Raw genomic sequence first — 144,179 nt, 5'->3', positions numbered from 1 at the left:
ATTTGAAATGTAGTGAGACCTCAGGCCCTACCCCTTCTTCAGAGATGAAAATCTATGTTTATCATATTCCATGCTGGGAAAGTCTGGGAGGAAAAGGGAATTTTCATGACTAGTTGAAAGGACATGATGAATAGCCTTTATCTGGAGGGCAGCGTGATGGTGAATGAAAAGGCAGAAAATGGAAAAGGTGAAAGGCCTGGCAGGCTCCCCTGGGGCCCTTTCTCATGCATTGGCTGATTGCTTCCAGGGGAGGAGGTCAATGAGGAGGAATTCGCAAAGGTGAGCACCTGGGAATCCAGGGAAACAGAGGAGTGGACCCGACTTCCTGTCCCATGGTGCCCTGTCAGATCCTCCGTGTCTCTGTCCCTCCAGCCTGACACTCCTAGTAGTAGGAGAATGAAACAATGGAAGACACACGTGTGGGTGGGTGGCAGCATCCCTCAAGGAGAACTTCCTGGTGGAGGGGGGTTATCTGACCTCAGGAAAGTGGAGATGCTGATGGGCAGAGTGAAGGGGGATCCCTGTGGAAATTTCCTTCTAGTCTGCCTTTGGGCAGCCCTGGACAGTGCCGCATCCCACTCAGGCCTTTCCCTTCCTTCCTTCGCCATGTCCCAGGAAAAGAAGATCCTGCAGGAGAGTGCTTTGCTCCAGGAGGCCGCGGAGAACTACCGCCTGCAGCCCCAGGAGCACTTTCTCACCTGGTTCAAGGCCCTGGAGCTGGTCACAGAGGAGAAGAGGTGGGAGGGAGAGGCCTGATCTGAGGAGGGCCCTGGCTCCACTTCCTGGGACAGCCTGGAATGTCAAGCGCTCCTTTGTCAGGATGACTTGGGTTCTAGCCTGGAGGACTTTCACACTGACCACCACAGGGCAGGCCATGCCTGAGATTCTGGTAAAATTAAGGTGGGAAACGTACACGCAGAGCCCACTATGGCTGTGTTTCAGCTTCAGGAGCGAGGGCATCTCTGCAACTCAGCTGCGGTAAAGTGAGGAGAGTTCGATTCCACCCTTGAGTGCATTCTGTGACTGTGTTATGGGTGTTGGTGTCATTGATGTTACAAAAATTGACCCAGGGGTCCTGCCATCAAGGAGCAAATGAAAGGTCAGATACATTCCTGAATCCAGCACAGAAGAAGGCCACCTGCGCTCCCAGAAACCAAATGAGGGCAAGCAGGGGGTCTGTTACCCTTGGTTCGGGGGGGAGAAAAAGGGTCCTGGGCTCTCAGGAGCTGGGTCTCTAAGGGTGACCTAGGAGTAGGCAGCATTCGGGAGCCACTTGTCTAGGAGAGGGGCTTTGAGTGCAGGCCTGAGGTGAGAAAGGGCTTCAGGGTGGCGGTGGGGAGCCGGGAGGAGAGAGGAGGGGCAGGGAGGCCGGGCAGTGTGCAGAGATGGCGCCTGCTGCAGAGGGACATGCCCCAGCCTCTGCATGGACGAGCTCCCACGCGTGTGCTTGTGAATCCTGCACACACGGACCAAACCTCGGGTCAGGGTGAGCATCAGACGGGGCTTGTGGCCTCAGCCTCAGTCACAGCAATTCTCTGCCCCAAGCTCCCCAGAGGACCAGGCCTGAGTTTCTTCTGTTTGTACTTCTGGACTCTGCCTTTGTTTCCCATGTGACTTACAAGCCATGGCACTAAATACATTATCCCTCATCTCAGGCCTCCCTGAGAGAGCTAGACACCCGCAGACAAACAGAAATGGAATCCTAAAAAAATAGGGGAAAAAACCAACCAAACAAACCAGCAAGCTTTGGGATGGGGATGCAAAAGGAGATTAGAGGTTTTCCAGAAAAACCTGCCCCAGCCCCGTGACTCTTGGTCATATCCCAGTCACAGCCACTCAGTGAAAACTGAGATGTGTCTGCCCTTATGGGGTCCCTGGGATCAGTTTGGAAGCTGCTTCTCTAGTGCCAACATGATGCCTTGGGAGATGTACCATTTGATGATGGAGTGAATGGCAGATATAATTGCTTCCCAGGATGGCAGAGTCTGAATCGTCATGAATTTCAAAGCCCTCCTGGCCTTGATGGACCTGAGGCTCGAGTATTAGGGACTGTGCTGCTGTCTTCTCAGAAGCCGACTCTGCTTACCGGGACCTTCTTCTCTTTCTCCTGTGACTCAGCCTGTGTCTCAGATGCACGTTACTTGCCCATCTGTCTTACCTGAACCATCCCTGTGAGCAGATGGGGAGCATAAGTCCCGGGGTCTAGCCTCACGGCCACTGGACAGGGCAGAGAAGGGGGCCCCTGAGAGTCACAGTAAGTGATTTGGGACACAAACCAGTGAGAAAATAGAGATCTAATACATGCTTTCCTTAGAGCTACTTCTGAGATAACAGTTCCAGTGAGCTTGGTGAGGGTCCTGTTGGCTTATTTGGATCTTAAATGACCAATACAACAGGGAAGGCTAAGAGTCCAATGATGAAAAGGGGGTGGGCTGAGAGATAGCACACTGACCTTGCACAAAGTCCAACCATATTTAATTCTCGGCACCTCATATGAGCACCATCAAGGAGTTATCCCTGAGCAAGTGTGGGTGTCACCCAAAGCGCGCGCGTGCGCACACACACACACACATACACACACACACACATCCCGAAGAATCCTCTGGCTACTTCAGTTCCCAGGTGACAGAAACCAACAGACATCAGACTCTGATGACCAGGCACTCTCAATCTCAAGAAGGAGACCATGAAGGTCGCTGGAAGAGATGTTCAGAGAAGGTGGTTTCCTGTTGGGTTCCCCTGTTCAGAGGCTCTGGGCTGAGGAGACCCCTGAGGCTGGAATCTCATCCTGCTGCTATGTCTGGTTGTGTGAGTGTAGGGACACTTGTGTCTCTGAATCTCGAAGGGGCCCTTCTGTCCTCACCGCCTCCTGTCCCCACCGATAGAATGGATACACGGGGCTATGTTGAGGGGCCAGATGAAATTGGAAGCTCACACATCATGTCTCTGAATGCAGGGCCCCCATTACAGGGTCACTGAATCACAGAGAGCTGGGGAGGGTTCAGAGAGTCCAGGAACCAGAGTAGGCTGGGAGGGGGCAGCCCCTGTCTCACCCAAACTTCCCTGCCTGCCTCTCCCTCGACCAGCCCCTGTCCAACCCTCTGGAGAGCACCTTCTGGCTCTAGAGCACAGCTGCTGGCAGCTGCCCCCAATGCGCCCAGCCCAGGGAGTCAGGTCGGGAGATCGGCATGAGCAGTAAAGCCCCAACTTCCAGGTCTGTCGCTCTCATGACCTAGAGCCCAGAGCAGAAGGGTCTTGGAGCATTGGGGGCGGGGCGCCAGCAGCTGCAGAGGTGGGAGGCGCATGGAGGCGGGAGGGAGAAGAACAGTCCAGCGCTGACCGTTTCCAGGGAACCCCTGGGGTCCTGCCCGCACTTGCTGGCTGAGTGCCGCAGGTGGGATCCTGGCCGTGACAGCTCTGTCCCTCGTCCAACCACACACTGGCCTCTGGGTCGAGCTTCACGCCAGCCAGCACCATGCTATGTCAGGAGCACTGGGCAGAGCAGCCGCTTCCTTGTGAAGGCAGGGAGGTGGGAGGCCTGCGGGGAGAGGCTGAAAGGGAGGGGTCCGGGCACTGGGGTCTCACGGAGTTTCTGGGGGACTCTCCTGTCTTCTCAGCACGTGCAAGGCAGATAAGTGGGGAGGGTCACAAGAGGGGAGGCAGTGCCATCAGGCCCCGGAGAGGCATTGGGAGGGTGCTTTCAGGGAGTGGGGGCGGCCTGGCTGCTGTTCCCTAGATTTGAGGTGGGAAGATCAATGGGAGGGGAGATTGTGGGTTCAGGATGGTCTGCGAGGACGATGAGCTCCAGAGACCACCAGGAAAGCCGGGAGGACGGGAGTGGCGCAGGCACACTGAGGGGGGTCCTGTCTGGTCCGACTCTCTCACAGGAAGTGAGCAGGCTGGAACAGAGCTGGCCTCGGGGTGCGTGTGAAGAGGGAGCCCCATGGGAACCCTGAGAGTAGCCCCTGGGCAGGATGCAGCTGTGTTGGGGGGAGGGTGAGCGTGAGAGGCACTGAGCGGGTTCTGCTCCTCCTGGAATCCTGGGGAGTCAGGGGCCTGGGGGGTAGGGTTCCTGGAGTGCCCTGGGGTCCCTGACAGTCAGTCACCATCCTTATATGCCCCACAGACCAAAGGGCTGGTCCCATCTGAGCCCTGATCCTCACAGAGCGAGAGACTACACTCGGAAATGGAGGATTCGTGGCCTCTGACCTGGGGACTGGGCAGCTGAGCAAGGGGAGGCCGGGCGCCTGGAGCCTCACACTCAAGCCTGCATCTCAGAGAGAGGTCATCGCCAATCTGAAAGGATTCATGCGATGCCCCCAAGTCCTGTGGTTCATACACACCTGAGAGAGAAGCAACAGAGTGCCCAGGTCCCAAGAAACAGCAGAGTCCCCGATGCAGAAATGCTCTGGAGGACCCCTCAGGCTCTCTCTCACTCAGAGCCCCGGAGGCAGAGGGTCTCCAGGATCCACCTCAGAGACACATGCAATGACACCCCAGTCCACAGGGCGATGGGCTTGAGTCTCTTACACCCCATGACCCTATACCTGGAGCTCAGATCCTGGCCCAGGGTCCCCCTGCTCTCTGTGTGGCGCCCCCTGTGGCTGCGGGCGGTAGTGCAGTCAGGCAGGGCTGGGCAGTGGAGCTGTGAGGCCCAGGGACCCTTTCTCAAGCACTCAGTTGTTTGCTTCCATGGAAAGGAGATAAAGCAGGAGAAGGAGGCAAAGGGGAGCAGCTGTGACTCTCTGCCAGAGAGGGAGTAGAAGGTGCCCTGACCATTGAGAATGGACAGAGGATTGGGATTGCTCCATGGGACATGGAGCAGGAGGTACATGAAGAACGTTCTGGTGGAGCGGCTGCTGGACCGTGTCAGAACGGGGGAGGCTGCGTGAGCCTGATGGAAGAAGGGTCCTCTGTATGCAAACTCCTAGCCCCTTCCCTAATCTTGCACCCCCAGAGTGCTGACACCTGTCCCCGCAGGGCCTTTCTGCAGCCCTTCTGAATGTGACCAGGGAAATGTACTTCTTCTTCTTCTTCTTTTTTAATTTTATTGGATCACCGTGAGATAGTTACAAGCTTTCATGTTTGGGTTCCAATCACACGATGATCAAACACCCATCCATCCACCAGTGCACAGTGCACCAGAGCACCACCAATATCCCTGGTATAGCCCCCCCCTTTTCCCACCCTCCCCCTGCCTGGCAGACATGATTCTCCATAATCTCTCTCTATTTTGGGGCATTATGGTTTTCAATACAGACCCTGAGAGGTTATCATGCCTGGTCCTTTATCTGCTTTCTGCATACATCTCCCATCCCTAACGATTTCTCCAGCCCTCTTTTTCTTAGTGATCCCTTCTCTATTTCAGCTGCCTTCTCCCCTTTGCTCATGAGGCCGGCTTCCAGTTCTGGAGCAATCTATCTGTCCCATGTATCTACTATCCTTAGGTGTCAGCCTCTTGTTTGTTGTTTTATATTCCACAAATAAGTGCAGTCCTTCTCTGTCTGTCTCTTTCTTTCTGACTCATTTCACGTAGCATGATACTCTCCATGTCTATCCATTTATAAATAAAGTTCATGCCTTTATCTCTCCTAACAGCTGCATAGTATTCCATTGTGTAGATGTATCGAAGTTTCTTTAACCAGTCATCTGTTCTAGGGCACTCTGGTTGTTTCCAGATATTGGCTATGGTGAACAATGCTGTGATGAATGTATAGATACAGATGTCATTTCGACTGTGCTTTTTTGCATCCTAGGGATATATTCCCATAAGTGATATTGCCGGGTCATATGGAAGCTGAATTTCTAGTTTTTGAAGGACTGTCCATATTGTTTTCCAGAAAGGTGGGACTAGTGGGCATTCCCACCAACAGTGAAGAGCGTCCCTTAACCCCCACATCCACACCAGCACTGGTTGCTTTTGTTTTTTGCAATGTGTGCCAGTGCCTCTGGTGTGAGATGATATCTCATTGTTGTCTTGATTTGCATCTCCCTGATGGCTAGCAATGTGAGCATTTTTTCACGAGCCCTTTGGCCATTTGGAGGAAATTTCTGTTCATTACTTCTCCCCATTCTTTGATGGGGTTGGAGGTTTTTTTCTTGTACAATTCTACTAGTGTCTTGTATATTCTGGATACTAATCCCTTATCAGATGGCAATACTGCCCAAAGCACTATACAAATTCAATGTGGTCCCTATCAGGATACCCATGACATTTTTCAAAGAAATAGACAAAACACTTCTGAAATGCATATGGAACAATAAACCCCCACGAACAGCTAAAGCAATCCTTGGGGAAAAGTAGATGGGTGGCATCACCCTCCCCAACTTCAAACTGTACTACAAAGCAGTAGTAATTAAGACAGCACGGTACTGACTAGAAACATATTTGCAGACCAATGGAACAGAGCTGAATATTCTGTCACAGACCCCCAAATATATGACCACTTAATCTTTGACAAAGGAGCAAGAAATGTGAAGTGGAACAAGGAAAGCCTGTTTAACAAGTGGTGTTGGGAACACTGAATAGCTACCTGCAGAAAAATCAACTCTGACCTCTGTGTAATGCCTGGCACAAAAGTCAGATCAAAGCGGATTAAAGGAAGTGTACTTCTGAGTTGGATCAAATTGCCTCCAGGGCCACAGAGAGTCACACCCCAGAGGAACAGCAGTGTGTAGCCTGCTTTGCAGACCTGGAGGGTCTCTCTGTGGGCCAAGGTGAGGAACTTGGAGTGAACTAGGCCAGGCCATGGGTCCTGTTCTTGAAAGAGGTAGTGACATGTCATGGTGCCTGGACAGCTAAGATTTCTCAACCTGACAATTCCCGCACACCTGGGCTATCTGCCAGGCTGACCCCGGGACATCATTAGTGTCGCTGCTGGGCCCCAACCACTGCCCCTCTGCCCCACAGCTATGTCCTGCTCTGCCATAGAACCCAGGGTCCAGGCAGTCAGTTCAACTGTCACTAACAGAAAGACCCCTCATGAGAATCCAGTGTCCACACAGTGTCCACTCCTCTGCTGTTTGTCCACTACTCCTCGCCCTGGTTCTTCCATGATGTCGGGGCTTTACCCTAGTTATACATACAGATACACATGTAAAATATAAACCATGAAGCACCTTTACAATATAATATTTACACTTGGCCTGTTCCCCCTCGTGGCCACCATCCTCCAGAGGCCACTGGACAGTCAGGATTGGGCCTGCAGTGACGAACATGCAGGGCCTCACTAGATGGGGTGGAGCCGGTCCTGTCCTCCCCAACCCAACGAGACCCCAAGTCATCACCCATGAAGGCCTCTCTGGCTCCTGATCAAGCTGCTTAACGGCCATGATCCCAGAGACTCAGGAACAAATCTCGGAACCCAGCAGGTTTTAGCAGAAATCCCTCCAGATTCAAGTGTTAAAATTTCGGAATTTCAAAATTCCGTGGCCACGACTGCAGCCACGCAACATCATATGTTATTCATAACCAGCAATAGAACACAAATTGTCTACTGTTGCCTTTTCAGCAGATCTGAGTGTTGGGGTAAAGTATCAAATAATAATGGTGGGTCTGGTGTCGAAATATTGAATATGATCAAAGTAGAGAGAGAGTAATGTGAAAATCATCTGTCCCACAGGTAGGGGGAGGGTGTGAGATGGGATTACACTGGGGCTGTTGGGGTGGAGAATGGGCACTGGTGAAGGTATGGATGTTTCATTGTATGACCAAGATTTAGACCCGAAAGCTTTGTAACTGCTCTCACGGTGATTCAATAAATAAAATTATAAAAAATGAAAAAAAGAAAGGTGGAATTCATGCACAATTCAATCAGCTAATTAGTGGCTGCATAAATAGCAGTACTCCTGCATAAAAAAATAAAGAGTAAGATCAAAATGAATTAAAGACCACAACATCAGACCGGAATCCATAAGGTACATTGAATACAAAGTTGGCAAAACTCTCCATGACATTGAAGCTAATGGTATCTTCAAAGATGTCACACCACTGGCCAAGCAAGTGAAAACAGAGATAGACAAATGGGACTATATTAAACTAAGAAGCTTCTGCATCTCAAAAGGACAGTGACTAAAATACAAAGACAGTCTACAGAATGGTAAAGGATATTCTCCCAACACACATCTGACAAGGCATCGATATCAAGGATATACAAAGTACTGGTTGAACTCCACAAGAAGAAAACTTCCAACCCCAATGGGGTGGTGAAATTAACAGAAACTTTCTCAAAGAAGAAATCTGAATGGCAAAAAAAGGCACATGAGAAAATGCTCGACAGCACTAACCATCAGGGAGATGCAGATCAAAACCACAAGGAGATATCATCTTACACCTCAGAGACTGGCCCACATCCAAAAGAAAAAAAGCAACTGATGCTGGTGCGGATGTGACGAGAAAGGGACACTCCTTCATTGCTGGTGGGAATGCGAACTGGTTCAGCCCTTTTGGAAAACAGTATGAACGATTCTCAAAAAAATTAGAAATTGAGCTCCCATTTGACTCAGCAATACCACTCCTAGGAATATATCCCAGAGAGGCAAAAAAAGTATAGTCGAAGTGACGTCTACACTTGTGTGTTCATGCAGGACTGTTTACAATAGCCAGAATCTTGAAAAAAACTGAGTGCCTGAGAACAGATGACTGGTTAAAGAAACTTTGGTACATCTACACAATGGAGTACTATGTAACTGTTAGAAAAGATGAAGTCATAAAATTTATATACAAGTGGTACTACATGGAAAGTATCATGCTAAGCAAAATGAGTTAGAAAGAGAGGGACAGACATAGAAAGAATGCATTCATCTGGGGAACATAAAGTAACAAAATAGGAGACTAACACCCAAGAATAGCCAAGATAAGTACCAGTAGGTTTACTCCATGACTTGGAGGCCAGCCGCACACACTAGGGGAAAAGACAGCTCAGATAGAGAAGGGAGCACCAAATAAAGGGTGTTGGGAGGATCCTCCCAGGATGGGAGATGGATGCAGAGAGTAGACTATAAACCGAACATTATTGCCACTCAACGCCTATTTTGCAAACCATATCACCCAAAAGGAGAGAGAGAACAAAAGGGAATGTCACGCCACAGAGGCAGGGTGGGATGGAGGGGTGGGGGTGGGAGGGATACTGGGGTCAGTGGTGGTGAAGAATGGGCACTGGTGGAGGAATGGGTATTCGATCATTGTATAATTGAAACCCCCTCCCGTTGTTCGTCGATTTGCTCGAGCGGGCCCAGTAATGTCTCCATCATGAGACTTGTTGTTACTGTGTCTGGCATATCGAGTACGTCACGGGGAGCTTGCCAGGCTCTGCCGTGCGGGCGAGATACTCTCGGTAGCTTCCCGGGCTCTCTGAGAGGGGCGGAGGAATCGAACTCGGGTTGGCCATATTGGCTGCGTGCAAGGCAAACGCCCTACCGCTGTGCTATCGCTCCAGCCCAAGCACAAAAATTTGGAAGTCTACAACTGTACCTCATGGTGTTCCACTAATAAAAATTAAAAATAAAACAACAGATTGGTTTTAGATACAGGTACACATACCTAGATAGATACACCAAACTATATGTAAATAGTATAGAATCATTTACACACATTTAAATAGATATGCATACATATTTATGTATTTATAAGCACATATATAATCACTGTATCACTGTATCACTCACTGTGATCCCATCGTTGACGATTTACTCAAGTGAGCACCAGTAATGTCTTCATTCGTCCCTGCCCTGAGATTTTAGCAGCCTCTCCTTACTGATCTTTCCCAACGCTGGCGTATTGGAGGCTCTTTCAGGGTCAGGAGAATGAGACCCATTATTGTTACTGTTTTTGGCATATCAAATATGCCACGGGTAGCTTGCCAGGCTCTGCCGTGAGGGCGGGATACTCTTGGTAGCTTGCTGGGCTCTCCGATATATATATATATATATATATATATATATATATATATATAAACATATATATATGCATATATATATATGGATAGCACAGCGGTAGGGCATTTGCCTAGCACATGGCCAACCCAGGTTTGATTCCTCCGTCTCTCTCAAAGAGTCTGGCAAGCTACCGAGAGTGTCTTGCTCTCATGGTAGAGCCTGGCAAGGTACCTGTGACATATTCAATATGCCAAACTCAGTAACAATAAGTATCACAATGGGGACGTTACTGGGCCCACCCAAGCAAATCGATGAACAGTGGGAAGACAGTGCTACAGTGCTCTCTCTCTCTCTCTATATATATAATATATAATATATATATATATTTCCCTCTATGATTTGAGATCTCAGTTCAATCTCCAGCAACACATGATCCCCCAAGAATTGCCAGCTGAAGCTCAGGAAATGCCTGAGCATTAAATAATGTCTGAATTCATGTACTTTTTACATAAGATGTCATTTTATGTCATAATCATCTGAAGGTGAATATATAGGAGGCAGGAAATATAGGGGTAAATGCTTTGTATGTGCAGGATCCTAGCTCCACCCTAGCATCATATGGCCTTCTCAGTTCCAACCACTAGTAAGCCATGAGGTCTCCAGGCATCTCCAGGTGTGGCCCAAATGGTCTCCAGAATTGCAGGGCCCCCAAATTAAACTATATTGCCAGCTTGGATTAGGTGTGTCTCTGAACCTCTGAACACTGCTTAAGAGGCCACTCAATATTATCATTTAAAGAAATATTTAAAAACTAGTTTTGTAGTAAGGTTCTCCCTGAAATATTGGTATATTCCTCATGTACTTGTTTTAATAATATGTGCACATTTTGCAGGGAAGAGAAGGGTTTGGCCTTCCAAGCAGTGCTCAAGGGTCTCAACGGCCACTGACAGTGATATTCTGCCGATGGGGTTTGATGGCTCAATTCTAAGGTCTGCAGATGTGGTATTGCTTTAAACTGGCTGGTGGTTCCCAGGGATCACTGGAGTACTCCTGGTGACACTTCAGAGGGCAGGAGGGGCATGTGGTGCTGTGGATTGAACCAAGGTCCGTGCACATGTCCCTGACCCCTATGCTATCTCCTTGGCCCTACATTTTAGGTTTGTTGAAAGCAAAGCATACAAAGGCCAGAGACAGCACAGTGAGTGAAGTGCTCGTCTTGCATGGAGCTGACTCAGGTTAAAATCCTGGCAAACCATATGGTCCTTAGTCTCTACTAGGAGTGGCCTTTAAGCACAGAGCCGGGAGTAAGTCCTGAACACTGCCAGTTGTGACTCGAAAACAAAAATAAATAAACAATAATTAAATAAAACGAATAAAAACAACACATACATATTAATTTAAAACTGCAAAATTCCACTTTGTTTTCTAAATGGATTTTTCTCTTATTCCACCACAGTTAAAAATCCAGGAATTTATTTATAGAAAAGGAATAGCACTGTAGCACTGTCCTCCCGCTGTTCATCAATTTGCTCGAGCAGGCCCACTAACGTCTCCCTTGTGAGACTTGTTACTGTGTTTGGCATATTGAATACGTCACGGGTAGCTTGCAGGCTTTGTCATGTGGGTGAGATACTCTCGGTAGCTTGCTGGGCTCTTGAAGAGGGGTGGAGGAATCAAACCCAGCTTGGCCGGGGCAGCTGCATGCAAGGCAAACGCCCTACCGCTGCTGTGCTATGGCTCCAGCCCACAGAAAAGGAATAGGATTTAGTAAATAGAGTTCAAGTGTCTATCGGTGAAATACAGGACCAAGGAACTTTCAAGATATCTATAGCATCAAACAACCGGTTCAGAGAATGACATTCAAACAAAAGGGAAGCTTGTTTCAAGCCAGTCTCATTGGTGCTGTGCCAAGGCAGCCTCTGAGACACAGCTCTAGTGTGTCTAGGTGACACTCATCAAGGGATGGAAAGGGGTTGAGGGAGGAGAAGTACAAGGTGGGGGGTTAGTCCATGGACTTTTGGTTATTCAAATGAGGCTCAGAGTCCAGATGGGAAGCCGCCCCAGGGTGCTGGCAATATCTGGAGCCCTGACTTTAGGGTCACCTTAGGACCTTAGGACACAGCAGGAAAGCACCAGAGCAGGGCATCATGGGGAGGGTCTCTAAGAGGGACACTTTGGTGGTCACTTAGTCATAGGCACTTTTATTTATTTATTTTAGTAGAGAAACACCATGAGGTACAGTTGTAGACTTACAAATTTTTGTGCTTGGATTTCAATTATACAATGATCGAATACCCATCCCTCCACCAGTGCCAATTCTCCACCATCACTAATCCCAGTATCCCTCCCACCCCCCATCCCTCCCATCCCACCCTGCCTCTGTGGCAGGGAATTCCCCTCTGTTGTCTCTCTCCTTTTGGGTGTTGTGGTTTGCAAAAGAGACATCGAGTGGCAATTGTGTTTGGTCTGTAGTCTACTTTCAGCATGCTTCTCCCATCCTGGGAGGATCCTCCCAACACCCTTTATTTGGTGCTCCCTTCTCTATCTGAGCTATAGTCGAAGTGATATCTGCATTTCTTTGTTCATTGCAGCACTCTTTACAATAGCCAGAATTTGGAAAAAACCTGAGTGCCCAAGAACACATGACTGGTTAAAGAAACTTTGGTACATTTACACAATGGAGTACTATGTAGCTGTTAGAAAAGATGAAGTCATGAAATTTACATACAAGTGGTACTACATGGAAAGTATCATGCTAAGGAAAATGAGTCAGAAAGAGAGGGATAGACATAGAAAGATTGCATTCATCTGGGGAACATAAAGTAACAAAATAGGAGACCAACACCCAAGAGTGGCTGAGATTAGTAGCAGGAGGTTTGCTCCATGGCTTGGAGGTCAGTCACACATGCTAGGGGAAAAGGAGCTCAGATAGAGTCAGGAGCACTTTTAAAGGAAACTAGTTCAGCTGTTGGGATAGCTGGCAGGACATCTCAAGCAAAACCCAATAAAAACATAGGAACCATAGGTCACTGGAATATACCTCTAGGCCACTGATATTCCTAAGTACACACAAGCCCACACACACACACACATACACACACATTTTCCATTCCAAATCCTCTAGCTTTGTTGTTGTTGTTGTTTTATCTCTATAGAATGGTACAATATCCAATAAAAATAACCACTAGTAAAATGGAAGTTTTGTAAGAAGAGGGTTTTCTACCACACTACTTGTTCTAGAATGCAGCAGGTAAATTGGCAGGAGCTCAATAAAAAATTGTTGAATATATCAATAAATTACTGAAAGAGTAAGGGCAGACAAGAAGGCAGGTTATAATGCAGGAAAAAAGAAAATGGGAAAGGATATGAAGACAGAAAGGGAGATGGAAGAAGGAAAAAGGGAAGGAGAAGAAGACAGGAGAGAGTGAGACATTGCATTGACAGCATGTTGCAGTATACTGACACAAACACTGACACGGCAGTATATTGACACCAGTGGCATTTTGTGGTACCATATAAGTGTCACATTTTTTTTCTGTGTGTGCCATCCTCTCTGAGCAGTCAGAACAGTCACCTTGTGGTTCATTGGCCAAGAATCCACCTAACCCAGATGCTCTTTTACTTCCCTGAAACCGGACACTGACAGGAATTGAGGCTGACTAATCACTCTCTCACTTCAAGGGCCATAATTCCCAGCCCATGGCAAAAAGGGTCCTCTTCCCTTTTTCACTCCTCCTCCTCTCCAACTCCCTTTCCTTCCCCAAAGTCTCTCTCCATGTTCTAAAAGAATGACACCCAAGTATAGCTGGGCCTTGCCTGAGACTCTGTCAATGAAGAGCAGATAGATTATTGAGTGAGAAAAGTTGTATGGGCTTTCTCCTTACTATGCCCCAGGAGAGTCCTGGGTCTGGGAGGTACAGAAATTGTTCCTTGCTGGGGCACCTGAAGGATGATATTCCAACCCTGCTTCTTTGATCCATGCTTGTCAAAGAGATCTATTTTTTTTTTCAGTTTATTTTTTTTTATTAGTGAACCACCGTGAGGTGCAGTTACAGGCTTACAAACTTTCGTGCTTGCGCTTCAGTCATACAATGATCGAGTTTGGGAACCGAAAGTTGAAACCTCTCCAAACTCTGTTCCTTCCTGGGCTGGAACCCCATAAGGAAATGTGAAGATTCCTGGCTTTGGAACTGAGAATCTGGTTTCTCAAGACAGCCTGATCCTGGTCTTTCCTAGATAAAACAACAACAACAACAACCAGCTTCAGTTTTCTCTCTTTCTGATTCAGTTCATGATCCAGTTCCCTTGGTTGTTCCTTTACTACACATCCCCTTCTCTCCTTCCTCTATGTCTCTGTCTCTGTCTCTGTCTCTGTCTCTGTCTCTCACTCTCTCTCACACAAACATGAAACAGTATAACCTTCTAACTTTTCTATTTGTTTTTTCTTTATTATTGTTTTTTGAAAGCAACCAACAAGATAGTTTTGTTGTTTGGGTTTTTTTCTCTTTTCATTTTCACATTGAGAATTTTTTGTTTTTGTTGATTTGGGGCCACACCCAGTGGTGCTCAGAGCTTACTCCTGGCTCTGTCCTCAAGGATGACTTCTGGCAGGATGAGGGGGCCATATGAGGCGCCAGGAATCAAACGTAGTTCTGCCTCATGCAAGGCAAGGGCCCTACCCTGAGGTACTGTCTCTGGCCCCAGCGTTCAAACTTTTAAAAAATTTTATTCTAGTCCTGGTTATGTATTCATAATACTATTGACATTTGTGGTCTTGATGTTTATAGTATCTCACCTCATCACCACCAAAGAACCCAAGATTCCCCACCAATCACCCTGTGTCATTTCAATTCAACTCACCTTTCCCCTAACTTTCTCCCCATGCCTTTCACTTTGATTTCTCCTTTCTATACCTAATGCTGAAGGTTTGCTATCAGTTGATAAATGTCTATCCCTTTGTTTTGTTTCTCAATAAGCCATTGATGAGTGAGATCATCAGGTGTCTGTGCTTCTCCACATGGCTTATTTTGCTCAGCTTGATTCCTTCCAGTTCCATCCAAGTTGCAGCAAATTGAGATTTACTCCAGAGATGCAGTGCTGAATAATTATAAACAAATTAAGTGATTTCATACACATATCAACAAAATAAATAAAAGTCACATAATCACATTACTAGATGCAAAAAAAAAGATTTTTAACAGAATTCAGTGCACCCCTTAATGATAAAAAAAAACTCCGTAAAATAAGAATAGAAGGATTCTTCCTCAAAGTAATAATGGTCACTTGCAACTCATACCCAATATCATACTCAACAGCAAAAATCTGAAATCCTTCCCTCTGAGATTGGGCACTATTATTTATTCAATAAGTCTTGGAAGTCCTTGTCACAGCAATTAGACCAAAAAAATGAGAAAAAAAAGAAATAGAAATAATGCTAATCAGAAAAGATGAAGCCAAACTAACACTGCAGGTGACATGACAATATGCATAAGACCCTAAAGATTCCACTAAAAAATTCCCTCCTAGAAACAACAAATCATTACAACAATCAATACACAAAAATCTGTTGTATTTCTTTGTGCAATTAATGAACTAGAAGAGAAGATATCAAAAAGATGGCAACTTACATTTCGCCGAATTTCCTAATTTTAACATCTTTTTAACAGAGTCTATGATCAATTCATTTTGTCCTTATGGTGAGGGGTGGGGGTGGGAGTGTTCTTTCCAGTGGTGCTGGGACCCAGAGGTGAATACTGATGACAAAATTTAGTTCTGATGATTTGGTGTTGCTTGGACCTGGTCATTCTAGAAGCTACCAGAATACTTGGAGGTATTTGGGAAGCAGGAGTTGCCAGGGATTTAACTCAGGGCTTCGTACATGTAAGACATGCACTCCATTCCTTTGAACTATCTCCCCAATTCCTTGAGAGTTTTTTATAAGAGCTGTTTAAACACCTTTATCAGGTAATTCCAACATCAATAGGACATTAGTTTTTAGTGATTATCTTGAAATTTTCCCTTTTCTAAAATTTTACTTTCTTAGTTGTTTACAGTAATTGATGATATACAATATTTCAACACCAATCCCACCACCATTACACTTTCCCACCACCATTATTTTGAATTTTCCAACCACCACCTAAGCCCGCTCCAAAGGCTGATTCTAAATAATTTATTTTGTATTGCTTGTTATGAATAACTGACTAAAAATGATTCAAAAAGTTTTCCTTAGATATGTTACTAGATTTTGAGCCTTGTGTGCAAAGCTGTCATGATATATTTATATATGTATATTCATATATATGTTATATATATGTCATGACAAATATGCATCTGTCACTGTAGTACTGTCCTCCCGTTGTCCATTGATTTGTTCGAGCGGGCACCAGTAATGTCTCCAATGTGAGACTTGTTGTTACTGTTTTTGACATATCAAATACACCATGGAGAGCTTGCCAGGCTCTGCTGTAAGGGCAGGATACTCTCAGTAGTAAGGGCAGGATACTCTCAGTACTCTCAGAGAGATGGGGGAGTTGAACCCGGGTTGGTCATGTGCAAGGCAAATGCCCTACCTGCTGTGCTATCACTCCAGCCCATATATGCATCCATACACATATAATATATATATACACAGACACACATATATACATATTTGATCAAGATTGGTTGTCTTCTACCTTAAACCCCATCAAGTGTGTTGTGCTATTCTTGGTATATCAGTGGCATTCGGCCACACACTGCTGGAATTCTAAAATTTTATGTAGAGTGCTAGCACAGCGGGTAGGGCATTTGCCTTGCAGCTAACCTGGCCGACCCAAGTTTGATTCCTCCACCCCTCTTGGAGAGCCCGGCAAGCTACCGAGAGTATCTTGCCCGCAAGGCAAAGCCTGGCAAGCTACCCGTGACACATTTGATATGCCAAACACAGTAAGGACAAGTCTCACCATGTTACTGGGCCCACTCGAACAAATCGATGAACAATGGGAGGCCAGTGCTACAGTGCTAGACTAATTGGCTGGTGATTTGGGCGTCTGGAGGCATCTCTGCAGCATGTTGCTTTCTTCTGAGATTCACTTGTGAGTCTGTGAATCATGGCCTTTAATGCACTTAAATGGCACCCAGAGGCAGTTCTTGGGCATGACTGCCAGGAAACAGGAAGCAGAGGGGGGCTGGGAGGAGGGGCCCATTCCCACACTGGAGCCTGGAGATTTCAGTCACAAGTTCCACATACCTGGGTTTTTTAGCGATTCAATCTAATGCTTGGGGTGCTCTGGTCGGCTATGAAAGTCGGCTGTGAGCATGGCGGTGATTGGGTTCTGGCGATTTGTGGCTGACAAGGTTCTTTTGGGGCAAGTGGAGGGACACACCTGACAGGTATCTTGAAATGATAATGGGACTTCTTACATTAAGTAATTTTGGTTTGTATCATGAACATTTTGGGCATTATAGTATAAGATTCTGGATCTAATTTAAATCCTACAGGAAATAATTTATATTTTTATTTTAATAAACAATCAACTTGATTGTGTCTATTTCAGAAGTTCCAAAACAGCATCTACCAACCCAGTTTTAAAAACTTTTGCTATATCCTCATATTTGTGCAATAATGAGTACTAAAACCAGTGGTCAGCATGAGTAACTGATTCTCTGTCAAATTCTCATTTTGTTTGTTTGCTAATTAAGATAAGATCAGTGGATGTTTGTCTTTGTAAAATCTGGGGTCCATAAATAATTTTTCTTTGGAGTCCCCAAGCAATTCTCCGGGTGCCCAGAGATACTCAACTAGCCAGGATAATTAGGTGAAAGCTAAGCCCTGTGATACAGTGATGCTCAGGGTCAGTGGTGCTGGGAGCCACGAGTCACACCTGCCAGTACTCAGGAGTCCATATGGTGCCAGAGGTCAAACTTGGGTCCTTACACATGTAAGGCATGCACCCCTAACTCCTGAGCTATCTTCCAAGCTCCAAAAATTAATTTACAGGGTCACTCTCCTAGCACCCTCTTTCTCTCACTTTTTAGTCTCATTGAGGCGGGGGAGGGGGGGAATAATTTCTGATTCCCTGGCATTTACATCTAAGGTCTTACTAGAAATTGAGGCTCTAATTAGGCAAGCCTGTCATGTGCTGAAGATAAAGCTCCTGTTGACACACAATCAAGAGGTGTGAGGATAGAGAGAAACTGAAACAATGGTGACTGGGCCCACCCTTGTGAAATCAAAGCTCTGCTAAAGGAAAAGGGCCACCCGTCTGAGCTATAAGGTGCAGGAAAAGCAGGTGGGGGGGGGGAGTTACTACTTGTCTTGCAGAAGACTGATGCAGGTTCAATCTATGGCACTACATATGGTCCCTGAGCACTCCCAGGAGTGCTCCCTGAACACAGACCCAGAAGTAAGCCTAGAGCAATTACTTCAGATGTGCCCCCTGAACTAAAGGTAACAAAAGTGGGGAACTTTACATATTCTCAGGCAAATGCTTAGGCAAATGGCCAAACAGTTAAACTAAAAGCCCTAAACTAACTAGACCGCTCTGTAAACAACCAGGAATCCTTGCATTCTCTGTATTTTTTTTCTCTTGATAAGTAATGACTTGGGAGTTTCTTTCTCTTCTGCTTTTCAAAAAGCTTGTCTGTTCCCAACTCTAAGTCTGAGTATCTTTATTACTCAGTATTTTCATTCTTGAAAATACTGACCCTGGAAACGGATCAACACACAGAGACTCACTTTCATTGTTTTTGCATCAATAGTAAAACAAAATATTTTATGTAAAGAAATGTATTTAGAGAAATGTGTGCATAGAGAGGAAGGGAGGGAAGGAGAAAGAGTGTGTGTGTGTGTGGGGAGAGAGAGAGAGAGAGAGAGAGAGAGAGAGAGAGAGAGAGAGAGAGAGAGTGGGCTTCCCAGGTGGGAAAGGCCTACCTTTAAGAGATCATACATTTCTCTAACTTGTCTTAGCCTAGAGTTCTCTGTGTACATTAAGTTCATTTGGGTGTTGTCATAGGGAAAAAAACCTTGCACTCTTGATGATCCTTTAAAAGTCCTTTCGGGAGGGTGGGGGGCAGAAGCTGGGCATACCTGGCAGTGCTCAAGGCTTGCTCCTGGCTCTATGCCCAGGGACCACTCCGGCATGGCTCAGGGAACTGGACAGTATGGGGTGTCAGGTTCTGAACCTGCAAGTCAAGTGCCCTAGCTACCCTCTGTGATGTCTCTCAGGTCCTCCTTTCTCCTGTTCTTAAACGATTCTTTAGATTCTGCTGTAGCTTCTTTTCCCCAGGGCACTCAAATTTCTCTGGGTGGTGCTTCATTTTTGCATTTTCTCCTTCTCCAAAGAGTTCAGTATTTGCATTTCAAACGGATGTGAACTACATGCCCTTGGTCTACTTCAGCCTAGGCAGTTTCTTCTGATTTATAATTTTCTTAGGATTTTCTTATGAAAGTCTTATGATTTTCTGAAAAACTCATTACCAGGACCCAACTATCTATCTGCCTGAAACAATTCTGTCAATAGTCTTTTTATTTACTAAACAAATACATTAACTAGAAGAAACATTTAAAAATACGAATGAAAGAATAAAAATAAGAATGAAAACAAGAGACCCATGTCCAGTGCTGAGGCAGGCAAGTGGAAGAGAAAGGCCCAAGCCAGGGCAGCTTGTAAAAAGGCTCTAGAACCAACTTTGCAAAAGTAAGTGGAAAGAAAGCACTCTAGGGGCTGGAGAGATAGCACAGCGTGTAGGACGTTTGCCTTGCACACGGCCAACCCGGGTTCGACTCCCAGCATCCTATATCCTATCCCCCGAGCACTGCCAGGAGTAATTCCTGAGTGCAGAGCCAGGAGTGCATCGCGGGGTGTGAACCAAAAAGCCAAAAAAAAAAAAAGCACTCTATTCTGGAGTTACCCACATCCATACATAATATTTTTTAACTCCATAGGATCTCTTCTTCTTTCTCTCTCTCTCATATTTTGTGAATTAAGCTATTTCACTTCATTGTCTGTCTTCTCTGAAAATTCTTTGCTGTGCCGTAAAGACAAGGGCCCCAACCTGGCTGGAGATTAGGTCCGACTGCTTTTACCTGCCTTGATGTCCCTGATGTACACATCTTCCACCAACACTTTGTGTTTTCCTGATCTAACAGTCAACACAGGAAGATGATAAACTCTTCCAAAGATTATCTTTGAAAGACTAAATCTTTGAAATCAGCCTTCACTGTGTTTCCGTAGTTCTCTAGAATTTTAGAACTACTGAAGATGAATCATCATTGTTTTCTTGAGACTCCACGTGCTCAGGAGAAACAGTTGATGAGTCACAAGTCTACACGGGATATCTGCCTGTTGATCTCTGACTCCAGTCATTCCAAAGATGGGCTCTAAAATGGGGATTATGACTAATCTTTTCTAGAATGAAAAGATGGAAAATAGTTGTCAGGAAAACATCAAAATAATGTGTGAAGGATTTGGCTTAGCCAACGAGTTCAGAAATTGATTTGCATTTCATAAGTACAACTCCATCTACTATCTCTGAAGTATTTTCATCATTTTGAATAGTACACAATTTGTTTGCTTTATTTTTTTTTCAATTCTTCACTGTATCACTATCATCCCGTTGCTCATTGATTTACTGGAGCGGGCGCCAGTAACGTCTCATTTGTCCCAGCCCTGAGAATTTAGCAGCCTCTCCGTACTCGTCCTTGCCAACGCTGCTGTATTGAAGGCTCCTTCAGGGTCAGGGTTTATGAGACCCGTTATTGTTAGTTTTTAGCAGATCGAATGTGGCAAGGGGAGGTTGCCAGGCTCTGCCATGGGGCCAGGATACTCTCGGTAGCTTGCTGGGGTCTCAGGGGGATAAGGCCAAGAATTGCTGTCTCATCACTGCCAACGTCTCTGAAGCCCACGGGGAGCCCAGAGAGGCGAAGTCACTTTGCAACACCACACTGCACAGAGCCTGGCTCAGCCTGGATGCGGTGCAGCCCCGAGACGCCTTCTGAGCCCTGTGGGCAAACCTGGTGAGTCCTTTCCGGCCTGTGGACACCAAGGTGTGACCTCCCCACAGGGGCCCACTCCCACAGCCCCTGAGCACGGAGGCGGGGGATTCTCATTTCATCACTAAACTATCCCGGACTCCTGCCCAGAGAACTGTAGAGGGCTGTCAGGCTGCGGGAAGAGGGAGGGGGTGGTCTGTGGGACCTCTGGGGGCCCTCCTAGGAGAGCCACACGCCCTCCTGGTATTCCTCCCGTCCAAGCTCCAGGCTGACCCAGGCTCCAGCTCACGCTGGCCCTGAGAGTCTGCAGAGCGCCAAGGGCCAGCGGGGGAACCAGAGCACCCCCAGAGGCCCACACTGCCCACCCAGGGGCCAGCGTCCGGCTGCGGCCACCCGCCTGACCCAACCCTGGCCCCCCGGAGCGCACTGTCAGCGGAGCTGGGGGTGACTCTCCCCGCTGCCCGCGCAGACCCGAGCCCTTGCCTGTTCTCCGTGCAAAGAGTGGGGGAAATTCTGCTTCTTTCCCTGGGAGGGAAAGAATCTCCGTACCCGGGGGAGACTTGGTGCCAGAGGTGGAGGCTCCTTGGAGAGTGAGTCGCTCCCTGCCCCCAGTCACACTCACTCCAGCCAAGGCCCTGAGACTCAAGGACGAAGCTCGCGGTCCCCCAGCAGGCCTGGACTCTGGGCCCCCACGCTGCCCAGGCGCCCTCGCCCTGCCCCTGCCCATGCAGGCCAGTCCTTCCTGCCGTCCACCAGCTGGGCAGCGGCCCCCTCCGGCTGTACACAAGCGTGGGCAGGCTCTGGGATGGGGATGCCCTCAGGCGGGCTGTCGGGCTTGGGGGCCCTCGGGGGAAGCCCAGAGCGGGGGCGGGTGGTGGTTTCCATGACTCCCTTTGGAGAGCTCAGGCCTGGACCCTCTGCCGTCCCCAGAGGCCCCGCCCCCGCCCGCCCCCATCCGCCCCCGCCCGCCCCCGCCCCCACCCCCACCCCCCGCCCCCGCCCGCCCCTGCCCCCGCCCCCGCCCCCGCCCGCCAGTCTCAGCTCAGGCCCTGGAAAGAAGCAGAATTTCTAGTTCTTACCCAGCAAAAACCCGATCAATTACAGTCTCTTTTTGACGAAGGCATGTCTTATTGCTTTATTTACTTGATTTTTAGATTTTTATTTGCTTTTCTTTTCGGGGTTCATATAAGACCGTGCTCGGGGTTTGCTCCGATCTCTGCATCGGGGGTCCCTTCTGGCAAGCTCCAGGGACCTTCCGGGGTACGAGGAATCAAAGCCAGGTGAACCACGTGCAAGCCAAGCGCCTCACCTGCCGTATTATGACTCTGGCCCTGCTTCTTTGAAATTTTTCATTGAGGTGGTGATGGTTTACAAGAAAGTACTCGTGCTGAGGGTAAATTGTTATGCCTCTTCAACATGTATATTATTAACTAGTGCACATGGTCTCAAGTACCTGCTATCCACAATAACCCCTTTTGCCACCTTCCGCTGAACCCCCTGCGTTAGTCGCCTAAGTGCTGCTGCGAATCCAAGGGTTTGTTTTTCCTTGGCTTTAATTATTCCCGCCCTTTGCCACCCAAATATCCCTCATGTGAGTGAGATCATCTGGTATTTGTTTTTCTCCTCTGACTCCTTTTTTGCATAGACTCCATCCATGTTGTCACAAAAGGCAATTATTTTATCCGTTCTTAGAGTTTATCCCAGTGCATGTTTCTACCACCTCTTCTTTGACTACACTTCTCTCATTATTTCTGTATTTTCTCAAACATGTTTAAATAGTGTTACAAGAAACATAGTAAAGATCTTTTTTAATGAGTGATTTTTTAACATACCTCTTTTACATACCTAGAAATGAAATTGCTGGATCTGGATCACTTGGTAGATACGCTCTGAATATTTTGAGACATCATGCCACTGTTTTTCATGGAGTATGAACCAATTATACAGTGTACAAGAGTTCCTTGTTCAGGGAACAAGGAATTATTTCAGTTGTGCTTTGGGACAGGGCTTGGGGCTTGGGATGGAAACATCCCAAATATGGTGTTGGGAATGTGTAATGGTAGTGGACTGGTGTTTGAATATTAAATGTAATCAAAAATTGTGAACTACCTTATAAAATTAAAATGTAAAAAGAAGAGTTCCGTGTTCTTTACATTCCCACCAGAACTTATTATTTATGGATTTGTTGATAAAGATAATTTTTATACATGTCAGGTGATATCTCATTGTCATTTTTGTATGCCCTGACAATGAATAAAAGATAATTTTTCCGTATACCTGTTTGTCAAATGTATCGCTACCTTGAAGTATTTAACTTTCAGTCTTTTGTGGCACTGCTTTCTTATTTTTGAATTTCATAAATTATGTATATGCTACTAAGAACTTGTCAGATAGAGAACAAATAAAGATTTTCTCCCACTCAGTAGAATGTCTTTTCATTTTAATAGGGTTCTTTTATTCCCAGTGATTCTTAGGGCCATGCAGTGCCAGGTATTGAATCTGAAATTTTAATCATAGTTTGTTTTATTTTGCTTTTTTCTGTATAGGATTTCAGTTTGATGTTATCCCATTTGTTGAATTTTCCTTTAGTTTAGTTTGATGTTTGAACTTAATCCCAAGTCATTGTTGAAATCAATATTTTGTTGAAATCTGTATTTTAATTTTTTAGATATTAGAATCAAAGATATTTGGTTCTAATATGCAAGTCTCTTTCTCTCTTTCTTTTCTTTTTTGTTTTGGGTCCACCCTGCTGTGTTCGGGACTTACTGCCGGCTCTATGCTGAAGGATCACTCCTGGTGGGGCTTGAGGACTACAGATTCCGTGATCCATTTCTGCCACCCTTCACTCTTTCTCTTCACTCAATTCCATAGTCTTTTTTGAGTCTGGGAATTCGTTTTCTTAATTTTTTCCAATTTATTAGCTTGATTATTTATAATCCACATAAGAGTGAATCTATCCAATAATTGCCTCTCGCTTCCTTATTTCACGTAGCACAATCACCTCGGCTACCCTCATTTTGCCCCAAGTGACATGGTTTTATCTTTTTAGATGACATGGTGGGCTGGAGCAATAGCACAGCGGGTAGGGTGTTTGCCTTGCATGCAACCAACATGGCCGACCCAAGTTCGATCCCTCTGCTCCTCTTGGAGAGCCCGACAAGCTACTGAGAGTCTTTCCCCCACATGGCAAAGCCTGGCAAGCTACCCGTGAGGTATTCGATATGCCAAACACAGTAACAACAAAATCTCACGATGGAGACATTAGTGGGCCCGCTCGAGAAAATCGATGAACAAGGGGAGAACAGTGACAGTGACAGATGGCATGGTAGTATTTCATTGAATATATATACCATGGTTTTTTTTCCTTTAGATTTTGGGGAGGGAATGGGGTGCACCTGGCAATACTCAGGGTTTACTCCTGGCTCTGTTCTCAGCAATCACTCCTGGTGGGGTTTGGGGATAATATGGGGTGCTGGGGACTAAACCTGGGTCAGCCACATGCCAGGAAGTCGTCCTGCCTGCTGTACTGTGTTATTCTGGGCCCTACCATGATCTCTGTATCTTCTCATTGTTCAGTTAAATTTATTCCATGTTTAGGTTGTTATGAATATTGTTGCTATGAACATTGGGGTGCAAATATAACTTTGAATTAGTGTGTTTTTGTTCTTTGGATAAATGCCTGTAAGTGGTGCTGCTGAATTATACCGAAAGAGGAAGTCTAACTTCCCCTCACAGCTGCTGCAAACAGTTCCATTTTAGCTGTCCCCATTCTACATTTTAAACATTCCTGCACACTCTTTCTTTCCCCCCACTTTATTAAACACTGTGGTTTACAAAGTTCATGATGATTTGGTACAGGCAGGCCCTATTCCAACATCAATGCCACCACCACACCTTCCCTCCAGCATTGTCTCCATTTCCCAACCACCCCTCAAACCTGGCCCTGTAGCAGGCCCACAATAATTTATTTTATATTACTTGTTACCCCAAAGAGCTAACGGGATGACTGAAAAAATCTTTCCGTAGAAGAAAATTTGTGAAAACTGTTGCATTTCACCATGGGGACATTAACTCCTTGCCTGAGGGTTTACCGAGCTGTTATTGTAACTTAAGCCTTCTATGTTAAGGTTTTTGTTAGTGAAGACTGGTTGGCTTCTACATAGTATCCCATCCAATCTGATGTGCTGCCACTGGGGTATCAGTATTGCAGACTTTGGAAATGTCCAGAAAATCCAGAATATTTAACTGGGCAGTCTGGCTGGAAGCCTGGTTGCAGTCTGGGGTGTAGGGGCAACTGCCGAGGCTTTGTCAGGGCAAGAGCTGGCCCACCTCCCTCTGAGATCACCCTGGAGGGAACAGGTATCCGAGAGATGATTTGAGGCTAGTTGATCTCTTTTAAGTCTCTGGAACAAGGCCAGTAGATGAGCTTACAAGGCAGAGGGGTGGGACCTGGGCCGTTCCTGCAAATTCTTGGTCTCTCAAGGCAGACAGAGCATTTGCCTTGTGTGCTACTGACCCAGATGATCCCTGGCTTCCCATATGGTGGAATTCCCCCAGCCTACTGGAGTCGTCCCTCAGTGCAGAGCCAGGAGTCCCTGAGCATCACTGACTCAAAGCAAACAACAACAAAAATGATGGGACTTTTTCTGAGACTGAGAAAGCTTACCATTTTCTAAGACTGAAATCTGCCCCTGACCTTGAGCTCACAGGGTACTGATAAAGGGCAATATGCCTGGACAGATAGCAGGAATCCCTCCTGGCAAGCTTGGGTAATCATATGGGATGCTGGAGATGGAACCCAGGTTAGCCAAGCCCAAGGCAAGCAACCTACTGTACTACTGCTCCAGCCTTCAACCCATACATTCTGAAAAATGAATTTGCATGGCATCTCTATAGAACTGCACCAATTTACAATTGTTTCCTGAATTTCCTTTGTCTTCACATCCTTGCCAATACTTGACTTATGTCTCTTTGCTGCAGGTCATTCTTCCTGGTGAAGCGATAACTCATGTGGTTTTAATTTACAATTTTCTAATAAGTGTTACAGAGAGCATTTTTTAAAAAGTGCCTGTGATTCACCTGTATATTTTCTTTGGAATTTATAAAAACTTTATTGCAGTTTCATTTATTTATAATCCCCCCACCCCCCACTGACTAATGAAGTTGAAGCTCAAAAATTGCCTCTGGTGTCAAGAATCTGGAATATATCACTTATGGTTTCTGACATTACATTTTAGGATTTGGGGTCTAATATTTGGCTGTTAGGAGTCCCTATCATTTTCCGTACATAATTGTCTTAGAAAGCCTTTCTCGAATCTTTTACTCTGACCCTAGATCCCTATTTATTTGAACCGTTTTCCCTGACAATTCACTGATTTAAGTGTCCTTTCATCACATTTTGTTTGGGGGTTACTATAAGGGTGATATCAAACTTACTGTACTGAAAGTGTCATTCTTTATGACCAAATACAGATTTTGTGTTCTTTTATTATTTCTTTTTTTCTTTTTTTCAGTTGTGTTCTTGCTGGGGTTTGCACTCCTCTTGTGGTGCTTACCACACCTGGCTGTGGCCTAGCCAGAGGCGGCTTGCAGTGCTGGGGATCAGACATCAGAGCTGCAAGGACCACATTCAGCACATGTGGGATATTGAAGACTATAATTCATAACCATGTGGTTGCAAGGTAGAAATGTGAAGACACTCTGCTACTCCACCAGGCCCCTTTTATCCCTTTGGTTATTTCTTTCCATGTGGAAAACTGATTACTATTCCATCTGGTGCCGCCAAGCCTGCCAGGAGTGATCCCTGAGTGCAGAGTCAGAAGAAAGCCTTGAGCACTGCGAAACAAAAAAGAAAAACAATTCAAATACAAATAGAAGTAGAGCAGTATTAATTATTGATTTGTTTTATGTGCCTATCACTATTACCAGTAACCCTTTGGTAATGCTGCAGGGCCACCGCGGTCACCCACCGCACAGACCGGTGGCCGAGGCCCACGCTCCCCGCACACCCCCACCCTTGCACGGGGGGCCACGTCCCCAGCATTGTGCACTCTGTAATACCACCAGGAACGTTTCACAAAAAATTGAGAGACTTGTTGTTACTGTTTTTGGCATATCGAATACGTCACGGGTAGCTTGCCAGGCTTTGCCGTGAGTTGGAGATAGTCATGGTAGCTTGCCGGGCTCTCCCAGAGGGGTGGAGGAATCGAACCCGGGTTGTCTGCGTGCAAGGCAAACACCCTACCCGCTGTGGTATTGCTCCAGCCCAAAATGGATATAAGTATATTTATGTATTTTGGGGTTTGAGGTCACACCTGGCAATGCCCAGGCTTCATCCTGGCTCTGCACTCAAGAACCACTCCTGGTGGGTCTTAGGAGACCTTATGGGATGCCAGGGATCCAACCAGTGCTAGCAAGTGCAAGCCAAGAGCCTTCCCCCACTTTACTATCACTCTGGCCAAAAACATTTTCAATACCAGCTGTAATATGACCGTGAGATGGCCAGAGTTTAGCTGCAGCTTACTGTCTGCAAAGCAAATAAGGTCCAAGAGACCTTGATCTCACTCCTAGGGTTTGGAGTAGGGGCGGAAGCAGGTGTTGGGTCTGCAGAGGAGCAGCAGGGTCTGTGGTCACACAGAAGGGTGTTCTCATGTCTGGTGAAGGCGCAGGCGAGGACAAAAGGACAGGGAGTGAGGAGCCAGCTCAGGGAGCCAATCAGAGAAGCCTTAGAATTATCATGTCAAAGGTTTGGAAAACATAATCCTCACTCATATATTCAGAGGCATGGGGAGGGATGGGGGTGTGCATGGGAAAACAGCGGAGCGGGAGACCCCTAGGTTCTACCCCCATCGCCTCCACACCCAATTCTGCTCCACCAAAACCGAACCACAGAAGAATGGAAATGGGCCAGACAAAAGAATGGGACTAAACTGAGGCCTAAGCGAGACAGAATTCAGGAGCTGGAGACCGTGGAGACCAAGGAGCAGCCAAAGGGAGGAAAGTTTTCAGTGGGAACTGGGAACGAGGGTGGGCATTGGGAACGGCTGGCAGAAGACAGAGCGATGACGCAGGCCGCGAGTCCCTCCAGCCAGCAGGACTGTCAAGTGCACATGTGAACCCCCTCAAAGCCCAGAAGAGGCTGGGAACTGGGCCCTGACCCTTCCAGCTAGTCTCGTTGCAACCAGCCTGGGCATTTCTATAGCAGACAGCCCTGGGGGAGAAGCTGCGTGCTGCCCGGATACTAGGGGACACTCTGCAAGGCAGGGGAAGCTGGTGGGTGGGGTGGGTAGCTGCCAGTGTAAGGTGACCCGGCTGAGCAATGCTTCCCACGGCCCCGACCCCCCGCCAAGTTCCGACCCGTCCTCAGCAGAGAGGACTGGAAGAGAGTCTGCAGGTCGCAGTCCGTCCGGTTGGGCTGCGTGGGGCGTGAGCTCCGAATAAAATGTGACCACGACTTCGAACCCCAACTGGGCAGTGCAGCCTTGGGGAAGACTCACACCGCAATCAGAAGGCAAAGCAGAAGGCTGAGGACAGAGAATGGTGCGGGGCACCGCGGTCACCCACCGCACAGACCCGCGGCCAAGGCCCACGCTCCCCGCACACCCCCACCCTCGGGTGGGGGCCACGTCCCCAGCGTTGTGCACTCTGCAAGCCGGGCTGCAGCAGCGTCGCAAGGGTCCCGGGGTCCAGCACGAGATACTGTCGCGGCTGCTGACAGCCACGGGGTCTTTGGCGCGGGCCCACAGCGGGAAGTCTGGGCTCGAGGGGCGCCTTTCCCTGAACACCCGCCCTGCCCTCCGGACCTGCTCACAGGCAACTCTGTGCAGCCGGGCGCGGGTCGGGGCTCAGCTCCCGCACCTGCAGGGTTTTGAAAGGTACCGCCCAGCCATCCTCGGCCTCACTGCGCCTGCGCACTCCAGGCTCCCGCAGCACTGCGCCTGTGCAGAACGCGCCCGGGCTTTTCCAAGGGGGCTCGCCCGAGGGGTGGGGCTGCTGGGCGCGGGGCTACTGTGTCCCGCCCATAGTGGATGAGGCTTGGTGCTAAGTCCCCACCTTAGACCCTGCTGGGTCCCAGCAGCACAAGTCTCTCTTGAAGAGTCCAGAGTGCTAGTTTTGTTTCTTTCTTTTTCTCAAAGAGTTTTTCACAGTATTTAATTACACTCAATATTTCAACACCAATTCCACCACCATGACCCCTTTCCACCACCTTTATTTTGAGTTTTCCCACCACTACCCGAAATTTCCCCAAAATATGCATTCATTTGGGGAACATAAAGTAACAAAATAGGAGACTAACACCCAAGAAGAGCCGAGATAAGTACCAGGAGGTTTACTCCATGGCTTGGAGGCCAGCTGCACATGCTAGGGGAAATGGCAGCTCAGATAGAGAAGGGAGCACCAAAGAAAGGGTGTTGAGAAGATCCTCCCAGGATGGGACATGCATGCTGAAAGTAGACTATAGACTGAACACGTTTGCCACTCAATGCCTCTTTTGCAAACCACAACACCCAAAAGGAGAGAGAGAACAAAAGGGAATGCCCTGCCACAGAGGCAGGGTGGGATGCGAGGAGATGGGGGGTGGGAGGTATAGTGGCATCAGTGGTGGTGGAAAATCGGCACGGGTGGAGGGATGGGTACTCGATCACTGTATAACTGAAACCCAAGCACAAATATTTCTAAGTCTACAACTATACCTCATGGTGTTTCACTAATAAAAATTTTTTAAAAAATGTATTTTGTATTGCTTGCTATAAATAACTAAGAATGATCCAAAAAGGTTTCCATAAAGGAAAGTGTATGAAAATTGTTGTATCTCATCTCGGAGCCATTGGTCGCCGGGATTAGATACAGAGAGCTAATTTAAGGACACTGGGCAAGGACCTGGAGAAAGCAGCGGGTTCTTGTTCATCAGGGAACTTTGGGTAGCAGACAGAGAGGACCACCTAGTGAAACTGGAAAATGAGGAGCGCTGACCTTGTGGAAGAGGCAGATCATAAAAATTTTTGTCAGTGCTAGGCCCGCCTGAACGGGTATTTGATCATTGTATAATTGAAACCCAAGCACAAAATTTGTAAGTCTACTTGGTGTCTCACTAATTAAAAAATTAAAAAAAAAACAATTTCCTTCCTCCCCACCGCAATCCCGACCCCACAGGATACTGGACTATTATGAAGGTGAGTTTGTGGGGCCAGGATGATGTCAGAGCTGAGATCAGGGCAGAAACTGGGGAATCGAGTTGATTCAAGTAGTGGCTCCAACATGGGAGCTCGTGGTGCCCGAGAGGCTGTTCTTAGCTTCCCTGTAGCTATTTGGTGGAGCAACGGCCTGGGAGGCAAGCAGGTCCTACCCATCTGTAATGTTAGTGTCAGGGGCTAGAGCAACAGTACAGTGGGCAGAGCGTTTGCCTTGTATGTGGCCGACCCGGGTTAGATTCCCAGCACCCCATAGGGTCCCCCAAGCACCATCAGGAGTAATTCCTGAGTGCAGAGCCAGGAATAACCCCTGTGACTCAAAAGGGGGAAAAAGTGTTAGTGTCAGATGGAATTGTGTTCTTTTGGGGCCACACCCGGTGATGCTCAAACTGACTCGTGGCTTTATGCTCAGGCATCACTGAACCCCTGGAAGGGGCTGGGGGACCATTTATGCATATGGGAATGGAACTCAGGTCAGCAGAGTCAGGACAGCACCAAATCACATCTGTGATATTTTGCCTGGTCCTTGAAAAAAGAATAATATATTCAGGGGTCAGAGTGATAGGACAACAGGTACAGTATTTGCTTTGCATGCAGATGACCAGGTTCAATCCCTAGCATCCCGTATGGTCCACTGAGGACCACCAGGAGTAATTCCTGAGTGCAGAGGTAGGAGAAACCCCTGGGCATTACCAGGTTCCCCCCCACACACAAACCCCCCAAAAAATAAAGGATAATATAACCAATGTTCTTCTTTTCTAAGAAAAAAATTGGTTCCATTAATCAAGTGTGACCTTTCTACAACGCTAATAATTTTTTTATGAAAAGGAAGATATTTTTATTTATCCCCTTCAGTCTTAAAATTGTTTTAAAAGTGGAAAATCTTTGATCATGGTCTTAATTGTATTGTTTTTTTTATCTGTTCTGGAAATCTACAAGTCTAGAAGCTACCACATCATCATTTCTCATTTTATGACTGTTGTAGTTAAAACTCGAAGTAGGAACATGATGGATTCAAGGCGCACCCCAGTTTTATCAGGACTGATGGGTGTTACGTGCAGGACATGCTTCCATCTGTCCCTTTTCTGAAAATTGCCCTGGATTGTCCTTAAACAGGTTTTATTCCATATCGGCATCCCAAAGACCTCTCCCTGAAACAAAAGACATAGATTCTATCCAGGACTTTTGAAAGATGATCTGAACTCTAGTCCATTCTTCCAAGCAGCCTGAAATCACTGGCATTCTGACACGCTTCCTCTGCCCACCCCTATTTTCTATGCCTCCGTACCAGATCATTAAGCTGCACCCGAGCTTTCTCTCTCCACAAAACACAACTGGCTGTGGATAAGTTACTGGAGGCTGATATTGTTTCAGGCCAATAATTACAGCGTCCATTGCCTCTCCTATTCCCTGTGAAACTGTTCGCACGGTTTCCACTTCACGATGAACATGTTGCGGACAACAGGTTTTATCTTCCTTCTAGTACCCTGAGTGCTCCGCTTGCAGTAGGCACTCAAATTCGATCAGGAAAATGTGATCACTTTCTTCGTACAAGGGCCACTTTAATAAGCCCCCAAATATAGAAACATCATCGGGGCCCCCTTGGTTTTACGAATGACAGTCAGGAGCTAGGGGCCTGGAATTGCATGGGAACGAGGAGGCAGCCCTTGGAAACCCTTTAGTCCTGAGGCTCTGGTTCCATTTGGTTTCTGAAGGGAAAGGGAAGAAAGTGACACAGAATGAAAGCAAAGGACAAAGTGGAGAATCCCCAAGTGAGGAGAGAGACAAGTTCTGGAAAACTCCACAGTAGGTCGGCTTCCCTCCCCCCGCCCCACCCCCGCCTCATTCCAGGTGACAGCCTGTGAAGCAGGGAAAGAGTGGTCGGCCCTCACAGTGCAGCTTCCACCTCACCCTGAGGAGACAAGACACTGGTTCTGGCTTCATCCACCCTGACCCAGTGCTCTCTGAGCCCCTGGGGCCACTCCCTGGGTCTCCTTTGTGGCTCTCTGCTCTGGCCTCCTGTGGCCCTTCCCATGCTCCCTTTCAACTGCCCTCATCTGTGGCCTTTGCTCTTGCCCCATTAGGCTGCTTCCACATTTGCAAACAGTTTTCTCCCATGACAGGAATGGGCCAAGAGTTATTCAATAAAAATGTTGCCCCCCCCCCCTTGCCCTACAGACTCTAGGGTTTTTGGGTTCCATCTGGCTGGTTCTGCACTTAGGAATTACTCCTGCTGGGCTCAGGGGACCACAAAGGATGCCAGGAAGGGGGAGGGGCAGAAGAAGATCAGAAACCTAGTCAGCTGCATGCCAAGCAAGCTCCTGACCCACTGTGGCTCCTCCTCCTCCCGGCCTTCTGTATCTTTTTGAGGAACTCTGCACCCTTTCACATCCCCGGCAACTGTGCACAGGGGCCGTTTCTCCAGACCTGCTTGGACTCCTGTGGCTCCAGCTGACCCTCTGCCCCCAGGCCCACCACCGACCAGTGGGAAACACTACATCACTAGGCCACCGTGATGGTGATGGGTGCGTCTGTACTGAGCTTGTACAGAAATTTTCTTTTCTTCCCCTGCGACATCTGGATATGCTCAGAAGTTACTCAAAGATATGGGGTGCTGAGGATCAAACCTGGTTGGGTGCTGCAAGGCAACACCGACCCGCTATGCTACAGCTCTGGCCAAACTTTGTATGCCTTGGGCCGTGTTTTTACTTTCCTGATGGCACCGCAGGAACTGACAACGTTTTGAGGATGACCACCTGAACTAGCCTGGTTTTGGTCTCTATGCTACTGTCCTCAGCAACTGCGAAACTGACTCTGTTCTTTACGAACTTTCAAAGCTGAATTTATCGTGGATCTGGGCCAGTCAGTGGAGTTCAGGGCTTACTCCTGGCTCTGAGCTCAGGGATCACTCTTGGCAGGACGCGAGGCATCATATGTTGTGTTGGGGATTGAACCCGGGTCAGTTGGACACAAGGCAAGTGCAAGCGGCGTTACTACTCATTATACTATTGCTGCAGTCCTGTCACCTCAGTTTTTTCATGCCACTTCACACTCTGAGCTCACTCGTGCATGTGTCTTAAGGGGTCCAGCTCTGATCTTTGGCGTGGGGGCCTCTGGTGAGAACAGCATTGTTTGTTCAAGAGATACTGAGCATTTGGGCCCTACATGTACAATGTGAGCTGTGGATGGCCAGGCCCAGCCCCTTCCCTGCCATGACTGTCTCTCCTGTCACCAGTGACTCACTCGCTGGCTGGGTTTGATCCCCAGCACCACACAAATCCAGAGAGGGATGGGGCAGGTGCCTCAGTTGGCGAGAAAGGGAAGTGAAGACACACATCATCAGAGGAGCCTCCGGAGAGCTCCTCCCATTACACACAGCTGCAGAAGGAGAAAACCAGTCCTGGCACCTCAGGACTTCCTGGCATCTCTGAGGAGTCCAGTCTCAAGGAGGGGGATCCTGGAGGCACCTTCAGGAGGCTCAAAGGAATGAGACTCAAAGAAGCGGCACAGAGATGATGGGTTCTCCTTGGGGTCCGTATCCACAGCTGTGAAATAACCAAATCTCTGCTGTCCGGTCAAGAGAATGTGGAGGGAATGTGCACCTACCACGCATGGGACAAGTGTGTGTGCTGCTCTGATGTCACAGTTCCTTGGGTCCAGGAGTGTCTCAAATGTTCAAAATTCAGTGATCGGGCACCCGCAGAAAGAAGAAACAAATTCGATGGCTCCTGTGCCCACCCTGGCAGTAACCTCCCCAGGACCCACTTACCCACTCCCTTAACTACAAGACTCATCGCCAAGTGCTCCCGAGTGGATGGTTGTTGGGGCTGACCAGCAAACAGTCCTAGCGGGGGAGCACAGGGTGACAGGCCTTAACATGTGCCAGGACAACTCACACAGCGTTCTGCGACCACATGGTGGCACTCTCCACTTTCCCGGGCCAGCACCAGGAAGGAAGGCCTGGTTCCCGCCCCTGCAGTGGAGGGAGTGACTGAGGAACCAGCACTCACCTTCAGGGACTTGGCTGATGCCTACCAGGCAGGTGGCCAGCCCAGGGAATCCAACGCCAGTGCCAGACACACAAACCCCAGCACTGCCCAGGGGAAGAGAAGGTGAGGAGAAACCCTGGCCACGCAGCAGGGGCGGCCCCTCATGCTAGCTCACCACTGAAGCCTCCCGGGGGGGGCAGTCCAGACACCCCCCTTAAGTGCCATGTCCCCCAAGCTACTGACCACCGAGCGCCCAAAGTGCCGGGCTACGCACCCGCGTCTACATTTGGCTGCTGGGGGTGGTGAGGGCGCTTGGCAGGGGACCACACGGGGAGCCTCCCATCCTCCCATCCCATCCATTCCTCGCGGACCTCATCCCCACCTCTGGGAGGGATTCTAGTCATGCATTTCCTGCCAACAGCCTTAATTGGTTACATGATCGATGAACTCTCGTGTTAATTTGAAAGCCCATCACTGCTCTTATGCATGTATGTATTTAACATACGAAAAAGAAGAATTTTACAGCAACTGCCAAGAGGCTCTTCAGACAATAAAATGTCCAGGTGGTATGAAGCAGGAGGTGTTCACTGTAGGGCCTCTAACACCACAGCTGCCTGTGAAGACTCCTTTTGTTACTCATCCGTTTGATCTGAAATCTCCGGGGATGACAGGATCTCCTGGGATCTGAAGATCTGCTGCACATGAGGGGTCTGCAGAGTCTTGACGGACTGTCGTGCTGCGACGGGCTGTGAAGACCCGATGGAGTGTGGTGACTCTGCGTTCTGTGGTTCTAGGGAGCCATGTGGAGGCTCGCTGGTCTGTCGTGCCAGGGGGACAATTGGTGGTGGGGAGCGCTGTGGTGCCTGTGTCCCCTGTGCTCCCTGGGTCTTGGGAGTCTTGGCTGTCTTGGTCTCCTTGGCTGCTTTCTCCTCCGGAGTCCGTGCTGCTGTCTTCAAGACTTTCCTGAGCTCCCTGGAACAAGAAGAATACAGTCAGCTCTTGAAAGGGACGTGCCCCGTCTGCATCACTTCCTGACTTCAGGAAGGTATTGGAGCTTTTCCCATGGTTTACCCTGCGTCTTTACTGAAAATCTCATCCTCATCAGAGGAATCCTTGTCATGGAGCTTTTGTGCCATGTTTTTCTTACGTGTGGCCTTGAGTGGCTGACACATGTCTCTCAGTCACTGGGGCCGTCTTCGCCAGAAAAAGCCCTTCTGGAAAAGGCAAGGGGAGCTCGTAAGCCTGCACCACGGCCCACTCTTGTCCTGCCTAAGTGCCGCCTCCCCCCAGTGGTTACCTGACTCTCATGTTCCACTGAACTTCTATGCAGCAATAATCCAAAGAAGGTCCTTGGAGGAAAACACGGACGCACATGATTCGTAACCCACCCCATTTCCCATCCTTCCTAGGATGGAGGTCTCTGGTCTTGTTTGGAAACTACCTTGGTCTGGAGCCATGACGAGTCAAACCACTAGGACCTGACCCCTTGACAAAGTTTCCATGCATGCCTGTGGCGATTTTTAGAAATTTGTCGGTCCATTCAAAGGGACCCCGTAGACTCTTGAAAGACCTTTATAGGTAGCCTGGCTTGGAAAACAGGCAGGATATTTAGTTCTGGTTACCACCGTTGCCCCAGCAAATGCCCTGTGCAATGAACAAACTACCCACCACACCAAAAGCATTAGAGTCTGTCCAGAAGCTTTTCCACTGGTCGCCTCTGGATTTAGTCCCTCAGGCACCCTTTACCGGAAGTTGGGGCTGGGGGAGATGATTCTATCGTCCTAGCTGCTTCATCCCAGATGCTGAACCAGAGTAAATGCCTGTGTGCAATTAGCCAAATCCTTTAGCCCACTAGTTTTCATGCTGCAGACAATCGCCCGTGAGCAAAGAAGCCACAGGTATCAGCATCAAAGGCAGGAACCACACCGAGGCACGGAGATGAGTTTTGAGAGTGAAGAGAGGAGAGAGCAGTCTTGCACTTTACGGGCAGTGTTATTAAGTGTACAGAGCCCGTGGGTGCTGAGTGGAGGCAAGAAACGCAGCTCCCAATTCAACGGAGAGGTCCCAAGGGACAGGGACCATGCTCTTTCCCAATCACCAGCAGTGTGTTCCCAAGGGCAAGGTAGTTTCCATTTTCCCTCTATTCCTTTTAATAAGAGACCGAGATAGAGGTTGGGGGATGTGGCTCAGTGGTAAAGTATTTGGCTTGCATGTGTGAGGCCCTGGGTTCAATTCCTGCACCACACTGAGCACTGAGGCTGGAGTAGTCTCGAGCTAGTTAAAAGGGCCTTTTGGACATGAGGCTCCAACTTTGGCTTCTGGCTCCGCATGTCCTCCCTGAGCACAGGTGGGCTGGCATAGGTAACAGCCACCCCACAGGAGGGACTGAGCAGCCCGGCCTTGCAGAGCCCTAAGACACTAATACTGAACTCAGGAGGCCCAGGTCACGGGCCAAGAAGCACACAGAAGGGCTCCAGAGTCCCCAAGAACCAGGGGGAGGACACTCCAGTGCAAGTGAAAGATTGTCAGACTAATATTTACCTGGATCTTCCATCTTTACACTGTCTTGCTCTACAAGAATAAATCTGTTTGGAAAAAAAAATATGATCATGATTATCTCGGTGACTGATCTCTCTAAAACCTTATTAATTCCATTGACTTTGCTGTATCTACCCACTGATATCACTTTTTGAGAACAGGAATTCTCTCCTGTTTAATAGTCCCTGGACTCTCCTACAGCACATGACTGAAGGGGCACGTTAGGAATACAGCTTAGTGACTGTTTCAGAGAAATTCAGCACATTAATCCAAATAAAAAACTATGAGGTAGGTAATTAAAAGTATCTGCCAAAACCCAAACACAGAAACATCCTTTTTCACAACGTTTTCTAAACAATGTCAAGAACCAGTCTGATGCCTTTCCCATCACCACTCTGCATCCCCAGTGAGGAGACCTCATCAATGCAGCAAGCAGAGTCGAGTCTTACAGGAGACAAAACTTGGTTGCATTTGCAATGATTCTTCCCCAAATAAACCCAAAACAATAAAGGTCCTATGAGATATGTTATTCCTCGGGCTATAGATATCATACAGTGGGTGGGGCACTTGCATTGACCGTGGCTGACGCAGATTCGATCCCAGGACTCCAGATGGTTCCCTGAGCCCCACCTGGAGTGATGCCTGAGAGCAGAGCCAGGAATAAGCCCTGAGCACAGATGGCTGTTGCCCCAAATAAATAACTAAATCAATATGTCAACTCTTTGAGCGACTTAGACTGAAATTTCAATACCTGAAACATTTCTGTGCTTTTGTCCTTAAGGAGATAAAACAGAACAGTGCAATAAGGAGCACGGGCTGCTTTGCAGGTGACCCCCATGTTTGAAAGCGGGATGATAGGGCTGGGGAGGTAGCTCAGTGGGAGAACGCCTGCCTTGCATGCAGGAGACGTGGGGTCGGTACCCAGCACGACAAGAAGAGCAAAATTGGAGGGATCCTAATGCCGTCCTTAGAGGATTGCGAGGATTAAACCAGACAAAATATAGGAAACTCCTTGTACTGTGGTTGTCATAAATCAGAGCTGTGTTTGCTGATGACATCACAAAGGAGCGGCTTAAACATATCAAAGACTCAGAGAGCTCTTCCTCAGCACCATGGCTTCTAATTTATTCTAATTCTTTGTTGGTGGTTGTGGTGCTACCAGGGATTGAACCCAGGGCCTCACACCTGCAAGACAAGTGCAACACCACTAACCTATATCCCGAACCCCTTCCATCCCATGTTGCTGTTGTTCATTTTTTGAGGCTCTTCCTGCCAGCTGGTGCTTCCGGGGCCTACTTCTGGGGTGGTGCTCAGGGACCATGGAGCACTATGGCTAGAACCTGGGGTTCCCATGTGCAAAGTGAATTGAAGTTTGAGTCTTTGGACTTATCTCCCTGGCCCTTAAATCACTTTTTTTAATGTTCCTGCTGGGAAAAGTCAGTGGTGTGTCATTGAACAGAAGACAGATATAGGCAAGCTCCTGGAGTAACTACCGCACGCTGCCAGGCTTGAGAGTAGCCCAGCTCGGGCTCAGGCTGCAATGCGGGTGTGTTTGGTTTGGGAGCCACCCAGTAATAGGCAGGAACAACTTGATTTGCTGTTTAGGGGTAGCTCCTGGTGGCTCGGGGGGGGGGGGGGGACGGGGGAGGTCATGCATTGCCGAGGATGGAACCCAGGTCTCCCTCACGCAAAGCGTGAAAAGTAGCCCTCGGAGTTCTCTCCCCAGTCTTAGCTGCAGTGTTTTAACTTCATCCAGGGAGATGGTGCTTAAACCTAATGAGAGCTACTGCACTGGATCAGGTCCTAGGAGGGTGGAGATTCTACACTTTTGATCCTTCCAGTCAACAAGGAAAGTAATCAGTAGAAGAATGTCAGTGAGTGTTAAGTTAAACCACTGACATCCTTTTGATTTAAAAAGGGGGGGGGGGGGGAAAGTCGATATGGTGACCAGAAAGAGAGCTGAATGGTCAGAGTGCATGCTTTGCATGCAGAAGGGCCAGGCTGGATCCCTAGTTCTGCAAGGTCCCCTGAGCACCACCAGAAGTGACACCCTCTCTCCCCTCCACACTGAGCTGGGGGCAGGCCCTGAACATCCCAGGATGTAGTCCCCAAACAGCGCACAGGAAGACGACTTTTTGTTTCATCTCTAGCCTTCTTAACTTTTCAAAATTTTCGAAAAGCTTGTTATTTGGGTTCATTTCCACAGGGAACTCTTGGGAGTCAGTTCCCTTCAACAAACCCTGGGATTATCTTTGCAATATGAGAAGCAACCACACCTCATTACTCAAGACTGAAGAGGAAAATCAAGCATCAGTAGGAGGAAAAGGGGCTTTTATTTTCCATTTGTAGCCCCTGAATCTATTATAAAGACAGATGAAATCCTGGAAGTCTGAATGAACTGTTCTTACCTCAATGAGACATAAAATTAAAACCAATAATATCACGACGACAGCCACATTTATTGCAACGACTGCTTTTTGATTGTGGTACACAACATATCCTGGAACTTTTATGAGCTGAAAAATAAAAATTATTTTCATGCATTACTTTTGTGGGGGCCACATTCAGTGATGATGAGGGGTTACTCTGGCTCTGCACTCGGAAATCACTCCTGGCGGACCAAAATGGACGCTGGGCATAGAATTCGGGTTGGTGGCATGCAAAGTAAGTGCTTTACCCACTGTACTATCGCTTCAATACCCAGGAACAATTAGACAGAAAGATGGGAAGGATTCTTAAGCCCGTTCTAAAGAATGGTTATCCTTCTACTAGTCTAAAACCCCATCCTCTGAAAGGAGTGGACTATAGGTTTTTATTTTGTATGTGGTTTTATTTTGGGGTGGTTTGTTTTTCAGCCCATATCCAGGGTCCTCAGAGCTACTTCTCGCTCAGTACTCATGGGGACTCTTTTTGAACTATCTCCTTGGCCCCAATATGTTCTTTTTTTCTTTTTTTTTTCAAATGTAGGAGTACTGCTATTTATTCAGTCACTGATTAGCTGATTAAATTGGGCATGAACTAGGCCCCAATATGTTCTTAAAGAGCACACCAGATCTATTATGCCATCTTGTCTGTAGCCTTTCCTTCTACAATTTATTTATCTGGTGTGTTAGGTCCTCTTCTTACCTCTCCTAGGAACAGTGCTACCTTTCTACAAACGAGCACAGGGACAATCATTCTTGTAGTCAAAGTTGTGTGGCCACAAAAAAGAGAGCGAGCCAGCAGGAGAGGGAGAGTCAAGACACCCTGGTCTTCTTGCTTGTGTTCTTTCATGGCATGGCCTGAGAGCCCGGAAGCCCCTGAGCCTGGTCACTGTGAGATTCAGTTACAAAGCTTTCCTGATCGTGATCCAGGTTCAGTCAGACAATGCTCCAACACCCATCCCTCCACCAGTGTACATTACCCACCAACAAAATCCCCGCATTCCTCCTGCCACCTCCTCCCCGCCCCCAGCCTACCTCTGCCTTTATGGCAGGAACTTTTCTTCTCTCTCTCTCTCTCTCTCTCTCTCTCTTCCTCCCTTTCTCTTCCCACCCCCCCTCTTTCCCCCTTTCTTCCCTCCCCCCCCTCTCTTACTCTCTCCGCTCACTCCATGCCCCCCTTTTGGGCATTATGTTTTGCAGTGCAGATACTGAGGTCATCATGTTTGATCCTGTACCCACTTCAGCACACATCTCCCACCCAGAGCTATCCCTTCCAACTATCATTGTTACAGTGATCCCTTCTCTATCCCAGCTGCCTTCTCTGCCAGCCCTTGAGGCAGGCTTCCAACCGTGGACCATTCATTCTGGCCATTGTTTCTAACTGTCCTTGGGTGTTAATCTCATAGTAAGTTTTAATTATTTTTACGTCCCATAAATGAGTGCAATCATTCTATGTCTGTCCTTCTGACTTATTTCACTCTGCATGAGACTCCGTTAAAAAAACAAAAGTCTGTCCTCACCTCACTTGCCTCCGCCTGTTTCTGCTCACCCTGGCCTTCGGTATTCTCATTGATGTAGTTCTCAGCCTCCCACTGGTCCGTATCCCATTTTTCACTGGACACCTTTACGTCCTGCCGCTCACTAAGAAGCTTCATCAGGAGCCCGGTTTTGTGGACCACCTTGGCACACTCCAGTTGCACCCGGGGATCGGAGCAGTCCATTTTCAGAGTCCGAATTACTTGGGCAATGAACTTCCTCACATTACTGTTGGGAATAAGGGGCCGCAACTTCTGGATGAGCTGCATCTCAAGTTCGTCTCTGGGGTCGGGTTTCTGTGGGGGGGAGTCGATGTCGGTGGCCACCTTGTGATATTCCCACTGCATCTCGTTGGGCTGTCTGACAGCAGGCATGAGGCTGTCCTCCGTCCCCTCTTCCTCCTCAGGGGCAGTGCTTTGGATACCGGCAGTTTTCTCTGGCGGCACGATGCTTCTGGCATCCCCCCCGTTTGGAGCACGCGTGCTCTCCGCGGTCTTCTTTTCCCGGCTGGAGCGCAATGAAAGGAATGGCTCCGTGACAGGTTTGTCCTGGTGTCTCCAGGACAGAGACCCCCCCCTCGGCGGGGAGTTGACGAGGCTCTTCACTGCACCGAAAGGAGGCCTCCTGGCCAGCACCGGCCTCTGCGGTGCTGCTTCTTTTGTCGCTGTGTTCACTCTGGCCTGGGGTATTCTGCGGCCCAGCTGAGAGTAAAGTTTACGAAACAGGTAGTTCTTCCCGGTGAGTGGCCCGGGGCTAGGAACCTTCATGTTCCGAACTCGAGCGCCCGCATCCTCTAAGACGCGTAGAGTTCTTTTCAGGTCTTTGGATGGGATTTCGTCCTCCGGTGGCACTTGGAAAGCAGCGGCGGCAGACAGGCTGCCCATGGAGTGCTGTTCCAGGGGCACGGAGGCCGGCGCCCTGTGCTCCTGGATGAAGGATGACTCCTCGTTGAAGGAGCTTTCCACCAATTTCCTGGGCCTCCCTGCCAAGATAAAGTCTTTCGGTCTTTCCGGGGCCAGCTGCCCCTGCCGTCTTTCTTGGGCAATATTCCCCGCCGCGGACCAAGCCTTCCCTCGCCTCTGGCTGAGGGGAGTGCCCTCTTCTTTGAAGTGCCTCTTCTGCTGGCCCTGGGGATCCCTGAACATGCTGCTCCCTTGCAGTGGTTGCGTCTCCCACTCCTGAACATTTCCTAAGTGTTTTTTCTTTGGTGGCCCGACAGTTTCCAATATCTTCGGGAAAAGTTGGCGTTTAAATTTGGGCCCGAAAAGACTGGAACGGACCTGTGTGGCAGTTTTCTCCTTCTTTCTAACTTTGTGGATTTTTTCTTGAATTTCTGTGTTGATCAGACTTTGGAGAACATGGATTTTTTTCACCTTATTGTAGATTTCACTGTTGGATTCGGGCTGTATAGAAATCCAAGCCGTGCTGGTTTTCGAAGGAGCCAGAGGATTTCCTCCATCTTGCACATCTTTAAAAAGAAACTTAATGAAGGATAACAATGTTGATTCTGCATCTATGTCCCCAACCTGTAACAAAGACATTATGGATTCTAGTCTAGTAAGCATATCACGCTGATGACTGTTGTCTAGGTGCTCGTGCTGGAAAAGGGACAGGCTGTTTCTCTCGGATGAGGCCTTCTCTGGTTCAATCGTCAGCTCGGTGCTGGTACTCTTCTTTCGGGCCAGTAAAGCCTTCATGAACTCCCCATCCATATTACTGATGTATTCTTCTTCATCTGTCAAAAAGGAAGAGCATGCTTTTGATCATGAAAGATAACTGGGGATAATTTTGGGAGCATCTACAGACATAAGTTCCAGCTAAGTAAACTAGTAATCAGTGAACAAGTGCCGTATGGTGTGTGTGTGTGGGGGGGGGGGGGCACAGGAAACCCTAAATTTACATCTGTGACTGGCAAAAACAGAAGGAGAAACAAAGTGATCATCGCTATTTATTCAGAATAAATAGGGCATGGAGTTCAGTACATGTATTTAGGATTATTCAACTGGGGGGCAGAGTGACAGTAGAGCAGATAAAGTCCTCGTCTTGTAGGCAGCCAACCTGGGTCTTATCCCCAGCACCCCATACGCTCCCTCAAGCCTTACCAGTTCTGACCCCAGAACACAAAGTTAGGAGTAAACTTTGAGCACTTCTGAGGATGCTGCCAAACAAGCAAACACACAAACGATAATCATACGATTATTCCACTGGTCCCCAAGGACCAAGTACCCAGTCTTCAGGACAAATATTTGCTGCTCAGTTAGATTCTTTACAGATCAACTATGATTTCTTTTCTTTTTTTTTAATTTTTATTAGTGAAACACCATGAGGTACCATTTTAGATTTACAAATTTTTGTGCTTGGGTTTCAGTTATACAATGATTGAGTACCCATCCCTCAACCAGTGCCCATTCTCCACCACCAATGATCCCAGTATACCTCCCAACTCCCCTCCCCTCCTCCCATCCCACCCGCCTCTGTGGCAGGGCATTCCCTTTGGTTCTCTCTCTCTCTTTTGGGGTGCTGTGGTTTGCAAAAGAGGAACTGAGTGGCAATCATGTTCGGTCTATAGTCCACTTTCAGCATGCATCTCCCATCCTGGGAGGATCCTCCCAACACTCTTGATTTGCTGCTCCCTTCTCTATCTGGGCTGCCTTTTCCCCTAGCATATGTGGCTGGCCTCCAAGCCATGGAGCAAACCTCCTGGTACTTATCTCAACTATTCTTGGGTGACGGTCTCCCATTTTGTTACTTTATATTTCACAGATGAATGCAATCTTTCTATGTCCCGCTCTTTCTGACTGATTTAACTTAGCATGATATTTTCGATGTAGTACCACTTATATGTAAATTTCATCACTTCATCTTTTCTAACAGCTGCATAGTACTCCATTGTGTAGATGTACCAAAGTTTCTTTAACCAGTCATCTGTTCTCGGGCACTCGGGTTTTTTCTAGATTTTGGCTACTGTGGGCTGGAGCAATAGCATAGTGGGTAGGGTGTTTGCCTTGCACGCGGCCCACCAGACTGACCTGGGTTCAATTCCTCTGACCCTCTTGGAGAGCCTGGCAAGCTACTGAGAATATCTCGGCTGCAGAGCAAAGCCTGGCAAGCTACCTGTGACGTATTCATATGCCAAACACAGTAACAACAAGTCTTACAACTGAGACGTTACTGGGCCTGCTCAAGCAAACTGATGAACAATGGGAGGACAGCGTTACAGTGCTACAGTGCTTGGCTACTGTGAACAGTGCAGCAATGAACATAGAAGTGCAGATGTCATTTGGACTGTAATTTTTTGCCTCTCCGGGATATATTCCCAGGAGTGGTATTCCTGGTGAAATATTGGTATGTTTCTATTGATATGATCATATGGTTTTTATCTTTACTTTTGTTGATATAATGGATTATGTTGATTGACGTCCAAATGCTAAACCATCCTTGCATCCCCGGGATGTATGCCACTTGGTCGTGGTGTATGATCTTTTTGATGAGTTGTTGGATTCTATTTGTGAATATTTTCTTGAGGATCTTCACATCCATGTTCATCAGAGATATTAGCCTGTAATTTTCTTTGTTAGTGGTGTCCTTGTTTGCTTTTGGTATTGGGGAGATAAGTGCCTCATAGAAGCTGTTTGTGAGAGTTCCTGTTTTTTTTTTTCAATTTCATGGAAAAGCTTGCGGAGAACTGGCAAAAGGTCTTCTTTAAATATTGGGAAGAATTCGCTAGTGAATCCATCTGGGCCTGCGCTTTTGTTTTTGGGAAGACTTGATTTCGGTTTGATTTCCTTGATATGAATGGGTCTTTTCAGGCAATCCAAGTCTTCTTGGTTCAGTCTTGGGAGATTATAGGAATCCAGGAACATATCCATTTCTCTAGGTTATCTTGTTTCATGACATACAGACTCTCAAAGCAGCCTCTGACAATCTTTTGAATTACATTGGTTTCTGTTGCAATGTCCCCTTTTTCATTTCTGATTCGGTTTATTGGGGCTCTCTCTCTTTCATTGTGAGTCTTGCTAGTGGCTTATCAATCTTGTTTATTTTCTCAAAGAACCAGCTCTTGGTTTCACTAACCTTTTGGATTGTTTTTTGGGTTTCCATGTCTGATTTCTGCTCTAAGTTTTATTATTTCTTTCCTTCAGCGGGGCTTGAGTTCCTTTTTTTGGTTATTTTCTAAGATCGTGAGCTGTGAGGTCAGGTTATCTAAGAGGCCCTTTCTTCCTTCCTTAGGAATGCTTGCAAAGCTATACATTTTTCCTCTTAACACAGCTTTAGCTGCATTCCATAGGTTCTGATAGCTCGTGTCTTCATTCACATTTGTTTCCAGGTATCTTTTGATTTCGTCTTTGACTTCCTTCCTGACCCACTCGTTGTTCAACTTTGAGTTGTTTAATTTCCAGGTGTTTGATTTGTCTCTCCGTGTCTGCGTATGCTTCGTTCCTATCTTCAACACATCGTGGTCTGAAAAGATTGTTGATACTATTTCTATCTTGCGGATTCTATTGAGGTCGGTTTTGTGACCTTACATGTGGCCTTTCTATTTTGGACAATGTTATGTGTGCACTGGAAAAGAATGTGTATTCTTTCTTTTTGGGGTGTAAAGCCCTGTATAGGTCTATTAGCCCTCTCTCTACTATTTCTTCCTTCAAAGTCAATGTCTAGCATGCTGAGTTTTGTTCTTGTTGATCTATCCAGAGATGATAAGGCAATGTTGAAGTCTCTGACTACTATTGTGTTGCTAGCAATGTCCTCCTTGAAATCTGTTAGCAGTTGTTTTAAGCATTTAGCTGATCCCTCATTAGGTGTGTATGCATTTAAGAGTGTGATTTCTTCCTGTTACACATATCCCTTGATAAACAGAAAATGACCTTTGCTGTTCCTTCTAGTCTTTTTCAACCTGAAATTTATGTTGTCAGATATTAGTGTGGCTACCCCAGATTTTTTGAGGGAGGTGTTTGCTTGCAAGATTGTTTTCCATCCTTTAACTTTGAGTCTGTGTTTGCTCTGACCATTCAGATGACTTTCTTCTACGCAGCAGAATGTTGGGTTCAGTTTCCGCATTCAGTTTGCCACTGTGTCTCTTGATTGGTGCATTTAGACCATTGACATTGAGAGAGATTATTGTTAGAGGGTTTTGTGCCATCTTTCTGTAGGGACTTGTTGTGCTTGTAGGGTGTTTTCTTGTCTTATAGAAGCCCTCTTAGTGGTTCTTTCAAGTTTGGCTTTGTCTATGAAGTTCCTGAGCTGTTGTTTATCCATGAAATAGTGTATGATTCTTTCTGAGTTAGAATGAGAGTTTAGCTGAATAGAGTACTCTTGGTGAGGCGTTCATTTCATTGAGTTTTTTCACTATATCCCCCCATTGCCTTTGGGGTTGGAGGGTTTCCTCTGATAGGTCTGCTGTAAATGTACGGGGTGCTCCTTTGTATGTGACTTCCTTCTTCAGCCTTGCTGCTTGCAGGATCGTGTCTCTATCCATATCATCCATCATTCTGACTCTGATGTGTCTTGGAGTCTTTTTATTAGGGTCTCTTTTACTTGGCACCCTTTGGGCTCCTTGGATCCGGATGCCTGCATTCTCCAGCTCTGGGAACTTTTCGGCAATGATATGTTTAACTGTGGCTTTTCCATTGGGGTTGCCTCCCTGTCCTTTTGGTACTCTGATGATTCTTACTTGCTCCTCTTGGATTCATCCCCTAGGACTCTGATTCACCCCAGGGCTATTTTGAGGTCTTTCCCCATGGTCTGTTGTTGTCTGTAAGCTTTCTGGTGCTCATCTTCAAGCTTACTGATTCTGTCCTCGGCTGTAGCCATTCTACTGGTGAGGGCACTCAATGAGTTTTTTATTTCATCTATCAAATCCTTTATTCATGACATTTGTTTGCAGCTTTTCTATTTCTGCTCTCATTTCTTCCGGTATTTTGTTGGCTGCCTGTTCACTGTTTCATTCAAGTCCTCTTTTAATTTCCTGGATGTCTGTTCCACTGTTTCTTTGAGTTCATTGAACATCTTCAACATTTTGATTCTGAATTCCTTATTGGAGAGACTGTTTTTGTGAGTAGACCCTGTTGGGGGCCTCTGGACCTTTTTCTTCATCTTCCCCTCTTGGCGTGGTGGGGATCTGTGCTGTTTTTTCATGTTGTGGTGGTAGTATGAAGGTGGGAACCACAGTTCACTATGAGTTTTCCCTCTTGGTTAATTTGGGGATTCTGGGTGAGCTCGGTCTAGTGGTCGCCTTTTTCCCCTTCAGGAGTTGTGGCTTCCTCTCATGTTCTCCTCTGTGGCCTCTAGTGGAGCTTCGGGGGATGTAGTCCTCTACATTGGACTTGTACATGTCTATGGGTATTATGGTGCAACTGGGATGAGCTAGTGGATTATTGGCCTAATGTATTAGAGATGGCCGAGACATTCTCCCCCGAGTTACGTGATGGAGGTCAAGATATGAGTCCAAATTGCTAGGAAAGGGAAAAATAACTGCTGCCCTCAGAGTAGGCCATTCCCCCTATCCACGCCCCCTAGCTCAAAGGCCAGGCTCCCTGGCTCAGAGGCCACACCACCAGGACCAGGCTGCATGCTGGTTCCCTGGTTCGCTGGTTCAGCTGGGACCAGGGGAGCCAGAAACAGTAGCTGGGGGTTGGAAGGTGCTGTTTCTCTTTAACTCTTTGGTGTGCTAATCTTGTTACTGTCATAGGTTACTGTCACAGACAACGAAGAAATTCCTCCAGAAATCAGATCCTCTTCTGAATGCACCCATCCTCCACCTACCAACTAATCACGATCACGATCACGACCATCCTGTTGTTCATCGATTGCCTTGAGCAGGCTCCAGTAACGTCTCCTTCATCCTAGCCCTGAGATTTTTTAAAAGTGCCATATTAAAGGCTCTTTCAGGGTTAGAAGAATGAGCCCCATCATTGTTACTGGTATTGGGCATATTGGGTACACCACGGGGAGTTTGCCAGACTCTGCCCTGTGGGCAGGTTACATCTGGTAGCCTACCATTTTGTCCAAAGTTAGAATGAGATAATAAGGTGTTGCGCAGCCGCAAATGTGGCTGCGCACTTCTGGGATCTAGGTTTTATAGTCTCTGGGTCTTGGCTGCTGATGGGATTACATGGCGCCAGGGGGCCAGTTGGTGGGTGTGACCCCTGCCTACTGGAATATGGAGGATCTGGGTGGAGGATGCTCAGCCCCAATTGAGCAGGCTTGGAGATCTCAGCCCCGGGACCCGTATGCCTTTGTTCCTCTGCTGGTACCTTCATGCGTGCAGAGAGCGGTCTCAGCATGGTGGTGGCTGGTTCTGGAGGTCTTTGGCTGCCAGAGCCCTGGTCGGGACGGGGAGGGAAACTCAACCCACTCCCCTCTAGGGGCCCTGGCGAGGACAGCCAGGCGCGGGGGCAGGAGACTCTGCGCTGTTCTCTTCCGGGATCTGGGTTTTATAGTCTCTGGGTCTTGGCCGCTGATGGGATTACACGGCGCCAGGGGGCCAGTTGGTGGGTGTGACTTCTGCCTACTGGAATATGGAGGATATGGGTGGAGGATGCTCAGCCCCTATCCGAGCAGACTTGGAGATCTCAGCCCCGGGACCCGCATGCCTTTGTTCCTCTGCCCGGTACCTTCATGCGTGCCAACTAATACTTTTACCAACTAATACTTTTGTTTATTAGCCCTCAGTTTCATATTGCTGAATCTGGACAGATGTCTAAGTATAGGTTAATGGATTTGCCAGAGTATATGTCAATGTGCAATGTTGAGAAAATCTATAAAATAATTTGTTTTGTTTTGTTTGGGGGCCACACTTGGTGATGCTCAGGGGTTACTCCTGGTTCACTGCTCAAAAAATCACTCCTGTTGGTGCTTGGGAAACTGTATAGTATGTCGGCAATGGAATTCAGGTCATTTGTGTGCAAGGCAAGTCCCCTACCCACTATACTATCTCCCTACCCGCTGTCCTATCTCTCTGGCCCCTGAAATAACATTGGAGATCCCAAAATTGGGGAAAACAACTCTTATTAGATGTGTATTTGCCTTCACTTACTTCCTAATACTTCCAGCTCTACCTAGGGAACCATACAAAGTTTCTGACTTCTTGAAGGTCAAGTGTAAAATTGTGCAGTTGGGTTTCTTTTGGTGTGGGGGGCGGTGGGGCCAAACCCAGCAATGCTCAGGGGTTACTCCGGTCTCTGTGCTCAGGGATCACTCCTGGTAGTAATTTGGGATCATCTGAGATGCTAGGGATCCAACCCACGTCTGCCATATGCAAGGCAAGTGCTAGACTATCTTTTCAACCAAACATTACTGAGAATTAAAAGTTCTTTTGGTGGTGGTGAAATTTAGAGGGGGAGTTAAGGGATGTGAGGAAGAAGCATGGACTTGCAGGGAGTCCCAGACTGGGAACACAAGATCTAGGCATTAGGCACATTTAACACTTTTTGTTTTTCTATTATTCACTTAAAAATGCTATTAGTATTTTTATTCTGAATTTAGATTATTTGGTTTAGTTATTCTTTGTGGCTGGAGCAATAGCACAGCGTGTAGGACGTTTGCCTTGCATGCAGCCAACATGGCCGACCTGAGTTGGATCCCTCCGCCTCTCTCGAAGAGCCCAGCAAGCTACCAAGAGTATTTCGCCCACACAGCAAAGCCTGGCAAGCTACCCATGACATATTCGATATGTCAAACACAGTAACAAGTTTCACAATGTTACTGGGCCCACTCGAGCAAATTGATGAACAGCGGCAGGACAGTGATCAGTGATCAGTTATTCTTTAAATAACATTATTAAAGTTGAAGTAACATGATTACAAAATACGAATGCTATTGGTTTCCATGTACAAAGTGAACTTTACCTGGACCACCGCCGAAGTGCTGAGACACCACAGTTCGTACATCCCCTCTAATCTGACTCTTTCCCCGCCCCCCCCCCCCAACAAATCCCCAGGTTTGATGTTCATGTTATGAAAGGTGATTCGTAAATCTTGTTATGCCCATCTCTGAGAAGAGAGTAATAGACATGTTAAAAGTTGATTTTAAAAATAACATCTTTGTGTAAGAAGCAATGTAATCTGATGTGCCGAACTGCTGATAGCGAAGCAGATTCATAATATCCCGGCATGAAAATACGTTTTATGGGTGGTGTATGTGTGTGTGTGTGTGTTGTGTGTGTGTGCGTTGTGTGTGCGCATGTGCTCATGCATTCGCCATACAGCAGTGCCCAAGGAATACTCCCAGCAGTTCTTCGAAAATTATTTTATGGGGGGATTGAACCCACACCTCCCACATGAAAAGCATGTGTTGCAACCTATTGATCTATTTTCCTGGGCCCCTAAAAGGACATTGCGGAAGTTATCAAGTAAACTTACTATGTGGAAATATATAAGGGCACCTGAGTGCTTTGTGGATTTGAAGGGTTAAAATTCAAAGTAGGTTTGGAGGTGGGGATGCTCTAAGAATCCATCGTTAGAAGGACTGAGTGGCAGCCTATGCTTAGAAAACCAGAATTTCTCAGGCTCTAAGCAAAACGTTCATAAGATAGTATGACTTGTACTTGCCTATAAAATTATAAAAACACATGCAATAAGGTAGCTACACCAGTCCTATAAAGAAAAGGGCAACTGATATTTCTTGTGTATAAAATCTGTTTGCAAACTGCATTGTGTGGCTGAGCTCTCATCTGGAGGACCAACACCTTGCCCAGAGTGTGGCACTCAGTTGTGACCATGAATGATAGCTCCCTTTCCCACTTCCATCCCTTTCTTCCATTCCTCTTAAACCTTCAGGTCATTCATATACTGCGAAGGTAATGATGTGGCTGAGATTCTGACTTTTGCCAAGGGAAATAGCTCATGGAAATATAGGGAGTTGAACTCTGAATAAAAATAATGCACTCCATAATCAGCTTCAAATGTACCATCAGTGATTAAAATAAAAATGAAACATAAATTAAAAACCTATCAGCAGGCAATCCAACTCACCACAGTGTGTGCTGATAAGACATTCACTGTCACAACGTAGTTTGACTGTCTTGTAGACAACGTCAATATTATTTTTAAATTGGCAGAGGCAGCAGGTTAGATGGTTAGGTAAGATCCTATGAATGGAAACACAGAGAATTAAGTGCAGAGTCAAGAGGTTACTTTAAATAGGTAGAAGAGGCAGTCAAGGCCACTGAGCAGCTATTGAAAAAGTTCCTGAGAAACATGGATGAGGTGTTGCTCAAACTCTGAGGTGGTGGGAACCCAACTGGGAGGTGATGCATGCAAAGCGTGTACTATTGCTCCAGCCCTCAGAAAACTGAGTTTTGTTTTTTGGTCATATCTGGTGGTGCTCAGGGGTTGCTCTGGGCTCTTGGCTCAGGGATCATTCCTAGCAGGCTCGGGAAACCATAGGCAGTGCGAGAGGCTGAATGTGGGTTAGCCACATGCAAATCAAATACCTAACTCACTATCCTATCTCTCCAGCTCCCAGATAACAATAAAAAAACATCAGTTACAACCTGGGGTGTTATTTCTCTATGGAGTGATCAGTCGGGGGCACAGAGATAAGCAACATTCATGGAATGAGGTAGCGTGGAGGGCCAAGAGTTCTCTCAGACAAATGGCATTAATCAAACCCAGCAACCTTCTTTTATTGTAATACAGTACACTAGGGGATGCATCACCAAATCCATGTGGACAAAAGGCTATTGATCTTGCTCTGTCGATGATTAACCTCCCATCCCCATATTTCAATCATCTACATTTCCGTCTAGACAGGATGTCCCCTCTAACTTTGCCTAAACAAAGCATAGCGTAATCAATCAGTGTCAAGGAGGAGCTGCATCATGATATGCTGACCCCTGCCCAGTTCAATCAGAGTTCCAAGCTGCTTCCAGCATGACACTGAAAGCAAGGCAGTGTCTGTAGGAACTTCCTCATGACTCTGGTCGGGCTCCAACGTCTCCCCCTTTTTGTTTTGCAGCCAGCTTAGCCTTCATGACGACATGTGCAGCGTGTTGTTATTGGGCTATTCTGTTTTGTTTTCTGAATTTTTGGCAGGCTATGTAAAAAAGAAACAACAGAACAATAAGTACAGACATACTAATAAAGCCCATCACAAGGACTAGAATATACTTCTTAGGATTTAGTTGAGTGATCCCATCCAACAATCCACCCCCAATGGTATCAGGTCCCCAGACTTGCAAGTGGGCCTGAAATACACAGTGAATGTTAGTTTGCAACTCTATAATTTTGTCGGTCATATTTTTGATGGTTTAACAAATACTTTTTAACCTTTTCCCATGGAGATTCAGACTCATAATAAGGTACAGGAGTTATACAAATGCAGAAGTATTCCAATCACATTTTAGAGTGTGTTGTCTTCTTAAACTCGGTAGCTGGTCACCGAGTAGGGTAACAGTTCGTGTAACATCGGACAATTCCTCTTGTAATCCTGCATCAACTTGTCACTGGGTTGTCCACAGTTTCTGAGAGTCCTGATGCCCTTTCTTTCTTTCTTTCTTTCTTTCTTTCTTTCTTTCTTTCTTCTTCTTTTTGCTTTTTGGGTCACACCTGGAGATGCACAGGGGTTACTCCTGGCTCTGCACTCAGAAATTACTCCTGGCAGTGCTCAGGGGAACATATGGGATGCTGGGAATCGAACCAGGGTCAGCCACATGCAAGGAAAATGCCCTACCTGCTGTGCTATCGCTCCAGCCCCCTCGTGCCATTTCTTAACAAACTCAGCAGTCTGAGATCCTTGCCTCAATGCAATATGAGCCGTTGCTGCTGTAGCAGTGATGGCAACGAGTCCCATGATAATGGCAATTACGAGTCCTACAAACCTCTTTGTGTGTGGCGCCAGGGGAGTGACCAGCCGGCGAAGAATGTTGGTAGCTGGACTGTCTTCCCACAAGCGGTTAAGCCACACAGGCATCTAGACCCCCATGGAAGCTCTAAGAAGATAGATGCTTTCTTCTGCTGTGAGACTCATAGTGTTATTAATACAAGTGAACATAGAGCAGTCACTGCAAGATATTACCTCTGCTACTTTATCCCAGCTAATTCTCCCTTTCAGCATGGCATATGGCAGTGGAACACAAGCCTGTATATAGCGGGTAAGATTTCTATCAAAATGTAAAGTACGTTTTGTTCCGACATTGTTATGTTGGATAAAACTGTCCGGGCTGTCATGTATCCAAAAGAATTCCCTATTTTCCATAGATGATTTTGTTTCTTATGCCCAGGAAGGAAGGGTGTAGGAGGCGGAAAGCTACCTCCGCACCCCATTATGCCAATATTCACTGTATCACTGTCATCCCCTTGTTCATCGGTTTAATCAAGTGGGCACCAGTAACGTCTCCATTCGTCCCAGCCCTGAGATTTTAGCAGCCTCTCCTTACTCATCTTTCCCAACATATTGGAGGCTCTTTCTGGGTCAGGGGAATGAGACCCTTTATTGCTACACTTTTGGCATATCGAATATGTCATGGCTTGCTTGCCAGGCTCTGATGTACAGGTGGACTCTTGGTAGCTTGCTGTGCTCTCCAAGAGGTATCTATCTTATCTATCTATCTATCTATCTATCTAGATAGGTAAGTTGTTGCTTTCTGTCTGAACCCCATCAAATCTGGTGTGGCAATTATGGAGAATGGGTAGGAAGTGTCTTGTGATATGTCGCAGCCGTGCGGTCCAGGAATATGTTCACTCATGTGAGGCTCGGCCCAAGCAAGTAGGGAGCGGCCTGGAGCGTGGCTGCGGTTGGGTTGTGGAGGTCAGTTGCTGGGGCTGGGTCCCTTGGGGCGGGGAGGGCTCTCACTCATCCCCCTCTGGGGCATCCTGCATGAAAAAAGCCTGGTGCAGAGTCTGGTGTCATGGTTATGGGGTCCTCATTTTATGCTCCCTTCTGGAGGGTGGCCGATGAGAAGATTATCTGGCACAAGCAGGGTGTGGCTTATCGGTGTGACCCGTGGGTCACCGGAGACTGGAGGAAGCGGGCAGAGGATCTCTGCTCCTGGCTACCGTTTAAGCCCGGAGTCCAAGGTCATAAAGTTCTGCATTACCTGGGTTCCGTAGGACTTCACTCATCTGTGAGGCTCAGCCCGAGCATATGGAAAGTGGCCTGAGCATGGCAGCAGTTGGGTAGTGGAGGTCACTGCTGGGGCTGGGTCCTTTGGGGTGCCCCAAGTGAAAACAGCCTGGCACGGAGTCCAGTGGCATGGTTATGGGGGCCTCATTTTATGCTCCCTTCTGGAGGAACAGCTATGAGGTCTGGAGGGTAGCCTATGACGAGGTTATCTGGCGCTGGCAGGGTGTGGCTTATGGCTTATGCTAATATTAGAGTTAATTATAATTTGGGACACTTCGGAGCCTTGTATTGCTCCCCAATTCAGAATATTCTTTAGCTCCTTTTGCCCAGGCTGAGCCTACTGGACTCCAATCAATAGTTTTTCCATAAGAGGAATCAATATAGATTCTAGCTTTTTCTCCTTTACATCGTTTCCAATATATCCAGTTTTCTAATTCAATAACTTTAGGGAGTTCACATAGGAGGCAGAGATGGTAGAGTATCATAACTTTCACTTCCAGTATCCAGAAATCCATTTGCTGCGAGCAATAACAATGGCTTTTTTTTTTTTAAGCAATGGCTTTTTATCAGATTCAGTAGAATTGTGATATTCAGCCATTCAGTACTGCGTGTGTGTTTTTAAGCAATGACTCCCGTTGCTAGTGCAGATAGGCATCCCTTCCACCCTGATAACATATTCAGGAAAATTTGTGCCTTCTTCTTTGGGTTTGATTAGGTCTCTACCATCAGCCTGGCACCAAGTCTGGTGGCACGGCTATGGGGTCCTCATGTTATGTTCCCTTCTGGGAGAAGTAGCCCTGTGATCTGGATGCTGGCTGATGACGAGATTATCTAGCGCTGGCAGGAGGTGGCTTCTGGGAGTGACCCCTGTGTCACTGAAGACTGGGGGAAACAGGCAGAGGATCTCTGCTCCTGGGTCCTGTTGAGCCCAGAATCCAAGCTCACAAAGTTCCACATTACCTGAGTTCCTTGGGACTTCACTCATGCGTGAGACTCAGCCCGAGTGAGAGGGGAGTGGCCAGAAGCATGGTGGTGGTTGGGTTGTGGAGGTCGACTGCCGGGCTGGGTCCCACAGGAGTAGGGGGCGGAATGAGAGAGACAGGCCCATCCCCTATCCCTGGAGGCCTGGAGTTTGCTGTCACTGAAACTGCATACCTGCACTTCTCATTGGGTTCTGGATGTTGGTGGCCCCTGGGATTTTTAGGGGGCAGGTGGGACTCTGGAGGTCATGCCCACAAACTGCCTCTGGCTGCTACTTAAGCTCCTTAATGGTCATGATCCAGAGATACACAAAAGAATTTCTGAACTGAGCAGCTCTCTGCCTTCTCCCCATCCTAATTATCTAAAACTTTAGAATTCCAGGAACACACAGCCACTTTTGTGGCCGAATGGCATTGTACTATTCATAACAAGCAATACAAAAGAGAGTATGAGGGAAATTGTCTGCCATAGAGGCAGGGGGAGGGGTGGGACGGGGGCGGGTATACTGGGGACATTGGTGGTGGAAGATGTGCACTGGTGGAGGGTTGGGTGTCCTATCATTGTATGACTGAAACTCAAACAGGGAAGCTTTGTAACTGTATCTCACGGATTCAATGATTTAAAAAAATAATAAATAAAATTACCATTCTGAAAATAAAGTAATGTGGAGTTCATGCCAAATTCAATTAGCTGAATCAATGGCTGAATAAATACCAGTACCCCTAGAAAAAGAGGGAGAGAGAGAGACTGAGAGAGAGAAGAGAGAGAGAGAGAGAGAGAGAGAAAGAAATAAACAAGCCTTAAAAAATTAAGTGAAATAAATGTCAGAAAATCAACTTACAGCTTTTCTAATTTAAGATTCATCATGAGGATGTTTTGAACTGCTGCAAGTGACACTTGTGTTGCTCCCATGTCTCTGAGGGAGAAAGCACAAGCATGATGTGAATCCAAATACAGAAGCTCTAGAGTTAAATAGATGAGATAAATGAAGTGATAACTTTGATTCTGGCTTTGCTGTAAATCCAGGTCAACTGTTTGCTGTAGACTATAATTCCAGAGAGCTCTTGCTGATAAAAGCCTTTTCTATCATCAAATTAATGACACTTTGGAGAATAAAAAAATTTCCTTCCTTCCTTCCTTCCTCCCTCCCTCCTTCCTTCCTTCTCCCTCCCTCCCTCCCTCCTTCCTTTTTCCCTCCCTCTCTCTCCTTCCCTCCCTCCTTCTCTCCTTCCTTCCTTCCTTCCTTCCTTCCTTCCTTCCTTCCTTCCTTCCTTCCTTCCTTCCTTGTCCGACTTCTAAATTGCATCTACTCCTTTCAATGATTCCTTTTCATGTGAGCTGCGGGTGGCCTTGGATTTTGGCCACATCTGATAGTACATGGGGGATATGTTGGGCACTGTACTTGTGGGTTACTCTGAGTAGAGTTCTGGGGAACACATAAGGGGTCAGAGGTTGAATCCAGGCCTCCAAGCAAGCAGTGCATGGGCTCCAACCACTCACCTATCTGGTCCTCTTTTCTTTACTTTCTTTTTTCAATAATGTGTCCATTATTACTTGTTACTTTCTGAATAAATAATACTTCTACACGCATCTGTATGTTTCTTATCTATATGTACTCAACATAGCTCTTTTCCTCTGTTGGCTGTTGCCCATGTCATTCTTTCTTAATCTTTTCCTTTGAGAATAACTGTCATTTCAATAATCCAGTGTTAAAATTAAAATTATAACTTTTAAATTCAATGCAAAACACTCTATCTTTGACAAAAGTGGAGAAAAATAAAGACAGCAAATCATAGCAGAAACCATATAAGCTACAAACTTATTACAATACTTACAGATATTTTAATGCTGGCAATTTAAAAAGATAAAAATCTTCAATAGTTGTTAGGGGATTATGGCTGAGAATTCTAAAAAAAGAATTAAAATTATATGCATAATCAGTATGTAGCATTAAAATTTATATTTAATTTATTGGCATGAAAAGGTAAAGGTAAAGGTAAAGGCCCTCCCGTTGATCGTCGATTTGCTCGAGCGGGCCCAGTAACGTCTCCATTGGAGACTTTGTTGTTACTGTGTCTGGCATATCGAATACTCTCGGTAGCTTGCCGGGCTCTCCGAGAGGGGCAGAGGAATCGAACTCGGGTCGGCCATGTTGGTCGCTTGTAAGGTGAACGCCCTACCCACTGTGCTATCGCTCCAGCCATTGGCATGAAATTTGAAGGTGAAAAAACATTATTTTCTGTGATTATTTATAATCACGCTTAGAATCCATAAAGCATTCTTTTTTTTTTCTTTTTGGGTCACACCTGGCGATGCACAGGGGTTACTCGTGGCTCATGCGCTTAGGAATTACCCCTGCTGGTGTTCGGGGGGAACATATGGAATGCTGGGAATTTAACCCGTGTCAGCCGCGTGCAAGGCAAACACCCTACCCGCTGTGGTATTGCTCCAGCCCCAAGCATTCTCCCTTTGAGAAACACCCAAGTCTCTAGATGACAAAGTGAAGGGGAACCGGGGGGGGGGGGGGGGGGGGGGAGAAAATAAATGTAGAGCAAAGAAAAAATATGCTGACAAATTTTTCCAAGTTGAAAACTCTAGGAATAGGGACCAAATAGAACAGCAAGTGGGGCACTTGCCTTGCATGCAGCCCACTTGTGTTTCATTCCTGGAACCTTACACAGGCCCTGGAACACACCAGGAGTGATCCCTGAACACAGCGTCAGGAGTAAGCGCTGGGCACCACTGGGCATGTCTCCCCATCAACCCCAAAGAAGAAATAAAAACCTAGGAGTGATGATGTCTGCAGAAGTCCTTGCTCTGCAGCAAATATTATTTCTAATGGATGCCTCTACAATTCAAAATGTTTCTTACACCCTGAGAAATTCAAACTACTTCATGACAACACACCCAGCTAAAGATTAAAATAGGGTCAATCCTTGGTTTTGGACAAAGAAGACATGGTCAATGGAAGAGGAGCTGTTAGAAGCTGTCTTCTTACCAGTCATTCCCACAGAGATCTTTGTGCCCAGACCTTTGTCACGCTGTATGTGATCACGGACTCACCTGTCAGTCTCCTGGACTTTCAGCTTCTTGAATGCCAGGGTCACCTGACTGTCACTGGTCTGACAATATCGGGTATTTACTAGATACTTCAGAAATAACATTATGGATATATTGGTCAAATGAACCAGTTCCTGCCCTCCCTCCCTCAGTTCCTCTCTCTTTTCTTTCTTTCTTTGGTTTGTGGGTCACACCCAGGAATGCTCAGGGATTACTCCTGGTGGTGCTTAGGGGACCATATGGAATGCCAGGCATCGAACCTTGGTCAGCCGCCTGCAAAGCACGCACCTTTCCTGCTATATTATCACTCCAGTACCAGAAGCAGTTCATTTTTGACAAAAGATTTTGTTCCAAGATGCTAGAATGAATTTTCTTCTTTTAAAAACATGCAAACTCTTTAAAACAAGCAAAGAAATACACAGGAGGGAAAAAAAAACGGAAAGAAATTTTCAGTAAACTCTATTCAAGAAACATTGGCATACCCTTGCAGGATAGATAGATAGATAGATACATAGATAGATAGATATAGATACAGATATATATATATATATATATATATATATATATATATATACGCCACGCTCCAGGCTGCTTTCCAGATGCTCAGGCCAAGCCTCACGCATGAGTGTAGCCCCACAGAACCAGGTGAGGTGGGACTTTGTGACCTTGGACTCCAGACTCAATGGGGCCCGGAATTCTGCCTGCTTCCCCCAATCTCTGGAGACCCAGGGATCATGCCCATAATACCCACCCTGCAGGTGCCAGATAAATACCTCATCTGCTGACCTCCACTACGCAGCTGCCCCCATGCTGCAGGCCGCTTTCTGGACAGTGTGGCCACAAAGCGGCATGCAACACAGCATAAGACACTTAATACCCATTTTCCAAAATTACTGCACCACATTTGATGGGGTTCAAATATGGTGTGAACTATGGGAATGCCTGTAACGGTGATTAGAGGCCTCCCTAAAAGCCTCCATCCCTCTCAGAGAGCCTGGCAAGCTACAGAGAGTATCCCGCCCACACGGCAGAGCCTGGCAAGCTCCTGCCGACCTCGCACATGAGTGTAGCCTCACAGAAGCAGGTGAGGTGGGACTTTGTGACCTTGGACTCCAGGCACGTACCCGTGGCATATTTGATATGCCAAAAACAGTAAAAACAATGGGCCTCATTGCCCTGACCTGAAAGAGCCCCCAATACGGCAGTGTTAATAAGGATAAACAAAGAGAGGCTGATAAAATCTCAGGGCCGAACTAGGCTGCCAAAACGAAGGACTAAAATGACTTTACTTTCAACGAACGTACGCTAGCATCCGAAGCACCCATCAAGGACCTGATGTGCAATCGCAGATTAAGTATGACATCATTGGTCTGACCGAGATGAGAAGGCATCGATCACATCATGCCATTTACAACACTGGAGAAGAACTGTTCCTCGGAACATGTGACAATAGAGGCATCGGTGGTGTTGGTGTCCTGGTCAACATGAACTTGGCCATGAGCATTGATTCATATGAATGCCTAACAACCCAAATCAGACGATTATGCTTGAATAGATGTGGCTCACTGCTGGCAGTTTCCATCTTCATCGTCTATGCACCAGCATCCAACTACGATGAAGAAGGTATTGAGAAGTTCTACATGGAGCTGGGGAAGTTCTATAAAGAAGACCACACCTCCTACAAGATCATTGTAGGTTATTTTAATGCCAAGATAGGACTGAGAAGGTTGCCCAAAGAACTCCACATCGGGACCAATGGCCTAGAATGGAACGAACAGGGTGAGAGACGGTCTGAGTTCATCATGTTGACCAAGACCATACATGGTAACTCACAGTTCCAGAAGGCCAAATTCTAAACATTGGACATGGGAGTCTCCTGGTGGACAGTTCCACAGTGAAATTGACTACATCATTTTCAATGGACTGTTTTGCCTGACTGATGATGCTGTTGTCCCAAAATTCCAAAACGGATCGGACAACCATCTCCTTCATGCAAAATTCTACTTTATGGAGCAAGGAGAAGGGACTGCAAAGTTTAAGAAGAGAACTTCCAGAATGACCACCAAACGGGAGCTCTTTGGCACTATTGAGGCAACGTAGGAAGATGCCGTCGCTGACATCAACGAGGAATCCAATTGACTGGTTCAGCACCTCCATGACTGCTCAAGGAATGCCAAGAGTGGGAAAGTCACAAACAGATGCCTGTCTTAGGAAACTCTTGAGCTCATTTGCCAACGTGGTTTGCAGCAAGCCTCTGGCAATCACAAGCTAATGTCCGAGCTCGCAAAGCTGTGCAGAAAAGCGATAAAGGAAGACCTCAAAGAGAGAAGAGCAATAGTGTTGTCTGATGCGGCAGAAGCTGGGAAAAATATTCGCAACACCTGCCTGTCCTTCGCCAACTATAAGTAAGACCAAGATGACTGCCCTCCGATGTCCTGATTGATCTATCACATCTTCCAGAAGGGAAATGGAGAAGATTGTTCACAACTTCTACTTGGATCACTTCAACAGCCATGTCCAAGTGCCCACATACCAAATTCCACAGGATGGATATGTCGTTCCCAACGTCCTCCTTTCCGAAATCCGACACACCATTTCGTTGGTAAAGAAGTGTACAGAACCTGGCCCAGACAAGGCCAGACCCAAACACCTGAAGAATCTGACACCAGTACTGGTCAATACACTGGCTTGGCTCTTCACACTCTACCTATCTGGTTGCAAGGTTCCTTCCCAATGGAAAACCAGCAGGACCATTCCGTTGTACAAGAAGGGAGACATCCACGACATTGGCAACTATCGCCTGATCTGCCTATTGTCCGCCATCTACAAGCTGTCATCCTGAATAGGATTGGCAGAACACTAGATGATGGACAACCATGCGTGCAAGCCGAGTTCCGAAAGAGATTCAGCATGATCGACCATATCCACACTACGCTCACTGAGATTTTGCAAGAGTTTAAGATGCCAAAGATGCCACTCTGCCTAACGTTCATCGATTTAAAAAAGGCCTTTTATTCTGTTGAGACTGACGTGGTCATCGAAGCCCTAGCCCAACAGGGCAGTCAAACTCAGTACATCAGGATCCTCTGTGGCTGTATTACGGATTCACCACTAGGATCTCACCATTCTACAAGAAAGTGATCATCGATGTTAAGAGAGGGGTTTGGCAGAGCGATACCATTTCACTGACACTCTTCAGTGCCACCCTCAAGAACGTCATGTGATGACTGGAATGGGAAGGAATGGGAGTAAAGATATACAGTCAGCAACTGCACCACCTCTGCTTCGCTGATGACATCGTTCTAATAACAGCAAACATTAACCAAGCATCACAACTGCTGGACGACTTTGACCGTGAGCATGAAAAGGTCAGACTGCAGCTGAACCTCACAAAGACAATGTTCATGAAAAATGGACTAGTTCCTGGCAGTTATGTATACCTAGGTCAAGAACATAACAAGACGAACAACCTGGCACCTGAGCTGCACAGGAGGAATAGAGCGGTGCGGAACACCTTCAAGAACGTTGAAGAAATAGCTAAGAGGACTAAGAACATCTGGCTCCATGGACATTTCTTCGACTCCACCGTTCTTCCTACACTAACATACACCTCAGAGACCTGGGACCTACGAAAACAGGATGAGAACGCTATTTGGGTCTCCCAAAGAGGAATCAAAAGAGCTATGCTTGGAGTATCACGCTTCACTCAAGTGAGAGAAGGAATCTGGAGATCCGACTTCCGTCAATGATCGAGAATCAGGGACACTGTCTCATTTGCCAAGGCGTCAAAAATCAGATGGGCAGGACACATAATGCGATTTGAAGATGACAGCTGGACCAGAGCCGCTACCGACTGGATTCCACGGGATGTCACGAGAATGCCTGGGAGGCTGGAGAGATAGCACAGCGGGTTGGGCATTTGCCTTGCACGCGGCTGACCTGGGTTTGATTCCCAGCATCCCATATGGTCCCCTGAGCACTGCCAGGAGTAACTACTCCTGAGTGCAGAGCCAGGAGTAACCCCTGTGCATTGCCAGGTGTGACCCAAAAAGCAAAAAAAAAAAAAAAAACACAACGATTGGCCGCCCAATATGGGCATTCCTAAATAAACTAGAAATTGAGCTTCCATATGACCCCAAAATACCACTTCTGGAAATATATTCCAAGGGTACAATAAAGCACAGTAGAAATGACATCTGCACCTATATGTTCATTGCAGCATTGTTCACAATAGCCAGAATCTGGAAACAACCTATGTGCCCGAGAATAGATGACTGGTTAAAGAATCTTTGGTACACCTGCACAATGTAATACTATGCAGCTGTTAGGAAAGATGAAGTCATAAAATTTGCTTGTAAGTGGAAGGTCATGGAGAGTATCATGCTAAGTGAAATGAGTCAGAAAGAGAGGGACAGACATAGAATGGCTGCACTCATTTGTGGAATATAAAATGAGACTGACACCCAAGGGCAGTAGAGACAAGGGCCAGAAAGATTGCTTCAGAGTTGGTAGCCTATGTCATGAGCTGGGGGAAAAGGCAGCTGGAATAGAGAAGGGATCACTAAGTCAATGATGGTTGGAGGAATCGTTCGTGATAGGAGATGTGTACTGAAAGTACACAAAAAATCAAATGTGATGGTCTCTCAGTATCTATATTGTAAATCATAATGCCCCAAAGTAGAGAAAGAGTATGGGGAAAATTGTCTGCTATAGAGGCAGGGGAAGGGTTGGGATTGTGGAAGGGGGAGATACTGGGGACATTGATGGTAGAAAGTGTGCACTGGTGGAGGGATGGGTGTTCGATCATTGTATGACTGAAACTCAAAGATGAAAGCTTTGTAACTGTAGATCACGGTGATTCAATTCAAAAAACAACTCTCAATAACTTTGTAAATTGTGGTTCTTTAAATATTTTTTTAAAAAGAGATGTGCACACAGTGAACTTCATATTTGTCCCCCAACCACGCAGCTTACCTGAACAAATATGGATACTTAGTTTGGGATAGACCTCACTGTCCTCTTGCTAGGGACCACAGAATCTCTAGTGGCTTCCAGCCCAGGCCACTGTGGCTGAGCAGATGGCTCTCTGCATGTGCGCATGGGGTGGAGTTCAGTCTCAGGAAAAGCAAGACCCCAAAAGGCACATGAATCCACCTGAAATTCAGGCAACGAAGGTCTTTGCTGCTCTTTGATATAAAAGAGAAACGGTGCGCAAGAACCACGCTGAGAAGTGGCACCCCTGACAAGCACAGGTGTGAGCTCCGCTCCTAGGACGTTCTTACACAAAAGTAGAAGAGCGACCCCTGGTGGTCATGTGTGCGAGTCTCCTGCCCCCCAAAAGGACAGAGGCCTTCAGCAAAGCGCCTGGCCAGAGGCCAAGCGCCTGGCCCTGATGTGGGATTTGAATATGGGAGCATCACAGCCAGGGCTGTGTATGACCCTCAGACATTTTGCAACAATAAAGAGGAGGAAAGCTAAACATGTTGGCGGGGGTTGGGGGTTGTTGGGAGACTACAGAGTGTGGCTGGACCACATCTGGGTGGTCCTCGGGAATGGCCCCTGGCAGTGCTCTGGCAGCAGTACTAAGTTTAAACAGAAGATGTCTCCTTGCAAAGATGGGAGGAAAAGATGCACTTGGGAGACTAGAGTAGTTGCTGAATGTGATGAACTCCTCAACTTTCCCACCAGTCACCCCTAAACCATTCCAAGGTCCTGAGCGGCCTTCATCTTTAAGGTAGAAGCTTCTGAACTAGGAGAAGCTGCTGCCAGGAGTTCAGAACATAACCCCAAATGATAACAATGCCTTCGAGTAAGCTCTTGTGTGGACACTTTATCTAAAGACAGGTCATTACGCCTTGTGGCGGGGAGAGAGTGAGGGCTTCGCCCTGACCACAGCTCCGTCTGCCTTCACAGTGCAGCTCCCCACCTCACTGATCATCTCCACAGTGGGGTCACGTGGTCAGTGGGAACAAGTTTTGGGTTTCCTCTGTTCTATCTTAGTTCTTATGTCTTGGCAAAATACTGAAGTTCCACAAACAAGCCAGAGTGTCCACATGCTCTGTCTGAGTACGGCAGCGCCTTTGCACTTTGTCAAGTCTTCAGTTGCTACCATCATGGAACTTGTATCGTTCGAACCGACGAAATGACTAAAAGAATTGTTTAAACGAGCCAGCAGTCTAGACCTGTGTAGGTGAACGAAGAAACACTTGAAAGTCAGAAGGAGAAAAAAAAGTTACTTGGGACCAGAGCAATCGTACAGCAGGTAGGACGTTTGCCTTGCACACAGCTGACCTGGGTTTGATCCCTGGTATCCCATATGGTCCCCCAGGCACCACCAGGAGTAATCGCGGAGAGGAGAGCCAGGAACAACCCCTGAGCATGGTGGTGTGGCCCATAAACATAAGCAAAAGGAAAAAAAACAAAACTGAACATTTAGGATTAGCAAACACTGTTGGATTTCCATAACATACTTCATTCCTGATTTCATCTGTAAGAGATATGATTAGGACCCTTTCAAAAACAATGGTCAATTCTCAAAAATTTAGAAATTTAGCTCCCATTTGACCCAGCAATACCACTCCCAGGAATATATCCCAGAGAGGCAAACAAGCATAGCCGTAGTGACATCTGCACTTGTTTGTTTATTGCAGCACTCTTTACAATAGCCAGAATCTGGAAAAAACCTGAGTGCCCGAGAACAGATGACTGGTTAAAGAAACTTTGGTACATCTACACAATGGAGTACTATGCAGCTGTTAGAAAAGATGAAGTCATGAAATTTACATACAAGTGGTACTACATGGAAAGTATCATGCTAAGTGAAAGGAGTCAGAAAGAGAGGGACAGACATAGAAAGACTGCATTCATCGGGGGAACATAAAGTAACAAACAAAATAGGAGACTAACACCCAAGAATAGCTGAGGTAAGTACCAGGAGGTTCACTCCAAGGCTTGGAGGCCAGCCACACATGCTAGGGGAAAAGGTAGCTCAGATAGAGAAGGGAGCACCAAATAAAGGATTTTGGAAGGATCCTCCCAGGATGGGAGATGCATGCTGAAAGTGGACTATAGACCAACATGATTGCCACTCAATGCCTCTTTTGCAAACCACAGCACCCAAAAGGAGAGAGAGAACAAAGGGGAATGCCCTGTCACAGAGGTAGGGTGGGATGGGGGACATAGGGGGTGGGAGGGATACTGGGATCCGTGGTGGTGGAAAATGGGCACTGGTGGAGGGATGGGTACTCGATCATTGTATACCTGAAACCCAAGCACAGAAATCTGTAAGTCTACAACTGTACCTCATGGTGTTTCACTAATAAAAGTTTTTTTAAAAAATGGCATCTTATAAATATTCTGGCAATTTATGGAAAATTTATTAATGTAGTTGCAAATTATTATGGCATACTGTAGGTGACCTGTTACTCATTCAACTGATAATGTGTTCACCTCTCAGTGTTTATTAATATTATAGATGCTTCATTCAAGAAACTCACTGAATGATAACTACCCGGAATCCACGAAGAATCAAGGCTTTGTGGGCCCTGAATTTTATATAGTTTACTAAAACCCTGCTTAACAAAATAAATGAAATGCAAAATTATGAATATAAAAATTGCTGGGATCTTCCCCGAGATCTTGCAAGTAAGGTTTGGAGTTCAGCTTCCTCATCAATTCACCTCAGCTGGGCCTGTTTTCTTTTGTGCTTAGGTTGATTACATCTGACGGGTCCTCAGCCCACTGAGCTCTCTCTCTGGCTCTCATCTCGAGCTCTTCCCAGGTATATTTAATGCAGGGAGTAAATCATGATCAACCCAGCTTCTAATCAACCCAGTCATTTGTCAGATAGGCCATAAAGTGACGTAACTAAAGGACTAGCATCCCTGGCCTTTGGAAAGAGATGTAACAGCTTTTTTTTCCTTGTTGTTTTTGGGCCACACATGGCAGGGTGCTCAGGCCTTACTCCTGGCTAAGCTCAGGAAGACCCTGTGGGGTGGTGAGGCTTAAACCCAGGTCATCCATGTGCAACGCAAGCCACGCATCCACGGTAATTGTGCTCCAGTCACAGAGTTTTGATCACACAGGCAAATTGTACCTGAAAGGAATGAGCTTGGTCATTTAGAAAAATTAGGACCCAAAGAAAGGAGCCTACCCCCCAAAACATTCGGGCCCCAACACATTCGGTGCTGGGGTGGGTAGTGCCATCACTGGTGTTTGGGGGTCACTTGGTGCAGTGCTGGTGAACCATGTCGTGCAGGGGCTTGACCCTCGGGCTCCAGCACTAAAGCGTGCACTATCTCCCCAGACTCCGTGAGAATCTGTTGAGGTGACCGAATTGGTAGTAGGAGCTAGTTCTATTTAAATCACATGACAGGGATGATCATTTCTTTCCAGGTATCTCTGATTCTTTCATTACCTTTTTCTCTCATTTCAGAGTAAAATTTCAGTATCTCTGTATTTCTGTCCTCCCGTTGTTCATGGATTTGCTCGAGCGGGCCCAGTAACGTCTCCATTTTGAGACTTGTTGTTACTGTGTTTGGCATATTGAATACGTCACGGGTAGCTCACCAGGCTTTGCCGTGCGGGCGAGATACTCTCGGTAGCTTGCCGGGCTTTCCGAGAGGGGCGGAGGAATCGAACCTGGCTCGGCTGGGCTGGCTGTGCACAAGGCAAACGCCCTACCGCTGTGCTGCAATGCAAATAAATCATCACCTTCTCCATTTTCAATTTGTTGGGTTTTCTTCTCATTTTGGGGGGGCACATTCTGAGGTGTGAATGGGGGTCACTCCTGGCAGTGCAAAGCGTGGACTCCAGCTCTTTGAGCTGTCTCCTCAACCTCATTCATCATGAGTCTTTCTTAGTATACCACCCACCGTTATCTCCAGTGTCATCCCGCTATCTTGTTACCCTGCCGTCTGGACTAGCAGTGGGGCTCTCATGCTTTCCCACCAGCATCTGTCTTCTTTCCTTCAGTATTTAAGGTTCTTGGTGACAAACACCCTGCTTTCTTCTTCTGTATAGACAGGCCTGACGCTCAGAAGAAATGTCACTCTGTGAATGCTCTTGAATGTCTTAACTTTTATGAACTATGATGCGTTTCCCCGCCCCCAACCCCCACCGTCTCCTATAAAACTATACCGAAACTGAGGTTCTTATGATGCCTGGTATAATAAAATGCTTAGTAAAAATGCGGCATTAAAACAATGAGGTAACTATTATCTCTAAGCCTGCTCCTTACTAAACTGGTCTTCCGGGGAGTCAACTCAGGTCTATACCCATGAAGAATCACCGAGCTGCCTTCCTGCCCTACCTTCATCGAATCTGCAGGAAACTGTGTAAAACTGGATTTCTGAAACACAAGCAGGTGAAAACTCGTTTTCAAAGGAGGATCTTCCGCTTGAGTACAGAATTTCCTTTATGTCTCTGAACTTTGATCTGCTTGTGTCACATCAAATCAGAGAAATCAGAGAGAACTTTTCACCCAAAGGGTATAAAACCACAGACTTCTTACAGACGAGTAATCAGAAAAGTAAGTATAATGAAATTAGACAACAGCAACGTATTTTTGATGAATACTTTTCACTCAGTCTGACGTAACACAAACGCTTCTGGGGTCAGAGAGATAGTTTCAGAGATAGAGCACATGTCTGCCATGTATAAGGCCCAGAGTTTGATTCCACCGCACCACAGAACTCCAGGTGCCATACATGGCCTCCTTCTAGGTCAGCTGGCCAGTGTGATGCCAGTTTTGCCAGGAGTGATCCTGGTCCCTCCCCAGCACTGCCAGGTGTGAAGACTATTGAACGTCTTTACCATAGCTTTTTCCACCTTTTGCCCTAGCTCAAAGGTTTATACTGAGCACAGTGAATTCAATTTATATATATATCATTTTTTTCTTCAAAATAATGTTCGGGATTCTTAGGAGGGAAATATGCTAAGACAGACGTTCAGGAACTCTTCTGCTTCACCATGTAAAAGAAGCTACCAGCTATGAAAGAATCCATAACTTTCCTTCCCTGCCAACTCCCAGTAAAAACTGCTATATCTAGTTCTTCCCAGCTCTTTGTTGCATACATTTAAGTGGTTAGGAACTTTGCACATGAACAGGAACCAAAGTTGGAATTAAACTGGGAATTTAAAGCCTCATTCACAGGTCAGCGCTGCACCAGTGGGAATCACAAGACAATGCTAACGGATGCCTTTCTGTTAGTGCTCATGCCAATCATCAGTAACAGGTAAAAGCAAAGCATGCCATGCGCCATGCAAATCTCTTGGCCTCTTCGTTCCTTAGTTTCCTCATTTGAAAAAAGGGACTGATCTCAAGACACACTTGTTAGAGTTCACACTGGCCTTATGCCACTTAGCTAATAATAACTGTACGATGAGGTTATGCAGTTTTATTATATATATATTTATCTGCTTTTTCACTTACATTTTGTGTAAAAACTGCATTTCATGCCAGGACTGAAACGTTCCAAAGCTCAGTTCGGTGATTAAATTGCAACTAAGATTCCTACCAAAGAAAAAAAAGAAAAAAAAAGATAAAAGCAGTGGCAGCAGCAGAAGAAAGAAGAAGAAGGAAGAAGGAAGAAAGAAGAAGGAAGAAGAAGGACGAATTTTTTTTTTTTTTTTTTGGTTTTTGGGTCACACCCAGCATAACTTCTAATTCACATAAACACATTTCATGTGCTAAACATCACTGTGGACGACCTAAGCTTAAGGTTTATTCTTTGATGTTTATGATGCTGTGGGGGCATTAGACGCAAAATAGCAAATTTTGTATTAAGTATTTTAACAAATACTTAAGTAATTAAGTTCTCTAGGACAGGGATTCATGACTTCAGCACTACTACCACATGGGGGCTGGATAACTGGGGGGGGGGGGGGGGCGCTGTCCAGTACATTGTAGATATTCTGCAGTGTATCTGGAGGCCTCTGCTTACTAGATACCAACAGCATCATTACAGATCTGGCAATCAAAACAATAAAAAAACTACCTGGAGACACTATCAAGGGTCATATGAGTACAAAATCATCCTGGTTGAGGGCCATTGTAATCGTTACTTACAGGCAAAAAAGGATTTGCTGTACAGTTTTAGTAGCCACTTTTAAATGTTCTAATAATATTAAATTGAATAACAGAGGCTGACAATTAAGTGTTACAAAAATTCCAAAAATAGGGGCTGGAGTGATAGTACAGCGGGTAGGGTGTTTGCCTTGCACATGGCCAACTCGGGTTCGATTCTCAGCATCCCATATGGTCCCCTGAGCACCACCAGGAGTAATTCCTGAGTGCATGAGCCAGGAGTAACCCCTGTGCATCACCAGGTATTACCCAAAAAGCAAAAAAAAAAAATCCAAAAATAATGAAGCATATTTTGAACTTACACAGATTGCAAATACGGTACTGCTTCAAATGTCCGCCTTTCAATAAACTGTATTTTATTGCAGGATAAGTCTCTAGGGAAAGGAAAGGGAAAACATTGCTTCAATTAACTACCAAGTATCTAATTTTAGGAATAACTAGTAGAAGTCAAAATAAATATTGAATGAGTAGATCTGAATGTTCCAGAATCCCTAACCTGGCTTTCCTTTTTCTCAACCACACATCTTCATGAATAAAATGTACGACTACTTGGTTCTAATATTGGAGTTAAACTTTTCTCGGAGCAGAGAATTGATGAGGTGATTTTATGTTCTAGAAGGGGTTGAGTTTTTTATCTTCATGTAAAATTACTATATTTAATATAGTTATTTCAATATTCAAATGAACAGTCTCATGTTTATATACCTTCCTGTGTAGCTGTTTTCTAGGCTAACAGAAACTGGCCTAGAAAAAATTAGCCTTTTTCATATAATATGAAAATCCTTTTAGACAGAACTTTGAACTAATTTAGAATTAAACTTTTCTATCATCATAGAAATTCAATTCTTGGTTCTACATTTTCTGAATATTCCATGAATTTCACTGCTTTAATTGTACAGTGGTGGAACAAAGAAAATCAGAGTACTGAACTTTGATTTGACTACAAGTGACTGTTCTGTATCTTTGAATTCTACTTAAGTTCTTTCACATATGACCAAGATGGGTATACCTATCTCCTAGCTCATCCCTCTTCTTCTCTTGCCTCCCTCCCTTCTTGGTCTCCTTCCTTCCTTGGCAGTTCTCAGGGCTTACTCCTGACTGCACACAGATCACTCTGAGGGTGCTCAAGGGATCTTGCATGGTGCTACGGATCAAACCTGGGTCACCCATGTGCAGAAGCAAGGCCCAGTATTTCCTTTTCCAACACACAATGCACACCGTCATGTATTAACCTTCTCAAGTACCAGCCTCACTTGGGAACGGATTGAAGACGCCTATTCTCAAACCAACCTACTCCAAATCAACTGAAGCAGGAACTGTGGTGGGGGATTTCACAGGCCCACCCAGTGATCTGCTACAGGCCTGAGTGCCCCAGCGCAGGTGGGCACGAGGAAGCTCAGCATGCTAGCCCTGGCTTACAACACCTGGGTCTATGTCCCTCCTCTTTCTCTTGGTCTTCTGAGAGCACTGAGGTGTTTTTCCTGTGTTTTACCTCTCTCCTGCTCTCTTTTTACGAGATTCTGTCCAAGATGTCTGTCTGACAATCGCCCAACATTTCCTACACTGGAATTTTTATCACCAGAACTCTCCTCGTGATAACCTCCTCTGCTCTTAATACTACTGCTATAGAATCCATCTGTATTAGCCTCGTATTTCCCATATAAATGTTCGTTTAAGTCATAGATCATTCGAAAATATGTTGACATAGGGTGTTAGAATGTTGTATTGCAAATCACAATGAGAAAACTAAAAATTTTTTAAAATTCTAGGCTAATGGCATTCAAGTTCTTTATTTTCTTTATAATTCAGGTTTATTTTTATTTTATTTTTTAAATAGTTTTTTTATTAAACCAGCTTTTAAAAGTTTTGTAGAAAGGCCAGAAATTTAAAAATAATAATATTCTAGATTTTGCAGAGCATATTTTAATTTTTCTTTTTTTTTTTACAGAAAAACACAAATGTAGATTTTACAAACACATAGTTTTCTTTTGCTCTTCAAGCTGTGCTCTCCCATGTATCTCACTTGCTAGTCTCTATGTTCCTTTGCTTTTTCACTTTCACGCTGGAAAAGCTGGTGCTCCCTCTCCAACATCACCCTCCTTTCTCTCCTCCCACATCTTCCTAAGCACCTTACATTCAATAAATCTATGCTGCTTCACTGTTGCACCTCTTTAAATTCTTTCCTGCAAGGGACAGGCGGTGAACCCACATTGCCTGTGATGAGGCTGGGACTGCTTTCCCGTTCCTGCTGGTGCAAGCTGGCAGGGTGAGGGGCCCTGGAAATGTACTTTGGGGGAATAATAAAACTAAAGAAGAAATTCTCTAGCCCCAAAGTAGCCCAAGAGCTTGTCCATCACATCATTTGAAATACAAATCCTCACATCTTTCTAAGTAAGTTTTAATAAAAGCTACCTTGCTTCACACACAAAATTAAAAAACAAAATCAATAAAACCATGGGCTGAAGCAATAGTACAGCTGGTGGGGCCTTTGCCTTGCATGCATCCCAAGAGCTCGACAATCACATCATTTGACATACAAATTCTGAGCTCTTTGAAGAGAAACTGAGATATCACCAGGATGCAAAATTCCAAGGTCCCACCCAGAAAAGGCTGGTCCCCCTCAGAGAAGAAGTTACACAAGAATCCATGAGATAACAAAGAGAATATCAACAGCGTAAGGCATTCCTGTGAAAACACCCAGATGAAGTTTAAGTATGCAAAATTCCAGGAAAAAACAACCCTTTTGGAAGGATTGAATAAAAGCACCTGGCTTGCTCTTCATGCCCTAAATATCTCACTTGTTTCTTTCTGTTTCTTTGCTTGCTTTTTTCCACTCTGGAGAGCCTGTGTTCTCTCTCGAACACAGACTTCTTACTTTCTCTCCCTCACATCTTTCTAAATAAGTTTAAATAAAAACTACCTTGCTTCATACACAAAATTAAAAAATAAATAAAACATGGGCAGGAGAGATAGTGGGGCGTTGGCCTTGCACTGCACGCAGCTGACCCGGGTTTGATCCCCAGCATCTCATATGGTCCCCCCAGCATTGCCAGGAGTAATTCCTGAGTGCAGAGCCAGGAGTACCCCCTGAGTATCGCTGAGTGTGATCCAAAAAGCAATAAATAATAAATAAATATTAAAAAATAAAAACGAACATATTTGCATAGATTTTTGTTTTTATTTAGTAGTGCTCAGGGTCTACTTCAGGGATATTACTGGGAGTCAGGGACTGGGGAGCCCAGAACTGTGTCCTGCTGGAAATCCAACCCGGGCCTCCTGTTGCAAAGCATCACACTCATCATTTGTGCAATCTCCTCAGCTGACAAAAACAATTCTTAAATTAATGGGCCAGGTAAAACTGGACCATGCATTGGATTTGATCCATAAAGGAACTCTATATGAACACGGAGGAGATGGTATATTAGCACTTAGGTTTCTATGGGTGGAGCAGATATAAGTACTTTTCATCTATTAGTAAAGTTTGAAAAACACTTTTGTGAAGCAAGATAGTTTACATCGAAAGAAACTTTCTTAGAAAGATGTGGGGGGGTGGGAAAGAGAAAGAATGTGTTCATGAGATAACACGGCTTCTCAGAGCAGAAAAAGCAGACAGAGAGACATGAGGACAAGTAAGCAAATTACATGATCCAGGGAGAACATGGGCTTGAAGAGTAAGCCTAAAGTTTTTTTTTTCATATATGTCCATATATATATATGATGTAGGCAGGTAGATAGGGAAAGGCCCTTTGCAATGAAACAAAGTTTCATGGAAGAAGAATTCTAGGAATGACCCACCTTGTGGACACAGAAAACAAAGGCCTGATAAGACCAGACCCTCAGGATATAGGCCTCCCCATGGAATTCCTCTTTTTGGACCTCCCTGGTAACCTCCTTAGCAACGGACTTTTACCTGGAAAGAGGCCTCACGTGGGGGCAGGCTGGAGAAACCCTATAAAGGCCACCTGGAACAAAGGAAGGGCGCACATATGCTGCCTGAGCCCATGTGCTGCTTGCGCCCACGTGGCCGAGCACATGTGGTGTCTGAGCACATGTGTGGCCCGCATCTCCCCTCTTCAGATGTGTACTTTCATTCTTTCGTGTCTAACTTTACTCTCTCTCTCGCTTTCTCTCTCTCTCTCTCCCCCTCCGCACCTAAAAATCCTACAAATAAAATCCATTAACTTCACTCACTGCTTGTCTACTCCTGAAATTCCTTTCTGCGAGACCCCACTTCACATAAGTCATCCGTGGGGCCCACCGACATCATATATATATATATGCAAATGTAATTTAGTGTCAGAAATGACATGAGAGGTTTTTAATGCCATACTTACAAAACTACAAAATTTTATTGCTGGAAAAAAGGATGAAGATTAACTTGCACACCCCCTTGTTTTAAAAACAGAGCTAAAAATTCATAAATAAATGATTAACTTACAAGTACTTGAGGTTTGGAAGGGCTTCAAATGAATCCTTACGTAATTCTGCCAAAGAATTGTCACTGAGTATTCTGAAAAATGGAAAAATTATTTCTGGTCTAAAATGCAAAATAACTATGACTATTTATTACATAGGACTATTTTTTTTTCTTAAATTTTTATTAGTGAAACACCATGAGGTACAGCTGTAGACTTACAAATTTCTGTGCTTGGGTTTCAGTTATACAATGATTGAATACCCATCCCTCCACCAGTGCCCATTCTCCACCACAACCAGTCCCAGTATCCCTCCCACCCCCCATCCTCCCATCCCACCCTACCTCTGTGGCAGGGCATCCCTTTTCTTATCTCTCTCCTTTTGAGTGCTGTGGTTTGCAAAAGAGACATTGAGTGGCAATCTTGTTCGGTCTATAGTCTACTCTCATCATGCATTTCCCATCCTGAGAAGAACCACCCGACGCCCTTTATTTGGTGCTCCCTTCTCTAGCTGAGCTGCCTTTTCCCCTAGCGTGTGCAGCTGTGCACAGGACTATTCTTACACATAATAATGGTGCTATCTAAATATCCCAATTCTTATTTAACTTAGGGATAGTGGCCTCTGTTTAAACTCTTTATTTTGTCCTCACCTAGATGCATCATGAACACGAACACAGCTATTGACTCTTCTCACCAAGTAACCTATATAAAGCATATTCTCTAGGTCACAAAATCTGTCAGATCCAAATTCTGTGTGACACCAGAAACACAGGGCTGCCACTCCCTGCTCTCTTCCCAAACATTACTCTGAGTCCCCCATGAAGAATGAAATTAAGTCTGGAAAGGAAGCCCTAAGAAACTTAACACCATTAAATTGTTTTGTTCTGGGAAGGAAAACGTGCACAAAGTGCACATGACATTTGGGCCCAGAGCAATAGTACAGTGGGGAGGGTTTTTGCCTTGCACGTGGCTTACCTGGGTCGGACCCGGCACCCCATAGATCCCCCACGTCTGCCAGGAGTCAGCCCATAACCAGTAGCTGTGCACCCCCCCCCCCCCAACAAAAAAGAGCAGGCCAATAAAGCGAAGGCCCCAAGACACGTTCCTGACAAGGAACCCAGCTTCCCAGAGGCCCCAAGCGTGCCCCTACCAATCACACCCTCCTCTGACACACACCCCTGACTTGAACGAACATTATTTGGGGGGTTTCTTCGGTGCTTTGTTTTGTTGTGGGGCCACACCCAGAAGTGCTCAGTGGTTACTCCTGGCTCTTCGCTCAGGGATCATTCCTGGTGGTGCTCAAGGGACCATATGGGGTGCTCAAACTCAGGTCAGCAGTCTGCAAAGCTTAAAGCCTTTCCAGAGGCAGAGAATTTGATACTGGTCCATGGAATTGGGTTGCCTTGGAAGGCAGGACCAGAGGGCAGGAAAGCTATCCAAGATTTTCAAACAAAGACTTGAAATTCGGCTTCTCTTCCCTCCTTTACCTTATAAGGATCAAATGTAAAAGGGAGTCTCCACACGGTTTGCCCCCAGCCCAGGCCCCAGAACTGGAAAGTTTGTATAGTCTGTTGAGGACTCCCATGTTGGAAACCGATAATTGCTGCCAATTATGGTTTAGATTCCCTGCTCCAATGTCCCCTTTTGTTTAGAAAAATTTCACCTTTCAGAACTAAGGATAACCCCTGCGCACCACTGTGTGGCACCAGAGCAAAATTATTTAAAAAAAAATTCTACTTTTTTTAATGTTTAGAAAAGTATGCAAGCGATTTCCATTTGTAGACTTTCTCTCTAGGTCTGAGGTCATAGCCTGGATGAAAATACAATTATTTCCAACGCACTGAAACAGCCTTTGGTTTTGGTTTTAGATCACGCCTGGCTGTGCTCATGGCTTATTCCTGGCTCTGTGCTCAGGGATCACTCCTGGCAGGGCTGGAGGGCCCTATGGGGTGGTGGGGATTGAATCCTGGTAGGCCATATGCAAAGCAAAAACCCTACCCACAGTACTACCGCTCTGGCCCTAAAACGGTCATTTCTCATATTAGGAATGTCAACTGACAATGACAGATTAGCAAATTGTTCATTTGGCCTCTAATACAAACCACAGATATTTTTCACATCGCGTTTGTTATAGACATCTCAATCTTTTGGTTCTTCATCACAAATTTGAAGTTAGTTGTTAGACATACAGGTGGCTATTAGGTATGTCAATATGTGTTATTTAATAGCACTGTCACTGTCCTCCCACTGTTCATCGATTTGCTCAAGCAGGACCAGTAACATTGTGAGATTTGTTACTGTGTTTGGCATACCGAATACATCACGGGTAGCTTGCAAGGTTTTGCCGTGTGGGCGAGATACTCACTGTAGCTTGCCAGGCTCTCTGAGAGGGGCGGAGGAATCAAACTCGGTTGACCAGGTTGGCCCCATGCAAGGCAAATGCCCTACCCATTGTACTAACCATAAAATTAAAATATGGATGGGATCCCTTTTATTGATTCATCAGGGCAGCCCCAAAATAAAGAATGCCCAGAGGTGGATGGGCATGGAGAAACAATACTTTCATGAACTGGCACAACTATTTTGAGGTCAATTAAATTTTTATAACTATATACTCTTCAGCCCAACAAATCCATCTCTAAATAGCTAATTAACAGACCTATCTGCCCATATTCACAAGGCCCTGTGCTGCGGTAATACATGTGACCAAAAAAAATCAAAGCATCTTTCAATAGAATTATTATGAAACAGGATTTTAAATAGATGGGGTAAACCTCTATGCACCATAAAGGAAAGAAGTCTAAAGCAAAATAAAGTGAAAGTATCAAGTGGTAGCTGTTATATTTATAGAAAAAACAAATCAGAAGATTTACTTTCGCATTATGGATCATTTAAAAATTTTTAATGAAGAATGTAATCATGTACCTGTGAGTCGAGAGCATCAGCAGCCTGATGGCACCTTCAGACTTCCAGATACCCCAAAATTGCTGCTGTGCCTTTGGCCAGACCCCAAAAACTTGGGGCAAAGTTTACCAAGAAAGTAAACTGACAAAAGTTAGGTATGTTTCCCACATACCTACAAACCACCTCCGACTCAGCTATATAATTGGAGGCATGGCCTCTCTGGTTTCTGATTGAACTGCTTAATGGCCATGATCCCAGAGATTCAGAAGCAAATCTTGAAACCCAGCAGCTTTTGGCAGAAATGCGTCTGGTCCCTGCAGTAGGTTACCAGAGCTGGGCTAACCCAGGTGGGAATAGGTTTCGTGCCTTGGCCTGTTCCCCCTGTTGGCCCAGTGGCGACCATCGTTCAGAGGCCACTGGACAGTCAGGTTTGGGCCCGCAGTGACGAGACATGCAGGGCCTCACAGAATGGGGGTGGAGCCGGTCTGTCCTCCCCACCCCAACGAGACCCCAAGTCATCGCCCACGAACGGCCTCTCTGGCTCCTGATCAAGCTGCTTAACAGCCTTGATCCCAGAGACTCAGAAACAAATCTCAAAACTCAGTGGCTTTTGGCAGAAATGCGTCCAGACTCCGCAGTAGGTTACTGTCGCCGGGCCACCCCAGGGGGGAAAGGGTGTTGTCCCTCCGCCTGCGCCCCCTTGGCAGCTCAGTGGCCATCATCCTCCAGAGGCCATTAGACAGTCAGGTCTGGGCCTGCAGCGACAAAACTTGTTGGGCCTCACAGGATGGGGGTGGAGCGGGTCCTAGTCTCCCCGTCCCAATGAGACCCCAAGTCATCACCCAAGAACGGCCTCTCTGGCTCCTGATCAAGCTGCTCAACGGCCATGATCCCAGAGACTCAGGAGCAAATCTCAAAACCCGGTGGCTTTTGGCAGAAATCCCTCCAGATTTAAGTGTTAAAATTTTGAAATTGCAAAATCACATGACCCTACTACAGCCACGCAACATCATATGTTATTCATAACCAGCAATAGAACACAAATTGTCTACTGCTGCCTTTTCAACAGATCTGAGTGTTGGGGTAAAATCTCAAATAATAATGGTGTGTCTGGTGTTGAAATATTGAATGTGATCAAAGTAGAGAGAGAGTAATGTGGAAATCATCTGCCCCACAGGTAGAGGGAGGGTATGGGAGGGGGGTATACTGGGGTTTTTTGTGATGGAGAATGGGCACTGGTGAAGGTACAAGTGTGTTTCATTGTATGACAGAGACTTAGACCTGAAAGCTTTGTAACTGCTCTCATGGTGATTCAATAAATAAAATTATAAAAAATGAAAAAAAGTAAGATGGAGTTCTAATCAGTGGCTAAATAAATAGCAGTACTCCTACATAAAAAAGAAAGAAAGAAAGAAAGAAAGAAAGAAAGGAAGAAAGAAAGAAAGTAATCATGTTGGCTTGCTACTCAAGCCAAGGTTCTCCTGTGAACACATTTCCTGTTTGCTCATCTCTGTGTGCTCTCTCTAGAACTTCTCTTTTTCTCCTCTCACATCTTTCTAAAATAAGTTCAATAAAAACCATCTACATCACCAAAATATATACCTATATGTATATGTGCGTGTGTGTATACAATTAACTCTACCAGTTATGGAATGGAAAACAAAAAGACTTTTAACGTAAGAGCTTGGTAAACCAAAATTTTTTAAAGAAGTAAACTATTATAACTAAGAGAGGTTGTTTTGGGACATGAGGGCGAAATAGCTTCTATGTGGTGTTGATCTTAAAATTGTATACTACGGAGGATTTTATGGTGCAATTATTTTTTAATATTCATATTTGGAGAGAATATACTCACAGTTTCTCAACCCATGGGTATGCCTTCCATGTATTTCCATCAATGGAAGAAATAGAGTTTCCTTGGAAATCTCTGTGAAGAAACACAGTTCACAGATTTGAACAGGTAGGAAAAGAATGAACAGAATAAGTAAAAGAATCATGGAAACACAGAATACTCCAGCTTATCTCCATAGCTATGAGTTTCCCATTATGCCCAACTAAAGACATGATGTGGGGTGACTGGTCAAACAATGAAATATCTCACAATCTGAACTTCCTAATTCCTGGAATAGATAAATACTGCCAGCTAATTAGCCTGTAAGCCATTTTTCTAAACTCACACCTATTGTAACTCCTACTGCAAATCAATGGAGAAAATTATAATTTCATAATTATCATATAAAGAAAAATGAACAAAATTATCAGCAAATAAATATTTTAAAGCATTGCCAGGGAACACCAAAGGTTTAAGTCAATGCTCTCTGTTGAAATTTCAAGATAGTAGAAATTTCTAGATAGAGACTACGGAAATTAGAAAGTGAGGGGGGACTAGTGAGGAGAGATATATTCAACGTGCCTCAGGAAAAGAACAAATCACAAAGAACTACCTTCATTGGGGGTGGCGAGGAATGCACAGGAAAGAGAGTAGAAGGAAACCCAAGATGGTAACAGAAGTTACCACGCGGCAGTCAAATAGCTGGTAGAGTGGGAAAGTGGGATTTTTGCACCTTATCCTGTTTACTTTACTGACCTATTGTAACAAAGAGAATATGTTCATGAATTTACACATGTATAGACGCATGAAGTTGGTGGAGGGGGGGATGGTGCTCAGGACTTGCCCCTGGCTCCACGCTCAGGGTCAATAATTTTTCATTGAACTGCTGGCAGTGATGGAGGGGGACCCTATGAGGTGTCCGGGATTGAACCTGGGTTGGCCACATGCAAGGCAAGAGCCCTACCCACTGTCCTAGGACTCTGGCTCCCTGAGTTCAGTTTTAAACACTAACTCTGTGGATCACTTTGAATCTAGTTTTGTCAACTTCCCTCAGCAACATGTGTATATAAGCTGCAAATGTGTACATAATCCAAATATAAACCTAATCAGTTTACATACACAGTTTTCAGGGTGAAAATGTTGAAACAGAAACCTATCCCACCAACCTAGTGAACATTTCCACTCAAGACTTCTGGATGCTTTATGATGTCTAAGCCCCAAGTTGAGGGATATGTTTAAGGAGGCACAGATTCGTAACTGTTTCATATTACAAGCATATTACATATCTCCAAACACAAAAATCATACCAAACATGCACAGCTTTTTATATGCCCAGCACATAAATAATTTTTGATCCAAAAAAATCAACCTCTAATTCCCAGCTAAAGTTGCTCTGTGTCAGCTCTCTGCAGCTTTCCCCAACTGACAAGATTCTGTACATTTCTGTGCCTCTGTTGGTGCTTGGTGACACGCTGCCTTTCCTTTTTGTGTATTCCCTTTCTCCCCAATACCATCATGTTTAAGAGCCGATGACATATTGTTGTGGCTAGGTTGAGGGAAATGGGTGCTTTATATGGAAAGTCGATGTAAACAACTGTAATTCTGAAATGAGAGATTAATGAATACAGACAGCATTCATGTGTATGCTAGTTGCCTGATGTAAGTATATAGTTTCACGGGGAGGCCACACCCGGCAATACTCAGGTGTGACTCCAGGCTCTGCACTCAGGAATCACTGATAGTGGTGCTCAGGGGACCATATGGGATGCCGGGGATCAGAACTAGGTGGAACACGTGCAAGGCAAATGCCCTACCTACTGTACTATCACTCTGGCCCAAAGTATTTACATAGATTTCATAGTATTACTTTTGTTGCAATTGGAGCTGGTTAGATCTCACAGTCAACCCTTCTCCACCACCTTGGCCTCATCTCTATAGGGATTCATGTTAAACTTGTTTCAAGGTACTAACTTCATAAGTATCAAAATCAACAAGTATCACAACAATATTAGGAGGTGATAACTTACCATTACCCCCACCTCAAGAAAAGGGAACTGAGTCACAGAGCTAAATAACTTGTCCAAGGTAACAAAGCTAACAAATGCAAACTCGGGCAATCTGGCTCCAGAATTCATGTCCATAAGCACAAGATTGTGGCACCAGCAATAAAAGATAAGGAGGACAAACTATTTTTTTTTAAAAAAAGGCTGTAGCACAAAGAAAACAAAGGTTAAGGAATTAAATGAGTGGATGATGGGATGAAGGATAGGCTGATGGTGAGATAAAAATAGAGAAGGAAAAAGGGTACGGACGTTTATAACCAAAAGACTAGAGAAGCAGCAGCAACAGATAAGGAGAATGAGGATATCTTTTGACTAACAAAAGATAAAAAATGGAAATCATTTAACGTGGGCAGGGGGATGAGGCAGACACAGGGAGACATTGAAGAAAAGGCTTGCTATGTCAATAGGCAGAATGCAGAGAACAGAGGAAAGGGGATTCTTACAGGACGGTGAAGGTGTTGGTGTTGGGCCCTGGCACAGGCACTCTATGGAGCCTCTTCTCTGGACTGAGACCGGAGCAGGAGAGGGTCTTATCTGTGCAGGTACAGAGCTCACATATGTTAAAGGTCATGGAGACATTCTGTTCCAGTTGCTCAGGGAAATCTACGTGTGCCTTTTCTGAAGCATGTCGTACAGCAGGAAGGGCAGAAGAGTGTGTCAGAGAAGAATGATATGTTGTCGATGTTTCTGGTTGTGGAGTTGCTTCATTTGGAGTCTGAGCTGAGACCTCCTGCTGCTCGGGAGAAGGCTGACGCTCATTACTGACCTCTGCAAACATGTCAATTGTCATGTCTGCAAGTGTTTCCCTCGCACTTGGAACATTGAAGGGTTGAGCCTCATTCTTACTTGGTGATGACACATATTCAGGATGGTCTGATGGTTTACCTACAAGCTCTCGAGGCCATGGCTCTCGAGGCCACGTTGACACCTCATGGACCAAAGATGATACGGGCTCAACTTTCTTCAAACTCTGACCTGACTCTAAAGGCTGAGCTTCCACCTCCTGAGGCACTGAAGATCCTCTCTCCTCGGAAGCCAATGTAGGCTGAACTAGGGTTTCTGGCAGGACTGAAGCAGTATCACCCTTTTCAGGGGTACTTGACAGCAAATCTGAGTCTGAAACTACCGCAGGTTTTGATTCCTCGGGAGATCCTAGAAGTGCAGCTGGGCTCTGTTGTGTGCTTGCTGAAAGTTCAGCTTCCAGGGCCTTAAAGGGAAGCTGTTCTAGCTCTTCAAAGGTTTCTGGATGCTGAGGCTGGGGTGAAAAGGATCCAGTCTCGTGACGAATCTGTGGATGTTTCTCTGAATCTCCCACCAAAGGTTGACTCCCCTCAGGATAAAAGGTATCCATACTGGAATCGAAGTACTCCTCCTGCATTGGTTGTGGTCGACGACGAGGTCTCCTAGATTTCCTGCGAGTTGGAACAATTTCAGCAACATGGTGCCCGCCAATTTGATCCAAAAGGAAGGCGGGGAGTTTTGAAATCCGGGGCTGAAGGGTAGGGGGTGATTCAGCGGCAGGATCAGGGGAAGATGAAAGCCAGGGATTGGGGAGCCCTGGGGGGCTGGGGGCCAGGGGGACTGGGGGTAGGACTCTCCCCCGGAGAGGAGCGCCCTGCAGATGGGTGGAGAGGTAAAGAATTATAAATATGTTTAATCCCACATTCATGGCTAAGGAAGTGTAGTCTTCCTGAGCCTGAGGATTAAGGCAGCTGGGCACTGCCCCTGCATGCCCTTATCAACCACGCCCTTGACAACCACAGGCCCTTGACAACCGGGGGCCCCACCCCCTCAGCACCTTTATGAGCCTTTAAGCAACCTTTATTGGATCTAAAGCCAGCAAGACCCAGGCTTTCCTTCTTCCCCCAAGGCACCAAACACATCCAATCAGGTCCTCTACCCCACCCCCCTTGCCTCCCCTCCCACTCTTGCCACCCAACAGGACTGGGACTGGGCGGAGCCCCGAGGGTAGGGGAGGAACAGCTTGTCCCCAGACAGGGAACACTGGTGAATTCAACAGCACTAATCCAGCTGTGGTGGTCTTGGTGCTTCCTCCTCACTACTGAAATCCAAGAGACATTCTTCCTCCCCTTGGCCATCCTGCTTCCAAGAAAGGCAGTTGACCTGCAAAAGGAGCACTACTTCGGGTGGGTGGGGGTTCACAAATGTTGTCATTTCCTTTAAGCTCTTAGTCTCTCTGATTATTTATCACTCTCCTAGAGAGGGGATAGCACGGAATCAGGGACACAACATTTTCTGAAGCAGGGCTCTGGGGCCAGAAACAGTTGATTCTGGAAGACCGTTCTTAAACTGAATGAACAGCCATATGCGCTCCTTTACACCGGCCTGGGGAAATCCCCCTTTCTTGCATGGAACTCAACATAAATTCACGGAGAAAAAGGAGCAAGCTCCTTTCTAGAGGGCTGCCCTTCTAGCACTCGGAGGGAACACTTAAGATGTTCACGTCAGAAAGTGACAAGGCTCTCTTGCAATACTGTAACTAGTACCCATTTTACTTTCTTCACAGTCCTTCTTCTCATCCATATCAGTTCTTATTATCTCACACTTCCAGAATATAAATTCCATGAGAAGGGGCTTCTTCCCACTCTCTAGTTGAGTAGAGAGCCCCGAATGGAGTTGGTTCCAAGAGTAGCCTCATTTAGGGATGGATGTTCGTTTTCTGAATTCTTTGGCATTAGTACGAAATGTCTTCTCACCTTTCTTAGTAAGGTGGACATTGTTGTCTCTTTGGGGGCCACACCTGGAGGTGTTTGACGCTGTACCTGACAGTGCTCAGGAGGCCATGCAGTGGCAGGTATCAAACCCAGGTCTCCCTCATCACAGTCCATGCTCCAGCCTGATGAACTATGTCTCAGGCTCCTAAGCTAAGTCTTTTAAGACCCAATTGTAGGTGTTGGAAGTTTTCTTGGTGGGTTTGATTTAAACTATTTAAAAAATTTCTTTGCAGGACTAGATCAATAGTTCAAAAGATTGAGCGCATGCTTTGCACAAGAAAGGTTTGAATTTGATCCCTACCATCACCTGGTCCCTCGAGCACTTCCACAAGTGATTATAACAACGAGCCAGGCTGGGTAATTCCTGAGCGCCACCAAGTGTGAATCCCGCTACCTTACCCACAAATAAAATTTATTTTACAAAGGAAAAAAACAGATTTTCAACAAGAGGAACAGAATCACCTTTTCTCTTTTTATCTTCCCCTAACTCCCTAACTTTGGAAATAAATTTTCTGACTTTGAGCCATGTTAATTACATATATCCAACTCCAAATTTGTTCCCAATGATATTAAACACATTTTGCCACCCCCCAGCATCCCTAGAATACACACATAGTGTATTCATATGTTCTCCTGGAAATTAACAAGTTAATTCCTAATTTGGAATACTATGCAATTGTTGAACAGAAAGGTTCTTTCATAAAATATTTCATCACTGATCACTGATCACTGTCCTCCTGTTGTTCATCGATTTGCTCGAGCGGGCCCAGTAACGTCTCCATTGGAGACTTTTGTTGTTACTGTGTTTGGCATATTGAATACGTCATGGGTAGCTTGCCAGGCTCTGCCGTGCGGGCGAGATACTCTCGGTAGCTTGCCGGGCTCTCCGAGAGGGGCGGAGGAATCGAACTCGGGTTGCCATGTTGGCTGCATGCAAGGCAAACGCCTTACCGCTGTGCTATCGCTCCAGCCCAGGAACAGAATTTTAGGGACTAACAGGATAAGATCATTTGTTTGGATGGAAAAACTCAAAGCGAAAGGTCAGAAATGCCACTCAAATTGGGTTTTTGATGCTTATTATTTACTATAGGGGGAAGGTTCTGGTTATATACATCAGTGCTCAGGAATCACTGTTGGGAGCGCTAGGGGGTATATGTGTGGTGCCAGGAATCAAACCAGGATCGGTTGTATGCAAGGCAAGCACCTTAGCAGCACCTTCCGCCCTGTACTCTCTTTCTCCAACCTTGTTTTTGATGCTGAGTCAGATCCTTCCCAGGTGCTGAACCAGCAATGCCATTCCCCCAGTCCCAGGCTTAGGAAACCAGCTTATATCAAATTTTATACTTCCAAAGTAAGGGAACTACATCCATGGAGGTGGAAGGGCTCCTCCAGACAAACTACTAGAACTGAGGTTAGCACCTACAAAGTTTCATACCAATACATCTTCAGATCAAACCAACGAACTCAAATCTAAGCCATGGATTTTAGTGGCAGACCTAATGGTAAGCAGAAGTAAATAATGTGTGAACAAAACAACACAATTTCTGTTTAAACCACATTCCAATCAGAACTGTGGATCCACATATCAGCCTTCAAGTTGATTCATTCATTTAACTCGTTAGCACCATTCTGTAGTCGAGCAGGGATGTAGCTTGAAGAAAGCAAACAATTCATACTGCATTGCATCAAAATCCAGAAATGCAGAACAATGGAGAGAAAAGCTTACTTCTGAATGCTTCCCAAACACTATCTTCCTGCTACTTACCTTTTAACCTGTAAAATTCAGATAAGAGGTATTTAAGTGCAAAATATTGTCACTGAGATCCAAAACAGGAAAAGTTTATAATGTGGCCCATTTTTATAAACCTCATTTTAAAATTTTACATCTGATTTATAAAAGGGCCTGTCTTGGATTTATCACCCATAATAATTTGAAAACAGAGTTTATATTTCTTCTTCAGATATAGCAAGACATTGACTTTAAGGATCTTTTTTGAAGAAGGTCCAATTTATCAACTCAGAAATTACACAAAACATACTCAAATGAGCTTTTCTTTTTTAACAAGAAAAGGCACACTCCATTTCATTACAAGGATCATGGTAGGAAAAAACAAAATCAATGGGAACAGGAAACAAACCCAAGTTTTTATGGTTTGTGGAACTTAAAAGTATTATTCATGTTTTCATTCTGCTCCGCAAATCTTAAAAATAATCAATTTATCTCTTGGTTCTTAAGAACAAGGTAACCATCAAAAAAAGAGAAAAATCAGCAAACACTACATGCAAACACCAGCAGGGTGATGAGAAACCAATATATTCATGCCTTATAGAGAGCAAGATGAAAACAGGAGGCTTTGGAAATGGCAGAATAAATTTTACCGAGACCTGTTCAAGGAACACCAAAAAAACCAAACCTAACCAATCGGCTTAACAGAAAGATATTTCATATTTCATATAAATATTTCATACAAGATATATATGAGATGCTGAGCTCTAGATATGACATCATACTTGAAAAAAAATGTAACTTTTCAAATGCTGTAACATAATCGTACTTAAGGTCCCAAATCCCTAGATCCTGTTTAAGAGGAGTTCAAAAAGGTATTTCTCTGACAGAACTCAGAGGGCACTCAGAACTCTCCAAATTTCAAAGAAGGCTTTAGAACCAATGGCTAGGACTTCAGGGAAACTTCAGAAATTCTCTGAACTAAAGCTTGAGAGTTTCATATTTTTCTGGGGATGGTAGAATTGCCTACACATGCTAAACACTTCTAAAATCTGCTCATTATTTTGAATTGCTACCATTGTGTATATGTCATCCTTGAGTTTTTCTTTCATGTACTTGAACTAAATCATGAAGCTCTTCGGTTCTGGCATCAGTGAGCTCCTCAAAAGGCCGATATTCCACGGCTACGTTACCACTTTCTGAAATAAAGTTAACAAGGATCAATTCAAACTTATTGGCTAAAATGTTCTCTCTATGAAGGTAGTACACAGTGATAGTGGGTGTGTATTTCCTTTATACATCCAATAATTTTATTCCTAACGCATAAAATAAGAGCATTTTCCTTGTCAATGCAGACATTAAGTTTGGTTCCTTTTGCCTCTCTGTTTTGAGGCCATTCTCAAAGGTGCTCAGGGATTATACCCACTTAGTACTTGGAGTCATTCCTGGCAATGCTGTGCTGAGCTGGAACTGAAACCTGCTTCCTGCATGCCAAGAATGTGCTCAGCCTGTTGAGCTATCTCTCCAACCCACTGCTTCTTTCATTTCTTTTTATTTGGGGTTTGCAGATCCTACCCTCTGGTACTCAGGGACTGTTCCTGGCTCTGTGCTCCCTGATGGTACTAGAGGGGACCATATGCCATGCCAGGGATATGCAAGGCTCTGGTACCATCTTCAAAACCCCCACTGGTTCTCAAAAGTTATTATAGTTGATAGAAATTTTACCAGTTGACCACAGAAGTCACTTTTGCTAGAAAATTGCCCAGACTGCAAGGCTGAAGTCAACCCAGGAGCTACTCGTGTAATAAATAAGGTCTCTGACAACTGAAAATTCCTTTCTCTAAGACTGCAGGGCTATAAAGCAAGGAAAGCAATTCTGTTTGTGGACTCTCTACGGATTATTCACTTTCCTTTGGGCACAGCCGGAAATATCCATAGCACTAGAAAATTCCATAAGAGGAGAACATTTAAAAATCTTAAATAGTATGACCACTATTTGTTTTTGTTGGGGGCCACACCCAGCAGTGTTAAGTCTTCTCCTGACCGAAGTACTTGGGGGCTGCTCCTGGACGCTCATGTTGTGCCAGGAATCCAACCCTGGCCTTCCACATGCATAGCATGTGCACCAGGCTCTCAGCTTTCTTCCTGGCCCCAGCAGAATCATTGTGAAGGTGCACAACACATACTTGGTTGCTACATAGAATCACAACCACTCAATATGTCAGTGCTGAAAACCAACCCTGAACTCATTCCAGTTAAGTTTCCTCTTCAGTAGAAAACAGTAGCAATAATTAGAATATTTCGTCCTTTACTGAATTCTAGGTAAGTCTTTACAAATATTTATTTTTATTACTCAGTATGTTTCTTCTTCTTTTTCAATGAATCACTGTGAGGTACAGTTACAGAGTTACAAACTTTTGTGCTTACATTTCAGTCATACAATTATTGAGTTCCCATCCCTCCACCAGTGCCCATTCTCCACCACCAATGTTCCCAGTATCCCTCCCACGACTCCCCCATCCCCCCCAACGCCTCATGGCAGGCCTATTCCCTTTAAATCTCCCTATTCCCTTTCAATCTCTCTCTTCCTTTGGATGTTGTGGCTTGCAATATAGGCATTAAGTGGCCATCATGTTCAGTCTGTTGTCTACCTGCAGCACACATCTCTCATCCCGAATGGGCCCTCCAAGCATCCTTTACTTGGTGGTCCCTTCTCTATCTGAGCTGCCTTTTCCCCCAGCATGCGAGGCCTGCTTTCGAGCTGTGGAGCAATCCTCCTGGTCCCGATCTCTACTATCCTTGGGTGTTAGTCTCCAATTCTGTTACTTTATATTCCACAAATGAGTGCAGTTCTAGGTAAGTGTTATTTACTTTTACAATATAAGGTAAGCAAAACTAAAAGTATATTTTTTCAGAAAATTGCAGCTTAATGAGGCAGGGAGGGCGTTTGCCTTGCACATGGCTGACCTGGGTTCGATTCCCAGCATCCCATATGGTCCCCTGAGCACCGCCAGGGATAATTCCTGAGTGCAGAGCCAGGACTAACCCCTGAGCATCACTGTGTGTGGCCCAAGAAAGCAAAGAAAAAAGAAAAGAAAAGAAAATTGCGGCTTAGAAATACCTTCACATATATGTTTAGAGACCTACAGCTGCATTTTAAAAAGTAGAGGGGCCAGAGTTCTATTACTATGGGTAGAACATTTGCCCTGCATGCATACAACGCAGGTTCAGTCCCTGGCACCCCATGTGGTTTACCGAGTCCTGCTAGAAGTGGTACCTGAGCACATAGCTAGGAGTAAGCCCTAAGCGTCAGCAGGTGTGGCCCAAAAACCAAGAAAAGAAAAGAAAAAAATGGACAGAACTAGTACTTAAACAGAGGATTCTGAAGTTTAGAACCACTATTCTCTTCTGCTTTATTGACAAACAATTGAGAAAGAAGAATTGGATCAAATATTCTCTCTACAGTCTAAACTATTCTACGTTTATACATTGGGGGTAATATTTGCTGTAATTATTTTTCACAGATTTCACAAAGAACAAATTTGTGACTACTCTGTAAAGCATCTAGAAAATAGAGGAATAGGAAGTACTTATATTTCCATTATTTCTCAAAATCAATTTATTTGCTCTTCAAGTAAGAAAACTGCAGGACTTCAAGACAACCTACAAAAGTCTTACCTAAACCACAATGAGCAGTTTCTGAAATGCATCTGACACAGTCTTTTGAATAGCAAACTTCTGAGTGGTCTTCCTTTTCGTAAGGAATGATAATGATCCTAAATCCAACCAAAACAAATGGATTTACTATGCCAACCTCTAGAATTGATTTTTATGACCTCTGAAAGGGGAACTGGGGCTGGAGCTCTAGTACAGCAGGTAGGGCGTTTGCCTTGCATGCAGCTGACCTGGGTTCGAACCCCCGCATCTCATGTGGACCTCCCAGCACTGCCAGAAGTAATTTCTGAGTGTAGAACAAGGAGTAACCCCTGAACATCGCTGGGAGTAACCGAGAAGATAAAAAGGTTATAAAAATAAAAACAAAAATAAAAAAATAAAAAAGAGAACTACATCACGATCTTAATGAGTAAGGGAAGGTACCACGCAAGGCTATGTCTCAAAGGTTCTCTGGTAGGTATATTCTGTCAGGGCTATTACCATACATTTTTGCTGTCTGATCTATTCTGGACATTCGTAAACAGGTAAACTCGAAGGGAATTAGTCAAGACCATGGCACAAATCTCATACTGATTATGTATTTCAAATGGGCAAATTGAAGCTAGACACCTATAGACTCCTCTACTATACACTAGGAACTTGACATACCTCACACCACTAATAATCCAAGAGTATCACTAAACATTTGATGGGATTTAAAGTAGAAGGCTACCAGTCATACAGGGACATATATTTTTACAGATGTGTGTATATATAGGAGTGTATATATACACACACAAACACACACACAAACAAACAAGGCTCAACCTTTAACAACATGTCAGTAACCTCTTATTGAAGGGCTTAATGGTCCCTGGGGGAAATAGAACAATCTTCACATACTTTCCTCTAAGGAAACTTTTTTGGAGTATTTTCAGTAGTTGATTCAGAACACAATACAAAATAAATTCTTTCGGTTCTGCTTTGGGGCAGGGGTTCAGGTTCGAGATGGAAACATACAAAATATGGTGGTAAGAAGGTGTACTGGTGGTGGGATTGGCGTTTGAATATTAAATGTAATCAAATATTTTGATTTTAGCACAGAGGTAGGGCGTTCGCCTTACAAGCGGCCAACATGGCCGACCCGAGTTCGATTCCTCCGCCCCTCTCGGAGAGCCCGGCAAGCTACCGAGAGTATTCGATATGCCAAACACAGTAACAACAAAGTCTCCAATGGAGACGTTACTGGGCCCGCTCGAGCAAATCAACGATCAATGGGAGGGCCTTTACCTTTTACCTTATAATAATAAGTTACTTTATAATAATCACTGTATCACTGTCATCCCGTTGTTTATCAATTTACTCGAGTGGGGGCCAGTAACGTCTCTATTCCTTCCAGTGATGAGATTTTAGCAGCTTCTTCCAATGATTGGAGCACTTTCAGGATAAGGGGAATGAGACTTGTTGGTATTACTGTTTTCGGTATATCGAATATGTCACAGGGAGTCCCCAGCCTCTGCCCGTGTGGGTAGGATACTCTCAGTAGCTTGATGGGCTCTCCAAGAGGCAAATATTTATATATTTCTCTCTATGACTTGTTGCCTACTGTCTGAACTCCATCAAATATGGTGTGGCAATTATAGAAAATGGGTAGGAAGTGTCTTCTAATGTGAAAGCGCCCTGGCCTGGAGCGTGGCGGCAGTTGGGTAGTGGGACAGGAAGGACTCTCACCTGCCCCTCTCTGGAGTGCCTCGAGGAAAACAGCCTGGCATGGAGTCGATTACTTTGCAAAAATTATAGTGTTCTGGGCTTGAGCAATAGCACAGTGGATAGGGCATTTGCCTTGCAGGCGGCTGACCCAGGTTCGATTCCCAGCATCCCTTATGATCCCCTGAGCACCGCCAGGAGTAATTCCTGAGTGCAGAACCAGCAGTAACCCCTGTGCTTCACTGGGTGTGACCCAAAGAGCAAAAAAAAAAAATATTATAGTGTTCAAAGCAGACCCGAGTCACCTGGATACCGCAGCTAGGAATAACGGAATTGGATAACTGGTAATTCTAGAGCTAATATATCCCGATGGGCGCTGAGCCCATTCCCAGGGGATGAGTGCACTTCTCAGGTTAAAAACCAATCTGGTCAGCCTCCCCTTGGTTCCGGCCATGGGGAAGTGCAGGCGGCTTTGGTGATGGTGACTAGATAACCTCAGGCAGATGGCACGCCCCTACCCCCCACGGGGTGTGACAACCCATTCAAACATCTGCCCTATCACCTATCAACTTCAGGAACTTGAGGAAGATTTGGTAGTGGAAAGGATGAGCTGGTCTCTCCCTAAGATTCACCTACCAGAGTCTGTTCCAGTTCTTTCACTAACAGTGCTGCCTTTAATTTAATACCCTAAGCCTAAATGCCACAGATTCTGGGGGGAAAAACATTTTTATTTGGGTATTTCATTGTCAAAATGAAGATTTCGCTGGGATAACAGACAATTACACATGATCTGTATTTGAAAAATTACTTTGGAACAAAGAAGACTGTTACCCCCAAATAGGAGAAACACTATTCCCATCCCTATACCCCTAAGGTTCTTGGTAAGCAGACAGCTCTAAAATTGTGAAGGGTCCCCAGGTCCTTCCCCCACCAAAAAGAAAAGGTTCTGTTGGTTACTACCTAAGATTTAAACAAGTATTATTAAAAGCATCGGCCCATGGCTTTAGCAGCTTACTTAGCAAGGAGAGGGCAGTTTGTGATGTATCTGAAAATATGATGAGAGAGAGAGAGAGAAAGAGAGAGAGAGACAGAGAGAGAGAGGGAGAGAGAGAATGAATTCTTACCCACACCCCCATTCCAGTCCCCACAGAGACCTTCCAGTTTATCCAAAGTCTCCTCGGCTCTGCCAACTCCAGGGCTCTTGCCAAAGGACGACAAAACCACCTCTAAAGCACAGAAGATCTTCACGCTTTGCTTCTGAAGTGGTGCCACAATATCTTCATTTTCCCTTTCTTCAAGTTCAGAAAGATCCTGAAGCTGTTAAGAGTTCAGATTGAAGGTCCTTCTGAACATCTCAATGTAGATTTTAAAATGTTTAATTAGATGCCACTCAATGCCTCTTTCGCAAACCACAGCACCCAAAAGGAGAGAGTGAACTAAGGGAAATGCCCTGCCACAGAGGCAGGGTGGGATGGGGAGGATGGGGGGGTGGGAGGGATAGGTATTCGATCATTGTATAACTGAAACCCAAGCACAAAAATTTGTAAATCTACAAATGTACCTCATGGTGTTTCACTATAAAGTTCTAAAAAACAAAAACATATTTCTGGAAAAAAAAGTTTAATTAGAAATAAAAACGAAACTCCAGCAATCCTTGCCAACCGTTGAAGTAACCTGTGACTTCAACATTAAACAAAACTTCCCAGCCATGAACATACAGAGCACACAAGACTTGTAGAATATGGACACCACCGTCAACTCACTGAGACCTTATTGATTCTGGGGTGTGACCGGTGATCCAACACTTTCACTTAGACGACTCTCATCTATCAGGTCTGCAGGTTCTCTGAGCCTGCTGGGGTAACACCCCACAGAGCTGGGAGTCGTGCAATACTCAGGACAAAACCCAGGGCCTTGAACACGGTGGGCACAAGTTCCGCACTTGAACTCTCTCCCCGCTTCGTACCTTGACAATCCTTTTAGACCATCCATTGAAACCAAAATATTAGTTTGCCAGTTCCTGGCACTGGGAGCTGTTTAGGGCAAGTGTAGAATGTCGAACTGCTTTATGTCTGCTGAGACGAACCTAAAGACATAAGAGAGATACCCGAGATTAGGAACGACTTCCCACAGAGATCTAATTCAGCCCACCCAAGACTTCTCAGTACAAGTTTCATAAAGTGGCCGTGAAGAGCAAATCAAACAAACTTTGCTGGTTGCTGTAGTTTCAGAGCCATACTCAGCAGTAATCAGTTACTCCTAGCTCTGTGCTCCGAGATCACTCCAGGTGGTGGTTGGGGGAATCATGTGCGGCTGGGGATAGAACCAGGTTGGCAGCAAGCAAGGTCAGCCCATTAACTCCTGGCCTATTTCTTTGGTCCTTTAAACAGTTTAGGCATTAAGTTCATAGGAAGCACTAATACGTATTATTCTCAAGCCGTGATACTTTTCTGCATTATTTCCAAAATCTCTGATTAATATGAGCGTGTCCCTGACTTCTGGTGGCAAGTGAAACTATAAGCTGTAAGATCTGCAAGATTGTAGATAAGCAAAAGAAGTAAATTGCTTCAGTGATTCTATCTAGAAGCTCTTGCTAGAAGCTCTTGCCTGTAACTATAACCTGAAAGATAGGTAAGATAGACCTGCCACCAAAGCAAGACCTCATCTACAGCACTCCTCTCTCCAAATTATTAGCCTTGCTAGAAGAGACTATAGTTTCGTTTATTTTTTGTTATACCATTTTATAAGCAACGATCACCTGCATTTCTCGAGAAATGGTCTCGTTCCTGACGTTCCATTCACGCTCAATGGGATGAACATCTCCGAATGCAACAGTTATGTGTACCTAGGTCGACAAGTCAACATGACGAATGACCTGGCACCTGACTTGCGCAGGAGAAAGAGAGTGGCTTGGAACGCCTTCAAGAATGTTGAAGAAATAGCTAAGAGGACAAAGAACCTCTGGCTCCGGGCACATCTCTTCGATTCCACTGTTCTTCCTGCATTATCATATGCCTCAGAGACCTGGGCCCTACACAAACATGATGAGAACGCTATTCGAGTCTCCCAAAGAGGAATCCAAAGAGCTATGCTTGAGTATCATGCTTCACTCAAATGAGAGAAAAAGAATCCGAAATTTCCACCTTCTTCAACGGTCAAGAATCAGGGATGCTGTCTCATTTGCCAAGGCGTCGAAAATCAGATGGGTTGGACACGTAATGAAATTTGGAGATGACTGCTGGACTAGAGCCATTACGGACTGGATTCCACGGGACATCAAAAGATCATGTGTCCGTCCACTTATGAGATGATCAGACTTCTTTATCAAGACCCTGAATGATCGATTTGAGGCTCTTCGTGTTCCTAGAATGAGCAGATGCCATTGGGCTACAATAGCACGCGATAGGAATGAATGGAGACATTGCTGGCGCCCGCTCGAGCGAATCAATGAATAACGGGATATCAAGTGACCAAGTGATCAAGATCATCTGCATAAGAGATTCTTTATAAAATACAAAATACCTGTATTCTAACTTCACTAAATACATTACTGTGGACTTCTTATATCATTAGTTCTTAAATGACAATTTTAACTTTCAGCCAATATGTACTATATGAACTTATTAATAAAAATTCAAATGCAAGGGTGGAGAGATAGTCCAATGGGCAAGGCATTTTTGCATTGCATGTGGCCAATCTGGGTATGACCCCCAGTACCCCATGTGGTGCCCCCAAGCCTACTAGAAGTGATCCCTGAGTGCAGAGTCAGAAGAAAGCCTTGAGCATTGCAAAACATAAAAGAAAAACTATTCAAACACAAATAAAAGCAGAGCAATACTAATTATTGATTTGTTTCATGTGCCTATCACTATAACCAGTTTATAAGCACCTTGAGTGCTCAAAGAATCCATATTGTATCCTTTCCTCATTCTCTGAAGCAAGAAAAGTGTGTTACTCACAAAGGCTTGATAGTTTGTTGGTTGAGAGAATAAATCAAGGAATGAGAAAAGAGAACAAAATTAGTTTCTCCAACCTAAAGCTGCCTGAGGAGAGGGAGCAATGAAGACTGATCTTTGAATGCTTACACCACAGACTGGCCTGGACCTGTAGTGACTGCAGTTTTGTCAACTTAGGAAGCTTCTGAAGGGTTCTGAGACCCTGGAGAGGAGTTACCTTAATTTTGTAACAGTTTTTTTTTATTCATTTTTTTGCTGGTAACTATGAAGAAATTCTCTGATGACTTGAGTCTTTCCTTCATTTTACATTAAGATCCCCTTTACTTTTCTGTACTTATAGGAGGCCAAAGATAGACAAGAACAATGGGTGCTCTCCAAGTTATAAAAGAACCTCTCATGGAAATGGATAATTTTCAGAGATAAGGTAGTAATCCCAGCCTGTGCATGAGAAGATCAAACTAGAGTACCACCTTCACAACTACATACTGATTTACAGAATGTTGCCATTATCACTATACTGGTAATGAATCTTATGCCATAAAAATCTCAACACCATATTTATGAAACTCGCCTTCCTCCTGGGGTGCCCTCACTCATGCAAGGTCTATGCTCTGCCACTGAGTCACATCCCTGTTCCTACGAAATGGTCTTAATAGCCAATGAGAGAAAGGGGTGGGAGGAGTACCACTCATTAATTACAATGGATATAGCACTGTAGCACTGTCCTCCATTGTCCATAGATTTGCTCGAGTGGGCACCAGTAACGTTTCACAACAAATTGTGAGATTCTATTACTGTTTTTGGCATATCGAATACGTCATGGGTAGTTAGCCAGGCTTGGCAGTGGGAGCGAGATACTTTCGGTAGCTTTCGGTAGCTTGTAAAGCAAACGCTCTACCCGCTGTGCTATTGCTCCAGCCCAAAATGGATATAAGTGTATTTATTTATTTTGGGGTTTGGGGCCACACCTGGCAATGCCCAGGCTTCATCCTGGCTCTGCACTCAAGAACCCCTCCTGGTAGGTCTTAGGAGGGGATGCCAGGGATCCAACCAGTGTTAGCAAGTGGAAGCCAAGAGCTTTCCCCCTCTTTACTATCACTGTCCTCCCGTTGTCCATCGATTTGCTGGAGCAGGTCCAGTAACGTCTCCATTTTGAGACTTGTTGTTACTGTGTTTGGCATATCGAATACATCACAGATAGCTTGCCAGGCTCTACTGTGCGGGCGAGATACTCTTGGTAGCTTGCCGGGCTCTCGGAGAGGGGCGGAGGAATTTAACTCGGGTCGGCCATGTTGGCTGCGTGCAAGGCAAATGCCCTACTGCTGTGCTATCGCTCCAGCTTTTCAATTGCTATGGCCAAAAACGTTTTCAAATCCAGCTGTAATATGACCGTGAGATGGCCAGAGTCTAGCTGCAGCTTACTGTCTGCAAAGCAAATAAGGTCCATGAGACCTTGATTTCACTCCTAGGGGTTGGAGTAGGGGCTGAAGCAGGTGTTGGGTCTGCAGAGGAGCAGAAGAGTCTGTGGTCACACGAAGGGGTGTTCTCATGTCTGATCAAGTCGCAGGCAAGGACAAAAGGACGGGGAGTGAGAATGACCACAAGAGAAGCCACTTCAGGGAGCCAATCAGAGGAGGCTTAGAATTATCATGTGAAAGGCTTGGAAACCATAATTCTCATTCATATATTCAGAAGTATGGGAGGGGGTGGGGGTCTGCACGGGAAAACAGCGGAGCGGGGGACCCCTAGGTTCTAACCCCATCCCCTCCACACCCAACCCTGCTCCACCAAAATTGAACCGAACCACAGAAGAATGGAAATGGGCCAGACAAAAGAATGGGACTAAAGATGGAATTCAGGAGCTGGAGACCGTGGAGCCCCAGGAGCACCCAAAGGGAAGAATGTTTTCAGTGGGAAATGGGAACACAGGGTGGGCACCGGGAACAGTGGGCGGAAGACAGAGCGATGATGCTGGCCGTGAGTCCCTCCAGGTAGCAGAACTGTCAAGCACATATTGGACCCCCTCAAAGCCAGGTGGAGGCTGTGAACTGGGCTCTGACGCTTCCAGCTAGTCTCTTACTGCAACCAGCCTCGGAGTTTCTGCAGAAGACAGCCTGTGGGGACTCGCCGTGTGTTGCCTGGATACTGGTAGACACTGCAAGGCAGCGGGAAGCTGGGGGGGCAGGGGGTATCTGGCAGTGCAAGGTGCCCCAGCCCAGCACTGCTTCCCATGGCCCCCATCCCAGCCAAGCGCCAACCCACCTTCAGCGGAGAGGACTGGAAAAACGGCTGCAGGTTGCAGGCCCATTGGGCTGAGTGGGCGGCGCACGCGAATACAATGTGACCACGGCCTAGAACCACGGATGGGGTGGCAGCAGCGCTGGGGAAGACCCGCACGGCATTCAGAAGGCGAAGCGGGGAAGGCTGAGGACAGAGAATGTTGCAGGGACGCCGCGGTCACCCACCGCACAGAACTAGAATTTCCTCCATCTAGAATATTTCTCTATACCCTCAAACCCAATACAGTAATACACACTTCTCTAATACTGCATACTGTTTTTCTTCTATAGTCTAAACGGAAAGTTTTTATCTATAGAACTGAGGTTGCATGAAGGTTGGTGTGGGGAGGGTGGAGAATTGGGAAAGGTCCTTGAGACATCAGTCAAAGGAATTAGTCGCTGGTGTTACGTGTGGTACTGCAAAGATGTATGCACAAAATCAATGATTTACGATACTGTAAATCCTGGTATCACAATAAAATTGACATAGTTAAAGATTTTTTAATAAGAAAGCACTGAAACAAGCTATATTTAGCATCACAATAATTTTACATACCAAAGTAATATCTGATTTCATATTAATTCTTGTAATTCCCTAGAAACGATAATATTTTTATCTAAAATATGCCTTTTCACACTTAGGACCTCACACATTTACCTCTTTGTGTTTGCATTACTGATAAGAACTTTGTAGCATTTTACTAATCACCATTTACATGGTACATGGTAAAAGACAAGTAATCATTTTTTTAAATATTCCACAAAACTCTGAAAATCTTAACTTTAACATGGCACTTTCAGAAATTTAAACTGCAGCTTAAAAATATCAACTGCGCTCAAACACATTTTCATTATTTTAAAAGATCCTACAGACAACAGTAAGCAAAATGAAAAAAAAAACGTGAGCTGCACACAGTAATGAAGTTGAATGACTGGAGAGCTTGCTCAATGGGCTGACCACATGCTTTGCATGCAGGAGGCCCATGTTTAATGCCCATCACCACCAAGTTCCCATCATCAAAAGAAGTCCCCCCGAGCACCAAGACAGGAGTATTCCCCAAGCACCAACAGATGTGGTCCCGAAACAAACAAACAAACAAACAAACAAAAAATACATACCCTATTCCCTAATCAGTATTTCTACAAGACAAGCAATATTTAAGCACATTATCAAGGTAAAAAAACCAACAGACTATACTTATCCAACTCAAACCCTTATTCATTCAGAATCACAAATTAAAATGGAAAAATGACCTCTACTCCAAACCAGAAAAAAACTCTTCAAAACAACTTTGCAGTAAAGCAGTATACATATCAGCAAGGTATTCATGAAGGCTACCTTCAATGGAAACCATCGTTTCCTTTATATTCTTTACTTTTAGAAGTTTACTGCAAAGAGACAAAAGTATATGGAAGCTGGAAGTTTACAAAGGAACTTTCTTTGTTCTATTCAAGGAAAATATAAAGAACCAGTAAAAGTAAAATTCACTTTCCAGAAAATGTTTCTAGTCATTGTAAATAATAGTAAATCCACAATTTTTAAGAGACTCTTTTCTTAAAGAATGCCCAAACTGCAATACATACAACATTCAAAGTTATAGAGATATTCAGATTGCCATTTTCCTTACCATTGTTAAAAAAAACAACAAGGAAAATTTAAGCCTCCAATTTTGATAGATTATATTATGGTCTATATAATAGCATAACCTGTTGGAAGAACTTTTATATCCAACAAACAAACATAGACTATGACTCAAAATAAAATCACAACATAGAGCAAGAACTTTACTTTGCATTTGTTAGTATAATAGGGTACAAATTCACATGCTTGCAAAAGTGGAGATGAAACAACAATCAGCAAACTTGTAGGTCACCAGGAAGCTGAAGGTTTGGGAAACAGAGAAGCTATTTCCACTTTAATCTTGTCCCTTGAGTAGTGGCATAGGAGAAGACTCAAGAACAAAAAATGAGAGCAACCAAGGATAATTTACTAAAATTCACCTTTAAAAAAGACTGAATCTGGGGCTGGAGCGATAGCACAGCGGGTAGGGCATTTGCCTTGCACGCGGCTGACCCAGGTTCGATTCCCAGCATCCCAGATGGTCCCCTGAGTACCGCCATGGGTAATTCCTGAGTGCAGAGCCAGGAGTAAACCCTGTGCATCGCTGGGTGTGACCCAAAAAGTCAAAACCAAAAAAAAAAAAAAAAAAAAGATTGAATCTGCCATCTTGGATCTCTGCACCTGGTGTAACTCCCATAGTACAGTCTTTGGCATAAGTTAAATAACATATTCCCCATTCAGATGCCATGTAATTTTGAATTGATAGGCCATACAAATACAAACTAACTGTGGCTAGTCAGTAACTTGTAGCTAAATATCAGATAAGCATTAACATAGAACTCTGAAAGGGAAGGGGAAAAAATACGATAAAAAGAATGGAATTTTAAACTATCACACAGTATTTAATCACCTTTATGGGGAAAAAGTGATTAGGGAAAAAAAGTGAATAGAAAATAGAAAAGACAGGAGTATTTTGAAATGTTTACTAATTACCATAAATATATTTGTAATTGAGGTAACTGCTATAACTTCAAGCCCCATTCGTATCCTTTTTTGTTTTTCACAGTAAGCGTTCCAGGTATCTTCGTTAAACCCATAATTAAAATAATCAGAAAGGTCAGCGCCTAAAAAGAAGACACAACTTTTGTATGCAAGTATTTCAATCCTATTTTTATGCAGCAAATAAAATATAAAAATGTAAATGATAAGTTCTATAAGTATAAATACTTCTTCAAATTTTACTAGTTCTCCCGATTATTACTCTAGCACCACAAAACTATGTTTTTAATGAAATTTCCTTTATAAATGGCATTATAAGAAAATACTATGCTATGCAAGACTAATATAATGCTAAGCTACTGTTACAATTTAGCAACACAGGTCATTACTGCGAATTATGCTTAGGACATTTATAATGACATTTACAAAAATCCTATGAATACTATTGATACTGAAAGTTAGGTACTTCTCTAATGACTTTAATACAAAACATCTTTTAAAAATCTGCAATCCAGAGAGATAAGTCAAAGAACTAGAATGAATGCTTTGAATATAGATGCCCAGGTTTGATCACAAGCACACAGGTAACCAGTCATTGCCAGCAGACCTCAAGCACCATCAGGTGTTCCCAAGAAAAATCCAGTCCTCTTCTGCTGGGGAAACAGCTCGAGTATTAGAGCACATGCTCAGTGGCCTGGAGCACACTCCCGGGTACCACAATGTTCATCCCAGAAGACTGAGCATCACACACACTGAGTGCCCCAGGACCTTGAGGGTCACTGAGGCTGGTCCCAGGGAGGGGTATGGAGTCATTTATCATCTTACCAGGTTTACACCATGGTTTATCTTCAAAAGAATACAAATCTACCTCCAAGAGTGGAACTCCATTAATACTTCTAGGTGCATCGAGCTCTACCCCTTTGACTTTTGTTCCTTTTTTAACAAATACAAAATAGAGAAAGAATGGCATGAGCAAGATACTGAGAGAAAAACAGAAAACACCATTTTACTAGTGATAGCTCTCAATAAAACAAAGGCTTCAATGAGAACATTAGAGTCAGGCATACTATAGGAATAAGCACGTTATCAATAACAGTAAGTTTAAACTTTAGGGAAGAAACTCTAAGATAAAGTGTACGGATTAGGAACTTGTTAACTCATTCAAATAAATTCCTGTACCAATATGTACCAATAACTTCCAGGTGTTAAATCCCTTTTTATATGCTGTGAACTATAACAGGTCTTACAGGGTTGTACAAACAAGTTAAAATCAAAAGAGGGAAAGAAACCTCGTGACCCACAAACTCTACAAATACGTATTCTCTTACAAAGCCTTTCACAGAGAAAAGTTTCCCCATCCTTGAGACACAAGTTTAAACGACTCTCTTGAATTGAACTGAAGCACTCTTCAGATCACCTGTGATAGCTACTATAGTCTGTACGTTATTCAGGCATAGTCATTACTTTCCTACTGATGCACTGGCAAATACAAATTTTACCTGTAGTTCCATAAACTCTTCCTCCTGTCTTGATATTAAGATTCACTGGTGCTTTTCCGTAACTCCTAAGAACAACAAAAATTATTCTGATAATCCTGAACTAAACAAAAATAGCAATATACTCCATGTATACAAGTTATACATATATAGACTGACATTGACTAACATGTTTTAAAAAAGTGGGTGTGGGGGAGGGTTCCGAAGTGCTGATTAGGGGACCTAAGGGTCCCTTCCTGCCATTACTGTGGTCGGCAGTTCAATGCCTGGGTCTGAGAATGCAATGTTCTTCAAGCACTGCAGTACCAAGGATTATCTAGAGTACCCCAGTTGTGCTCAGAGACCTTCAGAGCCAATTCAGCAATGCTCGGGGGACGAGGTGGTGTCGGGGATCAAACTAAACTGGTTACAGGCAAATCAAGTGACTTAACTCGCTGTACTATTTCTCTGACCCCTAGGGGGAAAAAAGTCTTAATTTTTTGTCACTTATTAAACAAAAAATTTAAAAAAAAAAACAGATATTCTGGGATCAAGAAAGATAGTGCTGAAGGCCTTCAAAAGTACCCCCAGATGTGTCCTTGGAAGCACCTGAGCACGACTGGAACAATACGACCACATACATTGGCCCTCAAATTAAACCACCTACCATTGGGCTGAGAATCACTCGCAGTGAGGCCTGGGCCACCTGAACAAAGGGAGGACTCTTCCACAAAAGAAACAATTACATCTTATATGTTTGGGTTAGGGCACATACATAATATGAGCATGACCTGGGCATCATCCCCAACACAATCTGACCCCTCGCACACTGCCAGATTATTATCCAGGGGTCCCAAGCACTGTCACTGCTGCTCAAACAGCCAAGAATCAACAGGAGGAAATCCCCAAGGGCAAGGGGGCCCCGGAGCAACACCTGGCAGGCCTATCCCTAAAAAAATTCATTCCAGGCCATTAGCACTGAACACCACTTAGGAAGCCACCCCACTCCCCAATTCTCCCATGCCCCCGCAAAAGGGGGTCTTAAAAGTTGAATGTTTTTTTCTTCAAAAACCTACCTGCCAGTACATGTCCCACTGTTACACACTTCCCAAGAAACTAAGCTGGTCAAGGGAAAGTAGCACTGTAGCACCGTCCTCCCGTTGTTTATCGATTTGCTCGAGCAGGCACCAGTAACGTCTCACAACAAATTGGGAGACTTGTTCTTACTGTTTTTGGCATATTAAATACATCACAGGTAGCTTGCCAGACTTTACCCTGGGGGCGAGATACTCTCGGGCGGAGGAATCGAACCCAGGTCGCCATGTTGGCCACATGCAAGGCAAACGCCTTACCCACTGTGCTGTCACTCCAGCCCTAAAGCGTAAGTAACACATTTATATATACATCTTGTCCTCATTTCCTTGCCTCCTACTTAATTCAGTAGTCAGCAATCCTGTAAGAAAGAAGTAATAAGAAATAGTCCTTGTTTTATAATCCAGTGATCTCCTTTAGGCTCTCACTGCATTCAATACTGTTAGTAGATCGTCTTTCAAATACATGGACTACTTTTGTCCATAAAATAAATTCATAAAATGAAATCAATCTAAACCAAAACCAGAATGTGGTTGTTGGTGTAAGTGGTTAATGACGGAGAGAAAACAATAGGGAACAGGTTTCTAGAATGCGAGTACCATTCCATATCCTGATCTGCGTGGAAGTTACATGAAAACGAAACACTTGTAAAGATGAACTCAATTTCAATTAACGTAGTAAAATATACCTGAAAACAGAGGGAAAAGCTAAAATTTGGAGCCAGAACCCCATTCACATTCAAGGTTTAGCCAATATTACTTATGTGATTTTGGCCTAAGACCTGTATACATTTTCCTTAACAGTAATTTAGATAGCCACGAAGTGCTAGATCCCACATACCTGGGAGTCCAAAGGAATTTCAAGCAAGTATGTGAAAGTATTTCATTTTAACATGAATCTCCCACATTGACCAGATCAGTTATATTTTCAATTAACGTCTCGACAAGCCGTGAAGCCATTGAGTTCTCCAAGTTACCCATAATTCTGTTTAGTACTCAAAAGTATCTTCTTTATCCCCCCATTTTAACTTAGATCAAAGAATATAACATGGATTCACAGTCAGCCTTCTAGAGAGGTCTGTGCTAATGGACCCCTCCCTCACTTTCCACTTACCTCTCCACCCTCTACAGCCCAACTCTGCAACTTTCATCCACAAAAACTGTCTCTCCACAGCTCTTTTTCATGGTCATTTTCACTCATCCCCTCCTGATAATTCTTTTCAAAATTTTTTGGATGTTTCACAATCATCAGTTTGCTCCTGGCCGAATTCCACTATCCGGATAAGTCTCATCCAGAAATTAATTTTGAAAAACTCCAGCATGCAGGTTTTGTGATTGAAATCTCCAGCTTTCATGAGGTCAGGGAGGGTTCCCTCCCTCCATGTATCCCTGTTCTTCTGGAAGCCCGGCAGGAACACCTCCAGCGCCATGTGAGCTCTCTCACAGGCCATGATCCAGAATAAATTAGAATAACAAACTTAGAAATAAATCTTGAAAGAGATCAAGAATTTCTCTCGGATCCTGCACAAGGCTGAGTCATCCAGAGGCAACCCAGAGAGGAACGGGTGAATCCCCACGTCCACCCAAACAGAGTGCCAGCAGCCAAAAACCTCCACATTCCACAATCAGCTTTCAGAGATCGGGCACAGACTACCCTCTGTGCTTCTGGAAGCCCAGCCGTCAGGCCTATGCCCCAAAGCCACCAGTTAAGAATTTCACTCCATCTGTTACTCCGTCAACACTTTTGGACACCCTGGAGTGTGTGGATGCAATTCTGGCTACGCAACATCTCTAACTCTGTAACACTGTTAAGCCAGAAGTAGCACACCAGACTGGATGGTATGTAATATGAAAGGCAACCAATTTCAATTGACAAAATCTATATACAGAAGGCTTTACCTGTAACGTCTTAGTAATCTCTTACACAAGGTTTAAGGGCTCCATGGTGAGATAGAAGAATCTTCACTACCGGGGCTGGAGCAAAAAAGCAAACAAAGAAAAAATTCACAATCTTTCTTCTAAGGAAACAGTTTTTGATCATCCTTTTATCAAATTATTTATAACGAGCAATGTAAAATAAATAATAGTGGGTCTGCTATGGGGGCACGTTCAAGTGGTAGTTGGGAAAATTGGAAATAATGGTGGTGAGAAGGTGCAATGGTGGTGGACTGGTGTTGGAATATTAAATGTCTGTAATTAATGACTAAAAATCTGTTTTTTTTTTATTTTGCTTTTTGGGTCACACCCGGCGATGCACAGGGGTTACTCCTGGCTCTGCACTCAGGAGTTACTCCTGGCGGTGCTCAGCGGACCATATGGGATGCTGGGAATCGAACCTGGGTGGGCCCCATGCAAGGCAAACGCCCTGCCCGCTGTGTTATCTCTGCAGCCCCTAAAAATCACGGATTTAGGATTTAGTCACGGTCCTCCCGCTATTCATCGCTTTGCTCGAGCGGGCCCAGTAGCGTCTCCATCGGAGACTTTGTTGTTACTGTGTCTGGCATATCGAATACGTCACGGGGAGCTTGCCAGGCTCTGCCGTGCGGGCGAGATACTCTCGGCAGCTTGCCGGGCTCTCCGAGAGGGGCGGAGGAATCGAACTCGGGTCGGCCATATTGGCCGCTTGCAAGGCAAACGCCTTACTGCTGTGCTATCTCTCCAGCCCCTAAAAATCATTTTAAATTATTTTTTTAAAAAAATATACTATCAAGTTACACTGTATGCAGAGATTCAAGATAGGAGATTTAGTCTTTTTTTAAGTGAATTTTCATAAATTATCTTCTTCAGCAGGGAAGCTGCTGGCTTACTCTGGATTCAGCATCTCACGCAGACAGCAATTCAAAGCTACAGAAAAATCTGGAACGAACTCTGAAATATAGTTTTAAAATACATTTTAAAATATTTTAAAACTTCGGGGCCAGATAGATAGCACAGCAGGTTAGGCACTTGCCTTGCACACAGTTGATTAGGGTTGGATCCCTGACACCCGGTATGGTCCCTAAAACTCAACAGGAAGGATCCTTGAGCACAGAGATAGGAGCAAGCCCTGAGCACAGCTGGGTGTGGCTCCAACCCTCACCCCTGCTAAATATATATTTTTTAAAGGATCGGTTCCAGAGTAACACCTGAATATCTCTGGGTGTGCTCCTACTCCCCCAAACTAAAGAAACAAGCCATAGAGAGTTTAAAAATAAAAGCCTTCTGATTTTTTAAAAATCAATTAAAAAACTGAATTAAAAATATTAAAATCCTAGAGCTAAGAAAATAGCTCAAATAAAAGCACATGCCTAACATGTCAGATCCTGTACCATGAATACCACTGAAAGTATCCCCAACACTACCAGTTTTGGGCCTTATTTTAAAATATATACATATATAACATACATAAAAAAACAAAGCTCAAGATTGGAAGAATACAAGCTGCAATTTAATAGTTTCTAAATCTAAAAATTTGTAGCACTCATTTTACAAAAACACTTTCAGTCCTAGAATTACAAATTACTGATTCCATGCAACTTTTATAATTCAATTCACCATTAGGAAGGAAATGTTTTCCATGGCTAAGTATTTTTTGAGACATAAATAACAAAGAATTTGTTTTAGGTGTTCAACATGACTTGACATACATATACATACATATATGTATGTATATAAACTGCAAAATGCTGATCACAGCAATTTAACATTCAACATCACAGTTTCATTTTCTTCTTATAAGAATGTTTAAGATGTACAACTTTTAGTAACTGAAAGTAAGACTTAAATAAGAATGCTTTCATATCATGATATGATAAAAAATGTAAAACCAACAGAATCTATCACTAACGTCTTAATAATGGCACCCAGTTTTTGATACAGGACTGTTAGTTAAAGAAGTAAAGGATGTATTTCAGTGGGAGAGCACATGCTTCACATGTATGTGGTCCTGGGATCAATTCCCTGCACCATAAGACTTGAAATTGAAAATTTAAAAACTTACCCATATTGTGGTGCTCCCGTTATAATGTCTCCGATAGTGACATGAACATCATCCTCATCATCATCACTGTCACTATCATATTCAGTTTCAGTCACTTTCTGTACCAACATAAACAGTAATAAAATAGATTCAATAATGCACCTTCAACATGAATAACTGAAACAGTAACCAATTTGTTTCATCTATGGGTTTAGAGTTATGAAACCAATGTTTCCATTTCTTCTTTGTAAATTTAATGTTTTAAAAACTAAAAAAGAGTGATAGAAATGTGAAAAGAGGCTGTCAAGAAGTTTTTGTATGACAAACTAATGTATCTTTATGCGTAAAGCTTTCTCTCTTGCAAAAAGGATCTAAGGGAATGTGCTAAGATATCCAGCAGATAGAACCATAAAAAGTAGGCATTTGAAGAACTTTTGGCAAAAGGAATGTGAAGATAAGAGTGAAAAATTAATTATGGAGCTGGAGCCATAGCATTGCAGGGAGGGCATTTGCCTTGCGCACGGCTGACCCTGGACTCGATTACCAGCATCCCATATGGTCCCTGAGCACTGCCAGGAATAATTCCTGAGTGCAGAGCCAGTGCATCAGCAGGTGTGCCCCGAAAAGAAAAAAAAATTAATCATACTAGGCACAGTGTTAGGTTAAAAAGCAACAAAATGTTACCAAAGAGCTCACCAGTCATGGCATTCATTTATATCTTAGAAGAGGTCTTGCCACAAAATGACCGGGAATATATTTTATCTGAAAAATGAAAAAACATCAGCATACTTAGGAAATCTCTTAGGAAAGTGTTATTCTGGCTCTAAACAGCTATTTTGTCCATAGTATCCTTTTGGTTAACTTTAAAAAAAAGGACCATTTAAACCAGTATTTATCAATAAGAGACGGTATGAGACCAGGATGTTCCAAGGGGCAACGGCAGAATTCCCATGGGTGGGAGAAAGCAGGAGACTAGAGGACCATTAGCAGGAGAGGGCAGGCCACCAGGCCACACGTGGAAAAAAAGGCTGGAAGGGGCCAGAGTCTGAAAAAGACGGAAAACCATGAACCTGGGAAAAACATTTTTACCAGGACAAGTTTAATCCTGCAGAGTACCAATCTCTTTCTCTCATAGAAATAATTGGTAAAGGTAAAGGCCCTCCCGTTGATCGTCGATTTGCTCGAGCGGGCCCAGTAACGTCTCCATTGGAGACTGTGTTGTTACTGTGTCTGGCATATCGAATACTCTCGGCAGCTTGCCGGGCTCTCCGAGAGGGGCGGAGGAATCGAACTCGGGTCAGCCATGTTGGCCGCGTGTAAGGCGAACGCCCTACCCGCTGTGCTATCGCTCCAGCCCAGAAATAATTGAATATATTAAAATCTTCAAAAGACCATGGTAAAATAATCCTGCAAAACATCACTTTGAAGGTGAATGAGGTCAGAGACCAACATACAAAATAACATCTTGCTTAAAAACAAAACCAAAAAAGCCAATTATTTCTTAAAAGAACTGTGATCATCTAACAGGTTCAGAACTCAAATGAAAGCAATAAACCTCTGCACACACTCTATTTCATCTGAACACCTTCCCACTATTTCTTTTCACTGTGCATCAAATAAAAATACCTGACAGCGAGATTGTGCAGGATACTCCAAAGTCTAGCTAAATGTAGACTTTCTTCTTAACTAGAAATCTACAGATTTTAAATACGGAAGCGACTGAATTCCAAAGCCTTATGTTACCGGTTTAGGAACACCATTTTCAGCAGCTTCCTCTTCAATTCCAGATGGAGGACTGGCACTACAAATAAAAACAAGTACACGTGTCTGTGGTTACTTTCGGGCAAGTGCCCGACTGTCGGGCAAGAGGCGCCCTTTTCCGCAGGTGCGTCCACGCGCACTGGCCCTCGGGAAAGGAGCCGTTGGCGGGGCGGGGCGGCGCCGTCCCCGGGGCGATGGGCGAAGCGCTGAGGACGGGAGGGCGGTGCGGGCAGCTCGGAGGCCGGGGAGGGCGTCCCGGCCGGGGGCCGCGAGGACAGAGCAAGGCTTCGCGGCAGGAGCGCCGGGGAGCACCGGGCTGCAGGTACCGGCGGCGGCAGCGGGGGCGGCGGCGGCAGGCACGTGGTGAGGCGCGCGCGGCGCGGCTTGTGCGCACGCGCAGCGGCGACCCAGCGGCGCGGCGGCGGCGACCTGAGCCTGACTGCGCCTGCGCGCGGCCGAGGCCCCGCCCCCCCCCCAAGAGATCCCGCCCCGCCTCGCAGGGAGGCTTTCTCGCCCGCTGAAAAGGAAAGAAAGAAAAGGAAAGAAAGGAAAGAGAGAAAAGGAAAGGAAAGAAAAGGAAAGAAAGGAAAGAAAAGGAAAGAAAGGAAAGAAAGGAAAGGAAAGAAAAGGAAAGAAAGGAAAGAGAGAAAAGGAAAGAAAGAAAAGGTAAAAAGGAAGCCCCCATGGGCAAAGCAAGAGGGATTTGCAGAGGGCGGGTGGGGGGGGGGAGGCGCAGCTGACGCGGACGCGGGCGAGAAAGCCTCGCTGCGAGGCGGGGCGGGATCTCTTGGGGGCGGGGCCTCGGTCCCGCGCAGGCGCAGGCGCAGTCAGGCTCAGGTCGCCGCAGCCGCGCCACTGGATCGCCGCTGCGCGTGCGCAAAAACTGCGCCGCGCGCCGAACCAGGTCTCCGCTGCCGCCGCCGCCCCCGCTGCCGCCGCCGGCATGTGGGAGCCCCATCACCCCACATGGTCCCCAACGCCCGCCAAGAATGGTTCCACGCAGGCAGAGTGTGGCCCCAAAACTAAACTTCATAAAGCAATTCTGGGGGGCCGGAGTGAGAGCACAGTGGGGAGGGCGTTTCCCTTGCACGTGGCTGACCCAGGTTCGATTCCCAGCATCCCACAGGGTCCCCCGAGCACCGCCGGGTAATTCCCGAGCGCAGAGCCGGGAGGAAGCCCTGAGCGTCGCCGGGTGTGACCCCCCCAAAAAGCAAAATAAAATAAAGTAATTCTGAGAGTGCGGATTAACCGGTTTCCGTCTTATAGATAAGGACCCTCAGGAAAGGAGCCGTTGGCGGGGCGGGGGCGGCGCCGTTCCCGGGGCGCTGGGCGAAGCGCTGAGGACAGGAGGGCGGTGCGGGCAGCTCGGAGGCCGGGGAGGGCGTCCCGGCCGGGGGACGCGAGGACAGAGCGAGGCTTCGCGGGAGGAGCGCCGGGGAGCACCGGGCGGCAGGTACCGGCGGCGGGGGCGGGGGCGGCAGCGGGGGCGGCGGCGGGGGCGGCGGCGGCGGCGAAAGGCACATGGTGAGGCGCACGCAGCGCGGCTTGTGCGCACGCGCAGCGGCGACCCAGCGGCGCGGCGGCGGCGACCTGAGCCTGACTGCGCCTGCGCCTGCGCGGGACCGAGGCCCCGCCCCCAAGAGATCCGGCCCCGCCTCGCAGCGAGGCTTTCTCGCCCGCGTCCGCGTCAGCTGCGCCTCCCCCCCCCCACCCGCCCTCTGCAAATCCCTCTTGCTTTGCCCATGGGGGCTTCCTTTTTACCTTTTCTTTCTTTCCTTTTCTCTCTTTCCTTTCTTTCCTTTTCTTTCCTTTCCTTTCTTTCCTTTCTTTCCTTTTCTTTCCTTTCTTTCCTTTTCTTTCCTTTCCTTTTCTCTCTTTCCTTTCTTTCCTTTTCTTTCTTTCCTTTTCAGCGGGCGAGAAAGCCTCCCTGCGAGGCGGGGCGGGATCTCTTGGGGGGGGGGCGGGGCCTCGGCCGCGCGCAGGCGCAGTCAGGCTCAGGTCGCCGCCGCCGCGCCGCTGGGTCGCCGCTGCGCGTGCGCACAAGCCGCGCTGCGCGCGCCTCACCACGTGCCTGCCGCCGCCGCCCCCGCTGCCGCCGCCGGTACCTGCCGCCCGGTGCTCCCCGGCGCTCCTGCCGCGAAGCCTTGCTCTGTCCTCGCGGCCCCCGGCCGGGACGCCCTCCCCGGCCTCCGAGCTGCCCGCACCGCCCTCCCGTCCTCAGCGCTTCGCCCATCGCCCCGGGGACGGCGCCGCCCCGCCCCGCCAACGGCTCCTTTCCCGAGGGCCAGTGCGCGTGGACGCACCTGCGGAAAAGGGCGCCTCTTGCCCGACAGTCGGGCACTTGCCCGAAAGTAACCACAGACACGTGTACTTGTTTTTATTTGTAGTGCCAGTCCTCCATCTGGAATTGAAGAGGAAGCTGCTGAAAATGGTGTTCCTAAACCGGTAACATAAGGCTTTGGAATTCAGTCGCTTCCGTATTTAAAATCTGTAGATTTCTAGTTAAGAAGAAAGTCTACATTTAGCTAGACTTTGGAGTATCCTGCACAATCTCGCTGTCAGGTATTTTTATTTGATGCACAGTGAAAAGAAATAGTGGGAAGGTGTTCAGATGAAATAGAGTGTGTGCAGAGGTTTATTGCTTTCATTTGAGTTCTGAACCTGTTAGATGATCACAGTTCTTTTAAGAAATAATTGGCTTTTTTGGTTTTGTTTTTAAGCAAGATGTTATTTTGTATGTTGGTCTCTGACCTCATTCACCTTCAAAGTGATGTTTTGCAGGATTATTTTACCATGGTCTTTTGAAGATTTTAATATATTCAATTATTTCTGGGCTGGAGCGATAGCACAGCGGGTAGGGCGTTCGCCTTACACGCGGCCAACATGGCTGACCCGAGTTCGATTCCTCCGCCCCTCTCGGAGAGCCCGGCAAGCTGCCGAGAGTATTCGATATGCCAGACACAGTAACAACACAGTCTCCAATGGAGACGTTACTGGGCCCGCTCGAGCAAATCGACGATCAACGGGAGGGCCTTTACCTTTACCAATTATTTCTATGAGAGAAAGAGATTGGTACTCTGCAGGATTAAACTTGTCCTGGTAAAAATGTTTTTCCCAGGTTCATGGTTTTCCGTCTTTTTCAGACTCTGGCCCCTTCCAGCCTTTTTTTCCACGTGTGGCCTGGTGGCCTGCCCTCTCCTGCTAATGGTCCTCTAGTCTCCTGCTTTCTCCCACCCATGGGAATTCTGCCGTTGCCCCTTGGAACATCCTGGTCTCATACCGTCTCTTATTGATAAATACTGGTTTAAATGGTCCTTTTTTTTAAAGTTAACCAAAAGGATACTATGGACAAAATAGCTGTTTAGAGCCAGAATAACACTTTCCTAAGAGATTTCCTAAGTATGCTGATGTTTTTTCATTTTTCAGATAAAATATATTCCCGGTCATTTTGTGGCAAGACCTCTTCTAAGATATAAATGAATGCCATGACTGGTGAGCTCTTTGGTAACATTTTGTTGCTTTTTAACCTAACACTGTGCCTAGTATGATTAATTTTTTTTTCTTTTCGGGGCACACCTGCTGATGCACTGGCTCTGCACTCAGGAATTATTCCTGGCAGTGCTCAGGGACCATATGGGATGCTGGTAATCGAGTCCAGGGTCAGCCGTGCGCAAGGCAAATGCCCTCCCTGCAATGCTATGGCTCCAGCTCCATAATTAATTTTTCACTCTTATCTTCACATTCCTTTTGCCAAAAGTTCTTCAAATGCCTACTTTTTATGGTTCTATCTGCTGGATATCTTAGCACATTCCCTTAGATCCTTTTTGCAAGAGAGAAAGCTTTACGCATAAAGATACATTAGTTTGTCATACAAAAACTTCTTGACAGCCTCTTTTCACATTTCTATCACTCTTTTTTAGTTTTTAAAACATTAAATTTACAAAGAAGAAATGGAAACATTGGTTTCATAACTCTAAACCCATAGATGAAACAAATTGGTTACTGTTTCAGTTATTCATGTTGAAGGTGCATTATTGAATCTATTTTATTACTGTTTATGTTGGTACAGAAAGTGACTGAAACTGAATATGATAGTGACAGTGATGATGATGAGGATGATGTTCATGTCACTATCGGAGACATTATAACGGGAGCACCACAATATGGGTAAGTTTTTAAATTTTCAATTTCAAGTCTTATGGTGCAGGGAATTGATCCCAGGACCACATACATGTGAAGCATGTGCTCTCCCACTGAAATACATCCTTTACTTCTTTAACTAACAGTCCTGTATCAAAAACTGGGTGCCATTATTAAGACGTTAGTGATAGATTCTGTTGGTTTTACATTTTTTATCATATCATGATATGAAAGCATTCTTATTTAAGTCTTACTTTCAGTTACTAAAAGTTGTACATCTTAAACATTCTTATAAGAAGAAAATGAAAACTGTGATGATGAATGTTAAATTGCTGTGATCAGCATTTTGCAGTTTATATACATACATATATGTATGTATATGTATGTCAAGTCATGTTGAACACCTAAAACAAATTCTTTGTTATTTATGTCTCAAAAAATACTTAGCCATGGAAAACATTTCCTTCCTAATGGTGAATTGAATTATAAAAGTTGCATGGAATCAGTAATTTGTAATTCTAGGACTGAAAGTGTTTTTGTAAAATGAGTGCTACAAATTTTTAGATTTAGAAACTATTAAATTGCAGCTTGTATTCTTCCAATCTTGAGCTTTGTTTTTTTATGTATGTTATATATGTATATATTTTAAAATAAGGCCCAAAACTGGTAGTGTTGGGGATACTTTCAGTGGTATTCATGGTACAGGATCTGACATGTTAGGCATGTGCTTTTATTTGAGCTATTTTCTTAGCTCTAGGATTTTAATATTTTTAATTCAGTTTTTTAATTGATTTTTAAAAAATCAGAAGGCTTTTATTTTTAAACTCTCTATGGCTTGTTTCTTTAGTTTGGGGGAGTAGGAGCACACCCAGAGATATTCAGGTGTTACTCTGGAACCGATCCTTTAAAAAATATATATTTAGCAGGGGTGAGGGTTGGAGCCACACCCAGCTGTGCTCAGGGCTTGCTCCTATCTCTGTGCTCAAGGATCCTTCCTGTTGAGTTTTAGGGACCATACCGGGTGTCAGGGATCCAACCCTAATCAACTGTGTGCAAGGCAAGTGCCTAACCTGCTGTGCTATCTATCTGGCCCCGAAGTTTTAAAATATTTTAAAATGTATTTTAAAACTATATTTCAGAGTTCGTTCCAGATTTTTCTGTAGCTTTGAATTGCTGTCTGCGTGAGATGCTGAATCCAGAGTAAGCCAGCAGCTTCCCTGCTGAAGAAGATAATTTATGAAAATTCACTTAAAAAAAGACTAAATCTCCTATCTTGAATCTCTGCATACAGTGTAACTTGATAGTATATTTTTTTAAAAAAATAATTTAAAATGATTTTTAGGGGCTGGAGAGATAGCACAGCAGTAAGGCGTTTGCCTTGCAAGCGGCCAATATGGCCGACCCGAGTTCGATTCCTCCGCCCCTCTCGGAGAGCCCGGCAAGCTGCCGAGAGTATCTCGCCCGCACGGCAGAGCCTGGCAAGCTCCCCGTGACGTATTCGATATGCCAGACACAGTAACAACAAAGTCTCCGATGGAGACGCTACTGGGCCCGCTCGAGCAAAGCGATGAATAGCGGGAGGACCGTGACTAAATCCTAAATCCGTGATTTTTAGGGGCTGCAGAGATAACACAGCGGGCAGGGCGTTTGCCTTGCATGGGGCCCACCCAGGTTCGATTCCCAGCATCCCATATGGTCCGCTGAGCACCGCCAGGAGTAACTCCTGAGTGCAGAGCCAGGAGTAACCCCTGTGCATCGCCGGGTGTGACCCAAAAAGCAAAATAAAAAAAAAACAGATTTTTAGTCATTAATTACAGACATTTAATATTCCAACACCAGTCCACCACCATTGCACCTTCTCACCACCATTATTTCCAATTTTCCCAACTACCACTTGAACGTGCCCCCATAGCAGACCCACTATTATTTATTTTACATTGCTCGTTATAAATAATTTGATAAAAGGATGATCAAAAACTGTTTCCTTAGAAGAAAGATTGTGAATTTTTTCTTTGTTTGCTTTTTTGCTCCAGCCCCGGTAGTGAAGATTCTTCTATCTCACCATGGAGCCCTTAAACCTTGTGTAAGAGATTACTAAGACGTTACAGGTAAAGCCTTCTGTATATAGATTTTGTCAATTGAAATTGGTTGCCTTTCATATTACATACCATCCAGTCTGGTGTGCTACTTCTGGCTTAACAGTGTTACAGAGTTAGAGATGTTGCGTAGCCAGAATTGCATCCACACACTCCAGGGTGTCCAAAAGTGTTGACGGAGTAACAGATGGAGTGAAATTCTTAACTGGTGGCTTTGGGGCATAGGCCTGACGGCTGGGCTTCCAGAAGCACAGAGGGTAGTCTGTGCCCGATCTCTGAAAGCTGATTGTGGAATGTGGAGGTTTTTGGCTGCTGGCACTCTGTTTGGGTGGACGTGGGGATTCACCCGTTCCTCTCTGGGTTGCCTCTGGATGACTCAGCCTTGTGCAGGATCCGAGAGAAATTCTTGATCTCTTTCAAGATTTATTTCTAAGTTTGTTATTCTAATTTATTCTGGATCATGGCCTGTGAGAGAGCTCACATGGCGCTGGAGGTGTTCCTGCCGGGCTTCCAGAAGAACAGGGATACATGGAGGGAGGGAACCCTCCCTGACCTCATGAAAGCTGGAGATTTCAATCACAAAACCTGCATGCTGGAGTTTTTCAAAATTAATTTCTGGATGAGACTTATCCGGATAGTGGAATTCGGCCAGGAGCAAACTGATGATTGTGAAACATCCAAAAAATTTTGAAAAGAATTATCAGGAGGGGATGAGTGAAAATGACCATGAAAAAGAGCTGTGGAGAGACAGTTTTTGTGGATGAAAGTTGCAGAGTTGGGCTGTAGAGGGTGGAGAGGTAAGTGGAAAGTGAGGGAGGGGTCCATTAGCACAGACCTCTCTAGAAGGCTGACTGTGAATCCATGTTATATTCTTTGATCTAAGTTAAAATGGGGGGATAAAGAAGATACTTTTGAGTACTAAACAGAATTATGGGTAACTTGGAGAACTCAATGGCTTCACGGCTTGTCGAGACGTTAATTGAAAATATAACTGATCTGGTCAATGTGGGAGATTCATGTTAAAATGAAATACTTTCACATACTTGCTTGAAATTCCTTTGGACTCCCAGGTATGTGGGATCTAGCACTTCGTGGCTATCTAAATTACTGTTAAGGAAAATGTATACAGGTCTTAGGCCAAAATCACATAAGTAATATTGGCTAAACCTTGAATGTGAATGGGGTTCTGGCTCCAAATTTTAGCTTTTCCCTCTGTTTTCAGGTATATTTTACTACGTTAATTGAAATTGAGTTCATCTTTACAAGTGTTTCGTTTTCATGTAACTTCCACGCAGATCAGGATATGGAATGGTACTCGCATTCTAGAAACCTGTTCCCTATTGTTTTCTCTCCGTCATTAACCACTTACACCAACAACCACATTCTGGTTTTGGTTTAGATTGATTTCATTTTATGAATTTATTTTATGGACAAAAGTAGTCCATGTATTTGAAAGACGATCTACTAACAGTATTGAATGCAGTGAGAGCCTAAAGGAGATCACTGGATTATAAAACAAGGACTATTTCTTATTACTTCTTTCTTACAGGATTGCTGACTACTGAATTAAGTAGGAGGCAAGGAAATGAGGACAAGATGTATATATAAATGTGTTACTTACGCTTTAGGGCTGGAGTGACAGCACAGTGGGTAAGGCGTTTGCCTTGCATGTGGCCAACATGGCGACCTGGGTTCGATTCCTCCGCCCGAGAGTATCTCGCCCCCAGGGTAAAGTCTGGCAAGCTACCTGTGATGTATTTAATATGCCAAAAACAGTAAGAACAAGTCTCCCAATTTGTTGTGAGACGTTACTGGTGCCCGCTCGAGCAAATCGATAAACAACGGGAGGACGGTGCTACAGTGCTACTTTCCCTTGACCAGCTTAGTTTCTTGGGAAGTGTGTAACAGTGGGACATGTACTGGCAGGTAGGTTTTTGAAGAAAAAAACATTCAACTTTTAAGACCCCCTTTTGGGGGGGCATGGGAGAATTGGGGAGTGGGGTGGCTTCCTAAGTGGTGTTCAGTGCTAATGGCCTGGAATGAATTTTTTTAGGGATAGGCCTGCCAGGTGTTGCTCCGGGGCCCCCTTGCCCTTGGGGATTTCCTCCTGTTGATTCTTGGCTGTTTGAGCAGCAGTGACAGTGCTTGGGACCCCTGGATAATAATCTGGCAGTGTGCGAGGGGTCAGATTGTGTTGGGGATGATGCCCAGGTCATGCTCATATTATGTATGTGCCCTAACCCAAACATATAAGATGTAATTGTTTCTTTTGTGGAAGAGTCCTCCCTTTGTTCAGGTGGCCCAGGCCTCACTGCGAGTGATTCTCAGCCCAATGGTAGGTGGTTTAATTTGAGGGCCAATGTATGTGGTCGTATTGTTCCAGTCGTGCTCAGGTGCTTCCAAGGACACATCTGGGGGTACTTTTGAAGGCCTTCAGCACTATCTTTCTTGATCCCAGAATATCTGTTTTTTTTTTTAAATTTTTTGTTTAATAAGTGACAAAAAATTAAGACTTTTTTCCCCCTAGGGGTCAGAGAAATAGTACAGCGAGTTAAGTCACTTGATTTGCCTGTAACCAGTTTAGTTTGATCCCCGACACCACCTCGTCCCCCGAGCATTGCTGAATTGGCTCTGAAGGTCTCTGAGCACAACTGGGGTACTCTAGATAATCCTTGGTACTGCAGTGCTTGAAGAACATTGCATTCTCAGACCCAGGCATTGAACTGCCGACCACAGTAATGGCAGGAAGGGACCCTTAGGTCCCCTAATCAGCACTTCGGAACCCTCCCCCACACCCACTTTTTTAAAACATGTTAGTCAATGTCAGTCTATATATGTATAACTTGTATACATGGAGTATATTGCTATTTTTGTTTAGTTCAGGATTATCAGAATAATTTTTGTTGTTCTTAGGAGTTACGGAAAAGCACCAGTGAATCTTAATATCAAGACAGGAGGAAGAGTTTATGGAACTACAGGTAAAATTTGTATTTGCCAGTGCATCAGTAGGAAAGTAATGACTATGCCTGAATAACGTACAGACTATAGTAGCTATCACAGGTGATCTGAAGAGTGCTTCAGTTCAATTCAAGAGAGTCGTTTAAACTTGTGTCTCAAGGATGGGGAAACTTTTCTCTGTGAAAGGCTTTGTAAGAGAATACGTATTTGTAGAGTTTGTGGGTCACGAGGTTTCTTTCCCTCTTTTGATTTTAACTTGTTTGTACAACCCTGTAAGACCTGTTATAGTTCACAGCATATAAAAAGGGATTTAACACCTGGAAGTTATTGGTACATATTGGTACAGGAATTTATTTGAATGAGTTAACAAGTTCCTAATCCGTACACTTTATCTTAGAGTTTCTTCCCTAAAGTTTAAACTTACTGTTATTGATAACGTGCTTATTCCTATAGTATGCCTGACTCTAATGTTCTCATTGAAGCCTTTGTTTTATTGAGAGCTATCACTAGTAAAATGGTGTTTTCTGTTTTTCTCTCAGTATCTTGCTCATGCCATTCTTTCTCTATTTTGTATTTGTTAAAAAAGGAACAAAAGTCAAAGGGGTAGAGCTCGATGCACCTAGAAGTATTAATGGAGTTCCACTCTTGGAGGTAGATTTGTATTCTTTTGAAGATAAACCATGGTGTAAACCTGGTAAGATGATAAATGACTCCATACCCCTCCCTGGGACCAGCCTCAGTGACCCTCAAGGTCCTGGGGCACTCAGTGTGTGTGATGCTCAGTCTTCTGGGATGAACATTGTGGTACCCGGGAGTGTGCTCCAGGCCACTGAGCATGTGCTCTAATACTCGAGCTGTTTCCCCAGCAGAAGAGGACTGGATTTTTCTTGGGAACACCTGATGGTGCTTGAGGTCTGCTGGCAATGACTGGTTACCTGTGTGCTTGTGATCAAACCTGGGCATCTATATTCAAAGCATTCATTCTAGTTCTTTGACTTATCTCTCTGGATTGCAGATTTTTAAAAGATGTTTTGTATTAAAGTCATTAGAGAAGTACCTAACTTTCAGTATCAATAGTATTCATAGGATTTTTGTAAATGTCATTATAAATGTCCTAAGCATAATTCGCAGTAATGACCTGTGTTGCTAAATTGTAACAGTAGCTTAGCATTATATTAGTCTTGCATAGCATAGTATTTTCTTATAATGCCATTTATAAAGGAAATTTCATTAAAAACATAGTTTTGTGGTGCTAGAGTAATAATCGGGAGAACTAGTAAAATTTGAAGAAGTATTTATACTTATAGAACTTATCATTTACATTTTTATATTTTATTTGCTGCATAAAAATAGGATTGAAATACTTGCATACAAAAGTTGTGTCTTCTTTTTAGGCGCTGACCTTTCTGATTATTTTAATTATGGGTTTAACGAAGATACCTGGAACGCTTACTGTGAAAAACAAAAAAGGATACGAATGGGGCTTGAAGTTATAGCAGTTACCTCAATTACAAATATATTTATGGTAATTAGTAAACATTTCAAAATACTCCTGTCTTTTCTATTTTCTATTCACTTTTTTTCCCTAATCACTTTTTCCCCATAAAGGTGATTAAATACTGTGTGATAGTTTAAAATTCCATTCTTTTTATCGTATTTTTTCCCCTTCCCTTTCAGAGTTCTATGTTAATGCTTATCTGATATTTAGCTACAAGTTACTGACTAGCCACAGTTAGTTTGTATTTGTATGGCCTATCAATTCAAAATTACATGGCATCTGAATGGGGAATATGTTATTTAACTTATGCCAAAGACTGTACTATGGGAGTTACACCAGGTGCAGAGATCCAAGATGGCAGATTCAATCTTTTTTTTTTTTTTTTTTTTTTGGTTTTGACTTTTTGGGTCACACCCAGCGATGCACAGGGTTTACTCCTGGCTCTGCACTCAGGAATTACCCATGGCGGTACTCAGGGGACCATCTGGGATGCTGGGAATCGAACCTGGGTCAGCCGCGTGCAAGGCAAATGCCCTACCCGCTGTGCTATCGCTCCAGCCCCAGATTCAGTCTTTTTTAAAGGTGAATTTTAGTAAATTATCCTTGGTTGCTCTCATTTTTTGTTCTTGAGTCTTCTCCTATGCCACTACTCAAGGGACAAGATTAAAGTGGAAATAGCTTCTCTGTTTCCCAAACCTTCAGCTTCCTGGTGACCTACAAGTTTGCTGATTGTTGTTTCATCTCCACTTTTGCAAGCATGTGAATTTGTACCCTATTATACTAACAAATGCAAAGTAAAGTTCTTGCTCTATGTTGTGATTTTATTTTGAGTCATAGTCTATGTTTGTTTGTTGGATATAAAAGTTCTTCCAACAGGTTATGCTATTATATAGACCATAATATAATCTATCAAAATTGGAGGCTTAAATTTTCCTTGTTGTTTTTTTTAACAATGGTAAGGAAAATGGCAATCTGAATATCTCTATAACTTTGAATGTTGTATGTATTGCAGTTTGGGCATTCTTTAAGAAAAGAGTCTCTTAAAAATTGTGGATTTACTATTATTTACAATGACTAGAAACATTTTCTGGAAAGTGAATTTTACTTTTACTGGTTCTTTATATTTTCCTTGAATAGAACAAAGAAAGTTCCTTTGTAAACTTCCAGCTTCCATATACTTTTGTCTCTTTGCAGTAAACTTCTAAAAGTAAAGAATATAAAGGAAACGATGGTTTCCATTGAAGGTAGCCTTCATGAATACCTTGCTGATATGTATACTGCTTTACTGCAAAGTTGTTTTGAAGAGTTTTTTTCTGGTTTGGAGTAGAGGTCATTTTTCCATTTTAATTTGTGATTCTGAATGAATAAGGGTTTGAGTTGGATAAGTATAGTCTGTTGGTTTTTTTACCTTGATAATGTGCTTAAATATTGCTTGTCTTGTAGAAATACTGATTAGGGAATAGGGTATGTATTTTTTGTTTGTTTGTTTGTTTGTTTGTTTCGGGACCACATCTGTTGGTGCTTGGGGAATACTCCTGTCTTGGTGCTCGGGGGGACTTCTTTTGATGATGGGAACTTGGTGGTGATGGGCATTAAACATGGGCCTCCTGCATGCAAAGCATGTGGTCAGCCCATTGAGCAAGCTCTCCAGTCATTCAACTTCATTACTGTGTGCAGCTCACGTTTTTTTTTTCATTTTGCTTACTGTTGTCTGTAGGATCTTTTAAAATAATGAAAATGTGTTTGAGCGCAGTTGATATTTTTAAGCTGCAGTTTAAATTTCTGAAAGTGCCATGTTAAAGTTAAGATTTTCAGAGTTTTGTGGAATATTTAAAAAAATGATTACTTGTCTTTTACCATGTACCATGTAAATGGTGATTAGTAAAATGCTACAAAGTTCTTATCAGTAATGCAAACACAAAGAGGTAAATGTGTGAGGTCCTAAGTGTGAAAAGGCATATTTTAGATAAAAATATTATCGTTTCTAGGGAATTACAAGAATTAATATGAAATCAGATATTACTTTGGTATGTAAAATTATTGTGATGCTAAATATAGCTTGTTTCAGTGCTTTCTTATTAAAAAATCTTTAACTATGTCAATTTTATTGTGATACCAGGATTTACAGTATCGTAAATCATTGATTTTGTGCATACATCTTTGCAGTACCACACGTAACACCAGCGACTAATTCCTTTGACTGATGTCTCAAGGACCTTTCCCAATTCTCCACCCTCCCCACACCAACCTTCATGCAACCTCAGTTCTATAGATAAAAACTTTCCGTTTAGACTATAGAAGAAAAACAGTATGCAGTATTAGAGAAGTGTGTATTACTGTATTGGGTTTGAGGGTATAGAGAAATATTCTAGATGGAGGAAATTCTAGTTCTGTGCGGTGGGTGACCGCGGCGTCCCTGCAACATTCTCTGTCCTCAGCCTTCCCCGCTTCGCCTTCTGAATGCCGTGCGGGTCTTCCCCAGCGCTGCTGCCACCCCATCCGTGGTTCTAGGCCGTGGTCACATTGTATTCGCGTGCGCCGCCCACTCAGCCCAATGGGCCTGCAACCTGCAGCCGCTTTTCCAGTCCTCTCCGCTGAAGGTGGGTTGGCGCTTGGCTGGGATGGGGGCCATGGGAAGCAGTGCTGGGCTGGGGCACCTTGCACTGCCAGATACCCCCTGCCCCCCCAGCTTCCCGCTGCCTTGCAGTGTCTACCAGTATCCAGGCAACACACGGCGAGTCCCCACAGGCTGTCTTCTGCAGAAACTCCGAGGCTGGTTGCAGTAAGAGACTAGCTGGAAGCGTCAGAGCCCAGTTCACAGCCTCCACCTGGCTTTGAGGGGGTCCAATATGTGCTTGACAGTTCTGCTACCTGGAGGGACTCACGGCCAGCATCATCGCTCTGTCTTCCGCCCACTGTTCCCGGTGCCCACCCTGTGTTCCCATTTCCCACTGAAAACATTCTTCCCTTTGGGTGCTCCTGGGGCTCCACGGTCTCCAGCTCCTGAATTCCATCTTTAGTCCCATTCTTTTGTCTGGCCCATTTCCATTCTTCTGTGGTTCGGTTCAATTTTGGTGGAGCAGGGTTGGGTGTGGAGGGGATGGGGTTAGAACCTAGGGGTCCCCCGCTCCGCTGTTTTCCCGTGCAGACCCCCACCCCCTCCCATACTTCTGAATATATGAATGAGAATTATGGTTTCCAAGCCTTTCACATGATAATTCTAAGCCTCCTCTGATTGGCTCCCTGAAGTGGCTTCTCTTGTGGTCATTCTCACTCCCCGTCCTTTTGTCCTTGCCTGCGACTTGATCAGACATGAGAACACCCCTTCGTGTGACCACAGACTCTTCTGCTCCTCTGCAGACCCAACACCTGCTTCAGCCCCTACTCCAACCCCTAGGAGTGAAATCAAGGTCTCATGGACCTTATTTGCTTTGCAGACAGTAAGCTGCAGCTAGACTCTGGCCATCTCACGGTCATATTACAGCTGGATTTGAAAACGTTTTTGGCCATAGCAATTGAAAAGCTGGAGCGATAGCACAGCAGTAGGGCATTTGCCTTGCACGCAGCCAACATGGCCGACCCGAGTTAAATTCCTCCGCCCCTCTCCGAGAGCCCGGCAAGCTACCAAGAGTATCTCGCCCGCACAGTAGAGCCTGGCAAGCTATCTGTGATGTATTCGATATGCCAAACACAGTAACAACAAGTCTCAAAATGGAGACGTTACTGGACCTGCTCCAGCAAATCGATGGACAACGGGAGGACAGTGATAGTAAAGAGGGGGAAAGCTCTTGGCTTCCACTTGCTAACACTGGTTGGATCCCTGGCATCCCCTCCTAAGACCTACCAGGAGGGGTTCTTGAGTGCAGAGCCAGGATGAAGCCTGGGCATTGCCAGGTGTGGCCCCAAACCCCAAAATAAATAAATACACTTATATCCATTTTGGGCTGGAGCAATAGCACAGCGGGTAGAGCGTTTGCTTTACAAGCTACCGAAAGCTACCGAAAGTATCTCGCTCCCACTGCCAAGCCTGGCTAACTACCCATGACGTATTCGATATGCCAAAAACAGTAATAGAATCTCACAATTTGTTGTGAAACGTTACTGGTGCCCACTCGAGCAAATCTATGGACAATGGAGGACAGTGCTACAGTGCTATATCCATTGTAATTAATGAGTGGTACTCCTCCCACCCCTTTCTCTCATTGGCTATTAAGACCATTTCGTAGGAACAGGGATGTGACTCAGTGGCAGAGCATAGACCTTGCATGAGTGAGGGCACCCCAGGAGGAAGGCGAGTTTCATAAATATGGTGTTGAGATTTTTATGGCATAAGATTCATTACCAGTATAGTGATAATGGCAACATTCTGTAAATCAGTATGTAGTTGTGAAGGTGGTACTCTAGTTTGATCTTCTCATGCACAGGCTGGGATTACTACCTTATCTCTGAAAATTATCCATTTCCATGAGAGGTTCTTTTATAACTTGGAGAGCACCCATTGTTCTTGTCTATCTTTGGCCTCCTATAAGTACATAAAAGTAAAGGGGATCTTAATGTAAAATGAAGGAAAGACTCAAGTCATCAGAGAATTTCTTCATAGTTACCAGCAAAAAAATGAATAAAAAAAAACTGTTACAAAATTAAGGTAACTCCTCTCCAGGGTCTCAGAACCCTTCAGAAGCTTCCTAAGTTGACAAAACTGCAGTCACTACAGGTCCAGGCCAGTCTGTGGTGTAAGCATTCAAAGATCAGTCTTCATTGCTCCCTCTCCTCAGGCAGCTTTAGGTTGGAGAAACTAATTTTGTTCTCTTTTCTCATTCCTTGATTTATTCTCTCAACCAACAAACTATCAAGCCTTTGTGAGTAACACACTTTTCTTGCTTCAGAGAATGAGGAAAGGATACAATATGGATTCTTTGAGCACTCAAGGTGCTTATAAACTGGTTATAGTGATAGGCACATGAAACAAATCAATAATTAGTATTGCTCTGCTTTTATTTGTGTTTGAATAGTTTTTCTTTTATGTTTTGCAATGCTCAAGGCTTTCTTCTGACTCTGCACTCAGGGATCACTTCTAGTAGGCTTGGGGGCACCACATGGGGTACTGGGGGTCATACCCAGATTGGCCACATGCAATGCAAAAATGCCTTGCCCATTGGACTATCTCTCCACCCTTGCATTTGAATTTTTATTAATAAGTTCATATAGTACATATTGGCTGAAAGTTAAAATTGTCATTTAAGAACTAATGATATAAGAAGTCCACAGTAATGTATTTAGTGAAGTTAGAATACAGGTATTTTGTATTTTATAAAGAATCTCTTATGCAGATGATCTTGATCACTTGGTCACTTGATATCCCGTTATTCATTGATTCGCTCGAGCGGGCGCCAGCAATGTCTCCATTCATCCCTATCGCGTGCTATTGTAGCCCAATGGCATCTGCTCATTCTAGGAACACGAAGAGCCTCAAATCGATCATTCAGGGTCTTGATAAAGAAGTCTGATCATCTCATAAGTGGACGGACACATGATCTTTTGATGTCCCGTGGAATCCAGTCCGTAATGGCTCTAGTCCAGCAGTCATCTCCAAATTTCATTACGTGTCCAACCCATCTGATTTTCGACGCCTTGGCAAATGAGACAGCATCCCTGATTCTTGACCGTTGAAGAAGGTGGAAATTTCGGATTCTTTTTCTCTCATTTGAGTGAAGCATGATACTCAAGCATAGCTCTTTGGATTCCTCTTTGGGAGACTCGAATAGCGTTCTCATCATGTTTGTGTAGGGCCCAGGTCTCTGAGGCATATGATAATGCAGGAAGAACAGTGGAATCGAAGAGATGTGCCCGGAGCCAGAGGTTCTTTGTCCTCTTAGCTATTTCTTCAACATTCTTGAAGGCGTTCCAAGCCACTCTCTTTCTCCTGCGCAAGTCAGGTGCCAGGTCATTCGTCATGTTGACTTGTCGACCTAGGTACACATAACTGTTGCATTCGGAGATGTTCATCCCATTGAGCGTGAATGGAACGTCAGGAACGAGACCATTTCTCGAGAAATGCAGGTGATCGTTGCTTATAAAATGGTATAACAAAAAATAAACGAAACTATAGTCTCTTCTAGCAAGGCTAATAATTTGGAGAGAGGAGTGCTGTAGATGAGGTCTTGCTTTGGTGGCAGGTCTATCTTACCTATCTTTCAGGTTATAGTTACAGGCAAGAGCTTCTAGCAAGAGCTTCTAGATAGAATCACTGAAGCAATTTACTTCTTTTGCTTATCTACAATCTTGCAGATCTTACAGCTTATAGTTTCACTTGCCACCAGAAGTCAGGGACACGCTCAGATTAATCAGAGATTTTGGAAATAATGCAGAAAAGTATCACGGCTTGAGAATAATACGTATTAGTGCTTCCTATGAACTTAATGCCTAAACTGTTTAAAGGACCAAAGAAATAGGCCAGGAGTTAATGGGCTGACCTTGCTTGCTGCCAACCTGGTTCTATCCCCAGCCGCACATGATTCCCCCAACCACCACCTGGAGTGATCTCGGAGCACAGAGCTAGGAGTAACTGATTACTGCTGAGTATGGCTCTGAAACTACAGCAACCAGCAAAGTTTGTTTGATTTGCTCTTCACGGCCACTTTATGAAACTTGTACTGAGAAGTCTTGGGTGGGCTGAATTAGATCTCTGTGGGAAGTCGTTCCTAATCTCGGGTATCTCTCTTATGTCTTTAGGTTCGTCTCAGCAGACATAAAGCAGTTCGACATTCTACACTTGCCCTAAACAGCTCCCAGTGCCAGGAACTGGCAAACTAATATTTTGGTTTCAATGGATGGTCTAAAAGGATTGTCAAGGTACGAAGCGGGGAGAGAGTTCAAGTGCGGAACTTGTGCCCACCGTGTTCAAGGCCCTGGGTTTTGTCCTGAGTATTGCACGACTCCCAGCTCTGTGGGGTGTTACCCCAGCAGGCTCAGAGAACCTGCAGACCTGATAGATGAGAGTCGTCTAAGTGAAAGTGTTGGATCACCGGTCACACCCCAGAATCAATAAGGTCTCAGTGAGTTGACGGTGGTGTCCATATTCTACAAGTCTTGTGTGCTCTGTATGTTCATGGCTGGGAAGTTTTGTTTAATGTTGAAGTCACAGGTTACTTCAACGGTTGGCAAGGATTGCTGGAGTTTCGTTTTTATTTCTAATTAAACTTTTTTTTCCAGAAATATGTTTTTGTTTTTTAGAACTTTATAGTGAAACACCATGAGGTACATTTGTAGATTTACAAATTTTTGTGCTTGGGTTTCAGTTATACAATGATCGAATACCTATCCCTCCCACCCCCCCATCCTCCCCATCCCACCCTGCCTCTGTGGCAGGGCATTTCCCTTAGTTCACTCTCTCCTTTTGGGTGCTGTGGTTTGCGAAAGAGGCATTGAGTGGCATCTAATTAAACATTTTAAAATCTACATTGAGATGTTCAGAAGGACCTTCAATCTGAACTCTTAACAGCTTCAGGATCTTTCTGAACTTGAAGAAAGGGAAAATGAAGATATTGTGGCACCACTTCAGAAGCAAAGCGTGAAGATCTTCTGTGCTTTAGAGGTGGTTTTGTCGTCCTTTGGCAAGAGCCCTGGAGTTGGCAGAGCCGAGGAGACTTTGGATAAACTGGAAGGTCTCTGTGGGGACTGGAATGGGGGTGTGGGTAAGAATTCATTCTCTCTCTCCCTCTCTCTCTCTGTCTCTCTCTCTCTTTCTCTCTCTCTCTCTCATCATATTTTCAGATACATCACAAACTGCCCTCTCCTTGCTAAGTAAGCTGCTAAAGCCATGGGCCGATGCTTTTAATAATACTTGTTTAAATCTTAGGTAGTAACCAACAGAACCTTTTCTTTTTGGTGGGGGAAGGACCTGGGGACCCTTCACAATTTTAGAGCTGTCTGCTTACCAAGAACCTTAGGGGTATAGGGATGGGAATAGTGTTTCTCCTATTTGGGGGTAACAGTCTTCTTTGTTCCAAAGTAATTTTTCAAATACAGATCATGTGTAATTGTCTGTTATCCCAGCGAAATCTTCATTTTGACAATGAAATACCCAAATAAAAATGTTTTTCCCCCCAGAATCTGTGGCATTTAGGCTTAGGGTATTAAATTAAAGGCAGCACTGTTAGTGAAAGAACTGGAACAGACTCTGGTAGGTGAATCTTAGGGAGAGACCAGCTCATCCTTTCCACTACCAAATCTTCCTCAAGTTCCTGAAGTTGATAGGTGATAGGGCAGATGTTTGAATGGGTTGTCACACCCCGTGGGGGGTAGGGGCGTGCCATCTGCCTGAGGTTATCTAGTCACCATCACCAAAGCCGCCTGCACTTCCCCATGGCCGGAACCAAGGGGAGGCTGACCAGATTGGTTTTTAACCTGAGAAGTGCACTCATCCCCTGGGAATGGGCTCAGCGCCCATCGGGATATATTAGCTCTAGAATTACCAGTTATCCAATTCCGTTATTCCTAGCTGCGGTATCCAGGTGACTCGGGTCTGCTTTGAACACTATAATATTTTTTTTTTTTGCTCTTTGGGTCACACCCAGTGAAGCACAGGGGTTACTGCTGGTTCTGCACTCAGGAATTACTCCTGGCGGTGCTCAGGGGATCATAAGGGATGCTGGGAATCGAACCTGGGTCAGCCGCCTGCAAGGCAAATGCCCTATCCACTGTGCTATTGCTCAAGCCCAGAACACTATAATTTTTGCAAAGTAATCGACTCCATGCCAGGCTGTTTTCCTCGAGGCACTCCAGAGAGGGGCAGGTGAGAGTCCTTCCTGTCCCACTACCCAACTGCCGCCACGCTCCAGGCCAGGGCGCTTTCACATTAGAAGACACTTCCTACCCATTTTCTATAATTGCCACACCATATTTGATGGAGTTCAGACAGTAGGCAACAAGTCATAGAGAGAAATATATAAATATTTGCCTCTTGGAGAGCCCATCAAGCTACTGAGAGTATCCTACCCACACGGGCAGAGGCTGGGGACTCCCTGTGACATATTCGATATACCGAAAACAGTAATACCAACAAGTCTCATTCCCCTTATCCTGAAAGTGCTCCAATCATTGGAAGAAGCTGCTAAAATCTCATCACTGGAAGGAATAGAGACGTTACTGGCCCCCACTCGAGTAAATTGATAAACAACGGGATGACAGTGATACAGTGATTATTATAAAGTAACTTATTATTATAAGGTAAAAGGTAAAGGCCCTCCCATTGATCGTTGATTTGCTCGAGCGGGCCCAGTAACGTCTCCATTGGAGACTTTGTTGTTACTGTGTTTGGCATATCGAATACTCTCGGTAGCTTGCCGGGCTCTCCGAGAGGGGCGGAGGAATCGAACTCGGGTCGGCCATGTTGGCCGCTTGTAAGGCGAACGCCCTACCTCTGTGCTAAAATCAAAATATTTGATTACATTTAATATTCAAACGCCAATCCCACCACCAGTACACCTTCTTACCACCATATTTTGTATGTTTCCATCTCGAACCTGAACCCCTGCCCCAAAGCAGAACCGAAAGAATTTATTTTGTATTGTGTTCTGAATCAACTACTGAAAATACTCCAAAAAAGTTTCCTTAGAGGAAAGTATGTGAAGATTGTTCTACTTCCCCCAGGGACCATTAAGCCCTTCAATAAGAGGTTACTGACATGTTGTTAAAGGTTGAGCCTTGTTTGTTTGTGTGTGTGTTTGTGTGTGTATATATACACTCCTATATATACACACATCTGTAAAAATATATGTCCCTGTATGACTGGTAGCCTTCTACTTTAAATCCCATCAAATGTTTAGTGATACTCTTGGATTATTAGTGGTGTGAGGTATGTCAAGTTCCTAGTGTATAGTAGAGGAGTCTATAGGTGTCTAGCTTCAATTTGCCCATTTGAAATACATAATCAGTATGAGATTTGTGCCATGGTCTTGACTAATTCCCTTCGAGTTTACCTGTTTACGAATGTCCAGAATAGATCAGACAGCAAAAATGTATGGTAATAGCCCTGACAGAATATACCTACCAGAGAACCTTTGAGACATAGCCTTGCGTGGTACCTTCCCTTACTCATTAAGATCGTGATGTAGTTCTCTTTTTTATTTTTTTATTTTTGTTTTTATTTTTATAACCTTTTTATCTTCTCGGTTACTCCCAGCGATGTTCAGGGGTTACTCCTTGTTCTACACTCAGAAATTACTTCTGGCAGTGCTGGGAGGTCCACATGAGATGCGGGGGTTCGAACCCAGGTCAGCTGCATGCAAGGCAAACGCCCTACCTGCTGTACTAGAGCTCCAGCCCCAGTTCCCCTTTCAGAGGTCATAAAAATCAATTCTAGAGGTTGGCATAGTAAATCCATTTGTTTTGGTTGGATTTAGGATCATTATCATTCCTTACGAAAAGGAAGACCACTCAGAAGTTTGCTATTCAAAAGACTGTGTCAGATGCATTTCAGAAACTGCTCATTGTGGTTTAGGTAAGACTTTTGTAGGTTGTCTTGAAGTCCTGCAGTTTTCTTACTTGAAGAGCAAATAAATTGATTTTGAGAAATAATGGAAATATAAGTACTTCCTATTCCTCTATTTTCTAGATGCTTTACAGAGTAGTCACAAATTTGTTCTTTGTGAAATCTGTGAAAAATAATTACAGCAAATATTACCCCCAATGTATAAATGTAGAATAGTTTAGACTGTAGAGAGAATATTTGATCCAATTCTTCTTTCTCAATTGTTTGTCAATAAAGCAGAAGAGAATAGTGGTTCTAAACTTCAGAATCCTCTGTTTAAGTACTAGTTCTGTCCATTTTTTTCTTTTCTTTTCTTGGTTTTTGGGCCACACCTGCTGACGCTTAGGGCTTACTCCTAGCTATGTGCTCAGGTACCACTTCTAGCAGGACTCGGGAAACCACATGGGGTGCCAGGGACTGAACCTGCGTTGTATGCATGCAGGGCAAATGTTCTACCCATAGTAATAGAACTCTGGCCCCTCTACTTTTTAAAATGCAGCTGTAGGTCTCTAAACATATATGTGAAGGTATTTCTAAGCCGCAATTTTCTTTTCTTTTCTTTTTTCTTTGCTTTCTTGGGCCATACACAGTGATGCTCAGGGGTTAGTCCTGGCTCTGCACTCAGGAATTATCCCTGGCGGTGCTCAGGGGACCATATGGGATGCTGGGAATCGAACCCAGGTCAGCCATGTGCAAGGCAAACGCCCTCCCTGCCTCACTAAGCTGCAATTTTCTGAAAAAATATACTTTTAGTTTTGCTTACCTTATATTGTAAAAGTAAATAACACCTAGAACTGCACTCATTTGTGGAATATAAAGTAACAGAATTGGAGACTAACACCCAAGGATAGTAGAGATCGGGACCAGGAGGATTGCTCCACAGCTCGAAAGCAGGCCTCGCATGCTGGGGGAAAAGGCAGCTCAGATAGAGAAGGGACCACCAAGTAAAGGATGCTTGGAGGGCCCATTCGGGATGAGAGATGTGTGCTGCAGGTAACTACAGACCGAACATGATAGCCACTTAATGCCTATATTGCAAACCACAACACCCAAAGGAAGAGAGAGATTAAAAGGGAATAGTCCTGCCATGGGGGGGAGGGGCGGTGGAATGAGGGAGTCATGGGAGGGATACTGGGAACACTGGTGGTGGACAATGGGCACTGGTGGAGGGATGGGTACTCAATCATTGTATGACTGAAACATAATCACGAATGTTTGTAAGTCTGTAACTCTATCTCACAGTGATTCATTAAAAAGAGAAAGAAAGAAAGGGGCTGGAGCGATAGCACAGTGGCTGGGGTGTTTGCCTTGCATGCAGCTGACCTGAGTTCGGTTCCCACCATCCCATATGGTCCCCTAGCACCGCCAGGAGTGGTTCCTGAGTGCAGAGCCAGGAGGAAACCCTGCATCGTTGGGTGTCACCCACAAAAACAAAAAAATAAGAAAAACATTAAATAATAAAAATAAATGTTTAAAAAGACTTACCTAGAATTTACTAAAGGACGAAATATTCTAATTATTGCTACTGTTTTCCTACTGAAGAGGAAACTTAACTGGAATCAGTTCGGGGTTGGTTTTCAGCACTGACATATTGAGTGTTTGTGAGTCTATTTAACAACCAACTATGTGTTGTGAACCTTCACAGTGATTCTGCTGGCGGTGCTTGGGGGATCCTATGGGATGCTGGGAATCGAACCCAGGTCAGCCACATTCAAGGCAAACGCCCTACCCGCTGTGCTATTGCTCCAGCCCCCTATTTAAGATTTTTAATTTTTTTCCTCTTATGGAATTTTCTAGTGCTATGGATATTTCCGGCTGTGCCCAAAGGAAACTGAATAATCCGTACAGAATCCACAAACAGAATTGCTCTCCTTGCTTTATAGCCCTGCAGTCTTAGAGACAGAAATTTTCAGTTGTCAGAGACCTTATTTATTACACGAGTAGCTCCTGGGTTGACTTCAGCCTTGCAGTCTGGGCAATTTTCTAGCAAAAGAGACTTCTGTGGTCATCTGGTAAAATTTCTATCAACTATAATAACTTTTAAGAACCAATGGGGGGTTAGGAAGATGGTACCAGAGCCTTGCATATCCCTGGCACGGCATATGGTCCCCTCTAGTACCATCCGGGAGCACAGAGCCAGGAACAGTCCCTGAGTACCAGAGGGTAGGATCTACAAACCCCAAATAAAAAGAAATGAAAGAAGCAGTGGGTTGGAGAGATAGCTCAACAGGCTGAGCACATTCTTGGCATGCAGGAAGCAGGTTTCAGTTCCAGCTCAGCACTGCATTGCCAGGAATGACTCCAAGAACTAAGTGGGTATAATCCCTGAGCACCTTTGAGAATGACCTCAAAACAGAGAAGCAAAAGGAACCAAACTTAATGTCTGCATTGACAAGGAAAATACTCTTATCTTATGCTTTAGAAATAAAATTATTGGATGTATAAAGGAAGTACACACCCACTATCACTGTGTACTACCTTCATAGAAAGAATATTTTAGCCAATAATTTTGAATTGATCTTTGTTAACTTTATTTCAGAAAGTGGTAAATTAGCTGTGGAATATCGGCTTTTTGAGGAGCTCACTGATGCCAGAACCGAAGAACTACATGATTTAGTTCAAGTACGTGAAGAGAAAAACTCAAGGATGAAATATGCAGGATGTCTGTAATTCAAAATAATGAGCAGACTTTAGAAGATTTTACCATGTGTTAGCGATTCTACCGTTCCCAGAAAAATATGAAACTCTCAAACTTTACTTCAGAGAATTTCTGAAGTTTCCCTGAAGTCCTGGCCCTTATTTGAAAAATAGAGAGTTCTGAGTGCCCTCTGCATTCTGTCAGAGAAATCCTTTTTTTTTTTTTTTTAATGTACGAGTACTGCTACATAAATAGCAGCCACAGATTACGCTGGTTGAATTGGGCATGAACTCCACCTTACTCTTTTTTTTCATTTTTTATAATTTTATTTAATGAATCACCATGAGAGCAGTTACAAAACTTTCGGGTTTAAGTCTCGGTCATACAATGAAACACCCATACCTTCACCAGTGCCCATTCTCCACCACCAAAATCCCCAGTATACCCCATCCCACACCCTCCCCCTACCTGTGGGGCAGATGATTTCTACATTACTCTCTCTCTACTTTGATTACATTCAATATTTTGACACCAGACCTACCATTATTATTTGGGATTTTACTCCAACACTCATATCTGCCAAAAAGACAACCGTAGACAACTTTTTTTCTATTGCTGGTTCTGAATAACATATGATGCCGCACTGCCACAGCAGTGGCTGCGCAATTTTGAAATTCCAAAATTTTAACAATTAAATCTGGAGGGATTTCTGCCAAAACCTGCTGGGTTCCGAGATTTGTTCCTGAGTCTCTGGGATCATGGCCATTAAGCAGCTTCATCAGGAGCTAGAGAGGCCGTTCGTGGAAGGTGACTCGGGGTCTCGCTGGGGTGGGGAGGAAAGGGCAAGCTCCACCCCCATCCTGTGAGGCCCCATGTGTCTCCTCACTGAGGCCCAAATCTGACTCTCCAATGGCGTCTGGAAGATGGCGGCCACCAAGCCTTCTAGGGGGAGCAGATGGAGGGACAGCACCCTTCCCCCCCTGGGGTGGCAGGGCGCCGGTAACCCACTGCGGGGCCCAGATGCAGAAAAATGCCTTTTTGAACTCCACTTAAACAGGGTCTAGGAATGTGGGGCCTTATGTGTCATCATGCTACAGCATTTGAAAAGTTACATTTTTTTCCAAGTATGATATCATACCTAGAGCTCAGCATCTCATATATATCTCCTATGAACTATTTTATGAAAGAACCTTTCTGTTCAACAATTGCACCGTATTCCAAATTAGGAATTAATTTGCTAATTTCCAGGAGAGCATATGAATACACTATTTAAATGTGTGTGTTCTAGAGATGCAGGAGGCGGTGGGCGGCAAAATGTGATTCATATCATTGGGAACAAATTTGGAATTGAATATAAGTAATTAACTTGGCCCAAAGTCAGAAAATTTGTTTCCAAAGTTAGGGAGTTAGGGAAGAAAGTGAGAGAGAAGGTGGTTCTCTTCCTCTTGTTGAAAGCCTTTTTCTTTCCTTTGTAAAATAAATTTTATTTGTGGGTAAGGTAGCGGGGTTCACACTTGGTAGCGCTCAGGAATTACCCAGCCTGGCTCTTTGTTATAATCACGTGTCAAAGTGCTCGAGGGACCAGGTGATGGTAGGGATCAAATTCAAACCTTTCTTGTGCAAAGCATGTGCTCAATCTTTTGAACTATTGATCTAGTCCTGCAAAGAAATTTTTAAAATAGTTTAAATCAGACCCACCAAGAAAACTTCCAACACCTACAATTGGGTCTTAAAAGACTTAGCTTAGGAGCCTGAGACATAGTTCATCAGGCTGGAACATGGACTGTGATGAGGGAGACCTGGGTTTGATACCTGCCACTGCATGGCCTCCTGAGCACTGTCAGGTACAGCGTCAAACACCTCCAGGTGTGGCCCCCAAAGAGATAACAATGTCCACCTTACTAAGAAAGGTGAGAAGACATTTCGTACTAATGCCAAAGAATTCAGAAAACTAGCCCTAAATGAGGCTACTCTTGGAACCAACTCCATTCGGGGCTCTCTACTCAACTAGAGAGTGGGAAGAAGCCCCTTCTCATGGAATTTATATTCTGGAAGTGTGAGATAATAAGAACTGATATGGATGAGAAGAAGGACTGTGAAGAAAGTAAAATGGGTGCTAGTTACAGTATTGCAAGAGAGCCTTGTCACTTTCTGATGTGAACATCTTAAGTGTTCCCTCCGAGTGCTAGAAGGGCAGCCCTCTAGAAAGGAGCTTGCTCCTTTTTCTCCATGAATTTATGTTGAGTTCCATGCAAGAAAGGGGGATTTCCCCAGGCCGGTGTAAAGAAGTGCAAATGGCTGTTCATTCAGTTTAAGAACGGTCTCCTAGAATCAACTGTTTCTGGCCCCCGAGCCCTGCTTCAGAAAATGTTGTGTCCCTGATTCCGTGCTATCCCCTCTCTAGGAGAGTGATAAATAATCAGAGAGACTAAGAGCTTAAAGGAAATGACAACATTTGTGAACCCCCACTCACCCAAAGTAGTGCTCCTTTTGCAGGTCAGCTACCTTTCTTGGAAGCAGGATGGCCAAGGGGAGGAAGAATGTCTCTTGGATTTCAGTAGTGAGGAGGAAGCACCAAGACCACCACAGCTGGATTAGTGCTGTTGATTCACCAGTGTTCCCTGTCTGGGGACAAGCTGTTCCTCCCCCACCCTCAGGGCAGGAGTGGGCACTCCCAGTCCTGTTGGGTGGCAAGAGTGGGAGGGGAGGCAAGGGGGGTGGGGTAGAGGACCTGATTGGATGTGTTTGGTGCCTTGGGGGAAGAAGGAAAGCCTGGGTCCTGCTGGTTTTGAGGGGCCAGCTTTGCCCAGATCCAGTAAAGGCCAGTTAATGGCTCATAAAGATGCTGAGGGGGTGGGTTACGCAGTTGCCAAGGGTCTGTGGTTGCCAAGGGCGTGTGTGATAAGGGCATGCACATGTAGTGCCCCAGCTGCCTTAATCCTCAGGCTCAGGAAGTGGACAATTTTTTTGCCATGGATATGGTATTACAAATATTTGCAGTCCTTTGCCTCCTTACCCATCTGCAGGGCGCTCCTCTCCGGGGGAGAGTCCTACCCCCAGTCCCCCTGACCCCCAGCCCCCCAGGGCCCCCCAAGCCCTGGCTTTCACCTTCCCCTAATCCTGCCGCTGAATCACCCCCTACCCTTCAGCCCCGCATTTCAAAACTGCTTGCCTTCACTATTTCGCATGAAAACTGGAGATAGGATTCAATTGGCGTTCATCGTGCTGATGAAGTTATTGGAACTTAGCTCCTCTGGAAGAGGACACTAGGCCCTTCTTGCCTAGACCTAGGCTTGAAAATGTACTGGAAAATACTCCCTATCCTCTTGTCTCCTAACTTGGCAGCCAATTTGGCTGCTGGTGCAGGGAGCTCCACTCCGGGGGGAGAGTCCTACCCCCAGTCCCCCAAGGCCCCCCAGGGTCCCCTAAGCCCTGGCTTTCACCTTCCCCTGATCCTACCACTGTATCACCCCCTACCCTTCAGCCCCTGGCGAACTCTGGGTTCTTTAAGGTTTTAACAAGTACTGCCCTGGTAAGTTTTCTAGGACTTTGGTTCCCGCCCTCGATGAGAGTACGCCTCTGGCTTTGCATCCTAGGAGTATGATTCCACCAAGAGCTATAGAACAACCTGAAGATCAGGTTGAAGATCTGACATATGAAATACGCCTTCCAAGTCCAGTTGGAGCGATTTCCAAACCACTAACCTTTATGATTTCCCCGGAAAACTTAAATTTGCCCCATGTCACTGTGCCTGCGCAGAATGCGCCCATGCTTTTTCAAATGGGGCTTGCCCGAGGGGTGGGGCTGCTGGGGGCAGGGCTACTGTGGCCCGCCCTGCCCATAGTGGACAGGGCTTGGCGCTAAGTCCCCACCATGGACCCCCGCTGGGTCCCAGCAGCACAAGTCTCTATTGAAGAGTCCAGAGTGCTAGTTTTGTTTCTTTCTTTTCTCAAAGAGTTATTCACAGTATTTAATTACACTCAATATTTCAACTCCTCTGTGCTATCACTCCAGCCCAGTATCCCACTGAGAGTATCTTGCCCGCACGGCAGAGCCTGGCAAGCTCCCCGTTACGTATTCGATATGCCAAACACAGTAACAACAAAGTCTCCAATGGAGACGTTACTGGGCACGCTCAAGCAAATCAACCAACAACGGGAGGGCCTTTACCTTTACCTTTACCTAATATTTCAACTCCAATTCCACCACCATGACCCCTTTCCACCACCTTTGAGTTTTCCCACCACTACCCGAGATTTCCCCAAAATATGCATTCATCTGGGGAACATAAAGTAACAAAATAGGAGACTAACACCCAAGAAGAGCCGAGATAAGTACCAGGAGGTCTACTCCATGGCTTGGAGGCCAGCTGCACATGCTAGGGAAATGGCAGATCAGATAGAAAAGGGAGCACCAAAAAAGGGTGTTGAGAGGATCCTCTCAGGATGGGAGATGCATGCTGAAAGTAGACTATAGACCGAACATGCTTGCCACTCAATGCCTCTTTTGCAAACCACAACACCCAAAAGGAGAGAGAGAAAAGGGAATGCCCTGCCACAGAGGCAGGGTGGGATGCGAGGAGATGGGGGTGGGAGGTATAGTGGCATCAGTGGTGGAAAATGGGCACGGGTGGAGGGATGGGTACTCGATCACTGTATAACTGAAACCCAAGCACAAAAATTTCTAAGTCTACAACTATACCTCACGGTGTTTCACTAATAAAAAATTTTAAAACATTTATTTTGTATTGCTTGCTATAAATAACTAAGAATGATCCAAAAAGGTTTCCATAGAGGAAAATGTATGAAAATTGTTGTATCTCATCTTGGAGCCATTGGTCGCCGGGATTAGAGACAGAGAGCTAATTTAAGGACATTGGGCAAGGACCTTGAGAAAGCAGCAGGTTCTTGTTCATCAGGGACCTTTCAGCAGACAGAGAGCACCACCTAGTGAAACTGGAAAATGAGGAGCGCTGACTTTGTGGGGGCAAACTACCTTGGAAGAGGCAGGTCATAAAAGTGTTTGTCATTGCAATCCCGCCTGAATCCTTAAAAAACAATTTCCTTCCTCCCACCTCAATTCCGAACCCACAGGATACTGGACTACTGTGAAGGTGAGTTTGTGGGCCCGGGATGATGTTGGAGCTGAGATCAGAGCAGAAACTGGGGAATCGAGTTGATTCAAGTAGTGGCTACCACATGGGAGCTCGTGGTGGCCGAGAGACTATTCTTAGCTTCCCTGTTGCTATTTGGTGGAGCAACGGCCTGGGAGGCAAGCAGGTCCTACCCATCTGTAATTCTAAAATGTTAGTGTCAGGGGCTAGAGCAATAATACAGTGGACAGGGCGTTTGCCTTGCACGTGGCCAACCCGCGTTACATTCCCGGCACCCCAAAGGGTCCCCCGAGCACCACCAGGGGTAATTCCTGAGTGCAGAGCCAGGAGTAATCCCTGTGACTCAAAACAAACAAACAAAAATGTTAGTGTCAGATGGAACTGTGTTCAATTCTTTTCGGGCCACACGGTGATGCTCAAGGCTGACTCCTGGTTTATGCTTAGGCATCACTGAACTCCTGGCAGGAGGTGAGGAACCATTTATGGAGCTGGGAATTGAACCCAGGTCAGCAGAGTCAGGACAGCATCAAATCCCATCTGTGATATTTAGCCTGGTCCTCGAAAGAAGAATAATATATTCAGGGGTCAGAGATATAGGACAACAGGTAGAGTATTTGCTTTGCATACAGCTGACCAGGTTCAATCCCTAGCATCCCAAATGGTCCACTGAGGACCACCAGGAGTAATTCCTGAGTGCAGAGCTAGGAGAAATCCCTGGGCATTACCACGTTTACTCCCCCCCGAAAAACCATAAAGGATAATATAACCAATGTTCTCCTTTTCTAAGAAAAAAATTGGTTCTATTAATCAAGTGTGACCTTTCTACAATGCCAATAATTGTTTTATGAAAACGAAGTTATTTTTATTTATCCCCTTCAGTCTTAAAGTTGTTTTAAAAGTGAAAAATCTTTGATCATGGTCTTAACTGTATTGTTGTTTTTTTCTGTTCTGCAAATCTACAAGTCTAGAAACTACCACATCATCATTTCTCATTTTATGACTGCTGTAGTTAAAACTCGAAGTAGGAACATGAGGGATTCAAGGCACACCCCAGTTTTATCAGGACTGATGGGTGTTAAGTGCAGGACATGCCTCCATCTGTCCCTTTCCTGAAAATTGCCCTGGATTGTCCTTAAACAGGTTTTATTCCATATCGGCATCCCAAAGACCTCTCCCCGAAACAAAAGAAAGACATAGATTCTATTCAGGACTTTTGAAAGATGATCTGAACTCTAGTCCATTCTTCCAAGCAGCCTGAAATCACTGGCATTCTGACACGCTTCCTCTACCCACCACTAATTTCTATGCCTCCGTACCAGATCATTAAGCTGCACCCGAGCTTTCTCTCTCCACAAAACACAACTGGCTGTGGATAAGTTACTGGAGGCTGATATTGTTTCAGGCCAGTAATTACAGCGTCCATTGCCTCTCCCATTCCCTGTGAAACTGTTCGCACGGTCTCCACTTCAAGATGAACATGTTGCAGACAACAGGTTTTATCTTCCTTCTAGTACCCTGAGTGCTCCACTTGCAGTAGGCACTCAAATTCGATCAGGAAAATGTGATCACTTTCTTCGTACAAGGAGCACTTTAATAAGCCCCCAAATATAGAAACGTCATCGGGGTCCCCTTGGTTTTACGAATGACAGTCAGGAGCTAGGGGCCTGGAATTGCATGGGAACGAGGAGGCAGCCCTGGGAAACCCTTTAGTCCTGAGGCTCTGGTTCCATTTGGTTTCTGAAGGGAAAGGGAAGAAAGTGACACAGAATGAAAGCAAAGGACAAAGTGGAGAATCCCCAAGTGAGGAGAGAGACAAGTTCTGGAAAACTCCACAGTAGGTCGGCTTCCCTCCCCCCGCCCCACCCCCGCCTCATTTCAGGTGACAGCCTGTGAAGCAGGGAAAGAGTGGTCGGCCCTCACAGTGCAGCTTCCACGTCACCCTGAGGAGACAAGACACTGGTTCTGGCTTCATCCACCCTGACCCAGTGCTCTCTGAGCCCCCGGGTCCACTCCCTGGGTCTCCTTTGTGGCTCTCTGCTCTGGCCTCCTGTGGCCCTTCCCATGCTCCCTTTCAACTGCCCCCATCTGTGGCCTTTGTTCTTGCCCCATTTGGCTGCTTCCACATTTGCAAAGAGTTTTCTCCCATGACAGGAATGGGTCCTGTTTGCTTGGGCCAAGAGTTACTCAAGAAAAATGTTGCTCCCCCCCCCCTACCCCCGAACTCTCTCTCTGGAAAGAGTCAGTCTTAAGGTACCCCTGCGGTCCTTGAGACTTTGCATAGCACCACACAGTCACCTGGAGAGGGCAGGTGCTAGATAGTTAACGCATCTGTTCACCGAGAAGTGCAGAGTAGGTCAGTAACCATTGGAACACCCGACATGTCTGAGCTGACTGTTTGAGGGTGTCTACCTCTCTGGGGAATGGGACATTTCTTTTTCCACTGAGAATGTTGCTGCTAGCTGAGACCATACATGACTGTTTCATACAAATGCTCCCATGGCTCCAATTATGGAACCAAGAGCTGATCCAGCGGATCTTGCATCCCAGGTACTTGGTCTGGACTGAAGCCATCCTCTTCTTTCCTAGGACTTTAGTGGGGGAACCTGAGGGGCCCCTCAGGAGTGGAAAAAGCTGGCATGCAGGGGGTGCTGTGGAGCAAGGTTCCTGCAAAGAAGTGGCCAGCTGACTCTGGGGTTTTGGGTTCCATCCTGCTGCCTCTGCACTCAGGAATTACTCCGGGTGGGCTCAGGGGAACATAAAAGATGCCAGGAAGGGGGAAGGGCGGATCAAAACCCGAGTCAGCTGCATGCCAAGCAAGCTCCTGACCCACTGTGGCTCCTCCTCCTCCCGGCCTTCTGTATCTTTTTGAGGAACTCTGCACCCTTTCACATCCCCGGCAGCTGTGCACAGGGGCCATGACTCCAGACCTGCTTGGACTCCTGTGGCTCCAGCTGACCCTCTGCCCCCAGGCCCACCACCGACCAGTGGGAAACACTACATCACTAGGCCACCGTGATGGTGATGGGTGCGTCTGTACTGAGCTTGTACAGAAATTTTCTTTTCTTCCCCTGCGACATCTGGATATGCTCAGAAGTTACTCAAAGATGTGGGGTGCCGAGGATCAAACCTGGTTGGGTGCTGCAAGGCAACACCGACCCGCTATGCTACAGCTCTGGCCAAACTTTGTATACCTTGGGCTGTGTTTTTACTTTCCTGATGGCACCGCAGGAACTGACAACGTTTTCCTTTTGAGGATGACCACCTGAACTAGCCTGGTTTTGGTCTCTATGCTACTGTCCTCAGCAACTGCGAAACTGACTCTGTTCTTTACGAACTTTCAAAGCTGAATTTATCATGGATCTGGGCCACAGTCACTGGAGTTCAGGGCTTACTCCTGGCTCTGAGCTCAGGGATCATTCTTGGCAGGACGCGGGGCAACATACGTTGTGTTGGGGATTGAACCCGGGTCAGTTGGACACAAGGCAAGTGCAAGCGGCGTTACTACTCATTATACTGTTGCTGCAGTCTGTCACCTCAGTTTTTTCATGCCACTTCACACTCTGAGCTCACTCGTGCGTGTGTCTTAAGGGTTCCAGCTCTGATCTTTGGCGTGGGGGCCTCTGGTGAGCCCAGCATTCTTTGTTCAAGACATTCTGAGTATTTGGGCCCTACATGTACAATGTGAGCTGCGGAAGGCCAGGCCCGGCCCCTTCCCTGCCATGACTGTCTCTCCTGTCGCCAGTGACTCACGCGCTGGCTGGGTTTGATCCCCAGCACCACACAAATCGATAGAGGCACAGGGCAGGTGTCTCCAGTCGGCGAGAAAGGGAAGTGAAGTCACACTTCATCAGAGGAGCCTCTGGAGAGCTCCTCCCATTACACACAGCTGCTGAAGGAGAAAACCAGTCCTGGCACCTCAGGACTTCCTGGCATCTCTGAGGAGTCCAGTCTCAAGGAGGGGGATCTGTGAGGCACCTTAAGGAGGCTGAAGGAATGAGACTCAAAGAAGCGGCACAGAGATGATGGGTTCTCCTTAGGGTCCGTATCCACAGCTGAGAAATAACCAACTCTCTGCTCTCCAATCAAGAGAATGTCGAGGGAATGTGCACCTACCACGCATGGGAAAAGTGTGTGTGCTGCTCTGTGGTCACAGTTCCTTGGGTCCAGGAGTGTCCCAAATGGTCAAAATTCAGTGATCTGGCACCTGCAGAAAGAAGAAACAGATTCAATGGCTCCTGTGCCCACCCTGGCAGTAGCCTCCCCAGGACCCACTTACCCACTCCCCTAACTACAAGACTCATCGCCAAGTGCTCCCGAGTGGGTGGTTGTTGGGGCTGAGTAGCAAACAGTCCTAGCGGGGGAGCACAGAATGACAGGCCTTAACATGTGCCAGGACAACTCACACAGTGTTCTGCAACCACATGGTGGCACTCTCCACTTTCCTGGGCCAGCACCAGGAAGGAAGGCCTGGTTCCTGACTCTGCAGTGGAGGGAGTGACTGAGGCACCAGCACTCACCTTCAGGGACTTGGCTGATGCCTACCAGGCGGGTGGCCAGCCCAGGGAATCCAACGCCAGTGTCGGACACACAAACCCCAGGACCGTCCAGGGGAAGAGAAGGTGAGGAGAAACCCTGGCCACGCAGCAGGGGCAGCCCCTCATGCTAGCTCAACACTGAAGCCCCTGGGGGGTAGTCCAGACACCCCCCCTAAGTGCCATGTTCCCCAAGCTACTGACCACCAGAGCGCCAAAACTGTCAGACTATTCGCAGGCGTCTACATTTGGGGGATATAGTGAAAAAACCCAATGAAATGAACGCCTCACCAACAATCCTCTATCCAGCTCAACTCTCATTCAAACTCGGAAAGAAACATACACTATTTCATGGATAAACATCAGCTCAGGAACATCATAGACTTAAAACCAACTTAAAAGAAGGACTAAGGGGTCTTCTCTAAGAGAAGAAAACCCCCTACGAGCACAACAAGCCCCTACAGAAAGATGGCACAAAACCCTCTACCAATAACCTCTCTTAACATCAATGGTCTAAGCGCACCAATCAAGAGACACTGAGAGGCTAAATGGATTCGGAAACTGAACCCAACATTCTGCTGCCTACAAGAAACTCATTTGAACCTTCAGAGCGAACACAGACCCAAAGTTAAAGGATGGAAAACAATCCTGAAGCAAACAGTTCCCTCCAAATAGCTGCGGTGGTCATACTAGTGGCCTTAGAACTCATTTATATTTTACTGAAAAATCATTTTCTGGGGCAGACATGATGGCACAGAGGATAAGGTGCTTGCCTTGCACATCACTGACCCAGGTCTGATCTCTGGCACCCCAGAAGGTCCTCTGAGCCCTGCCAGTAGTGATTTCTGAGGACAGAGTCAAGAGTAAACTCTGAGCTCTGGGTGTGCCCCAAACAAAACAAAAAATTCATTTCTAAGTTGGATTTTTGGACGCATAAATTTGCACACAGAAATGACTGGAGATCGACAACACCTTTATATTTATAAAGTATGTTAAGTGCAAGGGCCAAAGGAAGAGGCACTGCTCATGTCTTTCGGGGGCTAATGATTTTCCCAGCTCCGCCAGTGGTGCCTGAGGCTCCCAGGACTACACTCCATGATGATTGTGTGCGGCCAGGGGTGAAATAAGCATCAACCCCTTCCCAGTCATGCACCTTAACCTCTGTACTCTCCGCTACACCTGCCTTTTAATTCTTTTGGTGTGGGGGGAAGAGGAGGTGCAGGGAGAAGCTGTGAATCAGTGCTCAGGAATCTGGAGGCCCCTCCCAGTGATTTTAAACGAAGGGTGCTGGTGGTTTACTAAGAAGCCCGAGAATGTGGGGGTGCTGGCCCAGGAGCACCAAGGCTTTGGGGCCTGTAGACACCCACATTCAGTGCTTAGGGAACCAGATGGTGCCAGGGAGTGAACCAGATTTCACCACATGCAGGGCTCACTCTTTAATGCCTAGACTATCTTTCTGGCCTGCAAATTTGGTCTTTTCTACGTCTTAAATCTGAATTTATTATCAGCACGCAGGTGATTAAAAGTTGAAAAATACTGTGATATTGAGACCTGGACAATGGGAGATCAAAGGCGCTTAGGTGCGTATCTCTTTTGGCTTCTAAAAAAGATTCACTCTAGAGGCCAGAGAGGGGGTCAAAACGGACAGGGCATGGTCTGTATCAGGGGACGAGAGCAGAGGAAGATCCTGGGTTCCATCCCCAGCACTGCATGGTCCCCCGGAGCACTGCTGGGTGTGTCAAAACCCAAACAAGCAAAATTCACTACTAACATATATGCTAAGATGTTTGCAACAATACTCTTGAGCACATTAATATATTTTCTGTTATTTTCACTAGCCTGAGTCAAAAAGAAGTCTTTTGAACAATGCTCAGATTTGTCACCGTTACTGGTTAAACTGTACAAAAATACTGAGTTTACAGCAAATAAGGGAAATGCGATAACTGAACATGCAAAAGGACCCATTCTGTTCTCTCACAGAGATTCTACTTAGGCCAGTGAAGTGAAGAGTGGATGGAGAGAGTGATGGGAATGAGTTCCCAAAGAAATAACCAGCAGGGCCCCAGAACCTCCTGAGAGCTGTTGGAATCCCTCTTCCCAACAAAAGGATTCTAACTATGTCCTAAACTAGGAACTTTTTAATTATTTTAACCTATACTGGTAAAAATTTGAAAATATAGGTGTCGAATTTAAGCTAATTGAAACAATCAAAATAATCTCAAGAAGAAACAGGAGTGTAAAGAATATGTAAGTAATCAAGAAATTCAATTGGAGACAAAAATCTAAATATCTGAAAACGATTTTAAAATATTTGAAAATTGGGGCTGGAGCGATAGCACAGCAAGTAGGCCATTTGCCTTGCACGTGACTGACCCGGGTTTGATTCCCAGCGTCCCATATGGTTCCCTGAGAACCGCCAGGAGTAATTCCTGAGTGCAAAGTCAGGAGTAACCCCTGTACATTGCCAGGTGTGACCCAAAAAGAAAACAAAAAAAAGAAAATATAATAGGTCCTAGTGATTCTGCATGGTTATTTCCCTTTCAAGCAACAATTAATCCCTCTCTTTATGTAAGTAGTAGAATGAACAAAATGCGCAACTCACTGTTCTTTTACTAAACTAACGATGGTAGGGGCCGGAGTGATAGTACAGCAGGTAGGGCAATGGCCTTGCCTATGGCCCACCTGGATTCTATCCCCAGCACCCACTATTGTCCCCCAAAAACTGCCAGGAGTGATCCCTGGTGCAGAGCCAAGATTAAGGAATGAACACCGCTGTGTATGGTCCCAACGCAAGAACGACAATAACAACAAAATCAAAAAACAAAGAATCGTAGTACACTAAAGGAAAATGTTAAGCTAATCTCATTTAGGAACACAAATGCAAAAAAAAAAAAGAATAAAATATTAGTGAACTAAATCTAATGATATATGTCTGGACAAGATGAACTTACACCAAGTCCTCAATAACAACTATCTAACAATAAAAAATAATTCTAATTATAATTCACCACTGCATATGTCGTTCCCAACGATCTCCCTTCCGAAATCCAACATGCCATCTCATCAGTAAAGAAACAAAGAGCACCTGGCCCAGACAAGGTCAACCTGAAAACTGAAGAACCTACCGTCAATACTCATCAAGACACTGGCTTGGCTCTTCACACGCTACCTGTCTGAATGCAAGTTTCCATCCCAATGGAAAACCAGCAGGACTGTACTACTATACAAGAACGGAGACATCCACGACTTTGGCAACTACTGCCCAATCTGCCTATTGTCTGGCATCTAGAAGCTGTTCACTCGAGTCATCCTGAATAGGATTGGCAGAACACTAGATGAAGGACAACCATGCGAGCAAGCCGGGTTTCGCAAAGGATTCAGCACCATCGACCATATCCACACGATAACCAAGCTCATTGAGGTTTCTCAGTAGTTCAAGATGCCGCTCTGTCTAACGTTCACTGATTTAAAGAAGGCCTTTGATTCTGTTGAGACGGAAGCGGTCATTGAAGCCCTAGCCAATCAGGGCGTTCAAACTCAATACATCAGGATCCTCTGTGAGTTGTATTATGGATTTGCTCCCAGGATCTCACCATCCTACAAAGAAGTGATCATCGATGTCAAGAGAGGGGTTTGGCAGGGTCATACTATTTCACCGAAACTCTTCAGTGCCACCCTCGAGAACATCATGCGGCGAGTGAAATGGGAAGGAATGGGAGTGAAGACAGATGGTCAGCAACTACACCACCTCCGCTTTGCTGATGACAGCGTTCTAATAACACCAAACATCAGCCAAGCGGCACAAATGCTGACCAACTTCGACCGTGAGTGTGGAAAG

General features: G+C 45.2%; 1 protein-coding gene, 2 long non-coding RNA genes and 2 pseudogenes across 7 annotated transcripts; 2 read left to right on the top strand and 3 right to left on the bottom strand.

Annotated features, from left to right (window-relative positions):
- Positions 1 to 34,509: 34,509 nt before the first annotated feature.
- On the bottom strand, positions 34,510 to 80,665 carry LOC130015917 (leucine-rich repeat-containing protein 37A-like). Its single transcript, XM_056106655.1, has 10 exons — positions 80,377 to 80,665; positions 77,895 to 77,966; positions 73,159 to 73,230; positions 56,410 to 56,481; positions 55,416 to 55,490; positions 50,503 to 50,618; positions 40,513 to 42,263; positions 38,978 to 39,085; positions 36,573 to 36,616; positions 34,510 to 35,003 (listed from the first exon to the last, which is right to left on the bottom strand). The coding sequence occupies exons 1-10, from the start codon at positions 80,502 to 80,504 to the stop codon at positions 34,664 to 34,666; spliced, it is 2,778 nt and encodes a 925-aa protein (XP_055962630.1). The 5' UTR covers positions 80,505 to 80,665; the 3' UTR covers positions 34,510 to 34,663.
- Positions 80,666 to 81,955: 1,290 nt separating this feature from the next.
- LOC130015916 (RAD52 motif-containing protein 1-like) lies at positions 81,956 to 97,345 on the bottom strand (annotated as a pseudogene).
- Positions 97,346 to 99,414: 2,069 nt separating this feature from the next.
- Positions 99,415 to 108,733, bottom strand: LOC130015910 (uncharacterized). Of its 3 annotated transcripts, XR_008791194.1 has the most exons (6): positions 108,597 to 108,733; positions 106,818 to 106,875; positions 105,096 to 105,193; positions 103,016 to 103,090; positions 100,050 to 100,114; positions 99,415 to 99,483 (listed from the first exon to the last, which is right to left on the bottom strand). It is a non-coding gene; the product is annotated as an uncharacterized LOC130015910 (long non-coding RNA). The 3 variants fall into 3 exon arrangements; XR_008791195.1 differs by lacking the exon at positions 106,818 to 106,875; XR_008791196.1 differs by lacking the exons at positions 106,818 to 106,875; positions 108,597 to 108,733 and adding an exon at positions 106,701 to 106,795.
- LOC130015909 (uncharacterized) lies at positions 107,365 to 116,684 on the top strand. Of its 3 annotated transcripts, XR_008791191.1 has the most exons (6): positions 107,365 to 107,501; positions 109,223 to 109,280; positions 110,905 to 111,002; positions 113,009 to 113,083; positions 115,985 to 116,049; positions 116,616 to 116,684. It is a non-coding gene; the product is annotated as an uncharacterized LOC130015909 (long non-coding RNA). The 3 variants fall into 3 exon arrangements; XR_008791192.1 differs by lacking the exon at positions 109,223 to 109,280; XR_008791193.1 differs by lacking the exons at positions 107,365 to 107,501; positions 109,223 to 109,280 and adding an exon at positions 109,303 to 109,397.
- A 2,071-nt stretch (positions 116,685 to 118,755) lies between these two features.
- Positions 118,756 to 133,294, top strand: LOC130015915 (RAD52 motif-containing protein 1-like; annotated as a pseudogene).
- Positions 133,295 to 144,179: the final 10,885 nt, after the last annotated feature.

The sequence above is a fragment of the Sorex fumeus genome, unplaced genomic scaffold (genome assembly GCF_029834395.1).
Source record: "Sorex fumeus unplaced genomic scaffold, SorFum_2.1 ptg000141l, whole genome shotgun sequence".
Lineage (NCBI taxonomy): Eukaryota > Metazoa > Chordata > Mammalia > Eulipotyphla > Soricidae > Sorex > Sorex fumeus.
Note: the sequence above shows the minus strand (reverse complement) of the source record. Positions and strands in the feature narration are given on the sequence as shown.

Bases quoted from the DNA above. Each gene is read 5' to 3' on its own strand.
- LOC130015917 (XM_056106655.1), bottom strand. From the start codon at position 80,504: ATGACCTTTAACATATGTGAGCTCTGTACCTGCACAGATAAGACCCTC. The intron at 55,491-56,409 runs GTAAGTATTGTA...TTTCTCCCTCAG, and splicing joins TTGCCAGCATTAAAATATCT to AGACATGGGAGCAACACAAG. The intron at 35,004-36,572 runs GTAAATATTAGT...TTCTTGTTCCAG, and splicing joins TGTAAAGATGGAAGATCCAG to GGAGCTCAGGAAAGTCTTGA.